This window comes from Rhipicephalus microplus, chromosome 6 (assembly GCF_043290135.1).
Source record: "Rhipicephalus microplus isolate Deutch F79 chromosome 6, USDA_Rmic, whole genome shotgun sequence".
NCBI classification, from domain to species: Eukaryota; Metazoa; Arthropoda; class Arachnida; order Ixodida; family Ixodidae; genus Rhipicephalus; species Rhipicephalus microplus.
This window is the reverse complement of record NC_134705.1, coordinates 96,842,556-96,973,905: the sequence shown is the minus strand read 5'-3', so window position 1 is coordinate 96,973,905 and position 131,350 is coordinate 96,842,556. Positions and strand designations below refer to the sequence as shown.

Here is a 131,350-nt window from a genome sequence, read left to right as displayed (position 1 = left end):
GACAGACAGACAAACCAAAGTTTTTGCATCGAAAGCCCCCCCCCCCCAAAAAAAAAGAAGACTATCGTCTTTAATAATAATAACAAACAACTTCGACTTGAGTGAGAATCAAGCCCCGGCCGTCAGCGTTGCAAGCAGATGTTCCACAACAGAGCTACGCAATGCTCGACCCTTCATCGAAAAAGAAAAAAAAAACGCTATCCGGGTGTCATAGAGTGGTAATAGTCTATTTTAACGTGTCTAATATCGCGTGGCAGAAATGTAGAATAGCACAAGGCGCCACAATATTCCGGCTGCGCTACTAGTGTGTGTTTTGAAGGCCCGTTCAATGCGAAATATTCAGACATAGTTGTCGTGATCAACAACAGCTTCAACAAAGCCTACAGCTGCACATGCACACGTGGCCCATTACGAACTCATAGTGGGCGCTTCCCAACAATGCTCTCGGTACACATTCGAAAATAGTTTGAAAGGGCCAATATTACGTGCACAAAAGTTCGCTTCCTTCTGTTCGCCTTCTGTTCTTGAAGGTGGAGTTCGAGCACCTTTCAGCACTATTTAGTTAAAGATTTTGAAAGTGCTGGTCTCTAGCTGGCTCACTGACAATAATTAGATATCCGGTAAGAGCACTTGCTGTTGAGCGCTGGTGTGGCATGGCGTATTTTTAGGGTTAGCATTGCACTTCGTCGCGCTGTTGACGCAGATCTCGGGAGCCACGTAGAAAGAAATCCGTCGTTGAGATCTGCTCCGCCAGGTGCCTCAACAATTCCCGGCTGCTCACGAGAACATCATCCGCTATTTTATTTACCAAATTGAATTACATTTGAATAATATAGCCATGAATTGTCTCTTATTTGTTTTTGCTCCAATATCGTAAGAATTCACTTCAAAAAATTAGAACAAGAAGCACCAAATTTGTCCCAGATTTACTTTCAACGCGAGAGCTACATTCGCCGTATTTTCGCCATTTCGCCGTGGCCTATGGCTACACCGCTGGCTAAGTCATTGCTTAGGAACTGCCGCAGCTGGCAGTGCCGTTCACCGCACCATCTAGCATGATGTCAAAGGAGGAGCCGGTGAAATCACGTCACAGCAACAGTGGAGGAGCTGCTGTTGTATCGTATATATAGTATGGGGTCAGCTCGGCGGGATTCATCGGCAGATATGGAAAGCTAGTCAGAGAGATTGCAAGTAGCGAGGCTTCGCGTTGGCGGAACGATACCAAGTGGAGGCAGCTAGCCGAGGAGATGGAGGAAGAATGAGCTGCACGCCTTGAGAAGCATAACCGCGCATATATACCTAGGCTACACTATAACGATGACCATACCTCTCTCCACGCAAACCAAGACATGACTGAGTTAAATCACAGACAATGTTTAGAAAATGTACTTTTTCCGAAAGTTCAAAAGACCAGAGTTGATCGACCAGAAATGCCTGGAGAAAAGTGTTACCAAGTGTTTGTGACAATAAAATTGATCTCTGACTAGCACAACGTCAATGGTCCTGAAAACATCAAGCGGCCGCTGCTGTGCTTCAGGAACTGCAGCTCCAGAGATACCAGTCACCCAAGAGCGCTGGGGTAGGGTGCCTTGACCTCAGCGTTATTGATATAGAGGCCAACGACATCCGAGCTCGGTTAGCTTTAAGTGAGCTGGTTAGCTTTAAAACGGCAAGATTACAGTCAGCCATCTCTCTAGATTTGGAGCCAACAGCCAAACTTTCTAGGACGAGGCACATGTCTCATGGTACTCCCTCCTCCGCTAGCGCACCGTCGTCTACGAAACACAGGGGATGACATGCATGCAAGAGTGACGCGTCCTTAGGTCAATAAAATGAGGTCTCTACTACCATGTGTCTCCCAGTGTAATTCATAGCATCAAAATGACCTTGACCTGCGATTACGCAAGCGCGGAAGGTGTGATGTCACGCCGCGTGATGTAGTTGAAGCTGCATTTGCTCAGAGATTCACCACTGTTATGCCATATGACCATGTGTATCCATATAAGCTTTGCGAAAACAGGTCCTACATACGTTTTGATCGTTATGACCAGTTTAAAAGAGTTAAAGCACGGCTATTTTTTAAAGAAGCTTTAAGCACACATACTGAGCTTTGATATACAACCAGTCACGCTATACGTATTTGCATCTGGTGCTTTTGTCGGTGCTAAAAGTCACCTGAAATTCGTTAAACCTGAGAGATGAGATAGATGCACAGAGTTGTGGGGTTACGATTCTTCTCAAGCAAGAGAAGCGATGGGTTTAGTCCGTCTTGAAGAGCGACTGAGAAACAGTCACCAAATATTTGTCACGTAAAATTCAAAAATATCAAGTTGAGACCCAGAATCATGGAGAAAAAAAGAAAGGAGGTAGCGTGACGTCACGCCTCAGCCTCTGCAAGCCAATTCGTTTTCAAGCCGGCAGTGTCGGCTTAACATGTGACCATTTGCATCAAGATCCCGCAGACAATGAGACTGACTGAAACTTCAATGTGGCGCCTGGTAGCTTTTATTGGAAGCATGCATGTTCGGCGCAGACCGGCCAGCTCACGCTAGGGTTCAAATATGAAACACCAGCGTGAATATTAAAACCTACCGCACGACCTGACGTTTTGGTCAAGTGTTGGGCTGACCCAGTGGACTCAACTTGGCTTCACTTGTGTGACGTAATGTACCATTTTTTTCCCTTCCTCCACGCCCAGAATACCAAACCTATGGGAAGGCGACTCACGACTGCCACTAGAAGATAATTTTCCACTGTGGTGACAGTTATGTAGTTCTGGGATTCTGGAGTTAAAAGATCTTTTAGACAAAGCCTTAAAGAGAAAGCCTTAAAGGAATATTAGAGAAAGCCTTGAAGTGGGCGAACCATTTGGGACAACGCCCCCCACCTCCTCCTTCTCAAGCTTCATCTTTAAAGTTGAATACGATAGCGATATCCTGCCCCTAGTGCACTCGGTGTAATGGAAAGAATTCTTTAAACCATGAATCGCCTGAAATCTATTCGTACCTTCTATACACCCACTACGTACCGGGTCTCGCGCGACGAGTTGGGAGTCCTCCTGGCAGAGTAAGCCCCACTCCAGACGATGCGTCACAGCGCCGAAGCCCGGCTGTCCCCTGTTTATATACCGTCGAATGGTCGGCCGGCACTGGGGATCGAACCCCGAACCTCCCGTAGCTGAAGCGGACGCCTACGTGTAAAGCCACAGCTACGGTACCCGCTCTACGTGGCCTTATGGGAATAGGCGAAGTAACGTGTGTGCCTTTTGTAGCGGGTGACCGGCTTTAAACCGTGAATTAATACGATAATCACATGTACTGATGCCCGGTGGCAATGTACGCTTGGATCACGCATTATTAGTGTGATAGCGCATATTGTGTGGCGAATGATGCATACAGTACGTGTGCGTTTGTATAGCATGGCCCCGCCGCGGTGGTTTAGTGGCTAGGGTACTCGGCTGCTGACCCGCAGGTCGCGGGATCAGATCCCGGCTGCGGCGGCTGCATTTCCGATGGAGACGGAAATGTTGTAGGCCCGTGTGCTGAGATTTGGGTGCACGCTAATGAACCCCAGGAGGTCGAAATTTCCGGAGCCCTCCACTATGGCATCTCTCATAATCATATGGTGGTTTTGGGACGTTAAACCCCACATTTCAATCAAATCAAGCGCTTGTATAGCATGAAAGTGCTTTCACTGCCTTTCCAAACAAAGCGAGTTATTTTCACGGTGACGCATGGCTGTCAGGTGGAACACCTGGTTACCACGCAAGCTACCAGAATTTGATCCAGACTCCAAACCGGATTTTCTATTATTCAATTTCATTTGCATCTTTCTCGATGTTTTGGCCACGCACAAGATGATTTTTTGCTCACAACCAACGACGCCAATGCCGGTATTTCTGCCAAACAATCTTGTTAACGCTATTGCGTTAGATCCAACTTTCCTTCGCAACAAGTAGTTTTGGACAAAATGTTGCGTTACCAAACGTCACGAATGTATTGTAACGGAAGTTACAATACATTCGTGTTACCTGTCACAGGCTAATACAAAAATATTAGCTCAAATGGCTTCATGTGCCTTCGGCACGACGTGACCCGACTCCCCCAGTTGTCTTGATTGATACGATCGAGATTTATTTATTATCGAAGCATCAAAATAGAAGACGCCACTACGTGTCACTTAATGTATTCATCCTTGAACTGAGGACCATTTCGGTGCCGCCCGTTCTGTGGTAAATGCCGAGAACCGTTCTAACGTACACAGCCACCTGCCATCTTCATTTTACTTGAAAGATCACTAAGCTTGGGCGCGTTGATAATCAATTCAAAGCGCACTAAGTAAAAGACACCGAGAGGAGACGCGCTCTGACGGGAGACGCGCCGAGTTGGCGTCTCCACTCTGTGTCCTGTTCTTATTGATGCGTTATGAAAGAGCCTCCGAAGACTGGCGAAGTATTGGTTAACGTAATATATCATTTGAAAAACACTAAACAACGGTGAAGAAGCAGTTGGTAGGCGTCCTGCACTGTTTATGGCAGTATCAGGAGACGAGACGAACTACCCGGCCGCCGTTTTTTGCGCTTCGCTGACGAAAAACTTCTTGAATTCCTTGAGTCTCTTGTGGGGTCCGTCCTTCACGCACTGGCGTGTAATGTCCGTCAACTCCACGTTGAAGAGGAACCAGGTGAAGTTGCCTCTTCTGTTGGGCTTGCTCATGATGACCGCCGCCTGCCGAACGAGACGAGAGAAAAAAAAAGGCGTGGTCTCGACGTCACAAAAGCACGACCTCTTCTATAGAGGAGGTCATGCACACAAGCTAATGACGAGCAGAACGAAGGGAAGACTTCTGATAAGATGCGCAAAGCTATAGGCCGTGATCTATTGGGGAGGGAGGGGGGTAAAAAGAGCAATGAATGTACGGAAGCGATTATCAGCTATAATGCTTGCTCAGCTGGGCAAGCCGCCTGAGCGTAAATTCTGCGAAAGATATTACCGCAGCCAAATATGAAATCCATTACATCCATTACACGTTGTCAATGCTCTGCTGAATCATTCGAATGGCGCCTTCAAGCGGCAGAGCCTGGATGAGTATGCCTATCTAGGCAGCCTCAGCAGGCTGCTGTAATCAGGCATGTTTGCAATACAACATCATTGTTTGTCGGATCTGCTACGCAGCACCACACGCAACGATTCTCGTAGCACGCCTGTGTTTCGAAGTGCGAAAAATATTTCCGGTTCCTATGACTACGCATCCAAGTCAGTCAGGATTTATTTACTCACTGCAGCGACGTGCAGACATTGCACGCTACATATACTGCCAGCCGGTCGGTTAGTAATATTAATTTTCTATGCCTTTGATACGTAGTTGTGATGAACACCGCGTGCCACTTGTGTCACATCAGGAAGAAGCACTACACCAATCCCGACTGTGGTGCATGCGTGATCACGCAAACCGCAATTAAACATCGCAGCCAAAACTATCGACATGTAAACACTCTACGAAAACTGTTCCAAGTGGAACTACAGTGAAAAAAAAACAAGGCTTCAATATACAAACATGCCAACACACCGCAGCCAGATGGAAGTTCATTATTACGTCTTGGGCGGCTCATAAATACTTTCGACGTGTGGCTTTTTTCTCACACCATTCAAGCTGTTTGCATAGCTAACCATGAATGGTAAGAGTGGTAGTGAGACGTCACACTTAGATGCGGATTACCCAAGTACGTGAAATTGAGTAACAAAACCACAATTACTTGTATGCACGTATTTATTGACACTTCGAAAGCACGTCTTCAAAAACGTCATAGGTGCTTTCGCATTCCAGTTAGCCGAAATGAATAAGCGACTCCGGTAATTTTTTCGTTCCCGAGCGACTACGCGCCTTCTGACCTGCGTTGTCTTCGGGATGCACTTGTTGTATGTAAGCGGCGGATGATGACGAATCAGCAAGTTATCAAGTGAGAGAGATATCTCGCAGATTTCTCGCAGAATGCTTGCCTGGGGGCTAATAAACGACACTCCTTTAAGCATAATACTGGAATAACCCCGACACAAAGGGTGAGCTAGTGGCACTTCTTAGCGTGTCAGATATCTGTCATAAACGTGGCAAGACATACGTGACGAGACGGTATATTCAAGTGCATTCTCAAGGACATAAAGAGCCCCTTTTTAACTCTTTCTTCCTTGAGGATGCACTGCAAGTTATTACCCTTGTTGCCGAGGCAAGCTGCGTTGTTTCGACAGTGCTAAAACGCGTCGCCTAAACCTCATCGGAGAGGATCACCCTTTAACCAGAATCCACGTCTTGTAAGGCCCGAGATGTCGTGCCCCACTCAGATTCCCGCACGTCATGATCACCACTTAGGATCGCTCACCTTTTCCTTCATCTGTGCGATGGTGTCATACGTTTGGAAGATGGTTCTGTTGAAAAACGTGGACGAATCATGCGTATTGGTGGCGATCATCGACTTTTCATTAGGTGCCACCGAAGCCTTCAGCTGGCATGCCTGCATAATCAGAATGACGGTGAGTCAGAAAAAAAGGAAATTGTAAAACCATCCTGGTTCACACCATCTCTTTTAAAGAGGCCTGGCAACACTTTTACAAGTGAGCGGCGCCTCAGTGGCGCCGCTAGATGACTCGAAGATGGCTCGAAGAGGTTATTTCCTCACAAATTGGCTGCCGCATAAGTTTTTTTTTTCTTTAGAATCTGTCAAGTACAAGCGGAATTCCAAAGCTTTGCTCGGTGCTTCAAGTGCATTTGCTCTCCTTCCATACAAGGGACGACTGAGAGTTACGCAGGAATTGGATAACAAGGCTCAAGAAGACGCGTCTGTTTGTCCGCCAGAGTCATGACCTGAAGTACAATATACAGCGGAAACTGCTGTGAAATCTCAACCACTAACTTGTTTAACGTCGCAGTTGTCCACCACCGCCAGTGACCATTACCGCCACAGCTCGAAATGAAAAAAATTAAAAATAACCCGGATAGGGTGGCGTTCGAACCTGGGGTCCCTGCGTAAAAACCTCGTGTTCTGCAACTGAGTTACGTTGTTACTTGAGAATCTTCGGCCAACCAGAACCTACGCAGGCTTCATGTCAGGAAAGGAATCACATAAACGTTTGTAATAAGAGAGCGTTTATTAGAGTATAAATGGCAACCAGTAGTCACAGAGTGCGAATGGTGTGCAAATAGCGAGTAAATATGTTACGGTCAACTGCAACACCTATTCGCAAAGTATTGTTTTGTTCAAGAAAAGGACGTTAAATATGCATGTGGAAGAACTGCTTTTCACTGCCTGAATTAGAAGAGATACTACCAGATTATTGATCTGCGCCTTTCATAAATGGCTTAAAGACTGCGCATATTGCTTGATTGATCAATTAATTGAGCGATTGATCCGATCTATCATTGTTCAAGTTTTAGTGAGAAGACAGTACTGCTTTGTGTACAATTCTCACCGTTTGCGAACAGCTGCTTGCTGATGAGCTACAGAAAGGACTTCTGATAGCGCCGACCTCACCGTACCGCAAAGCTAATTCAGCCATAATTCAACCTTATTCGCTAAACTGCTAGTTTGGAATGACAGCGAGTAATAAAATTGTTAGACCACCGGAATTTTGTATTTTCGTGGTACGACAAGATTAAGGCAACAGGAGAAATGTTTCACACGTGATTAAGTTCAAGAAGACGCCACTAGAAGCCCTTACCGGCTCTTCTGCTGCCAACAGCGACTTCCTTAATTACCAGCCGGAAGATTGAGGGCAACCTAAGCCTCCCTAGTGCCACTTACCTGCGAGTAGTCTGTGATGGCGAAGCCGTAGCATGGTTTGTAGAGGGCGTCGGCGGGCTTTGTGTAGAGGCCCCTCAGTGAGTACATGATCACGCCCATTTGTAAGGAAAAGGCAATGAGAACGCTGGGCGTCCCATACCTGTCTCTGATCATTGTGAAAGCACTCTCCTGCAATCAAATGGGCCGAGGCGCAATTATTTTAACAAAAGTTGCATACCTTGAAACACTGGAACATGTTCCTGAATGCGTTCATACGACAGAACAAATTACAAAAAAAAATTGATATCCTAATCCCTACCTTCTTTTTTTTTCGTCTTCGTGTTCATTGAGTACTTGACAGAGTCTAATATGCATTCCCGTGCTGCACATCTCGCCTTACTTTGACGCGAGCTGGCTGCACTAGTGATACTGGTTTAGAGTACACATTCAGCATGCATAGTGACCTGCTTTTACGGCGTAGCTCTTGTACAGTAGAGTACCTTCTAGCGAATCGCTGACTGCGTAGAACAAAAGCTACTCGCGCCATCTGTGGAGAAGTGTCCTATGTTGAAACATTATATAATGAACTATTTCTTTCCTTCTATGGAGTGTGGAATGAAGACAATATAATAAAAAGACCCGCGAATAATTAAATCAATATAAGACATGGCTGAACCATTCGTCAGAGGAATCGGTATAACACGAAATTAAAGCGTGCCTTTAATAACGTTGATTATTCCGGATTGATATACGAGAGCTCTGGGTTACTGGTACACAATGTTTCCTGGTGTTGGACAGCTACGCGCCGACTAACGCACCCGCGTTGACGCCTCGTGTGGCACGTCTGCATTCTCACGACTAACTTCCGTTAACTGTTAACATATACCTGGACACAGCACGTGGTGGATCCCGTGCAAGGATGACATCAACAAGTGCATAATATGTAAACACTGGTACTCGATACGTGCTCCTTCGAAGCGTCTCCAGCTGAGGAATCAAGTGTGTGCAATCTCCAGTCACAAGGTAACCTGCGCATGTGCACACTCATGCACGACCACAGGGCACTTCAGCGACACGGCAAACAGAGGTTCTAAACTTGAGCAATGCACGCAGCCCACTTCCCGTTGGCAACGTGCTCGTTATTACAAGGCGCAATTCTCCCGTCAGCCTCACTGCTTTTCTTAGGCACCTATTGCAGCAGTTCCTTTCGTTTGTCATCCTACGACACTCGAATCAGTAGGCAGCGTGGGGCATTTGAAAGCTGCACTACTCCGTTAACGACTCGTCAGATGCTAAGACAAAGCGAAAGGAAAGCAATGAACCTGCTTCTAAGGGTATACTTCCCGATGATAGCGCTGGCAGCTTTCTTTGCTTCAGCAGAACGCGCACTATCAAGGTGCAATATTTGCGTCTGCGCTTCCTATATAGGCGCTTCTTAGTGTCAAGACGTGATACTTCACCTCTCATAGACGACGGCACAGAACCACCCCGCCGTGCAAAAAAAAAAAAAAAAGAAAGTGTGGAAGATATAGGGTGCGTTTGGGGAGCTTCGTGTAGGCGCGCCGGTCGCGTAGCATGTAAAGCGCAGGGCACCTACGGCTCGATGTAAGAGGCCATAAGTTTGATTCCAGGCGACAGAACATTTTCTCCTGGTTTTTCTCTCTTATTTGTTGGTTCTTATTATACCAAGCCATCTCCATGACAGCAACACATCGCTGAAGTCTTTCGGGACCTCGCCATAAAACATTTTCGCGTTAACAACTTACGTGTTCTCGACGGAGCTGAATTTCAACCCGCTTCCTCATACAACAACCGCGCGAGGGTTCTTGGTGGTTTCAACGACTATGCAGGCGGGGCGTGAATACTTGAGCGATACGAATACGCGGTATCCGCGTTGCAGCACAATTTAAAAAAACACGCTTTTTATGAAGGCTTTGAGCTTTTTGGAGTTGGAAGAGCGGTCCTTCGCTTAACAAGGTATGATGCCGATATAAAAAAAGGGTGAAATCTTGAAAAGTTGTCATTTGCTGAAGTTTTATGTTTTCTATGCATCTGTTAAGGGGCTGCCGAAAATTGCAGAGAATCCTATTGTTTCTTCAACACGAAAGTGTTTATGCTGGGGTTGACCAAGACTTCGGTGCCGTATTTCCGTCACGAAAAAAAGTGTGAAAAATGCGCATGATCAGAAAGCAAAGAAAAAAAGTGGCGACATTGGAGGCTGAAGTCGCAACTTTTCTCCTCGCGCCAACAGAATACGGGAGCGCTACCCACTGCGATATGGCCAAATACTCTGGAAACTTTACAAACGCACCTTTCACATCTAACAGTGTCCTTTAGCAGTGCTTTTCGTAAAGTGAAGGAATACATCATGGCCATGACCTTTAATGCGTCGTTTCAAAGCGTCCTTGTCATTCGGCACCTTGCCGATAGAAGTGTAATATTGTCGATGCATTAACACAACGACAGGTGAGAGCATTAATTCTAGCGTCGACTTTGCCCATAACATCCATCTATACAAAAAAAAAAAAGATCTGCGTCGGCTGGCGGTAACTCCTGGTTCTCCACTCAGGTTCGCCCCGGCAGGAATTCTGACATGACGTGGTTTGCATTTATCTCTCGGAAATGCCGAGAGTAGGTGACCTTAGTCCAAGTTCAGCGTCTATTCGGGGACTACTCTCTTGAATGACATACCTCTTTCTTTGATTCTGCTACTACAGCTACCATAAGCATCTGCTACCAGAGCTGCTACTACAGCTACCACTGCCCCAAGGGTTTGTTTATGCATTGGTCATGTACATTTGTCGTTGTTATAGAGGTGTAGCACTGCGTTCCCGTTAAATGGTGCTATACAGCTGTGCAACATCAGAAGACCGTGTGCAAGAGTGATTACATCAATGTAGAGTAAACATTTAACTGCTTCAGTAGAGATAAGTTTTGCTTTCGTGTTATATAGATTCCTATGATGGAGGAATGACCTTTTTTTTGCATTTCGCGGCCCCAGAAGTAAGCGGAGAAATTATACTACCCAATGTAGAGTTATTCAACATCATCCTTATTCCGTGCATCTTTCAGTCTAGGACTAACACTTTTCCGAGTGATGTCCCATTTATTCTACCCTGTGCGACTTGATGTCATTTTATTCCTGCAAACGTATTCGCTCCCGCTTCCTTTCCAACTCTCGGCCTGCTGTCGGCTTGAAGCTTGATTTCGGTACGGTGAAGGAGTGATTTACCATTATGAGGTGAATCTTTGTTTCTTTTTTATTATGATCACTGTCAGTCTGACCACGCCCACTGCAGGGCAAAAGCCTCTCCCACGATTTTCTAATCAATCCAGTCCTGTGATTTCTGTTGCTACGTTGTACGTGCAAGTTTCTCAACCTTACCTGCTCACCTAATGTTTGTTCTCCCTCTCCCGTGTTTCCCTTTTCTTGAAATCTAGTCAGTTATCCTTAATGATCAGCGGTTATCTTGCCTGCGAGCTTAGTGCCCGGCTTTTGTCAGTTTCTTCTTGATTTCAACTATATTCTTAACCCCGGTTTCCTTAATCCACGCTGTTATCTTCGTGTCTTTTAAGGTTACACATATCATTTTCTTTTGCATCACTCGGTGCGTTCTCCTCAATTAAAGTTAAACCCTCTTTGTGAGCCTTCAGGTTTCTGCTCCGGTAAATACCGGTAAGATGAAGCTGTTATACACCTTCCTCTTGAGGGTTATTGGAATATTACCATTCATGATTTGAGAATGCTTGGCAAATGTGTTTCACATCATCCTTATTCTTCTAGTTATTTCACTCTTATGGTTCTGCTCCGCGCTTGCTACCTGTCTTAAGTAACGTATTCTTTGACAACTTTCAGCATCTATCGCCATATCGCAAAGAGCTGTTCTTTGCTGAGACGGTTGCAAATATGCATAAAACATTAGGCTTATGCATATTTTCAAACCTACTTTTCGTGTGCTGTTCAGTCATCATGCATCAGATTTATTTGGTCCCCTAAGTTACCACTGTGTCATCAGTGAATCGCTATTTGGTCGCCACCTACTGCCCCTGGTGTCGGAGGATCCCCAAGTGGATTTTAGAAAATCCGCGTGATGATGAAATTTGGTAAAAAAAGCCAGGCTTGTGGTTTCTCTGGCAACCGCAGCCGGGAATACACTCCCTAACCAGAGGAAGATAAGCCACCTGAGCGCAGTAGGCCTACTTGGCAACAACGTCCCTTATGAATGCATTGATTGTATCTCTAATTCATCATTGAACGGTGAAGTCACAAGAGGCACGATATTGGTACCAGCCTCTGCGAGCACTGCCAAATTTAGCGAACTAGCCTACGTCCATCCATTTTGACGCACAGCTTACCATATTTGGAGAGTGTGCGTCTTCGCTCTTGAGGGCGTTCGAAGCCATCGTAATGCACTGGCTATGGGTGGGCACCGACAAGACTGTGGTGATGACGACAAGCACGTCAACGTCTCTCCTGCGGCAGAGGTTGCTCAATCACGGACGCAGGTTTCGATATATACATACATACATGGACACTTTGAATAAACCTATAAGTTAACGCAATAAAAGCAAGCTATCAGTTTCTAAACGTGGTAGTTGCAGGGCCAGCCGTCCCCTGATAGTTTAGTCATTTCAGGAAAACAGGTCCTCATGACGAGGCTCTTTTCACTGTCCCCGTTATGCGAAGAGGTGTGCATTTGTTACTCCTCGGCAGAATAAACGGTTATTCTGAAAATGGCCGTGCAACGGCCGAAGTGTCAAAAGATGTTCTTCATTTTTCCACACTACATAGGCCCCGGACCTGCTCAACTTTCTCGACATCATCAGTGGCTCTCGTGCTGTGAGAAGGCGCCGTTATTCGGAGATAACCAAGTGAGAATGTCTTCGTGCGATGCTCAATACATCATCGAGAGTTTCGTAAACGCTGAGTCTGCATGCACTTCAGAAAGGGTTTACCAGAAGTGACAAAAAATTATTTCATAGCGTCGGGGTCTGAATCGATGGAAAACCATAGCGTAAGCTGTTGTTATGAAAACGAGTCAGGAAATTTCGGCGGATTTTCATTTATGATTTAGCATGTCTCGTAAAATGTCATTTAATAAATCTGGTGCTTATTAGCATTTACAATGCTTGGGTAGAACTTGATAATTTCCGAGTTATTCCGCAGACGTTACCGAATCACACCAGTTGATCAGCTAAGCGAATAAAGAAATAGTAATACACTCGGCACTGTACACACAACCAGCCGTCCAGCTCATGACGTCATTCTGGAGCACGCGCTCATTGGGTCACTGTTGTGTGCATCCACACTCGGTGAGCAAATGCCGCCGGCTTCCGAGCATGCGCCAGACCATAAGTGCATCTGGCATATATACTATTTACAAAATCTATCTGCATACTATAATAAGACACTGCTGACATGGGTCGAAATGTTTTACGAGGTCAGTTAATCAATATATTTGCTTCGGATAAAGGCAGCGAAGTCGCAACGACAGTAAAGAACAGCGGTGATTGTAGGTGCGGTGATGGCGTAGTGGTTAGAGCATCCGCCTCGCATGCAAGAGGTCCGTGGTTGAAATCCCGGTGCCACGCAGTTCCCAACCAGAATAAAAAAAATCCGCGTGTTGATGGAACTGCATTAAGAGGCCTGGGGTTCGGCCTCACCGGCAACCACCGCCGGAAACGCACTCCCTCACCAGGGAAGGATTGGCCACCCTGGTGCAGTATCTGGCCACTACCTCCCACATGCATACGTCAAATAACTCACGGCCCTCAGTCCCCAGCAACTGCGAAGCAACTGACCACGGCGGCGGTCAGATCTGCAATGCAGCAGAGGGCGCTAAGAATCTCTAGATCCGCACAGGCCGCCATTGGAACCTGAACTTGGCAACGTTTAACGCTAGATCTTTATCTAGTGAGGGAGGTCTAGCTGTACTATTCGAGGAGCTATAGCGTGTTAAATGGGATATAATAGGGCTCAGTGAGGTTAGGAGGGCAGATGAGGCCTATACGATGCTACAGAATGGGCACGTCCTTTGCTATCGGGGCTTGACTGACAGAAGAGAACTGGAAGTGGGGCTCCTAATTCACAGAAACATAGCTGGCAACATAAAGGAATACTATAGTGTTAATGACAAGGGGGTATGTATCGTAATTAAACTGAATAAAAGATACAAGATAAAGGTGGTACAGGCTTACGCGCCTACATCCAGCCATGATGACGCTTCAGTTGAAAGCTTCTATAAAGACGTGGAATCGGCAATGAGTAAGATAAAAACACAGTATACTATAGTGATGGGCGACTTTAATGCAATGGTCGGGAAGAAGCAGGCTGGAGACCAGGCAGTAGGAGATTATAGAAACGCCAGAGGAAAGCTACTATTAGAATTCGCAGAACGCAATAATTTACGGATTTTGAATACCTTCTCCCGAAAACCAGAAAACCGCAAGTGGACAAGAAGGAGCCCTAATGACGAAAATAAGATTGAAATAGACTTTATAATGACTGCACACCCAGGAATCGTGCGGGATATGGAAGTGGTTGGCAAAGTACGATGCAGTGGCCATAGAATGGTACGGTCTCGAATTCGCCTAGATTGAAGAAGGAACAACAGAAACTGATACGCCAGAAGTCAATCAATGACCTAGCACTAAGAGGGAAAGTACAGGAGATCAGAGTGTCGCTGCAGAACAGGTACTCGGCTCTTAGTGAGGAAACCAACCTTAGCGTAGATACAATGAATGATAATCTGACAAGTATCATTACGGAGTGTGCAGTGGATGTTGGAGGCAGGGTAGTTAGACAGGACACTGGCAAGCTTTCCCAGGAAATGAAGAATCTAATTAAGAAGCGTCAAATCATGAAAGTGTCAAGTACAACAGACAAAAAAGAACTGGCAGAGCTTTCGAAGTTGATTATTAGACGTAAGGTATGCGATGTAAGAAGGTATAACATGGAGAGAATTGAACACGCTCCGAAAAACGGAGGAAGCGTCAAAGCAGTGAAGAGGAAACTTGGGATAGGCAAAAGTCTGATGTATGCACTAAGGGACAAAGAAGGCAAATTAACTACCAATATGGATGAGATAGTTAAAAGAGCTGAAGAGTTTCACTAGCCGAGACAACCACGAGCTTAATACTATAAGAACTAGCAGTAACCCAGATGACACCTCACCAGTAATGATAGAAGAAGTCAGAAAAGCTTTGGAGAGCATGCAAAGAGGCGAAGCTGCTGGTGAAGATTAGGAAACATCAGATCTGCTGAAAGATGAAGGACAGATTGTGTTAGAAAAACTAGCCACCCTGTTTACGAGGTGTCTTCTGACGGGAAGAGTACCAGAGTCTCGGAAGAACGCTAGCATCATCTTAATACATAAGAAAGGAGATGACAAGGACTTGAAGAATAACAGGCCGATCAGCTTGCTCTCTGTAGTATACAAGCTATTTACAAAGGTAATTGCTAACCGAGTAAATAAAACATTAGAATTCAATCAACCAAAGGAACAAGCAGGATTTCGAACATGCTACTCAACGATTGACCACATTCATACTATGAACCAGGTAGGAGAGAAATGCTCAGAGTATAACCAACCACTATAAATAGCCTTCATAGATTACGAGAAGGCGTTTGATCCAGTAGAAATATCAGCCGTCATGCAGACACTGCGGAATCAGGGCGTAGATGAAGTATATATAAACATTCTGGAAGAAATCTACAGGGAATCAAGTGCTACCATAGTGCTTCATGAAGAAAGCAACAAAATACCAATCAAAAAGGGTGTAAGCCAGGGGAACACAATCTCCCCGCTGCTATTTACCGCGTGCTTACAGGAGGTTTTCAGAAGCCTAGAATGGGAACAGTTAGGGATAAGAGTTAATGGAGAGTACCTTAGTAACCTGCGCTTCGCCGACGACATTGCATTGCTGCGTAACTCAGGGGACGAATTGCAACTCATGATTACGGAGTTAGACAAGGAGAGCCGAAAGGTGGGTCTTAAAATGAATCTGCACAAAACGAAAGTAATGTACAACAACTTCGCAAAAGAGCAGTGCTTCGATATAGGTAATAGTGCACTTCAAGTTGTAAAAGACCATGTTTACTTAGGGCAGGTAATAACCACAGAGACGAACAACGAGAATGATGTATTTAGAAAAATAAGAATGGGGTGGAGCAGATATAGCAAGCACTCTCCAATTATGACAGGTAGATTGCCACTATTCCTCAAGAGGAAGGTATATAACAGCTGTATCTTGCCGGTATTTAGCTACGGAGCAGAAAGCTGGAGACTTACTAAGAGGGTTCAGCTTAAATTGAGGACGACGCAGTGAGCAATGGAAAGAAAAATGGTAGGTGTAAACTTAAGATACAAGAAGAGAGCAGAGTGGATTAGGGGACAAACGGGGGTTAAGGGTATCATAGTTGAAATAAAGAAGAGGAAATGGACATGGGCTGCGCATGTAGCGCGTAGACAGGATAACCGCTGGTCATTAAGGCTAACTAACTGGTTTCCCAGAGATGGGAAGCGGGTAAGGGGGAGACAGAAGGTTAGCTGGACAGATGAGATTAAGAAGTTTGCGGGTATAAATTGGCAGCAGCAAGCACAGGACTGGGTCAACTGGCGGAACATGGGAGAGACCTTTGTCCTGCAGTGGACGTAGTGAGGCTGCTGCTGCTGCTGCTGATGATGATTGTAGGCTTACGCGTGGTTCAGGGGGAGGGAGAGCGAAGGTTTGTCGCCGAGCTTCCTTTTTAATAAGTTAAAGCCGGGCAGGCTACGTCTGCTCCCGTCTCAAAGGGCGACTAATAAAGGCGCGCGCCTCTTTCCCTCCCCCCTCCCCCCCCCTCTACACGCACGCCTCTGGCGGTGATAACCTGGAAAAGATAGTAAAACCGTCAACACACTCAAACGTGGCAGCTCTTTACAGCGTCGATCACACGGAAAAATACTTTCAGTATTTCAGTCAGGGAGACAACGTTCTGTCTTTGGCTTGTCACCAAAGGCTCCCTCTGCGTCTGAAATGAATCACTTATTATTATTCTTATTATTCTTTTATTATAACCCACACACTAACTTTAAGCCGTCATGTGCTGTATTTTAGATACTTTGAAACAAGGTGCAATCGGCAAACGTCGTCAGAGCAGTCCGTAGTATGTGGTCACTGCGTTTCAGAAAAATGTGTTTACCGCTGTACAAATGCGTATCTGTTTCACACAAGCATTTGATATCTGTGCTGTTTAGGAGCGCCTTGCCGTTTAGAAAATCTATAAAGGCGTAAATGGATATGTTGTCAGAAAATATTGTATTGGGTCAGGAGTAGCTCAACTAAGATAAATGAAGCCCTTAACGTAATAGTAGAGCAGCAATAACACACGCCATCGCTATCCCTTCATTGACCTATATTAAGAGAGCCCGCGCTGAATGCGTTCAATATTTCACAATAACAACTCACCGCATGACCCTCAGGGTGGTTCTCGCAAGAGAAAGCCAGGCACCACTGTTGTTGTAGTAGAAGTAACCGATTCCCATGAAGACCTTGTTGCGCACGGTATCCTTTCCAAGGAACTTCCTCATAGTCTGCAAATGAAAAGAATCGATTTGGGCGTCGCATTTTGTGTTACACTCGGCTTACAGAGATCATGAGGATACTCTTTGTAAAACCTTCTTTTTTGTATATAGGGGTATGCACACTCTTCAAATTTTCCTTTATATATGCCGTGAACTCCACCTTCCTGAACGGGCTTGGCAGCGCGACACTTCAGTTGCTGCAGGAAACAACGGCGTCTATGCGTTCATAGCTAGGCAACAATAAAACGTTTGCAAGGAGAAATGAGGGGCTCATCGCCGACATGCCAACTGTCGAGCTAACCATGGTGCCTTTGAAAATGGGTAATGATTCACAGTACCTCACGTACCCTACTACAGAAGAATAATAATGCAACTCCTTGGCTGTGGTGTTTAAAAAACAGTGTTTAACGATACAGAGTACATGGTACTCTACAATAGGAGTAAATAAAGCATTCCCGTGGGTCTCACACTTAGTGACTGTTTAGAAAAAATTTATTGCCACAAACGTCAATAACACTCAACAGAACATTTCCGTCTTAGACATACTCTAACGATGATGACAAGACAGACGTCATTTACATGAACATGGATATGAGATGACGTTGAATAAACATGTACATTCGATGGTTCACTCAAACACAACCACAAAATACTTCAAGATAAACAAGAGACAAATAAAACATAAATATGTACATTTTGCATATTTACATGTTGGCATGCCATTTCTGCCGGCACATCGACAGATCAGCCTACCAATACCAGGCCGGCCGAAAGACAAGTTTCACTCGTCTGTCATAGACCGACACAAAAGGGCAAGACCAGTGCCGAAGAAATTCCTCTTCACCGAGGAAGAAGAGCTCCTCCGACAAAACAGACAGCAGCTCCGAGTACAATCGTTCTAGGATCGGGTAGAGCGCGCGGCGGCGGCGGCCCGCTGCAACCGCCTCGCAGCGGTTGCGCCAGAGGCAGAAAGCGCCGGCAACAATGAGAAGACAAGCGAAGCGGCCTCGCGAACAACGCCCAGAAGAAACGAAGCGATTTACTCTGAGGCAGTGAAATCCAGCATGTACGGCTCTCCAAAAAACGCGAGCAATGATACAATGCCTCAGAAAATGCTGATTTGTTTCCCGAAGGGAGCAGTTCGGACATGTTGCTGACTGTACTATTCTCCACCTTTCGAGGCGGTCGAGAGTGGGAAGTACACCCCATCCCAGGCGCCACATGAAGTCCCGAAGGTGTCCAGGCAGAAAAGAAGCCGTTAAGGAGCACCAAGACACCCGTCTAGAGCGAGCACGGCGGGTTGGCGGGACCAACGGAAGCAACAAAGCAGCAGTTGTCTCAACTATGTGGTTGTTCAAAACATCTATGCCAGGACAGCTCGACTTGACATGGCGAAAAAATGCAACAGTAGTTGCATAAAACGCAGGAAGTGTTATTGACTGTGGCCCCCTGTTAAGTTGCGCATTAGGCATCAAATGACGAAGGTGAGTACCCAGAAAGTAGTATGCAAGCGTTCGTGCGGGAGATTCCTCCCCTTGCACTAGGCGCAAAAGGAAACGCAGTGCCAGCAGCCGACAGCGTATGGACACTGAAGGGAAAGCAAAGCCTCCTTGAGCACGCTGCTGTCCCAGTGCCGCGCGAGAGACCAACTCAGTGCCGCCTGACCAAAAAAAGGAACACAAAGCAGACTGTAGTGATCGCACGATACGTAAAGATGGTTGCACGACGTGAGAAAGGTACCAAATGCGACCGCAAAATACAGTCTGCGCAAGGTACCTCCGCTCAAGAAGCGGGAAGTCAAAATCCTGTGCATCCTGAATTTTCAGTCTTACTTCCTCGAGAGCGTTTAACCAAACAGATTCGCAAATGCCGTAGTGGTTGTATGAAATACCTAAAATACGAAGGAACGCGGCCGGCTGAATGGGAACACCGGCGCTAAGCCTGGAGTTTGGAGAGCCAATGAAAAAATACCGGGATTTGGAGATGTTCAACGCTGCACCTGAAATGTCGCCATACTGGGAAAATACATGCAGGCTGCGTGAAAGGCTATCTTTATCTGAAAGGTACAAGGTTATATCATCAGCGAAAGCTGTGACTTTCACGACACCGCTACCAGGAAGCGCAAGACCCCGGACACGTGAATCCGCGTCAAGAGCACGCAAGTATGGCTCAAGGCTGAGGACAAATAGCACAGGAGACAATGGACAACCCTGACGGACCCCACGTGTTATGGAAAAGGCAGCACTTTCCCAACCATCCAGAACTAGTGTGCTTTTCAGACCAGTGTACGTATTTTTAATCATTTCCACAAACGAATGAGAAAAGCCGAAGGCTGTGAGCACATTAAAGATATACGCGTGCTCTAGTCGGTCAAACGCTTTTTCCTGGTCCAAAGACACAAGGATACCACGCGCAGATCGCGACAAAGTATAAGCTATGATATCCCGTGTCGTATATGACAAGCTGTGTATTTCTCGTCCAAGCACTGATGAAGTCTGGTGATGACCTATTAGGGTGTTCAACAGACCCCTCAAACGTTGAACGGCTACCGCCGCGAATATCTTATAGTCAACGTTGAGGAGCGTGATAGGTCTCCAATCTTCAGGATTAACAGAGGAAGCATCACCCTTTGGAATAAGCACAATGCGTCCATCTCGAAAACTTGATGGAAAGACACCGTCCTCGTAGCATCGCCGGATTACCGCGGTAATTGTAGCACCAATCTCATCCCAAAATGTCAAGTAAAACTCAACAGGTAAACCGTCTGGCCCTGGGGCCGTTCCACGTTTCATAGATTTCAGTGCCACCTTTACCTCTTCAGCCGACGGAGGGATGTGCAGGCAATCTGCAACTTCTTGAGGAATACGGGGCAAACTTCTAAGCATTGGCGGTGTTTCATCACAGTTAGTCCGCATGGCCGAACACGACATTGCTTCAAAATGCGCCAAGAAAACAGATCGATCACGCGTAGGAAGCCGCTGCGCAGGTGGTATTTGTGCTGTCATAGAGACAGGTGACTCTGATTGCCCAAAAAAGGAATGTCTCGCGTAGCGCAGCACCTCGGGATGTGCACATGGGTTGTGTCTACAGCGCCATGCTGCTGCCGCCAGGGACGAAGCAGCAGTCAAGCGCTGAAAGCGTTCACGCAGTTCACGCTGCCACGCTCGCATCAGAGGAGAAGGCGTCTCGGTGCGCAAAGCAATGCGTAACTTCATCGCGGTATCAGCAAGCTCTTCAGAAACGCGTCGACGAAGCGAACGCCCCTCTACTGCGCAGCGCAGGCGCCACTGTGTTTTAAGTGCATCCCAATCTTCAGGACCAGACGCCGTGAGCGACACACGTATTGCGCGTGACAAATCTGATCTTGAGCGCGCGTCCTGCAGGACGCGAACATCAAGACGCCATGGCTTTTCTGAGAAAGAAAATGGAACTTCGAGCTTCAAGACAATAGGCCGATGATCAGATACGTACACAGGAGAAGGTGGGAAGGACGGAACGCATAAATCAGAGACAAACGCCTCTAACGCTCGTGGGATATAAGCCCGGTCGAGCCTGCTGGAGGATCGTCCACGTCGCCATGTCCAAACAAAGGTATTTCCGTGCACTACATTGTGCGCGTCTAGTAATGAAAAGTGGTGGACAAGGCGGCGAAGCTCGCGTGAATTCCAAGCAGACCGGCCCCAGCCAGGACCTTGTACATCGGTTCGCGTATTTAGAACGCAGTTGAAGTCGCCAATCAAAATGACGTCACGACCGTCAAGAAAAAACACATCCAGGTCTCTAAAAAAGTCATTAGACTGTCCAGCTTGCGCTGGCCCATACACACACAGTATCCTTAATCTGAAAGAAAAGTAGCTACAGTCTAAAGCCAAAACCCTGCCCACGCCATCGTAAAAAGCATGATGATCCCTTAATAGAGCTCGGTTAAAAATAATAATACCTACTCCCGTAAAACGAGATGTAGCAAAAGAGAAATAACAATCTAGGTTGAACCTTCGTTTAAAAGCAAGCACGTCGGATAGCGAGAAAAAATTTGTTTCCTGGAGGCACAAAACATCACAATTTGCAGCGCGGGCGACACTAATCACTTCAGCCTGCTTTGCCGGACTGCGAAAACCCTGAACGTTCAATGAAATAATATGCAGTGTGGTAGCCATAATAAAAAGTAAAGACTAACCTGGACGCATAGTTCTAGACGGTGTCCTGGAAAGTGTCCAGGGGACACTTGCTCGACCAAATTACAACGCACTGTTCGACCCTCCAGAAGAGGGTCGAGGTTTTTTGGACCGTTGGGATTTACCACGGCCATCACTGCGTTCATCCGAGCAAGAGCTGGAAGTGTGCCCTCGCTTTGGTTCACGTGGAGCTCCCATTTCAACGTCAAAATCGGCAAGGCTAGACAGTCCGATGCTACTATCCAGTCCCAGGCTGAAGCCGTCTTCCGAAGACGTGTCCTGAGGAGGTAGGGACTGAGCCGCCGGCAAGCTTGGATCCACATTCTTGATGCTGGCAGCACTGTCCGCGTCTCGGCAGTCCGGTGTAGGCACCCTTTGTGTGGGCGATTTTTTACGTGTACGACGCGATGTCGAAATGGTCGGAGCGGCCGCAACAGAAGAGGCTGTGGTGTTTTCGCAACTGTTTTCCAAAATAACCGGGGTCGTAGGGCCAACTCCAACAGCAGCAGCCTGATAACTGGGGTCATTTGTGCACTGAACATCAAGTGGCGTCAAAGAAGAGACGCCGACGCCGTTTTCAGGGCAGTGCGTTGCGTCTTTCGAAGCGCACGGTTCCTGCACCAGCGGGGAGGCCGACGCGCCAAGCGTCGCATCGACAATCGCGCTTTCGTTGTGCGCTTCGTTTGAAGGAACTTGTAGGGGTGAGGCCAGCACAGCGTCGGTGACCTCCTCTGCGTCCCCCGAGTCGGTAGTTGGTTCCATTGCCGGTGTCAGTGGTGGAAAGGCACCAGCGGCAGCGTCTGAGTAAGAGCGGCGGACAGGGCAAACCACAGTTGGGTGGCCGTCCCCGCAGCGTCGACATGGGCGGTCACATCCTTCACTAACGTGACCGTGCACACCACAGCGACCACAATACGGTGTTGTGCACTGGGCTCGTAGATGGTCCCCTGAGCCGCATCTTCGACATACACGCTGGAGACCACGGTAGTCAAACGTAGCACGGTGACCGGAGATGCGCAGGTAGTTCGGCACAGGATTAGCGGCGTTCATCTCCATTCGAACATACCGCGTTCCAGTGAGTACGCCGCGTCGCCCGCTCATCAAACCACTGGTGACAGTGAGCACCTTGCCATATGGGGATAACGCTTGGACGAGAGCTTCGTTTGAGACGAACGATGGCAGGAACAGGCAGGCGACGTTGGTCACTTGTGGGCCAACGGGAACGACTTGAACACGCTCGCCGCCGATCACCAGGCAGCCAGCATTGACGATTAGAGACATGGAGGCCATGCTCTTAACGGTGACTTGGAAGTTTCGAGCTCCCTGATGCTGCACGCAGTATACCTCTGAGAGGCCGACTATTGAGGCCGTCGCATCAACGACGGTCTCGGCACTAGTCCCCGTAGGGACAACAACGTCGAAGACAAGCGCCTTCGAAGGCGTCCAAGACGCGACGGGCACCATGTCTCGTACTGACGGACGCCCCTGACGTAGAACGATCAGGGACGTCCTTAGCACTTACTCAGCACCACTAAATGCAAACCCGAGGCATGTTTTAGGGGCGAAGCTCCCCGTACAACGTATGGTGCTTGGAGTTGGTGTTGTAGTTCGTAAAGTGTAATTGGGCGAGTCATATGATGGTACATGGGTGGAGTATTTACTCTTAAGTCTTGCTTGGGAAAAACGCTTACTACGGCAAGACTTCGCGTATTTGTGATGGTTGAGTTGAAAAGCCTTCAGCTGATGAGGTGTGGACAGGTCTTCATCGTTTTTATTGAAATTACTGATCATTTCCTGTATCATCTTTTTCCAAGACTCATCGTTCTCGAAGATGTGGGTGAGGTAAAACTTGAATGCCTCACGTGAGATGTAGTCAGTGAAGTTTATGATCATCTCCCGTTTCGACCACGATGCAGCGGTAGCATCGAGCTCGAACAGGTCGAACCAGTCTTGTACGTGTCCATCATCCGCTGCTCCTGTGTACTTGGGGATGGGAAGGTCAGTCGATGGTTCTGTCATGATGCCGTTAACTGCATGCGCCTCTTCTGTGGTCGATATTCAGTTGAGACATATGAACGGTGGCTTCGTGAATGATGTGAGGCTGATGAACGGCAGCCAGGTCTTCATCCTGTCGACTCGTGTGACGCTATGATGAATGGGCGGTGTGGCCTGGCTCATATGCCATGTTTATTCTATTCTGTCCTCTTCTTCTACCTCTACCAACCATTACTTAATACGTCACACACACACACACACACACACACACACACACACAGACATATATATATATATATATATATATATATATATATATATATATATATATATATATATATATATATATATATATATATATATATATATATATATATATATATATATATATATATATATATATATATATATCCTCAATAGATCCTCCATGAGCGGTCACAACGTGGTTTATTTCGACGTTTCGGCCTAGAGTCTGGCCTTCATCAGGATTGATGAATGCCAGACTCTAGGCCGAAACGTTGAAATAAACCATGTTGTGACCGCTCACGGAGGATCTACTGGACTATATGCAACGCTACGTCCACTCAACCACCATGCCTGCCTATATATATATATATATATATATATATATATATATATATATATATATATATATATATATTCCTGCCCACAAACTTTGCCTATACTTCCGAAGCCCCTGAATATTCGACAGTGTGGCCCAGTGCGTGCAGGACAGTGGTTGTTCGTATGGTTTCATGAAAATGGAAGATTCGCGCTTGGCAATATGCACAGCGTAGAGGCCAATGTTTCCTTTTTGATCCTTAGAATTACTGTACGTATAAGGACACATCTGTACCTCTTGTCACCCGTGTATGTGACATGCTAGCAAAACGCAATGATATCTTCGCTTACGGAAAATACGGCTGGCAGGATTGTGGCTGTGCCCGCGTTGACCTCCTCAGCTGTGCCGTAAGCATCCAGAACGCCGAGGTGATTGATGCGGTTCTTTTTCTGCAAATCCCTCACTGAGTCCTGGACTGGCTTGTCGCTGAACGAGTCTTCCTTGAGCGTCCTGCGACAAACAAAATAATCGAAGAGAGAACAAAGTTTGCAGGGAGCTACGTGAATCTTTACATCCAGGTTATCTACACGTTACGCAATGAACGCCACTGGGAAGCACTTGGCCCCAGCCGGATGTCGCCAGAAGGTTTTTCATTATACAAAAGGAAAAAAAAGTGCACCGCTTGCGCTATAGTGGCGACCATCGGCTAAGCTTGTGTTCCACCTAGCAAACTTTGCTTAGTAGTAATGCCAAGCTTTTACTATAGAGATGCCGAGGTTTTGCTATAGTAGTGATAGGCTGGCCTGACGTAGCTGAATATTCCTGATTACCTGTTAACGTTGAAATTTGTGTAGGGTTCAATAGGGCCCTGAAACACCTGTGTGTAGATTAAAATGCCACCCTAATTGGGGTGCCACGACATGTGGTCAGGCATAAAGAAAATGATTCTCGTGGAGGAGTTCATAGAAGGGAGGGGAGGGCGCCCTGCTTGTGCTCCAGCTCCCCTACCCCCTTGAATATATGAGTGCAAATACACCGAATTGCACTTTAAAGCTTGATTAAATGTAAGAGTGACGTAGATGCACAACCTGTACAGTGACTTACCGCATGGCGAAGGACAGGCCACATGTTGTGCGCGTGTAGGCGGCGCAGACCTTCTTAAATGTATCGAAGATCCTATTCTCGTAATACCCCTGCACTGTTTCATTGTAAACTTGTACGTGCGTGAAGATCAAGATGTCGCAGTCCCCGTCAGGAGGCAGCATCATTTTGAGAGCAGCCGCGGCCGTGCCCACTGAGCACAGCAGGGGCGGGGGTGGAGTTGTTGAGGTTGTCGTGGATGTCGTAGTCGTAGTCGTGGTTGTGGTGGTGGTCGTGGTCGTTGTCGTAGTCGTGGTCGTAGTCGAAGTCGTGGTCGTACTCGTTGTGGTTGTCGTGGTCCTAGTCGTCGTAGTCCTTTTCGTCGTAGTCCTTGTTGTCGTGGTCTTCTTCGCGGTCGTCGATGTGACTGGGCGAAACGATGCGAGGAAAGCGTTAGTTAACTGCTGGCTGTCTCGTATTGGCTAGAAACCAGGAGGGCCTTGCCGATAAGGCTGAGCCTGAGTAAGTTTACATGAAAATAGCGCGAATCGACGACATCAAAAAAAATGTAACTCTGCACAAATTTGAGTGGAATGTTGATTCTGCACTCTGCACTATCGATTGTGCATTATTGGATTGTCTCGTCTGCTTTTTTTTTTCTAAAAGACTATCACCCTCTCTTGGTCCAGTACTGCCCTGACAGCAGCGCATTTAAAACGCGTGTGTCTGTATTGCCTTTGTTATCTTCTTATCGGTGGCGACACAATGCAAAACTCCTAGGCCCGAAAATGTGTGCATGGATGGGATGCTGACGCTGATACAATGCGGGCGGATTTAACAAGCGCTAAACTTTGCGAACCTAAGAAATGAAGTTGGATACTAAGAGCTATATGTTGATTATACTGCACTATGATTTACGGTGTTGGGACAGCTGACAGCCTCCCTGTAGTCTCCATAATATGCACTTCAGCTTCCCTTCAGATAGTAGTTACGGGAGTGAAAGAACATTCTTGACATGGTTTCTAATTTGGATGTGCCGTGAGTGGCAGACCAACATTTCATAGGCAGTTTAAGGTTGTAAAATTAACTTCAAAACGCCATCATTAGAGCTAAAAATGGGAAGCAAACTACCAATGACCCAAAGCATGTCGTAAACAATATTCTATAAAACTGTAATCAATACGATGTCTGGACGAGTGTGTCAAATAACTTTGCATGTACAGTCGGCAGCGAAATAACACGGACAATGCGAGTGAGTCACGACATTGTCGTCCGCGCCGCCTAGCGACGAATCATCTTCAGTTGGGAGTACTGCTGCACTGGCAAATGTTCATCGAAAGCAATTCCTTCGACAGCAGACTGCTAGCCACTAGATGGCGCAGACAGCAAGCAATTTTGTCACATGATCTCGTGGTCCACATTTTGTTACCGGCTCCCTGACGCTAATCCAGAGGCTGCTATAAACTTTCCGCCAATACATCTCTAGCATTCCCGCTGTGCGAAATTATCCCCTAATGCCTGTGTCTTAGGCCACTAAAGCTTAGGAAAATTTGCCTAGGTTTTCCAGGTACGCTAGCATAAATTTTTGTTCGCTTCAGCATTGAATAAATATTGCGAGTGGGAAGTGTGCTGTCGACTGCGATATCTCCGCCAACACTTTTTGCGACCCGATTCTGCGTGATGCGCGACAAATTTTCTTAACTCACCCACTGCGGTAGTCGTTCTTACGACGGGCCGGCGTGTTGTCACGGCACCTGGGGAGGGCGACGGCGGGCGAATCGGTGTAGGAGTACGTGGCGCTGTTAAGAGAAGTCCAGGCTGCGTGATTTGCTCTCAAGCTTTGTGCAAGGCAAAAGGATGTTGACTCGGAGGGCAATTCTCGCGATTCTCGCAATAACTGTAACGTTTAAGCGCCCTGCATGTTGTAAATGAAACTGCCAGAAACGGTTAGCAGCTTTGGCTCGGCATTTGGGGAATCGTTATCAGCGCTGGAATCAAGAAATTGGCCACCACTGTAAAAACAGGACCTAAGTGTGCACGTTAAAGAACCCCAGCTGGTCGAGATTTCCGGAGCTCTTCACTTCAGCGTCTCTCACAATAATAAGCTGATTTTGAATGTTGATGATGAACACCAACACAATATTTATATAGAAAAATAGGGCACTATCACATGAAAACTGTAGTTGGTAAAAAATATGAAAAAAAAACGCATAATTTAGGCAATTCGAGCAAAAGTGGAGGCTCAAGGTTGGATGAAGCCCGCAACAACTTTTGTTTCCTAAACGTCAGTCAGTGTTCTCTACAGCTTTCGCCTCATCGAATAAGCATCTAATACGCAAAATGAATGAAAACACTTCAGGACATTCGCCGCCATTCTATAGGCGAGTCACAAGAAAATACTTTTCATACCGGGACAAGCAGTGCAACATACTACCTGCTTTCTGTCTTAAGGGTGGTTTTCGGGCCTTCCACAGCTTAATACGTCACCCTCTCCCCTCCCCCCACCAACTTACCCACTGGTGTAGCAGTGGGCGCTGGTGTAGGCCTCGTGACCACAGGTTCAGGGGTCACAGGTGGAGGCCTTGTGACCACAGGTTCTGGGGTCACGGGTGGAGACCTCGTGACCACAGGTTCTGGCGTCACAGGTGGAGGCCTTGTGACCACAGGAGGTGGAGTTAAAGGTGGAGGTGGAGGTCTTTCAGTTCTTACAGTGATATGTGGCGTTGCCGGTGCAGTCTATAGAAGATTAACAAACGAGAAACACGAATTAGAAAAAATATTTGCTGGGCCAGTTGGTGCATTATATTGAGGGAGAATTTCAGACAGCGAACACACGACGAGAAGGGCGTAGAAGCACAAAAAAAGAGTATCAACACTTCGGATGTCTATATCCGGCACTATCTCTTCGCATGGATGCCTGACAGGTCCAAGCAAGGCTTGGACTTCAAGAGGCACTGGGCCGCTGTTGATGCGAAAAGCCAAATATCTCGCGTGGCACGTAGCAGGGGGGACATGTGCGACTTGTAGTAGCGGCTCCAGAATAGGAACAAGGGAACATAAAGCAGGGCTTTCTATGGAAGAAATGAAACTTAGAAGTACTTTTTTTTGCTGGGCTAGTTGGTACATCGCGTAGAGGAAAAATTTCAGACGCCAGAACACCACAAGAAGAATGTAGCATGCACAATGAAAAAGACACTCTTTCACTGTGCTTCTGAGCTATTCTTGTGGTGTTTAGTATTTCCTCGAAACAAGACACAGTTTGCCAAAAAAAGTTTGCGGATCACCGGAGGCACAAACGTGACTTCTGCATGCGTGGTGCCCACTGGATTCGTCTAGACCAAATGACCCACAAATAGAGTCACTATTGCATTGCTCCCGTGCATTTCCTTCTACTGCTGGTGCGAAATCACAGCAGGGGCGCAAATCCAAATGGGTTGCTTTTCAAAGTATTTTATCGTCAACGGCGTCCCCTGGAGCGCTCGTCCCCTGGTGCCACTAGAAACAACATTGGAAGGAGAGATGTTACTCCTTTGTGCGGGTTGAGAGGCAGCCGCATAGTTTCTTTCTTTTTGGCCATGCCGCACGTGCGAGCAAGAAAACAAAAAAAGTGATGTCCGGAAGCCATTGCATATTCTAGATCACTCTATGATTGCTGTCTGTCGCAATGCGCGGCATCATGGTGGAAAGATGGCAACCTATCGCTGTGGCAGATGACGCGCGATGGAGAACGGAATTGATCAGAAACTTACGCATTAGAAAGAAGGTGACATAACTACGGTAGTTTGTTCAAATAATTTCGCTCGCGACGACTGAAGTCTTCTAGGTGAGTACACCATTATTTAGCTTGTGTGTATTCTTCTGAAAATATTGGCTTCTTTAAGCGGGGAGTTTCATTTATGTAAGCTAAAGCTCAAGAAAATTTGCTGTATGACTTGTTTCACTGTATTTTTCGTATATGCTCGTTTTCTGAGCAAGTTGTAGTGTTGCCCATTCTGAAATTAAGCTGCTGCGATTCTTTCCCTTGAACATTTTGTATTTCGCATGTGTGCACATACGGGCACACACAGGCGCGCGAAAATAATCGCATGCACGTGCTTAGCGTGCGTGTATGTATGTCCGTGTGTATATTTATCATGTCCGCGCATTTGTAGCGTGCGTAGTGTGCGTGCATATATCTGCTTTGAATAGTAACTACTGCCACCACTACCAAGCTAGTGTTTGGAAGCACACGATCCTATTCAATAGAAATTTATTAACCTGGATAGGTGAACAGAAAAAATAGCCTTTGTATTACAACCAAAACTGCGATTAGTCTTATCTCATGATACGCTGACACAGGTATAGCTCCGTCCTGTAATCTAGTGAACGATATGCGTATTCAGCTTTTTACGGGACATTGCAACCTTATTGGATACATGCATTCGGTAGCAAAAGTCACAGCGTAGTTACCTCAACAACTGATGAGGCATTGCCTGTAGCAGTGTAGCCACGTAACGCAAAAGTGTTAGCACTTTTCGATGAGACCCGCTATACACTTGAGCAGTTGCCTCATTCAACCTCGGGCTCGCTATAGACAGGTTGCCCAACTTGAAGTAAGTCTAATGTGGTTCACCGAAGAGACTCGATGTTTGCACGCACAGCGCTACTGTTTTCACTGTTTTGTCGGGGAAATCTTTGATGCCGATGAGAATAAGACGGTGCGCGGCCAGCACCCTTTCACATTCGACGAAGCAACGCGATCGGACGCCACAATCCAGAAACCTGGGCACAGCACCAAGTGCCGGGTTGAACCTGTTAGGCACAGCCATTTTGGTTTTTTTTACTAGTGTCGCTTGCGGACGAGGATCTTTATGGAGTTGCGAATTCACAAACCGCAGACAAATGGCTTGACAGAACGCTTTCATCGCATGCTCTCCGACATGATTGCAATGATCCTAAACTACGAACACACGAACTGGATGAGATTCTGCCGCTCGTGACATTTGTCCATAATACAGCTACGCAACGCACCACCACCTTCTCTCTCTTTTCTCGTCTTTGGTCCCTCACGGAGATTCGCTCTGGACGCCTCGTTGCTTTCATCTCCGACAGCCTCAGCAACTTATTTATCCGAACAATTCCTGTCTTCTCTAGCACACTGTCGTTATTTTGCACAAAACACCGACATCTCCCAAGAAGCTCGGAAGTCACGCTACGGCTCGAATCATGGTGCCATCGCCTATTCTACAGGAGAAGTTTTTCTTTAGACGGTGCGTGTAACCGTTCTATGTGAAATATTCATGACTCGCTTAATTACCCCTACACTGTCATAGAGCGAACATCCCATGTCAACGTGTTTCACACCTGCATCTCTCGCTTAATACCATATACGCAACGCAATTCTTAATGCTATCGCGCGGCCAGGCAGCCACTTTCAGCGCGAGAGGGAATTAGTCAGAGCGCACTTGCTGACTCTTAATCAACTGGACATATCCTCATCATTTGTACTACTTCCTCGTCTGTAGATATCATCATCTACGCGTGAGTGTGTGGGATCGACTCGAATAAAGCCGTGCCGCAAAACATTTTAGAGTAACGCTAACAATAATCGCTTTTTTGTCGCTGTGGTATAGACCATTTTCCGCCAGCCTTCTCCTCGGTGGCGCGGCCACGATGTGGCATGTGGCGGACGTGGCCCTGCAGCCTATGGCGAGAAATAATGATGGTTGTGATACTTGAAGAAGCAAAAAGGCACCTAGTTTCTGTCAGCGAGATACATACATACACACATACATACATACATACATACATACATACATACATACATACATACATACATACATACATACATACATACATACATACATACATACATGCATACATACATACATACATACATACATACATACATACATACATACATACATACATACATATACACACACACACATACATACAGACAGACAGATAGATAGATAGATAGATAGATAGATAGATAGATAGATAGATAGATTGACTGACAGACAGACAGACAGACAGACAGACAGACAGACAGACAGACAGACAGACAGACAGACAGACAGACAGATAGATAGATAGATAGATAGATAGATAGATAGATAGATAGATAGATACATAGATAGACAGACAGACAGGCATACAGATAGATAGATAGATAGATAGATAGATAGATAGATAGATAGATAGATAGATAGATAGATAGATAGATAGATAGATAGATAGATAGACAGACAGACAGACAGACAGACAGACAGACAGACAGACAGACAGACAGACAGACAGATAGATAGATAGATAGATAGATAGATAGATAGATAGATAGATAGATAGATAGATAGATAGATAGATAGATAGATAGATAGATAGATAGATAGACAGACAGACAGACAGACAGATAGATACTAAAAGTGTCTTCAGTACGCAGAGAAATGCTTCGCTTTTAGAAGACGAGTGAGATTTGGAACCAGTGCGGAGCGGGCTTCTCCACTTCCGCCATCTTCACTGAAGCAAGTGACGGAGCTCGTGCAGTATGCCACGTTGCTTACAGCGGGGAAATGAGAGAGAGAAAGTTAACCCGTCTACTTACACGACGGGTTGGTGCTGCAGCTGTTGTGACTACTGCAGGGGGAGGCGTGCCATCGCCGCCACCACCGCCGCCACCACCACCCCCACCACCACCACCGCCCCCGCCACCACCACCACCACCGCCGCCACCGGCCCTGAGCAACTCTTCCGTGTTGACATCCATGTCATAGTCTAGCGAGGAAAACAGTAAAATAACCGGAAGAAGTTTTAAGGCGAGGCAGGTGACAGCTTGATGGCAACAAAAAGTAAACACTCTGGCATATAAAGACTCAGGTGCAAACTAACGGTGTACGCAAAACGGTTAACTCGATGTGAATATATCTCACCTGCGTGTTTCTGTTGCATTCAATACCGTGGTTTTTAGTGTGCAATAATGATTTTTCAATTTTTTCTAGTAGTACTGTATAACACATGCCTAAAGGGTTCCTTTTTTTACAATGAGAGTTGTGATGATACCACTACAACAACTGATTTTGCTGGCGTAGTTTTTCACTACCGGTGTATGTAGCCATTATCTCGCACAATGAGAAAAAGTATCCCCGATCGATAGAGATTGCACCTAAGTCTTCTGAATGGCAGTCGAGTACTTGACCAAAGCCACACCATCCCTTGAACTTCCTTCGCAAGATGACCCGGTAAAGCCGTCATGTCGGGAAATGAATCGCGTAACGAGTAAGTACTACACAGAACGAAGTGAGCGACGAGTGCACAATATAAAGCTTTTCAACCATTAGAGATTCCAACCATCAGGTTTGGTCTTACTTCTACAACATTATCAGCAAAGATATCATCAAAGTGTGCATAATGCCTCCCACACCTGTGCTGGCTGCACAGAATGATGAACAATGGTGTATCGATTACATCCCTGCTTCGCGATTACATCTTTGCAAGGTACCCACCAGGCCATTAAGCATGCAACTGTACTTGTAGCAGTCACCCCGACAAAGTTCACAACGGGCCCAGGGGCCCAGAAATGCGTTCAATCCAGCTCTTGTTGTGACTGGGCTGCTGCAATTTCGCACAGGCCTGCAGTTCTTTCACTCACAAAATTTTCGATCATCCTGTGATAGCGAGCACTTACCACCCAGCAGAGTGGTCACCATTGCTAGTAAGCCAAGTGCCACAACCATGCAGCAGCAGCCTCCTACGATCCAGAACACCGTCTTGTCCGAACCTTCTCCCCTGCAAGGCAGAGACCTTTCCGGTGAAAAAGGGCTCTTGAAACGATCCCATAATTATGCTGTCTTTCCAGTGGTATGCCTAGAAGTTTCTCCAGTTCATCCCTCTCACCCAACTCTTTTCTCTTATCGGCTGCTTTTCTCGCCCCTTGTTACTTAATACTGCGCTCCAAGTCACCATCGGCTATCCTTCGACGCATTCCTTGAAGAGCTGAGGTGAATTTTTTTATACCATGCTACAGCCTGCCAGTTTGTTGATCCGCACATCTGCCTGGCGTTTACAATTTGCAATACCCAATGCTGCATGTGCAAAAAAAAAAAAAAAAAACTCGAGGTTACCTTTTCGGAAATCTGGAATTACGAGACTATATCTACGAGTTTCTACGAGTTAGGTGCACCCGGTACTGGTTTATTATTGCGCGGAATGTATGATAGTTGTACTTGTCGTGGCAACTGCAGGGGTCATACCGTCCTCTTGCAACGAGCTGCAAAATGTAATGACCTACAATTTTCCTGAGCCTACTGTAAAGTGTGGTTGTAGACTCTGTGCTGCCTCCTTTCCGTTCCACCAACTGCACAACTTACGCTGTACCGGCAGATGCAGGATATAGTTAGTAGTTTCACTAGCGGTGTGATACACTGTTTGTGGCCCTAACAAACACACGCCCTGAAACGAACACTTTTTTTACGGATACATGGTTAAAGCATGTTCACGCATTGACCTTGTTTTGTTGTGTTGAATAGCCAGAAAAGTGCAGTATACTTCTACTACTCATGCGGACGATAACGGTATTTTTCGAACCGGAGCGTAGAAGTATGAACTTACTCGGCTTTAGCTGCGAAGAAAAAAAAAAGACAATCGATTTACAATTATAGCTCCAACGTTTTCAAGATTACGCATAGAATAAAATTAGTCGAGGTGATTTATTGTTTTATACATGCTCCGCTATAGCAAAGCAGTAAGCCGTAGAAGATGAAGATTTAGCCACCAAGTGAATTGTAGTTCAGAACGGCCCATTTTGAGGGGTCCTTCCAGACTCAGACCAATGCTAGAAGGCGTTCCAAGGCTTCTAGACTGCTAGAAGTAAGTTTAACGGAGACGCATTGAGAGTGTCCGCAAGCAAAAAAAATGTTTTAAAAAGTCACAAAAATAAAAAGTGTGCTCGCAAGTCACATAGATAGCTCCGCAAGAAAGACTGCGGAGTTTTATTTATTTATATCTTTATTAATTTGGTGTGAACTAAACAATGTAATTTGCCAAAGTCACGTCATATTCTAGTAAAAAATTGCTCAAGCATGTATAGACCAAGTCTTACATGAGGAGACTGAGCTACCTGCAACAGACAAAAAAAAAACACACAAGCAATGAGAAACGTAATCAACAATTGCGGTATAATTGTTATTCACGCCTATAGAAAATGTATATCTCAGCCTAATGACCTCGACGTGATCATAATCAACACCGCACAAATCATGAAAGCAATAATTATTAATTCCTAAAATCATCCAGTGATAAGTTCGGAGCGCGTCTTAGCCATTATCTGAGCGATTAAAATGTCCTTACGGTAGCTGTACCGAGAGACATACAGAAACAATTCATTTGTGCTTAAAGACTTCCTGCACAATAAAGCATCGCAAATAACTTTTTCACCTGTATCCAACATAAGTAAAAATTCGCATAAACCCGTTTGGTCGGGAACATATATGACAAGACTTAAAACGGAACACATGCAACTACATTTTATTAGCAATTCGTTCATCAACGGCATTAAGATCATTTGTCACTGAATTAAGAAAATTTCTTATCAATCGTAGAAGAATTAGAAACGAACACCGGCCACTAAAGTTTATGAACAATTCGCTCATTGACGAAACTTTGTTCATTGGTCACTGAAGTAAGAAAATTTCTTATCAATCAATGAAGAGTTCCACAACATTTTTTGTGACGACTAATTGAAACATCCAATTAATATTATGCAGGTTGTGCAGGACCACCAAAATGCATTGTGTTTTCACGTAATTGCAACACGTTAACAAAAAACACCTGCTCAGTTATCTAAAAAATACAAAAGAACCTTTTCTTCGCTTCTTGTCGATGCTACACTAAATTGAATTTGTTCTAAGACTGTACCATACACAGAAGGTCCCAGCTCAGACTCCGACTTCGGGGCCTTGTCTTTAATTTAACTTGTAACAACTCGACTTGAGGAAAAAAAACTGCTTTGGTTAGATATAAACCTGCACTTTATTTAGCAAACACAGTTCCCCATTAACAGACGGTGGGCCTCAATTTCGCTTTAATGATCTAATAGCACATGCTTCTTAGGCCCAATCGTTCGCTTACTGAATGGGCTGCTGATTCCTGAAATAGCGCTGTCCGGGGACATCGTGGAATCCGGGGAGGAGTCCGGAGAGGCTGTGAATACAAGTCAAGCATTAGTTCAATCAAGTCTATTGTCAAATTTACATCGACGAGTGTGTCGAGTCTTCGGAAGTAGCTACCTATGCGTGACTTCATTATTATTGCCGATTGCACAGAGGACATCGTGCACACTTGAAAAGAAATAAAGAACGATATAAAAGCGGTGGTTCCTGGTTAAGAAAAACAGTGAAAAAGTAATAGTAAGCTTGTAGTGGTTGAACGTCTGAACACAATGATACGAATATGGGAAACGCCGTAGTGGAAGGCTCCGGAAATTTCTATCATCTGGGGTTCTTTAACGTGCGCATTTGCATATCTACACGGACCACAAGCATTTCCGCCTGCGTGGAAAGTGCAGCCGCAGCAGCCAAGATTCGGTCCCGCGACCTGCTGGTCAGCAGGGGAGTAAGTTCTATCTAGCATTTACCCAAAGAATGTTTACAAAGGGCTCTGAAAGGCCGCTATTCATGCTTTCACCGTGACTGTGCTGCGTTTCCCCATAAACCTCGCGATCATTTTTTTTCTTATCTTGTTCACTCGTCACATTTGTGTTTTGTTTCCTTCTGATTGATTGATTGATATGTGAGGTTTAACGTCCTAAAACCGCCATATGATTACGAGAGATGCCGTAGTGGAGGGCTCCGGAAGTTTCTACCACCTGGGGTTGTTTAACGTGCACCCAAATCTGAACACACGGGCCTACAACATTTCCGCCGCCGTCGGAAATGCAGCCGCCGCAGCCGGGAATCGAACCCACGACCTGCGGGTCAGCAGCCGAGTACCTTAGCCACTAGACCACCACGGCGGGGCTCGTTGCCTTCTCATAGCTGCTCCTTGAAGCTACGTATAGCTACACTTGACAACGTTGTGCACCTCTGTATCGGCTCTCATTTCATGTTTTATGGCCATATTTAACTGTCTAGCCCTGCGGTGAAGCCATCTTTCAGTGGTCGCTGTTACGTCGTCAGTGAAATCGGAGCTATTCTTTTTTTCTTGTTAACGGTAGCGAAAAGGCAAATAAAAGCTTCCGTCTTCCATGAAAAGTCGACTGCTGCCGCTGAGGGACATTTTGATAGCGAAGCGTGCCTCACATAGGAAGGCACCGTTTTACCTCGTTAGCACACGAAAGCTTAGCCTGAAGAGATTTTCGCAGTGCGCTGAAACAACAGACTGCTTGGCTAGTTTTCCGATCGATATTCAAATTACTATCCCACAGGGCACACAATATTCCCACGTGAAGGTTATGGCCTATGGGAAAGACTGTTGTGCGCTTACCCATTCTGTCGGGCTGCTTGGGGAATCACTCGAAAAGGGGTCTTGCTTGGGCTCGCTTTAGGCCAACCGTTGTCGATTGCCGAAACTGAACTGGTGTCGCGCCTGCACGCGTCTCGAGCAGTGCGAGCTTCGCTTGCTCCTTCCTTTTCTTCTCCTTAAATGATGGCTCGTACCAAATGCAGAAGATTGGTTGAGTAGTAAGTGGATTTTTTCAGTATTCTCTTTATCGTACTACTAATATGAGCGTGAACCAGTATAGCGCATTTCAATACAAAATATTAGTGATCCGATATCTGGAATATGATCAATTTAGCTAGATATTCTTTTAGACTGATTGATAAGTTCCTCAATAATGAATAAAACACCTCTGTGGCTGCAGCCCGGAGTAGAAGCGCCGAAGTAAAGAACACCTAATTCTGATATTTTCTGGTCCAGATTTCGAAGAGGTGGTACTACGAATCTTTTCATCAATGACGTGAACCGGTGACAATGGAATAAAAAAAACTTTATTTCAGTTCTGCAGGATGCGCTTAGCGCGTAGCAGGCGTCTCCCACTTAGGGACCGACAGAGAGTACCTGGCGGCCGCTTCGGGGGCGCCTGATTGCCGGTCGGTGAGAAGTGAGCTCCTGAGGGACCTCTTCTACTTGCTTGAGGTAGAGTCGGAAGGAGTTGTTCTACACTCCCAGAGCATGTGTGCGAGTGTCGCTGTGTGTCCACACAATGGGCATGTGTCGCTGGAGTATGCATCAGGATAATAAACTTGAAGCTTGGCAAGGTTCGGGTACGTGTGTGTCTGTAGCAGGCGTACGGTTGACGCCTGTGGTCTGTTAAGTATCGGATGTGGTTTTGGAAAAATGCGGCGCTCAAGATAGAAGTGCTTTGTTATGTCGTTGTACGTAACGGGCGCATCCCGATTGGTCTCTAACTCAGCGAGATGGGGTGTCCCTGCGGCAGCACGGTCGGTAAGTGCGCACGCTGCATCTTGGATCTCGTTGAAGTTGGATGGGGCACCCTGCACCTGGCCGAGAAGGGCGGGGAATCAGATGACAAAGTGGTGCTTCAGGGCACCACACTGTCATCTGGTTTTCAGATCGTCGATCTGAAAACCAGATGACGTAAATGATTATCTGAATTTTGTAAAGAAATGTTCTGCAGTGAACTATGACGCAATTTTGGCATGCTTCGAGAGGGAGGGCATGGGCCTCCGGTGTACCTCGGAGATGCCGAGTAATCATAAATTGCAATTTCTAGACCTTTCTCTATTCCTCGGAGGCAATCATATTTGCTGGCAATATAACCCTCGATCCGCGAAACCTGTTTTAAATTACTCATCCGGCCATTCCAAGCTTATAAAACGAGGAATTGTTCTGTCATGCCTTCGTTCAGCGCTGGAAAAAAGCTGTATCCACATGGTGCACTATGGTTTCTCAGCGCAGCTAGGACGGTTTTTCGGGGCTGGGTACCCGCCGAACCCAATCGCTTCGGTGTGTGGAGACTTCTGCGGATGGTGAGAAACGGTGATAAACGTGCGTGTGTTTCTGCAGAGAAATAAAGGAGACAATCGCGTGGCCGTCCTCCCTTACATTCATAAATTGGCGCATGGATTGAAAAGTGTGGGAAACAGGTTTGGTGTGCGCGTTGTTTTCTCTGCACCCAATAAATTGGGTCGTATATGCGCCATGGTGCATAGGAGGGCGCAGGGCACGTCAAAAAGCAGAGGATGTTTGCAGAAACATGCAAAACAATTTGTTAAGTGCTTTTTAGGAGTGGTGTATAGCGTACCGCTAACGTGCGGTCGCATGAACATCGGCCAGACCGGGAAATGTTTGAATATACGCCTCAGGGAGCATTTGAGTTCCTTGAAAAATAGTCCTTTTTCTTTTTTAGCTTCCCATTGCAATTCCTGCAAGTGTCAACCGTGGTTTGAAAAAACAGGTGTACTTTTCCGGAATCCACTTCAAACCCCGAATTAAATTTCCGAAGCATATCACATTTCTCGAAATAAGAATCATCGTATTAGCCATCCGTCATTATCACAACTTCACTGTGAGTTTAACTATATTGATAATTCGTATACAAGTGCTTCTAATGAACGCCACGCTTGCTGCTCACACTATCATCTTATTCCTGTTGACAAGCGCACCCTTGTGTACTTATATGTCCTCCGAACATGAGAATAAACCAGTTGTTAGTTGAGCGCCCGTGCTGTGTGCCTGTTCTTTGCTTTGTGTCTGTGTTTACCACCGTGCTCCCAGTTCGTCGAACCATTACAAGGCAGCAATAGGCTTACTGATAAGCACTCCGACACACAGGCTTCTCGAGATTGGCGTGCATAACACGTAAGCTGGACAGAAAGAAGCAACATTGATCTCTCAGCGCAACCGCCTCAGCCAGACGAAGTCGGGAAGAGAGATATTGATGAGGGTGAGTATACCCCCGCAACCCCAAAACTTGGACGAGGAGCTGGCAGACGTAGCAGATCTAGTCCGACGGCATATTTCGATCGTCCCTACCCCAGGAACATTACTAAGGAGCGGCATCACCAAAGGCGAGAGGAGCGCGTAAATTGGATCAGAAAATTAGTCCGAGGCAATGTGAACGTGCTATACGTTGACGCCTCCAGGTGTACCTGGAAGCACTGCGCCGTCACAACGGTAAGCAGCGACACGAGAAGCATGGTGTCCAGCGCATCACTGTACACACTACAGCAATCACCAATGCCGAGTGTTTCGCCATCGCATTGGCGCTTAAAAGTCGAGAGCGCAACGACGGCTAGACGTACATCACCATACTCTCAGATTCGCAAGAGGCGTGCAGGCTATTCGTAAAAAGCTGCCTCTCATTAAACATTTGCAAACTTTTGGGTGGCGAATGGAGCAACGCTTATAGGTTGGTATGGTGCCCGGGATATGCAGGCCTGGAGGGTAATGAGAGGGTGGACGCTCTAACTCGAGCGCTCAGGAACCGAGTGGAGCAGCAGCCTTTCTCGCTGTTACCAAAATAATTTTGGAAAAATTTTTTTTGCCATCCATAATAAACACTATGAAAATTCAACCCCTAAATCACCGTCGGAACAGTATAATATGTGACACGCCTGCAATTCAATTCGTGATCTAAAGGCTGAGGTGTCATACTCAATATCTCAACTTTTATTTACACAGAACTGGTCTGGCTGCTTCCCCTAATTGTTGGTTTTGTGGAGTCCCTGAGACATTACAACATCATCTGATATATTGTAAAAAATACGCTATATTGCGCAAAATCACACTAGATGCCATTTTCCACCTCGTAGGATTGGAGTTGACACTCCCAATGTACTTTCTTTGGGAGCTTTTGTCCCTAGGGTTCACTGAAGAGAAAGTTGCCAATGCCTTTCAGGAGTTTTTTGAAGCTTCGGAAAGATTCAGACTGTATAACGTATTATTACTCCTAAATTACCTTTTCTTTCAACTTGCTTTATTCATTCATTTACTTATTGTTGTTGGTGAAACCATCTGCTGCATTTTTTATACCTGTTATTTCTGATTGTACATTTCTCCTTTTATTTTTGCACTTTTTAAATAGTTTAAAAACCATGCGCTAACAAATTAACAGTATTTCGTCAGAACTATCCAATTCATGGCCAATCCCCCAGCGTGGGTGTGTGCCACAGTTTCGAGGCACTTCCTTCGTTCCTGTGTGTTTTAAATACAACGCCGTGAAATCCCTAAACACGCGTGAACTTCATGCAGAACGTGATATGTGCTGAGCTGCACCCGACTACGTATATCTTGTACCTTAGCAGGAGTTAGATCACAAATCAGATGCAATAGGGTGGCCTCGTCTTTGAAATACCGCAGTGAGACCGTGCGCAAAGGCTGGAAGCGTATTAAAGCATACTTCCAAAAACGATGCGATCTGCTGTGAATAAGTTGGATTTCGCCTGCGAGTCAACTGACATTTGTGTGTGACTGCATGAGCGTCACCAGCCACGCACAGGGGCGTTCAGTCGGTAAGTGGACTTCAGACAGCAAAGATTGACGTTTGATTGCAGTGCCTGTGTGTCTTGCTTCCTTATGTGTGATACCTTACGGTTCTATAGCTGGTTATTGGCTGTGAGCTCATGACCCTGAATCAATTTATTTTAAATTAGAGCTTTAACATCATCAAGTTACGGAATTGCGACTAGCAGAGCGTTTTGCTATACACTAGATGCCAAGCTCTCGTTTCAGTGACAAAGGAAGGCGACCCACCCTCAGAAACATATTAGTAGGTTCTTGCACGGTACAATATTCACAAGAAACGCATTGTGAGACAGGCGCTAATACACTGCGATAATCATTTGAGATATCAACAGGATTCAAATAGAAGCCCTGTCTACCATCGATTGCGTACAATATATCAGCAGCCGAAAAGCATGCCATCAAAGAGTGCATACCATCAATTTTATGCTTCTTCTTTGCGGTCCCGTTTATGATGGCGGAAGTTAACCGAAAGGCCGCACAGTGGCACATACTCGTTTGTTGGGCTATACCTTGTGGTGTACACGTATCCCGAAGGAGTACGGCCACCAGCGTGGGTCCGGTCTTAGCGAGCCGCAGGGCACGCGTTAACCGTCGCCGTGGCGGGAACACGGTACTGCTCAAGTCGCAACACTTTATTTAGGCAACACCAAACGCAGTACAGCCCGTTGCAAATAGGCGCGGCGGGAAAGCAAGTAGGCTTATCCACGCCACGGGCACAAAGTACTACACCGGGGTGCCACGAGCACGTCTCCGCGGTAAAGCTGATCCACGGAGACACCGGAGCAAAGGCCCGGTTGCTCGAGCGAGGGCAAAGGCGCTCGCGTTGGCTTCGAAGGGAGACGGGTCGGCGTAGCGAGGCCACGCACTAGGACACCGTACCGCCCTTCGGCCGTGCGTACGCAGCGGGGCAAACAGCGGGTGAGCGTTCGCCTTGGGCGCGAGGCGCCGTCAGCGAAGTCCGACGAGCCCCCGACTGACGGGAGTCGACGGACGAAAAGATAGCGTGGCTCACCGTTTGCTGTCCCGGAGAGTATCTGACCGCCCCCGACGCAGCGCGCGAAAACCTCTCTTGGGAGTCCCCGCGCGCGGCGCCACCGTCAACATCCGCTACCGGGTGAGGGAGTTAAACGTCACTCCGCTCTCCCACCACGGCAGACAGAGAAGGAGGGCAGACATGTCGGGACATGAGAACGGCAGAAAAGGCGGCAAAGCCCGCGCAAAGGCAGCGGGCTAGCCTCAATTCCCACATCCCCCTCTCCTAAATTTGCCCTTTACCGGTCCGCAAAAAGGCAGCCGGACGTCACCCATGCAGTTAAAATGACACTGCTATGAGCGACAGCTAACCTCAGTCCAGCCCTGCTGCTAAAAAAAAAGATTACAAATGAGGAACAAAAACATAAATAACAAAATAAACACACGACACTATACAAATACTGCAGAAGGGAGCACAGAAACGTGGCACTAGTGTTCGTGGTGCTGAAGGGGGATAGCGTCCAGTGCGCGGAGGGGCGGAAACGCGTGACAGTGTCCGCTGGGTGCGATGCCCGAGTGCGAGGTCAGAGGTACCGGAAGGGGGGGCTCACTGATGGCTTGTTGCTGCTCTTGATAAGCCGCGAGTCCAACGAAAGCCGCTTCGGTTGTTCGGAGGCCCCGCATTTCCGGCTCGATGACGAAGCTGGACGTTGCGGGAAGCCGGGCCTCTCCGGTGGTCAGGGAGGCCGAACCAAAATTGGCTGCGAGGCGCCCTGGCGTTGGCCGGCAGCATATAGCTGCTTTCAGCTGGCCTCGCGCAGGAGCCATGGTGGAAAAGGCAGCACGGCTTCTTCGGCGACGGCCAAGAGCAGAGCACAGCCAGATGGTCTGACGTCAGTGGGTCAATGACCCTCCAGCGTCCGCATCGATGGGGGGAAGCCATGACGCACTCTTCGCGGGCTCGCACTGAAGCGTCACGCACTTACACACGCACACACACCGCCGACGGCTGCGCGAGCGTAGGCGCAAAGCGTCCTTCGTCTCTCTCCCTCCCGGCAAGCACCGACACACAAGGTCACACACAGCTCCCTTCGCGGTAGACGAAACGAATACGGAAAAAAAGTAAAAACAGAGCAAAACGACACTCAACATCTGGCGAAAAAAATAAAACACAAATATCACTTAATATTAGACAAAAGAAACAAAATACACATGAACACTTCAAAAAAAAAGAAACAATGGCAGCAGACAGAGCGAGGTCAACTTCTTTACGAGAAAAGGCCGTAAAGAAGCTAACGTATACTGAGGCTAGACAGTAAACTGAGGGCCTTCGGTTGCGGAGAAGTCCGCCGTCCGGCGCGAAATCACAAAGGTGACCGCTTCCTCAGTTTATACCGGTGCGGGGTCCGAATGCGGTCCGCCGCTCCGGGTGTGCCCGTTGCTTGCGCGAAGTGCCGCAGGGCACTGGCGCAAGCTCGTCAGATCATGACATAGGGCTTCAGGTCTGCGATGTGGGCACGGCTGAGTTTTCCCAAAGGGGATCTTTCAGCTAGTACGCGCCACGGACGCTCACTGACAATCGGTTCATAAGACCGGGCGGCTTTCCAACCCTTGGCTCAACCGTTTGTCAGACGTGGCAGGCACGGAATAGCGATAAAAACCCACGCTTCGTGCCGGGCCAGGTCACAACATCGCTCAGTTTGCAAAAACTTTCGAGCCCCTCAGGTGACCGGCCATGGGTTCGTCGTGAGAGGATCGCAACAGTGCGGCTCTCAGACTTTTGGGCATAACCACCTTAAACGGGTCTATGGACTCGTCGTCAGTGGCCATATATTTCAGCAGGAGCCCGTCATGGTCCAGCAAAATGAATCCGCCGGGGACTCAGCGACACACGCTGTTTCAGCCCCCTAATCGCGCCCGCCGCAGAACAAGCAGCGTAACGGCGCTCCGCGCCTCGTCAAGACGGTTTAACGGCGCCCGCCGCAAAGCAAGCAGCGTATACGGCGCTCCGTCCCTCCGAGACTCGAAACGGATCACTCTGCTGAGCCTTCAGTAGCTCTTCGCTGCCGAAAGCAATTCCCATTCTCCCAAATGGGGGAGTCTGGTATCGCGCCCACTCAGGACCGCAGCAACCGCCTCGTGAGTCGGCGTTACGGGTTCGCTCTCGGCCTCGTGGCCTTCGGAAAGCTCCCCCGCTCGGCCGCTTCGCGGTGCGCCGCTTACCTGGTTAGCAGCCAAGGTTTGTCCGCATGGGGACTCACCCTTCTCGCCGAATGGCGGCGAAGCTGCTGTTTCGCCCCCGACGCTTGCATGTGCTAAGGCACCGCGAGCGGCCGTCGCACCGAAATCCAGGTTCTCGGCAGACAACAAGGGGCACGAGATAGCGCGTCAGCTACCACGTAGGAGTGTATTCACCACAAAAAGGGGTGACGACACAGGCGAGCGCCGAAGGGCGCCCGTCGATAGAGGCGGTGGCCTCTTGGTGCAACGCGGCATGCCACGAAGCAGACATAACGTTCGGGTAGGGCAAGAGGCCCATTCCGAAGCGACGCGCCATCTCCAAAGGGAGCGGCTAGGCGCCTCGTGTCGTCACCGCAATAGGGGGTGCCGACACGGACGGGTGCAGAAGGGTTCCCGTCAATAGAGGCAATGGCCTCCGTGTGCAACGCGGCATCCGCTAAAAGGGACAGCGGACAAAAGTCCCGCGAAGCAGCCATGTTGCGACGAGCCCGAATCGCGCAGGCGAACTGACTCGCTAAGAGCAATCAAAAGCTAGAGCTTTTGATACCGCGTTGGGCGCCAGTGTGGTGTACACGTATCCCGAAGGAGTACGGCCACCAGCGTGGGTCCGGTCTTAGCGAGCCGCAGGGCACGCGTTAACCGTCGCCGTGGCGGGAACACGGTACTGCTCAAGTCGCAACACTTTATTTAGGCAACACCAAACGCAGTACAGCCCGTTGCAAATAGGCGCGGCGGGAAAGCAAGTAGGCTTATCCACGCCACGGGCACAAAGTACTACACCGGGGTGCCACGAGCACGTCTCCGCGGTAAAGCTGATCCACGGAGACACCGGAGCAAAGGCCCGGTTGCTCGAGCGAGGGCAAAGGCGCTCGCGTTGGCTTCGAAGGGAGACGGGTCGGCGTAGCGAGGCCACGCACTAGGACACCGTACCGCCCTTCGGCCGTGCGTACGCAGCGGGGCAAACAGCGGGTGAGCGTTCGCCTTGGGCGCGAGGCGCCGTCAGCGAAGTCCGACGAGCCCCGAGCGACGGGACTCGACGGACGGAAAAGAATGCGTGGCTCACCGTTTGAAGTCCCGGACTGTACTCCCCGCTCCCGACGCAGCGCGCGAAAACCTCTCGGGGGTCCCCGCGCGCGGCGCCACAGTCGACATCGGCTACCGGGTGAGGGAGTTAAACGTCACTCCGCCCTTCCCAGCGCGGCTGACGGCAAAGGAGGGTAGGCATGTCGGGACATGAGAAAAGAGGCGGCAAAGCCCGCGCAAAGGCAGCGGGCCAGCCTCAATTCCCACAACCTGTTACCTTCTTTCCTTTTAGTGGAAGTTTTGACTAGTGAAGTTTGCCCAGTTCTTGAGTCATATGCTTGTTTGTAGAGCTATAACTGTTCCCTTCTTCTATTTTAGGGGAGAAGTGGTAAATGAAAGGAGGGGGGATATACCCCATTTCTGCGGCACACATTTGTTTATGATTACCGTTTGTTTGGCTTATACCCGACAGAGCGCACCGACTGCGGCCAGCCTGAGCAGCTTCAAACATTAGTGGCACGGAGACTGAAGAAACAGTGGAGCTTCTGGCCTCCTCTAACACGTATGCAAATTCCAACTCTCGTCCTTCTTCCACTGCTTTCAGCTAAACTATTACATTCTCTCCCTCTTTTTTCTTCTTCTCACCCTCACTTCACTTTCCCCGTGCTTTCATCATCATCATCATCATCAGCCTGACTACGTCCACCGCAGGACAAAGGCCTCTCCCATGTTCCGCCAGTTAACCCAGTTCTGTGCTTGCTGCTGCCAATTTATACCCGCAAACTTCTTAATCTCATCTGCCCACCTAACGTTCTGTCTCCTCCTAACTCACTTGCCTTCTCTGGGAATCCAGTCAGTTACCCTTAATGACCAGCGGTTATCCTGTCTACGCGCTACATGCCCGGCCCATGTCCATTTTCTCTTCTTGATTTCAACTATGATATCCTTAACCCCCAATTGTTCCCTTATCCACTCTGCCCTCTTCTTGTCTTTTAAGGTTACACCTACTATTTTTCTTTCCATTGCTCGCTGCGTCGTCCTCAATTTAAGCTGAACCCTCTTTGTAAGTCTCCAGGTTTCTGCCCCGTAGCTAAGTACCGGCAAGATACAACTCTTATATACCTTCCTCCTAAGGGATAGTGGCAATCTACCTGTCATAATTTGAGAGTGCTTGCCAAATGTGCTCCACCCATTTCTTATTCTTCTAGTTAACTTCAATCTCGTGGTTCGGCTCTGCGGTTATTACCTGACCTAGGTAGACATAGTCTTTTACAACTTCAAGTGCACTACTGCCTATCTCGAAGCGCTGCTTTCTTCCGAGGTTGTTGTACATTACTTTCGTTTTGTGCAGATTAATTTTAAGACCCACCTTTCTGCTCTCCTTGTCTAACTCCGTAATCATGAGTTGCAATTTGTCCCCTGAGTTACTCAGCAATGCAATGTCATCAGCGAAGCGCAGGTTACTAAGGTACTCTCCATTAACTGTTATCCCTAACTGTTCCCATTCTAGGCTTTTGAAAACCTCCTGTAAGCATGCGGTAAATAGCATTGAGGATATTGTGTCCCCCTGCCTTACACCATTATTGATTGGTATTCTATTGCTTTCCTTATGAAGCACTATGGTAGCAGTTGATCCCCTGTAGATTTCTTCCAGGATATTTATATATACTTCATCAACGCCCTGATTCCGCAGTGTCTGCATGACGGCTGATATTTCTACTGAATCAAACGCCTTCTCGTAGTCCATGAAGGCTATGTATAGTGGTTCGTTATATTCTGAGAATTTCTCTATTACCTGATTGATAGTATGGATGTGGTCGATTGTTGAGTAGCCTGTTCGAAATCCTGCTTGTTTCTTTGGTTGATTGAATTCTAATGTTTTCTTTACTCTGTTAGCAATTGCCTTTGTAAATAGATTGTATACTACAGAGAGCAAGATGATCGGCCTTTAATTCTTTTAGTGTTTGTCTTCTTTTTTCTTATGTATTCAGATGATGTTAGCATTCTTCCGAGACTCTGGTACTCTTCCCGTCAGGAGACATCTCGTAAACAGGGTGGCTAGTTTTTCTAACACAATCTGTCCTGCATCCCTGTGCTTTACGGTGCACTTACTCTCTTTAAGCCCTTCTGTCGTTGCATTGCATAACTATGCTCGGTTCTCCTCCGCGTCTGTGATTCGCTCTTCCCCACTGCAGTCTTGCGCGATCTACAAACAGCGCTGCTGCAAGCCTAAGCTGCCACTATTTCGAAGAATGCCACTTGCACCGCTACTCGCCGACTGCTTCACATGATATCAATACCCCGATGTGGGTGGAATATGCCAGAATTACCCAACGTGGTGGTTATGTTGGTCAACTGCTGACCCACAAGTCATGGAATCACCTCCCGGCAGCGGCGGCTGTATTTTTTTAAGGGCGAAAATGTTCCACGCTTGTGTACTGCCCTTGTATTTAGATTCAGTTGCACCTTAAAGAACTTCTGGTGGTCGTGATTTCCGGAGCCCTCCACTGCACCGTCTCCAAGTACATCGAAATTCGGGTACGCTAACTCCCATGAATTTTTATCTGCCAAAATAGTTCGCATGCAGGAACGTCAGAAAGAACAAAGTGTCAACGAAAACTTACACGCATTCATTATTTATTCTGGTCACGCGAGCCAAACAAAAATAACTTTCAACGTATATGTTACAGGATACTACGCAAAATATAAGGGGGACTACGCTAGCAAATCGTCGCCAGTCGTAGTAATAGCGTCCGGGGCCAACCCTCTGGGCAGCCGGCTTCGATAATAAAATTCCCTGAACTTTTTCACACGTTCGAAGGGTCCCTCTTGCAGGCAGCTTTTCGTGGTGTCCGTGAGGTCAGCGTTGAGCAGCAGCCACGAAATGTTTTTCCGCACGTCGGCCCGCTTCATCAAGTACGTGGCCTGGAAAAGCAAAAGGGCAAACATTCTTTTAAAGGAGCTAACGCTTTAAGTGTCTCATCAAACGACGAAATCGACTGGGGCCATCAACACGAGTAATGAAGAGACTCATCGCGCGATTGCGCCAGCAAATGACATCCCGACGTCACAATGACAGATACTTGTGACGTCACAGTGAGGTAATAATGGCGTCAAGAGGTGTCATCATAGTGTCTTGATGGCGTCGTCAACTCGCATCGCTGATTGGTCAAAGGCGAGGCGATCATGGAGGTAGCGCGAAGCCGCGTTGGGGCTGAAAAGTTTTGGAGAAGGGCCAGGAAAGATGAATAGACTGTCTGAAAAGAAAGATAAAAATTAAAAAAACTTTCCTCATACAGTCGTTTAGAGAAATGCGCAAAAAAAAAAACATGTGATTTTTTTTCTACTCGTTTCGGTACCATGGATAATTATTAAAGAAATTTAATGCCCTTCCAACTATTTTTGAAAAAAAAGTTAGGACCAGTGAAGACGGTGAAGCGTTCGGACCGGCGATGCGTCGCTCTTGCGTCTGGCATCACTTTTCCTACGATCACCGCCTGTAGCGTTAGCTCGACGGCAGCATCCACGACGACGACAACACTCACTCTTTCGAGCTCGCTGACGTTCTTGGTACAGCTCCTCTGTGGAATGTACGAGATGCTCCTCTTTGGAACGTGAATTAGGAACAATTGCGTCTTTTTGGGGAGTAAGATGTTTTTTGGCAAATTACGATTACAAATTCACTCAGAAATATCATGTGAAAAAAGAACCATGTCTAACAAAGTAAGAATCAGGGGCGTAGCAGGGGGTGGTACAGTCCCCCCTCCCGCCAAATTTTTTTCGCCATGACATAGAGAGCGAAAAATGGCCCTTTAAAGTGGGTGCCCCTCCGTAAATCAAGATGGTGCCCCCCCTACCCCCCGAAAAAAATATCTCGCTACGCGTCTGGTAACAATGGGTGTTGTAAAGCCATTTGAACGAAAGTTACGACGTTAACCCGAACAAAAGTTACGACGTTAACCCTGTAATGCCCACGAACAGCTGTGCCTTCAGAAAAGTTGCGAGAAAACGATGAATGTTTTAACTCTTCTTGTGTAGTTCATTTCACAAAAATTAAAAGTATGAAATTTTGTGTGACATATAACTGAATTAGTAGCTATTGGAAATGAAAATTATTGTCGTATAATATGTAAGTCACGGGAGACGCAGCTGAGCTGCCGACGAGAGCGGACGCGTTTCGACGGCTCCGTGAATATCGGCTGAAAGCATCGGCTCGCGCGACCATCGCCCCACCGGCGTTCCCCCACTCTCTGCGCCCTGGCTCAACGCAACGCCGCCCAGCTCTCTGGCCCCACCGGCTAAGGACAGACCTGCCGGACGCCCTGGACGAGGCCGTGGGGTCGCCCCCAAGCACTCTTCTTCCGGACACCATCGACGACCTGGACTAACCACCCTTGGTGCCGTTCACTTCAACATTGTGCGTGGGACGCTCGCCAGGACGGTTCCGGCGTCTCGCCGGTTGCGTCTGGCAGCGGCGGCGCTCCCGTGTTCTTCATGTGAACCAGTGACGATGGCTGCAGCGGAGCTTGGGACGCAGCCATCACAACCATCATCCGCTCCGAAACGCAGTGCGAAACGCGTGGCTGACTCACAAATGGGAATAGATGATTTGTCTGCTTCAGCCACACCGGCAAGCAAGCGGGAGTGCCCCTCTCCGGCAGCTGTCGCCTCGCCTGGCACCGAGTCTAAGTACAAAGTCGTCGTAAAACCTCGTGAGTGCTTCGATGTATCAAAATTGTCAAATCGCCTCCTTCAGTCAGCCTTCGACACCTGCCTCAAAACCACCGCGTTTCAAGGTTTCTCCATTCACCATCCCACCAACAGCGTATCCGTATGGGTGCGTTCGCTAGCAGACGTTGACCGCCTCACCCACCTGCAAACTCTGCCAGTCACAGCTGATTGTACTGTACAGGTGCAAGCGTACTTGAGTTCCGGCTCGGACTTGCGTCGGTATGTGGTCTCTGGGGTTGACCCAGGGGAATCGCCGGAGGGCCTTATCACTGCTTTGACCTGCTCCACACACAAGATTGTAACAGCTCGTTATATGGGCCGTGGACGCACGTGCCTTGTCACTCTCCAAGGGCCTCGAACGCCACCAAGCCGCATTACGTACTATGGATGCATCCTGAAATTTCATGTGTACAAGCCCGGTGTGGTACACTGCTATCGGTGTTTTCGTACCGGTCACATGCGAGATTCTTGTCCCCAACCCGCAGACACCTCCATGGAGTCCGTCGAGACGCGCACGTACAAATGTGGGCTCTGCCAAACGGACGATCATGAAATAACGTCCAAAGATTGTCCAGTTAAACAGAAGGCTCTCAAAGCCCGTCGCCAACGCAAGCGCCGCCAGCGTTCGGTGACACAAGAAGAAAGGGACGCCGACATTCCGACTAGCAACCGGTTTGAACTGTTGTCCCCCTCCGAAGAGGACACACCAGCGTTGGTAGAACCTGAAAATGCTTGCTATGAAGTCCCCACGTACAGCGACGCCGTCAAGCGGGGCAAAAAACGTGTTCAGCAGCCTGCGAATACGCCTAAATTGAGCGTTACGGGTACAGACGATCTGGCGAAGCTTGACCAACAGATACAGCAGCTCCAAATGGAAGTCAAGCGCCTCGCTCAACGCAGAACCCATCTCGCTCGACCCGCTGGACCAACTGCGATGCGCGGTACAGACGTGCCGTACGCTGCTTCTGTGCCTGAATTATCCTGCGCAAGCGCGTCAGCACCAGTCAAGATGACTCCGGCAGAGCTCCTCCACTTTGTTGCCCGGCAACTGCAAGAGCTTTCAAAGGTGGTGCTCGCCAACCTTCCACCGCAATGACCACTCCTTTGAAAGCAACGCGCCACCACTGTGTCCTGCAGTGGAACTGCCGGGGACTTGCAAATAAAGTTGGTGAGCTTCGCTATCGCCTTGCGCTGGGGAAGCTCCCCGCTTGGTGCCTGCTTCTACAAGAAACGAATTCGCTTCCACGCATCCCTGGATTCACTGCGTATGATTCCCCAACCATCCCTGATCGACGCTGCACCAATGCGTTGGGACCTCCAGGCAAGGCTGCAGTGTATGTTGTGACTACATATCCTCAAACGCAGGTTCCCCTGCTGCAGTGGTGTAACCAGTGGCAAGAAGTGGTGGCAGTGCTCGTTAGACTTCCGCGTACTGACGTGATTGTGGTTTCAGTTTACGTGCGTCCGTATAGTGGCAGCGCTCCCCGACTGCGTTTGGGGTGGCTGGCTCACCTGCGTCAAACCTATCCTGGGTGCCCAGTACTAGTTGGGGGAGACTTCAATGCACCTCATCAGTCGTGGGGCTACCCTTCTTCCAGTGCTAGAGGCAACATCGTGCTAGACACATTTACAGACGCGCACTTTGTCCTTCTGAATGCCCCGGCTACTTCTACACGTCGGTGGGATCATCCCTGTGCTCCACCTTATGCGCCCGATCTCTCGTGGTGGTTGGGCATGTGTGACGTTTCGTGGGACCTAGAACCAGACTGCTGGGGGAGTGATCACCATCCGTTGAAAATTGGTTTGGCCGCGTATAACCAGCGCCGCCTCCGACGTCGATGCTACACAACCAACTGGGACTTATTCCGCAATGAACTGAACGACTCGATTGCTGATACATCGTCTGATCCATTGCAGGTGTTAACCAGAGCTGTACAAGCCGCCACGCAGTCAAGCTGGGTAGAGGAGAACCGACCACATCCAAATTTACATCTTCTGCGTCTGTGGGCAGCACGCCGTCGTGCAGAGCTGGCCTTAAACCGAGATCCGGCAGCCGCTGAGCTTCGTGATAACCTCAACAGACTCACCGCTGCGGCGCGTCGCTGCGAGAAGCGTCTCGCCCGCGAACGGTGGATGGACTGGTGTGCGTCACTCGGTCCATCGTCTTCAACCGCCTCAATATGGCGAACGTTCCGGAGTATGGAACTAGGCACCCGTACGCCGGACCCAGCGGCCAGTGCGTGTCTGTCTTCTGGATGCACGCCAAGCCAGTTCGCTCCAGAAATAGTTAAGGCTTTCTTCCCGGCCTACAACCTGGCCCCACCACAATTCGACTGTCCGTGTAACCTGCCTCCGGAGGTTGGCGTGACTCCCAGTCCGTCGGACATCGAAGGCATGCAAGCGCCATACACGATGGCGGAGCTCCAGGCAGCAATTGACCAGGCAAAAGTACGCAAGGCACCAGGACCAGATGGGATCTCCTATGAAGTGTTCAAGAACATGGATGGCCCTGCACTGCAGTGGCTGCTGGACACGCTTAACGCAGTCTGGACGACCGGAGGGCTGCCTGAATCGTGGAAGCATGCCGAAGTTGTGCCGATACCTAAGCCGGGAAAGCACCCGAACAGCCTCTCTAATCTTTGGCCGATTGCTCTAACGTGTACGTTGTGCAAGCTTCTTGAACGCATGTTGGCGTCGCGCATCTCCTGGTGGCTGGAAAAGCACGCCTGGTACCATCCGGCCCAGATTGGCTTTCGACCGCACCTGGGCACGGAAGATGGCCTAGATCATTTGACGTCCATGGTGCTTGTGGGAAGAAGATCAAGCAGCATTCGAACCCTTCTCGCCATGGACGTTCATAAGGCCTACGACAACGTCAGCCACTCTGCGATCAATCACATAATGCAATGGCTTCAACTTCCGCCTCGCGTCTGCGACTTTGTGGAGTCTTTTCTGGCACACCGTACCTTCTGCATCAGAGTAGGCAAGGAACGAACCGGACACTTTGTAATGAAGCGGGGTGTACCGCAGGGCTCGGTTCTAGCCCCGATACTCTTCAATATTGCCCTGTTGCCCCTCGCGTGGCAACTAGCACGCATTCCAGATGCCTTCTTCCTCCTGTATGCCGATGATTTGACTGTGTGGACACTACATCCAGACCTTCAACGCCAGCAGGAGGCACTCCAGAGTGCTCTCGACAAGGCGTCGGACTGGTGTGCGCGCATAGGACTGACACTATCTGCCACGAAGACTGCATTCATGTCTATCACCAACAGACGAGGTCGCCGTCGCCTCCTGCAGACGCCGATATGTTTGAGCCTAAATGGCCATACCCTCACCCCTGTATCCACTATACGTGTGCTCGGGGTCGAATTGGACGCATCTGGCTCTGCGAATGCGTGGGTTCGCTCTGCTCGCCGGAAGAGTGCTAATACCCTCCATCTCATTCGTCGCATCTCTCAAAAGACGGGGGGTGCCTGTTCTCGAATGGCCCGTATCTTGGTGCGATCAATCCTACAACCTCGGCTCGTTTATCAAGCTCAGTTTCAACGACTGACTTTGAGAGACTGGGACTTGCTCGAAACCGCCAACCGAGATTCCATGAGGGCGATTACATGCCTTCCCCGTATGACACCTATCACGACCCTCCAGGCGGAAGCGCAGCTCAACACCATCGACGAAATTGTACACCAGCGTCGAGTCGCTCGCTACCTAAAGAGTCAAGCTGTTCCTGCGGCGGCAGCTCTAGCTCACTACTATGGTTCAACGCTGCCACAGCCTGACGCACCCGTGGCAGAAGTTCCACCATGGCTCAAGGCACAGGCCAGTGACAACCGACCACTGACCCGCCTGCGACAATCCACCCGACAAGCGGCGCAGGAGGGCATCGTCACTACCACCGAGAACTCACTAGCGGTATACGTAGACGCAGCTACCGATAATTGCGTTCTGCACACCAGTCTCGTATGCCCCGCGCAACCTGAAATCCAACATATCTGCTCTTACGTAACAGAGGCACCGTTCCCATCCGTATTAGCGGAGCTCACTGCTATACGGGACGGGTTAACAGTTATGATATCCAAAATGGATTCTTTGTCACACGATAAATTGCTTGTATATACGGACTCCACGCAGGCAGTTCGAGAGCTGCGAAAAGTGACCAGCTCCATCGATATAGCCTCCGATATACACCGACTGATCCACTCATGTGCCTGTCCTGTCCGCGTTCTGTGGACCCGCCGGTCTGCACCGGCTCAAGTGGAAGCAGATGCCGCTTGCCATCCAGCGACTGTTCAACACCCGCTGCCTCTACTTCGTTTGTCCCCGAAGGACAGCTTGCTTGTGCACAAAGAAACCCTCCGGCGCTCCACGCGTGCTCTCATTCCTCCGCGTGGATCTGACCTTCCCGGCGGCTTAACTCGCCGAGAGGAGGTTGCGCTCAGGAGGATTCGTGTGGGCGCCGCCTTGACTCCTGCAATCCGGGCTACATGGACATCTGGTGCACAGCCTCCCCCAACGACGTGCCCATTCTGCGTTGCCCCAGCCACAGAGGCAACGCTTGATCACCTATTGGGAACCTGCCCGGGCCTTCACCAGGCTCGCACTCGCCACCTACGCGGCCTTCACCACCACCCCGGCCGACCACCTGACTTGACGCGCTGGACGCACGGTCCACTGCATCGACAACTCCTGGCCTTCATACAGGAAACAAAACTTTTCCTTTTTATTTAACTGATGCCGTAGGGCATACTAGCGCCAATAAAAAAAAAAAAAAATGTAAGTCACTACATCTTCTTTACAACATGTCGAATCTGCAATAGCTGCTTATCGTGACACCTACAGTAGCTTTTAGTAGTTTTATTGAAGCATTGTATTCAATGTATCAAAAATTACAGGACATTACAGGGTTAAACATTCGCATGTGAGTAGGAGCCCGAGAGCTCGTTCATAGAAGCTTAGCGTAGCATGCATTTTCTTCAGGCGGCTTCTTGAAATCCACCCTTTCTTAGGCATATAGTTTTCATTCCGGATTATTGTGATATATCACGAATACTAGTCTATTTGGAAGCTCTCATAGTCTATAATATAGGTTCCTTCCAATTTTTTTCGAAACTCGGTGCCTTGATGTATTTCGTGCAACGCTCACGAGTGGACGTGGGACGGAACAAACACAAGTGACATACGCCGACTCTCAAGTGAAGTTTGCTTCTTCCGTCACTCGTCCTACTCGTCCGCGCTGTATGAAATTCATGAACACCAACGAACTCGCTCAGTTTACAATCATTATTGGTGTTCCAAGCTTATTCTTTCGTATATAGTTTTCATTCCGCATCATTGTGATCTATAATTATACTTTGTAACTCAAAGATTAGAAAAATTACCCTTGCACAAAGACATATATAGTTTTTTTTCTATTCTAAGGACCGCATACTATAGTCAAAGAATAATCACATATTTCAAATAAGAAAACAAGTATGCATAAACTGAGCGGGAGCGATCAATATCACCGAAAAAGGTGTCTTAAGTTCCCGAACCCTTACCCAATGGAGAGAATCGCAGCAAGCAAAGCATAACGTGTATGTGCACCTGATCATAAGCTTTCTTTCCTTTTATCGCATTGAGAAATGTGCCCTCCTAACGTTTCGATTCCTCCATGCCAGGCATTGAACAGTGAATCGCGATCTTAGCAACGCAGCACTTCTGCAGCTACTAGCTTTATCATTGGTGGACTTCAAAGGGCACCAAAATTCGAGCCAAATGTAGTCAAAGTGCCCACGTCATTTAATATTACCGCCTAACTTGTAGCCAAATAGTACAGAGGTGAATGTAAACATTCGACAGAAGTCTGTCTGGTTGGGTATGAAAACTGGGAGATGATTTAAACTCCAACCAAAAGTTTTTGAAGAAACCCTACATTTCGGAGCCGACATGCTTTCGTGGAAACTGCAGGACTACGTAGCAGCAGCGTCTTCAAAGCACTCGCAGGGTGAATAATAACCCCCCCCTCTCTCTCTCTCTTTCTCTCGTTCTGCCATGGAGCGCAGGCCATGTGGCAGGACCGGTGCCTGTTGTGGCAACGCCGGCGTGACGCAACGAAATGAACGCCAGCGAGCACGCGCACCGCGTCCCGTCGAATCGTATTGGCGTCTTGACTGTGGCATGTAGTCATGAGCTCACATGACACGCATCTGATTATTATCATGTTTGCACCCGTCACATACCTTCGTCACCCATTGGCGTCACGTGATACCAAATTTGGCATATGTGAAGCTAGTGTAACGGCGGCGAACGCATTATCAGTGTGGCATGTAGCCATGTTGTTACATGACATGCATGTCGTGATTATCATGTTTGGATGTGTCATTTACCTATGTTGTCCGTTCGCATCGCGTAATACCGAGTTTGGTACGTGAAGCTGGCGAAACGGCCGCCAGCGCATCATGAGCGTGGCAAGTAGTCATGTTGTTACATGAGACGCATGTCATGATTATCATGTTTGCACCAGTCACATACCTTCGTCATCCATTCAAGTACTGTAATAACAAATTTGGTATATGTGACGCTAGCGAAACGGCCGCGAGCACATCATGAGCGTGGCATGTACTCATGTTGTAACATGACACGCATCTCATGATTTTCATGTTAAGGTCTGTCACTTGTGTTCGCCATGCAATGATGACATACCGTACGAGTTTTGCAACATGCAATGTTAACGAAACCACCGCAAGAGCTGCAGGCCCATGAAATGTATATAATGACATTCATGACATATATATCATGAATTTCATGTTATGACTAGTGAAATGTGCTCTTTATACAGCCATGTTATGTCATACCAAGTTTGGTATTGATACCATTATTGAAACGGCCAGGAGAGCTAAAAGCCGTAAGCGGCTAGATGATACGCTCAATGTTGCCGAAGTTCGCTGAGAAATGCTTCACATCTAAAACGAGGCCAGTACTTCAACTTGACTCGCTGTGGTTAAACTTCAGCTTGCTGCTTCACGGCGACATCAACGTGTCATGCGCACACGGCGCGGAGGACATGACTCTAAATCTTCCCAGACATTCTAATGCCATGACGGTATAACTCTACTTTTTTTCTTTTTTTATTTTTGGTAAGCCGCAAACATTTGCACATGACAGTGCACGGCTGCTACTGCTTGATACCACATCCAAACAACAAAATAATGGTTTCCATAAACGTCACCATAGCACATCGATAGAGTACGCGTACTCATGGCATACGACGTACAAGGTATTATCCCGGAGGACCCGAGAAATATATTTAGCAGTGACTCGGGCGTCCTCGTCTTCCGCCGTCTACTCCAAATCATATACTTTACTAACAAGCTTTACGCCTTTTGTTAGATTCGCTTCTCAGAAGCACCTGTCCAGCTGAAAGATCTTTATGAAGCCAGTACACTGTGAGGTGACTCAAAGGCAGCACGCGCTCTCTGCACGAGCACGTAAAGGAGCGGCAGCACAATGGAGGGAAGGGAAAACGCACGACATACATTCCTGATTTTTACTTTCCTACAAAAGATGGTGCTGCCTGATCATAGTCGCAGCACCGCAGCACCATGCATTGCTTTGGTTTCCTATAAGGTCGACGAGTTGGTTGGTGCTCATGAGTTTCGTGCAGCACTATAGAGTAACAAAACCGACGGAATAAGCAAACTTCAATTGAAATTCCGCGTCTGTCTTGTGGGCTTTTTCCGTCCTTCATCCTAGTCATGACCGTTGCACACAATTCATTAGCACACTAAGTTTCAAAACATTTCGTTGAGCCACTGTCGCCAAAACACTAAAAATACACATTGTATTTTGCAACGTAACGCGTGAACATTTCCGTGTGATACTGAAACTTGAAACGTTGACCTCGATTCGCACTTATATTAATTATTATGTTATAGTGAAACTAATGACATTAGAGTTTTCTGAGTATGCAGTCTATGAACTTACTCTGAACGCAGTATTTTAGTGTGAGGCAACAGATTACGATACTGCATTTGTTCGAAAAATTCTTGGCAAAATGATTTCTGACCCCTTTAAATGAAACGTGCAACACTTCTTTTTATTTATTTATTTATACAAATACCCTAAGGGCCCAAAGAGGGCATTACATAGGGGGGGATGCAAGTGAGTTTACAAAAACGAGGTGTGTACATATAATGGTAAAAAATGCACACAAAAACCATGAAATACTTTAGGTGACATTATAAAAATAGAGCACAATGCGAAGCGGTAACGAGAAAGTTTGGGACAAAAATACACAAGGCAAATACAACAGTAGTGACAAGTTCACAAGATATGCGAATATATTGGGCTAAGGAGGGTTTCCATCGAAAAACACTGTTAGGGCAGCTTGAAATAGAGTTGATTCTGTAAGCGACACTAGAGATGAGGGCAAGGAATTCCATTCTGTAATTGATAACACTAGCGGCGAATTTTGATACAAGTTCGTTCGTGCAAATATTGGTTTTATTTTATGAACATGGTCTCGCCGAGTAGATACATTGGGAGCAGGCAGAAGGTTAGCTCGAGCAAATGTGGAGTTTCCATGATGAAGATTATGAAAAAACACCAGACGTGCAAATTTTCTGCGTGAGCCAAGACTGACAAGATTTAGCCTTTTCTTCAAGGCAGATACACTTACGTAGTGAGAATATGAAGACATGATAAATCGGGCTGCTTTATTTTGAACTGATTCGAGTAGATTGGACAAGTAAGCGTGATGAGGGTGCCAAATTATAGAGGCATATTCCAAAGAAGGCCTTATGAGTGAGATATACGCACGAAGCCTCGTATCAGTGTTTGCGACATGTAGGCGTCGTTTAAGGTATCCTAGTTTTTTGCATGCTTTGGAGGTGACGTGTTCAATGTGCGCATTCCAGTTTAAGTTTGACGTAAAAAGTACACCAAGGTATTTAATCGAGGATACTGAGCCAATGTTAGCACCACGTATTTTATATTGATTAGCGTTCTGGCGAATAGTTGAAGCGAATTGCACGTGTTTAGTCTTTGAAATATTGATTTCCATTTGCCATATGTTGCACCATTCTGTTAGCCTATTTAGGTCTAATTGTAGAGAAATGACGTCACTGTTGCTGGTTATGGGTTTGTAAATGACGCAATCGTCTGCGAAAAGGCGTATTTGAGATGCGAGATTAACGGCTATGTCATTTATGTATATCAAAAATAATAATGGGCCAAGGACGGAGCCTTGGGGAACTCCCGAGATGACGTCAGCACGGGTAGAAAAGCAATCTTGCAAACTGATTACCTGAAATCTATTACTAAGGAATTCTTCAATCCATCGCGTACAGTTGTAATCAAGTTGTAAATTTCTGATTTTAAGTTTGAGGCGATTGTGAGGCACGCGATCAAATGCTTTAGAAAAGTCAATGAAGATGGCGTCTATGTAAAGTTGATTGTGTATTGAAGTGTGAATATCTGTGACGAGTTCGAACAGTTGAGTTTGACATGAGCGATGTTGACGGAATCCATGTTGGTTGTCAAGAAGCAAGTTGTTTTGGTTGAGGTAAGTTATAATGTGGGTATACAAAACATGCTCAAGCAGTTTGCAGGAGATGCATGTTAGAGAAATTGGTCTGTAGTTGGTGGGATCTGTGGAGTCACCTGATTTAAAAACTGGAATCACTAAGGCAGATTTCCAATCTTCTGGTACGCATCCTGTATCCAGCGATTGTTGAAATATTAAAGATAGCAATAAAGACGAGTAATGGGACGTAAATTTTAGAAGTTTGGCGCTTATACCATCCGGACCGGGGCTGGTTTTATTAGGGAGCCTGTCAATGGCACGAGATATGCCATTTTGTGATATTACGATGGGCAAGAAAGGGTACTGGATGAGCGGTTGATGAGATATATGAGCATCATGAAGTGCGTGTTCCCTAGTAAAAACGTCGGAAAAACATTTACGAAACTTGTTTGCGCTATCTATAATGCTCAAAGTCACGCCATTTTCAGTAAGTAAGGGAGCTGCATGATTATGTTTGGGGTTTACAACTTGCCAAAACTTTTTTGGGTCAGTTTTCAGCATATTTGGAAGGATAGAGTTGAAGAATTCGTTTTTGGCGTTAGCAATAGCTGTTTCTGTAAGACGTGATATGTTCTTGTAGTTTTCCCAGTCTGCTTGAGTCTTTGTCCGAGAAAACTTTCTGAAAGCTCTTTTTTTCTTGTTTATGCATTTTTTTACATCGTGGTTAAACCAGGGGTCGTTCGGCCTTGAGGTGATGGTTAACTTAGGTATACAGTTAGCTTCAACTTCCTTCAGTCTGTCTCGAAACAAACACCAATTGTCATTTGCAGATCTATTTTGGAATTCATTTGAAAAGTCTGCGGCAAATGGTGCTAAAATGGCCATCATTTTTTCAGTATTAGCGCGAGCGTAACTGAGAATACACTTCTTCATTTTCTTTTGTACGGTGGATTTCAGTGCAAACGAGCAGTGTACGACATTATGGTCACTTATTGGATCAAGCACTCGGACTTCACTGAATTCAGGATGATTTGTCAAGATTAAGTCTAAGATATGATTGCCTCGTGTTGGTTTTTGTACAACTTGAGATAAATGATGAAAATGCAGAGTATGCAAGAAATTAACACATTCGGATCTATTGCTGTTTTCTTTCAGAGAAGAGTTTGACCAGTCGATATAAGGGTAGTTAAAGTCTCCCCCTACTATCAAAATGCATTTCGGATATTGAGAAAAAATATGTTCAATGGCGGTATTAAATAAGTGTACAAAGTCTGACCGATTGTCAGGCGGGCGATAGCATGCAACAATCACACACTGCGCATGACCAATACGCGCGGTAATCGCAACTAGTTCTAGGGGAGTATCGACAATCAAAAGTGATGGATTATAATCTCCTCTGATAGCAATGATAACTCCGCCTCCTCGAGAATTTTCCCTGTCTTTGCGAAATATCTTAAAAGACGGGTGCAGAGCTAGTTCACTGTCCGCGACGTCGCTGGATAGCCAGGTTTCAGTACCAATTATAACATCAGCAGAGCAAGTATGCATCAGTGCCTTTAAACTGTCTAGTTTGTGATACAGGCTGCGGAAGTTGGCCAAAAGTAACGAGACAGTATTTGAAGATACAGCTTTGGATTTTTCTGCAAGTTTTTGTCAAGTACGCGATGACTGGTTGCGTGTAGGAACTTCTACGATGTTATCTTTGACAGGGTCATATCGGTAGATGGAGCCTTTCAAGTGCAGAGAGTTATAACGTATAGAAAATGGTTCTGTTCCTTCACGATTACTCCTGGCATATTCACGCAATTTTCTGCGAGCCAACTGAACTTTGGGAGAAAAATCTTCTTCTATCCATACCTTCGGGAAATCGAGGTTTTTCAGTTTGGGGGCGTTCCGTAAAACTTCTGTTTTGGTTTTGAAATTGAGGAACTTAATGATGATAGGCCTATGAAAGCCAGGACGGCGCTGACCAATACGATGAGCGCGTTCGATGTCGCCAACGTTAAGCTTCAAGTGGGTAGAACAGAAATCTTTCACGATGGCTTCGGATTCGGCATATCCCTCCTGACCATTTTCAGGTATGCCTTTAATTATTAGGTTGTTACGCCTCATTCTGTTACTGATATCGTCTACGACATCAATGAGCTCATCATTAGTTTTTCTTATGTTAGCCTTAACTTCATGAACGGATGTCCTGACTGCGTCAAAGTGATCCTGTATTTCTTGTACACTACTAATTTTGCTTTCAATAGCGGTGATCCGGGTGTTTAGATTAGCAACTTGTTCTTTCACATCGTTTATGTCTGTCGCGACTTCTTCACGAAACTCCCTAAGGAAGACTAGGACGTCGTCAATCTTGGGACCTGGATTGGTTTCAACGTCTCCCGCTTGGAGCAGTAGCAAGGCGAAGCATACTGATAGTAATCCTAGCGAAGGTCTAGGGCAAAGAGCGAGGATGAAGTGCGAACTGTCACTGAAGGGAACGACACTGCTGTACCGGGGCTTATGGCGCACAGAGAACAGACCAATGCGTGCCCGGTGAGTGCACAGATCAACACCCATTTGAACAACAATCAAAGTACAGGAAGGGGGATAAGCAGCCACAAACAATTGCACTTAGCTAAGTCACAATAACAAGCACAAAATTCCTACCTATGATAGAAAAGTGCACAACTTAGCACATGCTGCGTGTGGCCGCAAATCCCGATGAATTCCCGTTGAGGCGATGCTTTTATAGGCGTAGGTGGCACTGTTTCTGATGGCGCAGGCGCAGACTCCGAGAGGTTATCTCCGCAGTCAGCAGGTTCTTTACGTCATGCAGATGCGCGGAAGAAGTTGATGACGGACGGCCAGGCAGCGTACAGCGGCAAGCACGAGTCAACCTATGATAGAAAAGTGCACAACTTAGCACATGCTGCGTGTGGCCGCAAATCCCGATGAATTCCCGTTGAGGCGATGCTTTTATAGGCGTAGGTGGCACTGTTTCTGATGGCGCAGGCGCAGACTCCGAGAGGTTATCTCCGCAGTCAGCAGGTTCTTTACGTCATGCAGATGCGCGGAAGAAGTTGATGACGGACGGCCAGGCAGCGTACAGCGGCAAGCACGAGTCAACCTATGATAGAAAAGTGCACAACTTAGCACATGCTACGTGTGGCCGCAATTCATTATGATCAGACAATGCGGCCGGTCAGTAATCAGGGCTCCTGAGAACGTCAGAGCCGAAAATTTGAGTGCTGCAAGCTTCGTAAATATAAAACTAATTCCCAAAGTCATCTGTAAATCACTCCCTCTTCACTCATTGCCAATCAGGCCATATAGCCAAATCACTGAGCCATACATCCATGCTCGCCGCCATTGGCCAACTAGTTGCTGCCTGCGTAGTTACCGCGGCCGCCGCAAGATGCTACCACATCCACACTCACTCGGTCGTGATCTCTTTAAATGAATTATTCATGCGTTTAAACAAATATTACGGCCTGACCCCACGTACGCGTTGCAGCGCGTCAGTGAGCGGCTTTTTGGCGTGGTGCTGCGTTGTCTTTTTCGGGAGGGAGAGGGCGCGTGTCTACGTGAAGCTGCGCGCCTACCTTCTTCATGGGAAAAGGGGAGGCACCGCGTCAGAGAGAGACGCGCTGACGCGTTGCAACAGGTACGAGTCGTCACGCCTTTGCAAGTGCTCAGTGTCCTGACGCGTAATGACGAAGTGGCACATCTCCCTGCCCCCTTGTGATCCCTCTTCTCTCTGCGTAGACCTCGGCGCTCGCTGCTACGAAAGGAAAGCACAGAGAGCGAACGGCAAATCCATGCAACTCTCATCGCGCTTCGCGCTTTCTAACAGTTCTTCAGACAGTGGATTCGTGAGGGAATAAACTTTTCTAGCGAAGCCGCTCGACGATTAAATAAAAAAAATGTTGCAGCGTCTCTTTGAGCATGCACAAACTTATGACACAAAGCACGTTACCTTGGCCGCCATGTGGTCATTCGTGTCATACGTTATCAGGTAATGCCGATGCCATCGGTGTACCTGAAAGTCTGTCGAAACACCGATGGACACCATTTCCAGGTTGAGAACCGTCTTTTTCACCTGGCAAGCCTGTACCATTGGAGTCATCAAAAAAGAAAACGTCGAGTTTTGTCGCAACGTCGCAGCAATGATTGCAGTAACAACACCTTGAAATAATATACAATATAGGGCTAGGTTCACAGATAAAAACAATGGCCCCCATCCCGCACTGTGAAAGTGAATGTCTAGTGCTGCAAAACACCATGCATGCTGAGGTGGGTATGTTTCTGAAATACTTTAGAGTGTAGATAATCACTTTCTGGTCAATGTGGTCGACCGTCATTGGTTCCACGATAATTTCTAGCAACAACCTTTCGCTGAGCATTATATTCCTGCTATTATTCTGCTGTAGTTAACTTTCGCGGTCTACCCATGAAAATTTTATAATTAACTGAATGAGTTTCTAGACGATTGTACGAAAGCTGAAAACATGCGGGAAGAAGGAAGAGCCGTTGAACGCCAATCGAAGTTGTCGTTCGAAGTATCAAGCAGCTCAACGTAATCTTTAAAGGGAACGCATGGGAGGTTGTTTACACTGTTCACAGCTAGATGTCTTATCATTCATCAAACGGTTTTCACTCTTGTTTTGAGGTTTTCTTTCCTCAAACGAATACTGAGCTCTATGCTGTATACCTGATTTCAAAGAAACATACCCTGTTTGCACTTAACTGTTAAATGGCCCCTGAAACCCAGAGGGCGAAATTTAATTGTGGCATTTCATTTATGCACGAATCTGCGCATACATACGGAGGTCATTTGTGCATATATACGGAGGCCAACTATTGGACAATAGAAAAGGAGTACCTTGCCATCATCTGCGCTACATGCAAGTTTCACCCCTACCTCTACGGCAAGCCTTTTTAGGGTGCGAGTGACCACCACGTCTTGTGTTGGCTAGCAAATATGAAGGACCCTTCAAGTGACCTGCCCCGCTACGGTGGTCTAGTGCCTAAGCTACTTGGCTGCTGACCCGCAGGTAGCGGGATCGAATCCCGGCTGTGGCGGCTGCATTTCCGATGGAGGCGGAAATGTTGTAGGCCCGTGTGCTCAGATTTGGGTGCACGTTAAAGAGCCCCAGGTGGTCACAATTTCTGGAGCCCTCCACTACAGCGTCTCTCATAATCATATGGCCGTTTTGGGACGTTAAACCACACAAATCAATCAATCAAGTGACGTGTCACGGTGAAGTCGGTGACTTCAGAAATATGACATTACCGTCGTTTAGAAGTCAGACAAAAAACACTTCGTTATCTCATGCCCCGTCTACCCAGCGCCGGACGATGACCAGGGTGATCACTGCTTCTTGGGAACGACAAGTGTCGATGGCAACGCTGAACGACAGCGAGCCGACCCAGAACGTATAGGCCATATAGAATAACTAGAGGGCAGGAACACCGTTATTGCAAAGTTATTCAAGCGGTAACTTGGGATCTTTTTTCTACCAAACAGCCTTTTTTAAAAGAAGCACTTCCACTTCGACTCTTGTGGTGCCTTCAGGGCTGCGACCCGAAGTCATCTAGGCCCTGCACGACGATAAGACCGCAGGATATCTCAGTGTTTGCAGCAATCCCGTGAGGGTACAAGTATACTGACCACACCTTATCGCTAGCGTCGCTCGTTAAGTGAGACGATTCCGGAACTGTCAGCGACGCAAGACGCAGCCGAAAAGACCAGCGGTGCTTCAGCAACTAATCGAACCACTTCGCTGACCATGCTTGGAAACTGGTATGGGCTTATTCGAGCCATTCTCGGCATCGGCTGTTGGAAACAAGTGGGTCATAGTGGCTACCAACTACCGGATTGGCTATGCCGAAACAAGTCCCCTGCCCAAAGGTTTCGCAACCGAGGCAGCCAAGTTTTTCGTTGAGGATAATGTTTTGCGCCATGGCGCCCCAGATTTCCTCATTACCATCATCCACATGATCTTTACAGCGGAGCTAACTGATGCAGTTTTAACGCGATAGCGTTAGAGAGCTCGTGTCGCGTAAATTCCGCCATCGGCGTCCGAACCGTTGATTGTCAGCAAAAATCGTCAGTGAGCGAAAAGTCTAGAAAGAAGCAAATAAAATAAAGATTTTGGTCTCATTGAGAATTAAAACCGAGCCGTTCGCGTGGCAAGCAGGTGTCCCACCACAAAGCCATGGTATAACTTGCCACTGCTTCGGGAGAAAACACTACATAAATGTTATGTAGTGGAAGGAGTCTCCTTAACGCATTTTGTTCGGCAGGTGTCACGACGAAAACGAACCCATTCGGTGATTTGTAGGCACATTTTTGCTGCGATCCATGCGATGAAGTAAAGAAAATAGGAACCGATATCAGGGCACTAAGAGCGGAAGTAAAAGAACTGGTTTCTCAGAACGAAAAACTAAAAGCCGAGAATCATCGGCTTGAAAAGAAAGTTGAAGAACTTGAGCAATATCAAAGAAGTAACAATCTTGAGATAAAGGGTGCACCAGAGGAACTTGACTCAACTATCGTCGTGAAAAAGATAGGTGAGCTTGTGGGCGAGCCAATATCTGACAGTGACATCGACATCTGTCACAGGGTGTCGACGGCAAAAAGGAATGAACGGAACATCGTTGTCCGGCTCATCTCGCGCAACAAACGTAATGCGGTGCTCGCAAAAGCAAAGAAACAAAGGATCCTTTCTAGTCACCTCGATTACGAGGGAGCGGAAAGCGTTATTTATGTTAACGAGCACCTGACGCGACAGAACAAGCAGCTTCTTGGCGCAGCCATAGCAAAAAAGAAATCTGCAAAATAGAAATTCGTATGGTCTAGTGGAGGAAAAATTCTTGCGCGCAAAGATGAAACGTCAGATGTAATCCGGATAACAAGCCCAATTGATTTAGGTCTCATTAAGTAAAGAAAGGGGAAGGGAAGGAGAAGAGAAGGCGGATTTTTTTCACCATGTCTACTATAGAAACAACAATACCAATAATTAATGATGCCTCCTTTACCATACTACATCAAAATATAAGAAGTATTAGGAACAAGCATGAAGCATTTGATGTCTTTATAAGTTCTCTTCACGTGGACATCGATGCAATATTGTTTACAGAGACATGGCTGTGTAATACTGACATGTCTCCTCAGTTCACTAACTATAATATAGCACGCTTGGATCGCGCAGGAAGAGGTGGAGGGTTGGCTATATACTTGCGGCAGCGATATTGTTTTCAAATGCTTGATGATCTTTCTGTGAGTAATGGTGACATAGAGTGCCTAGCAATAGAAACAAATTCTTTTATACTTGCCGTGGTGTATAGACCCCCAACTGGATATAAGAGGCATTTTCTCAGTCATATGGAAAATCTCATGCATTGTTTTAATGAGATAAAAAAACCATATTTTATCATGGGTGATGTAAATATTAATATGATGAGTGAAGAGCTGTACGCGCTTGACTTGAAAAACCTTGTAGCATCATATGGATGTCGGAATGCCATTATATATCCAACCCGTATTACTCACAATAGTTCCACGTCACTTGACGTCTGTATAACAAGCCTAAATAGTTGCGATTACACCTCGGGCATACTGTGCTCAGACCTAAGTGACCACCTACCTATCTACATTTCTACACAAAACCTGCAGCACAAAATTAAATGTCCAAATATCGCGCGGTATAGATATATTGATGACAAATCACTGCTTAAGTTTACCGAATTAATTGAACGTGCTGACTGGTCACCTGTGTATGTGCAATGCAACCCAGATAGCGCATATAATACTTTCCTAGCTATTTTCCTTGAGTGCTACGATATTGCTTTCCCGATACAACTGATCAGAACACGAAAGGGTAAGAACAGAAAACCATGGATAAACAGTGACCTCCTGAAACGAATCAAGCAGAAAAACGCGCTTTTTCACAGGTTTCTTGCTACTAGAGATATTGCAATATTGCGTGAATTCAAGCGATTCCGCAACAAACTAAATAGTGACACTAGGAAGGCTAAACTTGCCTATTATGAAGCCACCTTCTCACGTATAAAATCAGAACCGGCAAAAATATGGAAACAAGTTATTTCCTTAACTGGGAGAACAGCAACGTCAAATACACCTAAACAAGTAAAAGTCAACAATATCATTCTGGAGGGTAAGGAACTGGCAAACGCAATTAACCAATACTTTGTAAATGTGGCTGTTTATGATGAAGACTCAACACAATATGAAGATGAAACAAGTAGTTGCATGAACTCTCTCGTACTACACGAAGTATTACCCGAGGAAGTCTACCGATATATAAAAGAACTAAAGACAAACGTTGCGAGTGGTTATGATGACGTAAGGGTGGCTCCAGTTAAGGCTGTCGCATCTATACTTAGCCCCGTATTAACATATCTGGTAAATTATTCCTTTCTTATTGGAATCTTTCCAACAAAACTTAAGGTGGCCAAAGTTACACCCATTCATAAAGGTGGCAACACTACTGAATTAACAAACTATCGTCCGATATCCGTATTACCTGTATTCTCAAAAATTTATGAAAAATGTATAAATACGCGCCTTATGAAATATCTTGAGAAGTACAATATCTTATCACCGCATCAATATGGTTTTCGCAAAAATAAAACCACGGAAGAGGCACTAATTGATGTAAAAAGCCGCATAATAGAAAATATTGAAAATAAAATGTTCACGTTAGGTGTCTTCCTTGACTTGCGTAAAGCGTTCGATTCTGTTGACCATAATATCTTACTGTTGAAATTAAGCCGCTATGGAATTCGTGGAATAGTCTCTGATTTATTTAAAAGCTATTTATCATCCAGACAACAATTTGTTAGCATAGACAGTAAAAAGTCAGACTATTTAACCGTAAAGAAAGGAGTTCCGCAGGGGTCCATTTTAGGCCCCGTGCTTTTCCTTTTATATATAAATGATATTACAGAGGTTCAGTATACACCCGAAATTAAAATGTTCGCTGACGACACAAGTATATTCTTCACAGGCTCCACCATTCAGGAAGTAGAAGCTTCGACAAATGTATATCTCTCGAAACTTTCAGGCTGGCTAACAAAAAACAAACTAAAATTAAACACACAAAAAACAAAATTTATTATGTTCAGGCCCATTAACAAGCACATCAGTGATAATATAGTAATCTTGTTTGACAATCAGCGACTCGAACAAGTCAGCACACAAAAATTCCTTGGAGTCTGGTTTCATGAGCACTTAACATGGACACCGCACGTAAATAGTCTCTTGGTAGATCTAGCTCGTTCTGTAGGGTGCTTGAGTAAAATTGCTTTCCTCCTCCCTTCATGGTTATGTAAATCATTATATTATAGCATGTTTTACTCCAGGCTTCTATACGGAATGCTTGTATGGGGAACAACAACTAAGACCAATTACGATCGAATATTAATCTTGCAAAAGCGCGCGCTCCGTGTAATAGAAAAATATAAAGGTCACCCCAAGGACTTAGACACTCAGCCGCTTTTTCTTAAACATGGAATTCTATCTGCTAGGAAAGTATATAATCTTAAACTGATGCAACACATCCACAAACATAAACTACAGGATTCCTTTCCACGCACTGTATCAACAACATATGGCTTCAGAAATTCTACCCGCAAAACTAAGAAAACACGCACGAACTATGGCAAGCAGGCTATTGATTATAAGATCATACAATTGCTAAACCTTCACGAATCGAATATAGACTTTACTCTGAAAACTAAACAATTTAAATGTCATCATAAATCCTTTCTTCTTTTGACTAAAGACATAGTAGATCCATAGGCTTTTATATTTAGGAATACTTGTATACTGAGTTGATTTTTTTCTTACTGTGAACAATGATACTTAAACAGAATCGTTTGATACCAAAATTGTTTCCTGTTTATGTAAAACATATTCTGAATGTATATCATGTAGAAATAAGCTATGTAACTAAATAAGATATGTATAATGTCACTTATTTGTATATGTATGTTACTGATGTGTGAATATGTGTAATATGGCACTGATGCAGACTGTATCAGGAGGTAAAGACCTCGTCAGGCTATTTAGCCTTTAGTCTTTGCCTCCCGCAGGGAAGTTTTTGTATTTTTTTTCTTTCCTGCAAATAAACTTTGAAACTTTGAAACTTTGAAACATTCGGGAGGCCACCAAACTACGCCAAGAAAAGGCAGAGATAGTGCAGCCATCGCCACTAACAACACACGGGAACTTTCAAACAGCTCTAAAAATGGACAACTATGTCTAGCTAACGAAAAACACACCATGCCTTTCCAGAGGCATTGATCAAGCAAACGGCCAACGCTATAGTATCCTGCCATCTGTAAGGCATTGTGAGACTTTGTATGCCCCTTCAAGGAAATGCCATTTTAACAAACCGCAACACTTGCATAGATTTAGCTTTTTATTCTCACGAGATCCTTAAAAAAGTGAAGTACTGCAGTTGTCTTTCCAACGATCATAGGGCGATGCTTGTTGTGGTTGGCCGGAAGAGGTCTCCAGAAGAGCAAGTCGAATGATTGCCAGATAACTAACGAAAGATAGCCGACAGAATGTGACCATTTGCGAATACAAGTGTCACGCCTACGCGCAGGGCATAATACAAGACCATGTGACTATATCACTGTATGTTTCCATGAAGCTTTCATAAAAGTGCTGCTAAATAGGTAAAAAACCTGTACAATCACTATAAATACGTGGCACGCGCGCGCGTGTGTGTGCGTGTGTGTAAAAAAAACATATTAATAAGTATGCATTTAGCGGTTCAAGGGCACACTATAGGGGCCAGATTTCGCTATCGCGTTTAACACTTAAAAGGCGAAGCCTAAGGGTCTCGCAATTTTCGAGATACAGCCACAGAAGCCACTGCCGCCCCACCGCCTATAACACCGACAAATGGTCTCACCGAGAGTGCAAATGGTCTAAGCGAGGCCGTTACTGACACCATGTACGTCGACGTGGAGCACATGACTTGGGATCCAATCCTTCTATTTGGAACCTTTGAATATAACACGACCATCCAATAAACGACGCAGATGACACCACACAAGTTTGTCTACGGAAGAAACCCAGCCACTATGCTTGATGCCATGTTACCTAACGTAAATGACCAAGAAGACCTCGTCGTAGCTGTCTACCATGAGTGCACCGAAGAAGACCGACAGCTCGCCTACGTATAGGCATGACGAATCAGCAGAGGACCGATAGTCACCGTTACAATTTTCAGCGACGCTTTGTGGAATACTAGTTCAGCAACCGTGTTTACGCTGACGTGGACTTAGTGAAGCACTTCTGCGAAGGTACTTCGGCATGTACAGGGTACTTCAACCTCTAGCCACACTTCACTACGAAGTTGTCTCTGACGGCATTCCCAACTCTCAAAGGCACCGTGCGTGACCTGGAATCGTTCATGTAGCGCACCTCAAGCTTTTTTCTACGCGGTAAGGAACCTTAAGACTGTATTTTGTTATTATTAAAGCTTTATTACGGTGTCTTATTGCTCGTACTTACTCTTATTGCTCTTCATTACTCTATTATTGTACTTCCATCTTCTGCTAAATTATCGGGACGATGTCCTTTCAGAGGGTTGGGGGCATTGTGACAGAGGCTTCTTTTTATGTTTTATGTTGACGGAGTAGTGTGCGAGTAGATACTGCATTGTGCAATGTCTGAGAGCATTGTAGATGGTGTCCAGATTATGTGTTACATTTGAGCGTGCAAACGCGAACGGAGTTTATCTTTGTGAAGAAATTCGGCCAACAGCGATAACGCTCGAATGTTTGACGCTACGTATGTAAATGCTAATATGCATTGCCACACATTATATAGCCGGCCGAAGCTCCCTTCGCAGCTATCACTGCTCAGTGCGCGTTGCTTGCTGTAGTTTGACTATCTGTTTCCGGGACACAGTTTCACCCGAATGTAGTTTCATATTGGACAAAACCACTGCCTTCGTCAACGTCACGACACCGGACTGCACAGCGAATGTAATGATTAGAGCGAGAAAAGCACAAACATTGGTTGGCCATGCTTCATTAAAAAAACTCGTATTTGCATAACGAAATCACAAACATGAGCGTCGCCGTGTTAACGGGGGTAGCGAAGAAATATTTTCATCGGCGTAAGGCTAAAAATATGAGAGGTAGCCTATTCAAAACACTCTTGAAAGGCAACTTCTAGAACATTTCTTTATAAGAGGGTTTGTGACACTAAAGCTCTAATTTAAAATGCCATCACACCCCTATCTAGATGAGTGTGAACGCAGGCCTATTTTGTAAAACGAACTTTGTTGTGTCGCGATTTCACCTTCTCATAGATTTGATTGACATGTGGGGTTTAACGTCCCAAAACCATCATATGAATATGAGAGATGCCGTAGTGGAGGGCTCCGTAAATTTCGACCACCTGGGGTTCTTTAACGTGCACCCAAATCTGAGTGCACGGGCCTACAAGATTTCCGCCTCCATCGAAAATGCAGCCGCCACAGCCAGGATTCGATCCCGCGACCTGCGGGTCAGCAGCCGAGTACCATAGCCACTAGACCACCACGGCGGGTCTTTCATCTTCTCATATTAAGAGCTGTTTAGATAGAAGTGCAAAAGGTAAGGTTTATAGCTAGTTCAAAGTCTAGAATAACGCATATGATGTCTTCGCTGGGACGACGAATATTAAACCTCAGGTCCCGGTAAGGGAAAGGCAGCCGGAGGCTGAGCACGCCCACATCGGATGAAGATGATACCGATTATTATGATGACGCGGTGACGATGAGAATGACGACAAAATACTGATAATGATGCCGATAATGTACAGAAGAAGGACATAACAAATGCCCATTATCAAGAATTTTCGCGTCAGCCAGATTGCCGCTTTCTATCACTGTTGTTGAAACATTTATTGGATGTAGCTTGATTGATGGATATCTGAGGTTTGAGGTCCCCAAATCACGATATAATTATAAGAAACACCGTAATGGAGGACACCGGTGATTTCGACCACCTGGAGATCTTCAACGTGTGCCCAAATCTGAGCACACGGGCCTGCAGCATTTTTGCCTCCGTAGAAAACGCAGCTGCCGCAGCCGGAATTTGATTCTGCGACCTGAGAGTCAGCAGCCGAGTAGCTTAGCGACTAAAGCACCGCGGCAGGGTGGATGTAACTAAATTAGGGTCCTCGTGCAGCTTCTTCATGCAAAGTACGGCTCTACAAACAATGACAAGTGGTTCACCTCGCGTTTTGGCACATGGTTGGGGGCACGAACACTCCGAACACACGAGGGCGTTACGCAAGGTGTGTGAACAGGAGGGAGACCATTGAACTCCTTGTTTTTGTTTGTACCTGTTTGTGGCCATGCCAATGGCACTGTGCTTCGTAAGCCAAAGTTACTCTTTGCGACTACATGCAGGCGGTGGAGCTGTATTGGTTCAGCCAACTATGCGGCGATCCACACCACCAAGGCTAGTGCAATGGTGGCTGTAGGAGTTCGCGTGGAGTAACAATGAGGTCATGAACAGAAACTGTGCACTCATATTGTAAAGAGCATGTTTGTTGACCCGCGGAGTGTATTAGGTTATCCCTTATGCTACTACCGATTCTCTGCATGGGTACATTAGATTAGGCCGCCCGGTACAAAGTGCTTAGGACATACATCATTTTCATCGTTTTCGTCAAAAAATATGTCCCGGGTACCCCTGCGACGCGTCAAGAGTGAAACTTGCCTGAGAGTAGTCCGTGAGATAGAAGCTCTCGCACCGCTGGTACAGCGCATCATTTGGGGTATCGGGCTCATCTGGCAACAAGTACATGACGACGCCCATCTGCAGTGCGAAGGCTACGATGAGCGATGGCTTGAAGGTTGCCTTGGCTATTGTGGCGGCGTTATCCTGAGGTTGTAAGAGCATTTTCGGTCATCGCCGCCATTTTCAATCTTGCCTCTTTCGCACACATCTTGTTGCTCTAAGCAGTAAAGTGTAATGGTAAAACCAACAACAATAATAACATGTGCGGTGTAACATGCCAAAACGACGATGTGATTATCAGAAATGTCATAGTGGAAGGCTCCGGAAATACCGAACACGTCTGGTTGTTTAACACGTACCTAAATTCAAGTACACCACCTCAATAATTTTCGATTTCATCGAAAATGCAGCTGCTGTAGCCGCGATTCAATCCCACGACCTTCGGCTTAGCAGTCTAGTCTATACGGTTTATAACGTGCTAGCCCACTGAACCGCCATAACTGGAGATTAGTAAAAGGCATCGTCTGAAAGGGCACTATATGTATAGAGTGAAACAATGTATCAGTTTTTCACTGATAAATTGCATTCTGAGAACTCTAATGTCGTTAATTTCAACACCATCTGTTCAGTAATGGCCGAGAAAATCAAGCTAAAAATTTCATTCTCATATTTCATGTCGCAACTGTCGCCCGTGACGTCACAAATTTCGAAGCATAGTTTTCGTATTTCGATAAAATCGACTCCAAAACTTTTCCTGAAACTTGGTGTTCTAAGTTTATGTTCACAATGTTCACAAGTCTATTTCACAAGTACATCTATGGGCACAATGACGTGGCCAGGAATTTGTATTGCTGGCTGCACCATTTCTACCAATCAAGACCTACTCAGGATTTACTGTAGACCGTCAAAATATACGATGTCATGACGTTTGCTGCGAGAACTTCAAGGTGGCCCCACCATGCGCATGTTTCCAAGTTCATAGCACTTCAGGGGGCTCGGCTAGTCGTTCATTCATACATCTCATTTGATCACGCTCACCGTGAAGTGCTCGATACATGTGATACAAGGCTAGTGGTGTTCAAGCTTGGTTTAAGTTGGACGAACGATGTCTAAAATAATATGTATGACAGATAGTCACGAAGTAAACGCATTAACATAAAAAAGTTTAAGACATTTTCCCAAAGGGTACCCTGATGGGAGGCGAAGCAGCAGCGTTGCGCACGCCGATTCGGCGGGTGATTCGGCGGAGAGCCCACGGTGCTTTCGAGACGTTGCCGACGACATCAAAGATTCGCTGGTGTTGGCCTTCCGCTGTCAGCGCTTCCGCTTGACTTCCTTAGTTCGCGTCTCGTCGGTGTTACCCGCGCGCCACTTCCATTCTCGAACGTGATCGGCATGCCTCACTCGCACCTCGTCGGTGTCGTTGGTCTTGTACTGCCGACGCTTGCGTTCGGCTTCCCTGGCTCGCGCCTCGTCGGTGCTGCAGGCGCAACGTCGCCATTTGCGAACGCGATCGGCTCTGCTAATCCTCGAAACACTGACGACGCCCAGGTTAGGTGAAATCGCTTCAGCGCATGTTTCGGGGAGCGAAGGAGTTTTGCTTTTTGGTGTCCTCCATCGGAGATAAACGAGCCGAAAGAGTGTTCACGCGATATGCGCTCGAACCTTGCGAGTGGTGGAGAGGCTGAGGCGAGATAGAGGTGACACGTGGGGAGTGCACAGCACACGAGGGTTAGAGCGACGTCACAGCACACTGCGAAGGAAGGCGTGACCAACTTGGCACCACCCCAACGCCCAGGGCAAGAGGAGCGTGGTGCGGCACGTTGGCACGGAGACACGAACGGACTGCATTGCACAGGATAGTCAAGAGCTTCTTAACATCTAAAATCGCGGTATATCTATGGAATGAGCGATGCTGACTGGGCGAAGCAGTGTGATCGTTCGGTGTTACCGTAAATAACCCATGATATTGACCACTCACACATGTAAATAAGTGGCAAGGCAGTGTACAGTTATATACAAGGCTTATTTATTATAAATAGTATGTTGCATTAAAGCTCTTTGTGCATATAGCGCTGACTCCAGGGGGCCGCGAGGGAGGGCTCCACAACCTCACCAATCGAGTGAAGGCATCTCCCTCCTCCTGAGCCGTCTTTAGATCTGCGCTGCGCTCGCACGGCATTGCGGCACTACGTGACTACATTTGATGGCGGAATAACTGAGGATACTCGATTAAATGTTGGCCGCTTGGCCGACATTTAATCGGTCGGTCGGTCGGTCAAAACCAAAATCAAAAAAGCATATAATACCCATATCTGAGGCCCAACATCAATACGTAAGTATTAAACTGTGTGTTCCTTTACTAAAAAATACATACATACGTCATTCTAAAGACCACAGTGCTTCTTACGCTGTGCTTAAAATACGACGCTATGCATGAAAAAGACGGCTGGCAGAATAGTTTCTTTGGAAGACATTTGCAGCGAATCACGCTGATACGCGGCAAATGTTTTTTTCTATAGAACCTTTTCTCGCTAACGAAGCCGAAGCGTCTTCGTGGCAACCGTACCGATTTTCGAACTGCGAAAGAGGAATTTACTAGTGTGAAAAAATGCCCCACCTGCCCGAAGGAAATCGTGAAGAAATGCGAATGCACTTTTTGCACCGAGAAAAAGTACCGTTGCCATCAGACATTTGCCTTCACTGACTTCCACCATCCCCTTGAGAGGCACCCAGGCAGTGAACGGCCGAGGGTGAGAAGCGAGCTGACGGGAGAGTAGGGGAGTAGGGCGGCAGCATTTTCGGCTCGGAATTGGCGTTTTATGGTGGCACCTCGAGTTCACATTTCTGATGTTCTTAAGAAGCGCCCAGCCAGCGAGCGGTTGAGAGTGAGGCTCAGTGGACGGAAGAGTGGGGTGCAAAGAGGAGAGAGCGAACGGGGAGAGTTGGAGTGGCGATGCACTGCACTTACCCTCTCCTACACTCCTTCGCAACACATGCTCCAGTTACTAGGGGCGACGACAAGTGCGTGTGTCCCCAGCTGTTGCTTTTGGAGCGAGAGTGAGAGCGGAGAGATAAAACCTGCTGGCGCGCGGACACCGCCGCGGACAGCGCCGGGTGTCTAACACAGACCGACCAAGAAATACATTCGCATTTAAAAATCTTTTTCTCCTTAGTGCCCCTTGAAGCAAATCTCGCGGGGCTGCCCCACCATTGTGGTCTAGTGGCTAAACTGCTTTGTTGCTGACCCGCAGGTCACAGGATCAAATCCCTGCGGTGGCTGTACTTTCGAGGAAGTCGAAAATGATGTAGGCCCTTGTGCTCAGATTTGGGTGCAAGTTGAAGAACCCCAGATGGTCGAAAGTTCCGGAGCCCTCCACTACGGCGTCTCTCATATTCATCTGGTGGTTTTAGGACGTTAAACCCCACCAATCAATCAATCAATCAATCTAATCTCGTAGGACTATTTGGCCTCGAGTACATCAAGGTGGTCATCTGGGCACGTGGTTGTAGATTCTTAAGAACGCCAAAAGTACGCTGGAGACGATCACACTATGAACGAACGACACGCACTTACATGGCGCTTATCCTACAAATATTACGCTACCTATCGCAAAACATGAGCGCATATGCTGCGCAGGAGTAAGATTATTAGGCATCATCACGGACACCACGAAAATGGAACTCTTTTGCTGTCAGCGGTACAGGTGACATGCTAATGCACTCGTCACCCTGTTTTTCGACTTTAATGTCAAAAGCATGGCAGGTGGTTTCTTCGGAGTCAGTCAGCAGTGCGGCTGCCTCCTTTTGTTAACAGCATGCACAATTGTGAGAAGAATTAGGAATCGGCTTTCACGCGTGATTAGAGAAGCGGGAGAGACGAAAAAACAGGTGGCAAGTACATTAACATACTGTCCATCAAACTTATAGAAAGAGACTTTCATTTTAATGGTGTCCGTGATGGGGCCTAAAACTGGCGCAACATGGACAAATATACATATCTAGCGTCACGATGCACAACTATGGCCAGTGAAGCATGGCCTCCGACATGGTCAGCTACATGGCCTCCGACATGGCCTCCGACATAGTCCGACATGGTCAGCTGGAGGCCACGAGTGTAGGTGCACTAGTCCCACGTGAGACAGATTTCTTCATTGTGACGAGTAAAGTCGTCAGCGGTCATTCTGGCACAAAATTCTCCGTTAAGTGATGCATCGCCATCGGAAGATTCTTCAATGGAATATGTACAGCCTTGTTGCACAGATAGACTGTTTTCTTGTTAAGTTGCTTTTGCCGTAAATCGTTATTATTTTACGTTTGCTTGTTTAATGCCGCAAAAACAACCCTTCAAGGCAAGAGAGATCAAGTGCTAATAAAAAAAACCACTGTTACAAGCTGTGAATTAAGATCGTAAATGAAACAAAAAAAACATGCAAAGGAAACACTCAGTATTTCAGTGACATGCCTGCTGCGTTGAATTGTAGCTTATAGTTACACGTAGTTCCTCTGTCCTGCGTCAACTTCGCGTCCGCATATGCAATACATAAATAAAATAAACATTAAGTGTTACCAGATTCCAAGCACTGGGGCTCCCCCAACTTATCTCCTCCTTTTTTGTATTATTCAACAACTTTCAGGCATCAGGGTGACACAGTAAGCATGAAGAAACTAGATGGTTGCAATCTGGCACTGAGGTCGTCCTGCGGTACAATTGGCACTGTGATAAAAAGCGGCTCACCATAGTCGGAGTAAACACGTTCTGGCTCTTGTAAGCGTTAATGGGCAACGTGATGCAGTAGTCTGGAGAGGGCATATTCAAAACGGTGGTCATTAACACTAGGATGTCCACAGCGGGCCTGCAAGCAAGCATGTTGAAGCAACGCAGACATTTAGGCAAGGCAGAAGTTCAGAACAAGATTGAGGCTAGAAGCGATTAACGACCGTTGAAGAGGAATTTGGGGAAGGGGGGAATCGCCGTAACCAAAGTAAAGGCAAGCGATTTTGTCGCGTCTACAAGGCCAAAAGTAGCTGTCTTGAAGACAAAAAAAGACCACTCGTCCAGCGAGAGCCCCCGTTATAAAATTGTTCATCACAGATACTCGGAACAACATAGAGAGCTGAAAATGTAGAACTAAAAACAAATTGAAGTATAACTGGAGTCAGCGCTGTCGTAGAAGAACTTGAATTTGAAATCCTTTCGCGACCGAAATAAAAAAAGTAAAACGTGTCAAAATGACCAAAAACGTTTTTTTTTCGCTTACTTTGCAGATTTTTTTACCTTTCCACTAAAACGATATCATCCTAGTCTTGTCAACCAGTATTGGAACCGACATACGTGGCCACACTAAACTGGCCGAGCCTCGTTTGTTCGCTTTTGGACGTTGGTTACACTCACGTTGCCACGTTATCTGCAATGTGTTGCAGTTTTGACCAGGCTTCCGTGTTGTTGTATAAGTAGTATCCGATGCCGACAAACAATTTGCATTGATGTCTGTCTTCACCCAGTAGACTCCGGAGCGTCTAAGAAACAAATAGAGAGGAAATCGTAATTATTTATTTAGGAGCTTGCTCGTTCAGCTGCTTATGCTCGCGCCTCCCTAAGGAAGTTGCAAAAATTCCGCATGTTTCCGTATGGAATGAATATGTTTTCCTCGAGATTCTTATGGAAACGTACAATTCCGTACCAGTTTGTCAACGAACAAGCTTGTTCGTTATCGTCGGTACGAACACTAGTTCCCACTGCTCCCTCTAGAGGCGCGGCTGTGCTATCTCACAGGTTGGCTCTCTCTATGGAGTCACGAAAGCGGCGTCGCGTGCTCTAGTTAGATAGGCGACCGCTAGATGGCCGCGCCTTTATACAGCACTCGCGTTTAGATGGCTTCTTCTCTGTTCGCTTGGAGCTCATTCAGTGAACACTCTTAGTTACCGCTCCACAACATGAACACCCCAGAGGCCGAGGCAGCTGCGTGGTGGGTTCGCAACACAGCATCAGCTTGGGCTCGCCGCCAAGACCTTGCGGTGAGAGCTCGGGACGTCGACGGGACGAGGGCTCGCCGTCAAGCAAATCCTGAACAGCGGCCCAGCGAAGCAGGAGCGAAGCGGGCGCGCCGTCAGACAAACCCATCACGTCTTTAATGATGGCAGAGGATCGTCTGTGGAGGATTCCTGGGTTACCCGATCATCTCTGAGCAACGCCCTCAAACATCCTTGACTTTCTGGATATGGCGGTGATTTCTTCGGGCAAGGTCTACCTACGCCGCGTCCACCTATATATGTTTTGCTCGGACGCCACTGTTTGAGCACCAGAGTGGTGGAATGTAAACACCGTGATAGTGTTGCACCGCATGCTGCTTCTCTTGCTAACCATGCACAGAGCCCTCATAACGTTTCAGCGACGCAGCTACTACATTGAATTAGGCTAATGGCCATGTAACTATAGTGCATTGAAGTCATTAAAGCCGCCATGTTGTCCACCCATGACATCACGTGCAAGCTACAAATACTTTGCCAAGGCGCATGTCCTAAAAGCTAGCACTCATTGAGAAAGACACAAAGCAAAAGAAATACACAGGACGAACGCTGCCAAAGAGCTAAAATTACTCAATAGATCAGAACAAATGAAAAGCCAAAAGCATGCTTGTGAAGTATTGTGTAGGTGGTTACAACCTTCGAAAAAAGTGGAAGCTACACCCACAGCTGTCTCTTACCCGATCATAAATTTGCACCCCCCCCCCCCCCCCAAATCCACTGCTCATTTCTTCTGCTTCAAGCACATTCCGCGTACTTCGGGCGCAGTGATTTCTCTATGCACACATCTTCTTGTCGTTCAGTACAGGTTAAAAATAGCCATAGTTTCGGCGAAACAGTAAGCAATGAATACGACAAAATCTCATTGGAATTCCATGCGCGGCAAATGGGTGTTCTACCACACTGCCACGCTTCAGCGCCGGAATACAGTGAAAATAGGTTCCTTTGCTTCGAAAAGCGTAGAATATAACTTTCACGCTATACAAACAAAAAGACTTCGCAATAATACAGACATCAGCGGTATTGCGCGGTACAAGCCAATGTACAATGACAATTTTTATGAAAGAGAACACGGGAGCGCGTGGCCTGCGCACTCCGGCGGCTGCTGGAAGCGCGTTCAAGCGGGAGCGAGAGCAACCAAAGTCTCGTTTCGCATCATTTCGCAACGAGCAAAACAACCATTCGTTGCTGATATGAAACCAGCAGCAAGATTGCGACCCCCTGCCCCTTCAAGGCGAGTACGCGAGAGCTGGTAATCGATTTGAAGAGGGACGGGTCGCAAGCTTGCCCTTCTATATGAGCAACGACTGCTTGTTTCGGTCACCGCTAGATTGCACGAAAAGAGATTGTGGTTGCTCTCGCTCCCACTTGAACGCACTGCCAGCAGCCGCCGGAGCGCGCAGCTAAGCTTCCACGCGTCACAGTGTTCCCTTTCATAAATATTGACACTGTACATTTCCATCGCGCGTCAGACTATGCGATCGTCCTAGCAACACCGTGGTTCAAAGCTGGCCATTCTTTATAAAAGGCGCACGCGTTACTTAGCCTATTTCCTTGAGAATACGTCATGGGTACGTGGCAAGTTCCAAAACATTTCACGCGCATAATTGGTCGTGGTTCAAGGCATGCTACCCGTTGCACAGAATGCAGCCATACGCGAACGCTTTCTTGACAAAAATCATTTTTAACTTTTGAACTTTATTGATTACATGGATTTATACCCAGTTCAAAATTATCCAGTAGCATCATACAATAAAACAACGTGCACTAAGCAGTTTAGGTACGCACTAGAGACAGGATAGCGCTATCACGTTGAACTCTTAAAGGCGAAGCTTAAGAGTCCACCAATGATATAGTCTCCATTTTGGTTACTCTGTAATTATGTAGTTGTGCCCGTCTCCGCTGGGAAACTGCGTTGCTCGTAATTTTGACCAACAAGGCAGGATCGATGATCGCATGAAGCTGTTCTTCACAACAAAAGAACTTATCGCGAATGAAAGCTGCGAACATACCTAAAGCCGACGCCAGTACGGACAAAGCGTCACCTTATACAAATGTTCAAACCTACGCTCGTCAGGCCAAGTGACGGTCACGTAAAAGACATGCCGTCACCTCACCATAAGTAAGGATGGTACGCTGGTGACTGTGTAATTTTCAACGTCGCCTTGCCAGCCGTAGAGGTTCAGGATGCCGTAGTTTTGCACTCGATTCATTTCCTTCGAGTTCTTTAAGTTGTCCCTGATCTCTGTATTCATAAATTGGTCCTTGTCCATATCTCTGCAGAAGAAGCATAACATGTACGTCTAAGGTTAAACAGGATTACAGAGAGCTCACCTAGTTAGTGCATGTTTATTCTGAATGACAGGGCGGGAAAACACGGGCACATTAAAGGCGTCACACCACAAACGGCTACTAGCAACTGAGGATGCGCACAGTGGCGAAAAAAAAAAGCGTGAAACCTCATGCCAAATGAAACCTATTGATATGGCACGCGTGGGGCTTTACGTGAAAGATAACTGTTAAGAGCACAGAGTATGGCAAAATTTGAAGAAAAAAATCACTTTTTGCTCACATTGCAATTTGCGAAGGCTGTTCTTTTGTGCATATTTTGCACATTCGCAGTTTTTCCTAAATTGCATTTTTTTTGTGTGTGGCTCAAAACCAGTGTTTTTTTTTTCAAAAGCAAGTAGTGAGCGCAAACTCACTCGTATCACTCGTAAGCCCCTTGTATGCGCTCGGTGAACGACCTATCCATCTAAAACACAAAATTTCGTGTACGAGAGTCGCAGTGCTTGTCTACAGTCAAGCCCCGCCACGGTGGTCTAGTGGTTAAGGTGCTCGGCTGCTGACCCCCAGGTAGCGGGTTGGAATCCCGGCTGCGGCGGCTGCAATTCCGATGGAGGCGGAAATTTTGTAGGCCCGTGTGCTCAGATTTGGGTGCACGTTAAAGAACCCCGGATGGTCGAAATTTTCGGAGCCCTCCACTACGGCTTTTCTCATAATCATATGGTGGTTTTGGGATGTTAAACCCCACATAACAAACAAATCAAATCTACAGTCAAGTGTATATATCAAATGAACAGGTGACTTCTAAGGCAATCCGAAGACACTGCGTTTTTATATTTATACTTCCTCTTCGAAGCACATCGATTCGAACGTTTTCAGCTTTTAGCTTTATCACACCTCGTGCTTGTCACGATTGTCGATAATCTAAGATGCGGGGGTTAAAGAAGGTATTCAGCAAGTGTAAGTTTCGCGGCCACTCATACAGTTTTCTTGGTAATGTGAATAAAGGCCAAGTGACGTTTTGAGGCGCTCAACGCTGCGCCAGCAAGCTCTTCATTGTTGAAACTTTCAGCCTTTTCAGCGTCTTTCGATGTGAATCGCGTGCATGGTGAGAACACATGTGCTTTAATTACCGTGACTATTTCATGTGAAGAAATTAGACTTAATGGCGCGTGAGAACGGGCGGGTGTAAGTGCTGAGTTAAAGGCCATTGAACTGGAGAGTCCTTGCTGTCTTTTTGTGAGGTCGCGAGTCTTAAGAATTGTGACACTGCATATTGTTCTCGCATTTAACGATGGTAGTATCACAACAGCCTAAATTTTGAAATGGTTAGGATTGAAGCCAGAGCAGACTACACTATTAAAAAAGGGCAGTGCTACTTACTAACTTTGAGGTAGTGAATTGTCATAACATTCACTACATAAGTAGTAACTGTAGGTAGTAGACCACAGACATTTACTACCTCCGGTTGCTTCTAAGGTAGTACACGTCTGGAGTATACATCCTGCAGTTACTACTTAGGTAGTGAATGTTGTGACAACAATTTACTACCTCGAAGTTAGTTAGTAGCACTGCCTTTTTTCAAGAGTGTACAGTAAGTGTGTTGGAAAACATTGACAACATGCCATGATATATTGTGAATATAGCTCACAAAAGAAGCTAGACAAGCATTACGAGATACTTTAGTGTGAAAATTAACTTTGACAGCAATTAACATCCTTGTGGCTACTAAATGAACAGTTGATCTATATTTGTGAGAAAGTGTGCTTGCTTCTCCGCTGTTTTCTAACTTTAGGATCTATTATACATAACCCATGTTTTTAGTGTTTAGGTACCATTATTTTCTGTGTATTTCGATATAAGCAGTTGATTATTTTTTCTTGTATTCTGCATATATACATAGAGCATCTGAAGCATATTGAAATTAGTAACTTTACAGTTTTCGTGTTAAAACTTTTCGGAGACGCAAATTCACTCAAAAGCTAGGTTATAATGTTAAACAAGAAGGTCTTATATAAAGAGTTTTTAGAATATCATGTTCAGTCTAAAGAAGATAACTGCTCTTCAATGATGTGAGGATTATGTGAATATACCTTCTAGCCACTGAAAAAACGGTCTCTCAAAATGGCCGAAATTGCATGCGACGTAAAAGGCCTAGCTGGTGCTCTCAAGGCATTTGATTTCATCTTTATGCAAGTTATTTGATGGTTGCCTCATGCATTTGCTACCACTGTTATTGATATGTCATGCCTCAATGCATGATATGGCTTTTTTTTTTCATGCCTATGCGGGTATAAAACTGCGCATTCCTCGAAAATTTGGGCCACTTCCACTCTGGACAATGTAAAGAAGGATTAAAAGGTGAGCTTCTGGTTATCAATATCTGAGGTATCAATAATCTCTGGGTTAATGCAGTCTCCCGTCTGTCCAATGCAGAAGCGGCCGAAGCTAAAAGATATCTTATAGACGGTTTTCCGCAGCGGGGAACGGACGCTGCCACGTTTGAACACGTGATTTATTGTTCTTTTTTTTTCCACTTCTTCAGCATTCCCGACGGCTGGCCGATTCACCGCCTCTCCTGGGTTGAAGGCAGGCCTGCAGAGCGGGCGCAAAGCATGGACCGCGCCGCTGGGCTGTTGCTCTCTTTTTTTTTCCCTTTAGGCACTGCGCTGGGTCGTTTTATGGCTGACAAAAATTGGGTGCCTTTTTTCTTCTTTATACCACCATTTCTCGCCGTAGGCTTCAAGGCAACGTCCGCCACACGCCACATCGAGGCAGCGCCACCGAAGAGAAGGCTGTGGCCGCTTCGGTGTGGTGGCGCCATCTAGTTTGGCATAGACAGAGTATCTCCGAAAAACAGTCTATAGATGACAATTGTTAGGCAACCAGCCAATTTGTTGGTATTTTACGAAACAGATGTCTGTCCTTTTCCTGCGTTGTGCGCATATTCATTTGTTGACAGGCGTTTGTGCTGTCCTGACTTCCTTGTCGAGTCCGTGTTTGAGCACCCTGCAGTTTATAATGACTAGGTTGAACACCACGCCAGTGATATTTTTTATTGCGATGCCAATTGAATGGGCTCTCTCGGTGGATTTCTTGTCGTTGCCGTCATGCCCCACCTGTGTCCGTGTCTGCCCATGCTTTCGCTAAGCCCTGAGCGTTGCACGCAAACGGATACTCACCCGAGCTCGAACGAGAAACCACAGGAGGAGAACTTGTAGGTCTTGCAAGCGTTCAGAAACGCGATTAGGCTTATGTCATTGACAGTGCCGACCACGGTGTTGTTGAATATGCGCACGTGAGTGTAGATCACAATGTCGCACGACTGGTCGGGCGGGAAGAGCAGAGGAATGGCCGCCTGCGACCCCACCGAGCACAGCAGAGGAGGCGGTGTACTCATCCTCGTTCTTGTAGTAGTGGTTGTCCTCGTTCTCGTCGTTCTCGTCGTTCTCGTCGTTCCCGTCTTACTCGTCGTAGTCGTCGTAGTGGCTGCGGTGAAATGGTGGTACGAGTGTCGATTATTGTTGGCGCGGGAAAGAAGAACAACATTTCAATGGCGTAAATTCTTAACTGGAGGGTGCACTATTGCAGTGAGCACTATATATATATATATATATATATATATATATATATATATATATATATATATATATATATATATATATATATATATATATATATATATAGATATATATATATATATATATATATATATATAGATATATATATATATATATATATATATATATATATATATATATATATATATATATATATATATATATATATATATATATATATATATATCACGTATTTTCATGATGCGTATTATGATGAGTGCGCGAAGATCTGGATATTTTATCGCCGAATCACACAAACTTGTGTGACAAGAAGTTCACCTAAGAATGTAAATTTCGCCTTCCAGTCGTCTTCAGCAACTCAAGGAGGATTTAGAAAATTGGTAGTGTGGAGTATATGCCTCAAACGTGAATTCAAGAACCTGTCATTTTACCGGTGGCAAGATGCCATTTGGCTATGGGTAAATGGTTGGAACATATAACGCTCGCTGTGTGCCTTTGAGTTCATGGCTTCCTTGAGAGGCCTCAACATCTAGGCACATTTTAGTACAGGTGAACTCACCAATACTCATCCCTCAACTTTTCTCGGCAGTAGTGTGGAAGCTATAGCATGCCTGCTAGCACCACATGGAGTAGTAGGCAATTTCGTAAATGACTGTGTTACCTTGCTTAAATTAATACTCCTTTATTTATTATGAAACTAGGCCTGGCATACGGAAAGCCGGATATGTAAACTTATTGTTCAATTTATAAAATAAATATTCCTTTTTAATTTCTTAGGTAGCACCTAGTTTTCTGCAAGCCTGCTTCCCAAAGAAAACATGGCTTCTCCTACGTCCGTTGTCCCGCACGTGGTTGAAAACTTCACCTTTACTTACCCAAAGAAAATGCTAGAAATGTTACACCGCAATGTACATTGAAAATTTAAATGACTCTCTCTCAACCACACTTTTCCCGCATTCGTTTTTGTAAATGTCTAAATGCTAGCAACCAAAAAAAAAACGATAAATCTGCATGAACCACGCCACGCAGTCACAGCGACAGCAGTAAGAGCGGCCAGTCAGAGCCTTTTCTAAATACTTTTCGAGTAACTGCTACAATCACACTTGCTGGGTAGCCACTACGCCATTATTAATCATAATTTATGGGCCAGCATACACAACGCTATCTTTCGTCAATTTTCGGAGAAGCGTGGTATCCGCTAAACACTTACGAGAAATTTTGTGCCGATCGTACATGCAGTCCATGACGACGATGAGGAATTATGCCTGAAGTGGGTACGCGCCACAGCTCATGGGTTGGAGCATCGAACGAGCCCCTCATTACGCTCATTCGCAATGAGTGACGACTGGTTGTTCTTTTGCAGCTCTAAAACGCTTCATTGATCACATTAACGCGATTCCTTTTCCGACATCAAGCCTGCCTAAGGCAAGTTGGCGAACAAGTCCCAAGCACCGGCGTGGCTCAGAGGTAGAATACGGGGCTGGCGCCAGCGGACCCGATTTCGGGCCTCACTGTGTCCTCGGAGTTTTTTTTATTTAGCAAGTTGTTTTTTTTTTCTTATTTCTGCGACAGTGATTACGGAAGCTGGCGGTGGCGGCTGCAGCGAACCACCATGGCGCTGCCCGTGACCCGTGATGTGATCTCACAAGAACTTTTATTGTAAAATGAAACAGAAAATAGAAGTTGAGAAGCCCTATGCTTTTGGTTGATATAAGACGAACGCATGGAATGCCCGGCTCCGCAGCTTTCACTCCAGTGCCAAGATGAGCCCTCTACGTCTATATAGTGTCAAAGCACTGCTACCCAACCTAAGGATATTTGGCCGATGTAAACAAAGAATACAACACTTCATCTGTGTTCACTTACGGAACGGTACCACAACAATAAATAGACAATTTTACAACAGTGCCCTGACAAATATGCGTTATTTCACCATTCAGCACAATGAGCGTGTCTATGAGTGATGCCCTGGCTCGCCTGAAATTTGAGATTGCATTGGACTTGCCTGAACTTTGTACGTTGTTAAGTCCAGTTTTGCCGCTTCACGGTTTCCACTCTTTTGCATCCTCATAGACAAGAAATGTATGAGGAATGGTATAAATAGTAATTGTAGTGCAAATGTGAAGAAAGAAAAGTGAACAAAAAATAGTTTGCCGCTGGCAGGAACCGAACCTGCGACCTACGAATAACACTTCCGATGCTCTACCGATTCAGCTGCCACGGAAGACATCCCTTTGTCCACCTCACAGGGTACATATGGCCACTTAGGCGTGGCAGTGTTAGTCAGCGTTGCGAGCAGCATTGCAGCGAGTGTGGAACAGCGTTGTTTTCTTGTTGACGTCCCGTAGCACGTGATCTTATCATGAGCTAGCAGCTGACCCAAAATCCTTCGCGTACTACCTGAAGGCATCAAGTCTGTCAGAACGAGACCCTCGCTACGAATGAAGGAAATACGTGTAAACTTAACGGCTCGTTTTTCTTTGTTAGATGCAATGTAGAGCATCGAATGCGTTTTTCGAAGGTCGCAAGCTCTATCTCTGCCGGTGGCAAGTTATCCTTTCATCCTCTTTTTTTTTTTCTTCACATTTACATTACTATTACTGCTGGCACCATTCCCTACACTTTCTTTAGCATCTTTGTTGTTCTCGTTACCATAGAGTATGTCAATCATCATAGAAACTCTGACTTACTTGTTCTGATTGAAGTTGAAAAGTTGCCTGTGCTTGTAGGTGATGTTTTTGCGTCTACAGTTGTTATCTAAAGAAAGAAAGCATAAATAGTTATTACTCTCAATGCAGATAATCTAATGGTTTCAAAAATAAAAGAAAGTTTACGTTAACCATGACGTCATCTCAAACCTATTAGTTAACCGAAAAACACAGAAGCTGGTCGCTGGTTTAGGAATGAAGATTGAAGTCGGTAAAAAGCGACGGTTTTGTTGTTTTATTCTGGCAACGTCTTTTCGTTCTGTTTTTCTATAAAAATATATAGTTGCGTTACGCTTGAGAAACGTAGTTACCAAGTCCTCGTCATATTTATTTTTTACCTATATATTTATCTATTATAGAATAAACTCAGTCACCCTGAATGCGAATGTTTAGGCGTGGATAAGCGGGTCTTTTTAATTTCCTAAATACACGAGACGTAAGGTTGCGATTGAACAGTACTGTAGCAATAGCTAGCCACATTGTCGTAAAAAGATGTATTTAGATTAATATTGCTAACAATGCAATGAGTGAAAGAAACTTTTGGAATAGTGTTGGCTTCAGCAAATACAGCTTGTGCAATATATCGAGCAGCTACGAAACAGAAAATGGTAACAAGCCAATGAATTTAAGTATCAGGTGCTCCCTCATGCAACGGATGCGCAAGTGCCACCTCGGGGTTGTATACATATGGAATTACACCGACGAGAAGCTATAAACTAACAGATTCATTTGAAAAGGCCTCACAACACCTGTAACGCTTCGAACACTATCTAAAGTAATGCTGGTCTCATGAATAAGAGGTGCTCTTTAGCTGTTGATAACAACAACAATAATAATAATAATAATAATAATAATAATAATAATAATAATAATAATAATAATAATAATAATAATAATAATAATAATAATAATAATAATAATAATAATAATAATAATAATAATATTATTATTATTATCATTATTATTATTATTATTATTATTATTATTATTATTATTAATATTATTATTATTATCTAAGTTTCAAGCTCGATATGATTATAGAGACGCCGTAGAGGAGGGCTCCGGTAATTGAGACCACCTGAGGATCTTCAAGCCTTAAAATATTTCAAGTTGAAGACCTTTAAATCATTGTGACCCTATCATGATGATGACCAATTTCATAATCAAGGTCGCAAATTGTTGACACTAAAGTCTATGTCACTGAAGTGGTCATCAAAACTACCTCCATCTAACAACCTATTCATCGTGGACATATATGCCTTCCAAATATTTTCAATAATAAAACAAAAAATAAAGTGTATACAAGCTCACTGTTCTAACGTTTATTTCGTCGGGTTTTCCTGTTTGTGCTAATTATTCGGGAAATTATTCGGTATTATTTTGAAGACTATTAATTAGCTTCATTCATGTACCACGTCACACAGAATCGTATTTGATCGCTTATTTGGAAATTTTGAGTATTCGCAAACCCTTAGTCTTTTCATTAGTTCGCTGCATTGTAATGCGCGATTTCCAAGACTATACCTGCGATGTCATAAGCTTTTTTGCAACAGATTTGGCTTGAGCGCCCGCTGCACCTGGCGCAATCGAGACTCAAAAAGGAGAAACACGTGACGCGAGAATACGATAACACTGAATATATGGACTTTTAATACGACACAACATATGGAACGCATGCATAACTTGGATTCAACCGTAGTACAGTAAGCTAAAAGCGACGGCGTTGGCCGTTTGAAACCACACACCCGTGGCGCAGTTTACATGCGCAGAGGTATACAGGTATGCCTGAATGTCCCACCATTATTATCATCAGGCAGACCAGGGACATCTCAACCCTGCACCATCATCAACATCAGCTGGTTCAAGGATGTCTGACGTTTACAGAATCCTCATCATCAGCCAGACTCGGGATGCCTGAAGTTTACCCCATCGTCATCATCAGCCAGAGCTAGGATGTCTGCGGAACGCACCATCATCATCTGCCAGACTGGAGATGTCTAAAGTTTACATAATCGTCATCATCACCAGTCCGACCAAAGATGTCTCAAGCTTACATCATCACTATCATCAGCCTGATTACATCCACCGTAGAACGCATGCCTCCGGCCCCATGTAAATTTCACCAGTTGATGAGGTCCAGCGCTTGATGCACCCTCGTCGTCTACGCGAACCTTTTAACCTCATCTTTCCCCCTAATCTTCTGTATCTCCTTCACACGCTTGCCTTATCGTGGAATCCACTTCGTGACACTTAATGACCAGCAATTGCCAACTTGCTGCATGCCTTGCCCTTATTCGTTTCATCTTCTCCACTTCGACTAAGAAGTCCGTAATGAGCCACTGAACCATTTCGAATTCAAGAACTAGAGAGTGGTTTTCTTTCTCTCCTTCGCTACCCTTCCTACAGACACTATCTTCTCCTCGCAGGTTATTTATTCATAAAGCACGCGCACAAAGTCAGCACCGATCGATGAGCCTATCAGGATTTGGGGACTCCTGGCTACGTGTTGTTTATTTCTGCTCGACCAGTTGAAACGTACGACACGAAGTAAAACCAGTCTACGCATGACACTCATACAAAACGAGGTCGAACGGGCGTGCCTTTGCTCTGTTAATCAGGGCAGGAAACCATTCAAAGTGAACATCTCCAGAATATACACCAATCTAGAGCTTCATTTCTCATATTGTCACGTGATCAGACTGCTGGCGTGGAAATACAGGGAACGACAGAACAACGACCTCGTCCTTTCTAATTTCAGAGGCTGTTTAGGGCCCTTTCACACGCATTTGTTCATTGACCCTTTTCAGCTTTTTTTGTGTCATAAGGTTACATCTATCATTATTTTTCTAAAGATTACCGAAGTACCGATAGCGCGGAATGTGTTTTGTTGAAAATGTACCAAAGATGAAATATCGCCGAGCACTTACCGGGGCTTTTGTGTCTCCTTCACCACCACCACCACCACCACCACCTCCACCTCCTCCTCCTCCACCTCCACCCCCACCACCTCCTCCGCCACCAAGGCCAATCGGTCCGTACTCTTCGCTGACTTCACTGTCTGTCGAATGAATACTTCATTATCAGAACAGCAATAACCGTATTATGTTATGTCATGAGTGAAAACCCTTGCCAGCGCCACAAGTCGCTATCAGAGATACAAACCATTTCTTCAAAGCACTAATAAACACGCTATGAAGCGGCTCGACGCTCCAAACTGCATTTACGACTTATTGTTTCTTCACCACCTATTTCTATCGAGGTCTCTTTCTTCCCAACATTTCATTCTTTTGCATTGTTAGTTTGCATTGACGTTTTTTTTTCTTGTGATTCAATACTTACTTTTTCATGCATCTTCCTGTATTTCAAGAATCTCTAGCTTGTGTGTTTTATTATATATATTTTCCTTCGATTATATATATTTTCCTTGTTTTGTCACTACTTCTCTTTGTATATGTAATTCATATATCGTTTTCATTGGCTTTAGTTCCTCTCCTCTACAATGCTTCTTGTAAGCACTGAGGGTAAAAATAAATAAATAAAACAAATAAACAGCAGCACCCATTGAGTACCAAATGGTGTCGCCAATGGTGTCGCCGTAGACACTGTACCACCCTCCGCGGTGGCACAGTGTTTACGGTGCTCGGCTGCCACACCGAAAGGCACGGCTTCGATCCTGGAACGACGGTCGCATTTCGATTGAGGCGAATAGCTATAGAGGCTCACGAGCTTTGCGTGCATGTTAAAAAACGTCAGGAGTTCGAAATTTCTGGAGCAGCTCCGTGTCCTCGTTTGGGCTCGTAAATCCCAGGAATTTTCATTATGATGACAAGCCGCTTTACGCGAAGGGACTTATCGGTCTACTGAACACGTAAATAATAAGTAGAACTGTATACGTGTTCGGTCTCCGTACGGTTTCGGCTAGAGTTCTTTGCCAGAAGACAGCTATCATTTTGAACAATCGCCTTGCTGCAACCGTTTTGTGGCAGTGCGAGCGCATCGCGTCTGACAGAAAACTGCGAACTATCACGGAGGAGAAAATTCGAAGCTATGTTCTCAGATGTGTAAAATCGTCCGAGCAGCATTCGATTCTATCAGAATCATTTTTAAGGTTGGAATATGTATACCAGTTGCAGCCTTCTATAACCAGCAGACAGATCATAAGCTCAAAGATGTCTTCGATGCAAAAGACACTGTTGAGCTCTACGCTCGCATCACAGAGCCGGAATCTTCGAGATTGAATAAATCAGCGAAAACCGGGATAAGTGTGTTCGATAGCGCATATGTGTGCTAGCAGACTTTCTCGAGATTAAAGTTCACCTATTCAAACTTGCGTCCCCAACCAGCCCGTATAATACCTCCGCAAACTTCTGTGTCACTCAGCGAGCAACATTGATGCAGATATCCGCAAGTTCCTTAATAATCTTCATTTTTAAAAATACCCTTGAAGGTTTTTTTTCTTTGCCTGCAAAGCCTCCTCCCCCAGATTCTCCTTTGCTCTTCGGTCTCCACCATGTCAGCTTCATGCAACTCGGGCCCCAAAAGGTTTGTCTACGGAAATCACATGCATTGCGCCAGATCTCACCTTGCAGAAACACAGTAACGATCACTAAGAGAATCATCCCGGCCGACAATACCATGAAGCAGCCACATATAAGAGCCCAGGTCCCGCCGTTTGACCTGAAGGTGGTAAAAAATAAAAAAAAAGGTTAATAGCATGTATCATCCTCCGTAACACTTCGATGCCAAAGCCTAGCGTCATAGTGCAATACTTAGCGCAACTTGGATTTTCCTCAAAAACTAGGCTCACATTCGCACACGAATCTAAATTCATTCATTCCCACAGGCACACCCCATACACCACAACCATACTCTCACATACTCTGCCGACGACCGCAGCCTGGCATAATCATTGTGCTTCCATTTCGACCAAATCTGCGGAACGAAAACAAAAGCGCGTACCAGCAGCATTGTGTACAACGTATCTTCGGCTATAAGACGCAATGTCATAGTTTTGTTATTTTTCAAGCGCTCTTGTCAAATTTTTTTTGCGACAGCAATCCTGCAGACGGTTTTAACGAAGTTTTGCCGTCGCCGTCAGGTCCCGTGTTAAGTACACAGTGATTACATAAAGGGCGAGTAGGGTCAATGAACGCGGCTGAAGCCGAGATCAAACGAGCCAACCCATCTCTGTCACTGGGAGGGAACAAGCGATAAGATCCCCCCCCCCGCCCCCAATTAGACCGGCCGTTGAATGCTTAATCAAAGAGGACACGCCCCGCCCGTCCTTAGTCAGTCTGAGACGACATGACGAGGGGGCTCGAGCAGCAACTGTGAACACTGATTTTATGGGCGCACGTAATCTCGCTATATCGGCATTCACGGCGGATCATATACCTTTCTACGTGCTGCACTGTCATCACTAAGAGACTGTACGAACAGTGTCCCTGGAGCATCCACTATCTCTCACAGCAGTGGTTTCTACAGTTCGGTGACATCAGATCCGTACAAGTTAGCCGTGAGCCTCACTTCCTATAACGTCACAATTCATCGCTATCGCATTAATTCCTTCACCCTTGCATTGAAACTGACTTTTTTCTCACTACTTACAGGTCATCGAGAATATTTCAATGCACACCTCGATGTGGAGTGTTTACGGAGCGTACTTAATGCGGAGCGTATCAGCTCAGTTTGAAAAAGCACTTTCTCGATATTTTTTCCACCCACCCGTATTAGGCGTGTAGCGTGTGGCAGGTAGTATCGGTGACTAACCGAAAAGCAAAGTCACCGAGAGAGATAATGTTTCTTACAGACGAGAAGAAATTGAATTAGTAGATGTTGTTAGTTCAGTTGAGTATACTCGCACCTGTAGCATCATTTACTGTTGTGGTATAAAAAAGCACTGTTATGAAAAAGAGTTCACTTACAGTTCACCTTCTGTAAGAGAAAGAGGAACTTGGTGTCAGTCAACGTCACACGTACGTCAAGGTGGTAACGCTATAATTGGTTGTCTCTCGCAGGGGTCGGAGACCTGCGGCCCACGTTGTAGCAATACGCTACGCCCGGCACGGCGTCAGACCCCATTCCCTCTCTTTCCATGCCGCTTTCTGTCTGAAGGTCGACAGCTAGGTCAAATTTGACCCCGAGCTGGTTCTTTGTTAGAGCTGGTCCTTTGCTTGTAACATACATGTTTCATTGCAGCTTTTTGAAATGTGTTCTAAAAAAAATCTTAATCTAGCTTAACAAATTAGTATCGATTCAACAAATTTTTACACTTTTCCTGCAAAGCACCCCCCTTCCCCTCCTCAGTTTTCTATGCGGCCTCACGCTGCGTCAGTTTCACGCAAATTGGCTCTCCACTTCAAAAGATTGCCAACTCTTGGTCTAGTGCACTGTGTAGTTTGCGAGTGAACTATGAGTAAGGCTATATTAGTGATTTGTGGTCTTCCTCCTCGGGGAAAAATTTACCAGCAAGGAAGTAGCGTAATGCTTTTCGTTTATGAAGCAGCACTAAAACAAAGCCAGTGCGTGCGTATGTGAACTTACCCGCAGTGGACGTGCCTAAGCCAGCAGCTGTGAACCCAAGAAACACAAAAAAAAAGTTAGGGCAGCTTCGTACTAAGCATGAAAGAAGTACAGAGCAAGGCAGCCGTCTTTGTTTCCATTTGATTCTTTTTTATTCCTCCATTCTTTTTCGTTCTCTTTTTCTGCATCTTGTCTTTTTTATGTGCTCATATACATCTAATCGTCTCTCTCTAGTTCTTTCTCTTTGTTGCTCTTTCTCATTTTTTCTTCATATTTTCCCCTTTCTCTCCTAGTTTTCGCTTGCTTCCTCTTTTTTTGCTTTTTGTACGTGATTTTGTTTGCGTTACACCAAGAGACAACTGCATATGGCAGCGCCGGCCGCTGAAGAGCTGCGCACACACGATCATCAAGACGCTCGAAGAACAACGACTTGGCATGATCGCGCGCTTAAAATGCTACAGGTGGTAGTGCTATTCGCGGTTTTTGCCTGCGTTACGCCAAACTACGACACCAGACGACCGGTTGGACCCCCGAACTGCTCCGCACTTAAAATTACCACACCGCGCTACGCTCTGTAACGCTGTAAGAAGGCGACAGCCCGCTACGCAGATGTCAATGCATTGAGATACTCGCGTCATCGGCCACACAGCGTACAGGACATTATGAGCCGCGGTGTCAGAGAGGCACGTTCTCATTGACTGCTTTGTCGCCCCTTCCCCCCCATCTGACGCTTTCTGCTCGTCACGTGGTGTGGTAAGCTTTAGGTGTGCATGGCCTCTGGAATTCGCGCACCTTTCACCTAACAACGGTGCCGCATGACGAACTCACCACGCGACGTCATGCAAGGACACGTTCGCACGGAACCATAAAAAAAACCTAAGCCAACTACACTTTAATTATCCAGTTTGTTAAGCAAGATCATGCATACAATGTCCTCCAACAGTCCTGGTAGCCTTCAACTTCTATATGGTTCTGCCTCTTTCGATCACTGAAGCGACTAAATATTACCCGCCCTTTGATGGTCCATGGGGAAACATACGATTCTTTAATTTTAGCACCACTGCCATTTTTGACGTTGTATGCAGTGGCGTTATCAAAATAAGTGAGAAGCAGTTGTATACGACTTGGGTTATTCGCTGCTAAAAGGGCCCACGCTAAAATCCTGCGTTGATGCTCAATGCACTGAAAGCGAGGCAAATGCAAACTTCTCACAACATTGTGGTTGTTCAGTTCAAAAATTGTTTTCTCGCTTAAAACAAAAAAAAAATGCTGTTTCTTAAATTTCTCTATGTCATAGCAACAAAGTATACTAGACAAAGATGTATAAGCCAGATCTTTACTTGCACTGCTACATTACGAAACTGAAGGCTAATTACGTGCCAAAATGCTATGCTTTTTTCAACAATGTCGCCATGTTGTACCTGTGTTTGGTGCTGCCGTAGCTCCCGGAGTATATTTATTCACTTATTATAAGCGCATATGCAAACCCACAATGCGAATATGCTACACAACAAAATGTTCGCTTTTTCAAGAAAACACGAAGCATTTATAAAAGTTTTCACCATTGCCATAATAATGAGAGCTATAGCATAAATTAATAAACAATGATACTTAAGAAATGTCAGTGCCTCGAGATTACAAATAAAAAAATGGTTCACTGTAATTGCTCAAGCCAGTAGTTTTGTATAAATTATTTAGTGTGACACAGTTTCTCTTCCGCGTCTGAAGTTGGAAGCGCTCTCAGGCCGTCTCGCATATGTTTTGCCCGAAATATAACTACTACTAAAATTCAAATAGCTTGATTTTTTCTGCCTGACACATTATATATATATATATATATATATATATATATATATATATATATATATATATATATATATATATATATATATATATATATGCAGTGATTGACTGGTCTGTGATTGAATTATATAATGGGATTGCATTGTACCATCAGTCATTTAAATGAAATGCCGCATTGCGGTCCTTAGATGGTGTTGTACGCACAGCTGATATGCCTTGACATGAGGTGGATGTAGCTAAGATAGCGTGGCGTTTTTGAGAATAACGTTTACGCAAGTTCAACACTCTCGTTTTGTTTAGTTTTTTTTTGTCGCCCTCTCTATTCGAGCTTAAACATCCTACGGTTGAACACTTGCATTATTAGCTTTAATTTACCAATTTTCTACTTTGCGAAGTATACACTTAGATTTTGCCAACTCGCCGTGGGGTTCGTAGTGGTTCGCATGCTACGCATGGTTCGATATTGACATTTCAGTGGCTTGAGCTCCTGCAAGCAAAGCAGCACAATTAACGTGTCACATACCAATCGCAAGAAGATCGATCAAGCCATCGCTTATTGCTTACCTGCGGGATCAATCTCGAATCCTGGCGGGATGTAGTTCGGGTCAATCGGGAAATAGTTCGGGTCGTTAGGGTCATAGTTGGGGTCATAGTTAGGGTCATAGTTAGGATCATAGTTAGGATCATAGTTAGGGTCATAGTTAGGGTCGTTCAGGTAATAGTTCGGATCGTTCAGGTAGTAGTTCGGATCGTTCAGGTAGTAGTTTGGATCGTTTGGGTCATAGGCTTCTGCTGCAACTGCAAGAAAGACAGCAGGGGATGAAAAGCGTTAATTGCTCGTTACGGATTATTGGAGTGAATACCCGAGAACTGTATTGTGGCATCGTAGGTATTTACTAAGTGGGACCTGGCTGTGAAACTCAGATGGACACGAACCAGAAAACAACACGAACGACGACATTCCTTTGTTACGTCAAGTTTATCAAAAGAGTTTTCATGAATAGCTTGTACATGATGTGGGGGCTAGTTTGGACAATGCTGCAGGTGAAGGCAGCGCTGCTAAGTTGAGAACAGGAAAAAAAAAGGACTTTGCGTGGGTGTTTCGGCAGACACGCAGGTGTTTAAATTAAAGGCTCTAAATAGTAGGCTTGCAATCGATGGGAATCTTATGCAATACTGCTTTATTGTAAGTGTCACTCAAACTTCAAGGAAGCTACTACTTTGGTGACTAGCGAATACAAAATCAAGAGAACAATCCTTGAAGCTTACTGTATTAAGTTTGGTGCATACGTTAGCACACATTCAATAACCCTCACAGATAGATAGACAAGTGGTATGCTTGGCCAGACAAATATAAATTTATCTGTAAATCGTAAAGTGATATCTTTGAACAAGGAACGAAGCAGAGATAACGTTAATATTGAGTTCGAATAATTGCACAATATTTATTGCATATATAGCATCCCTGTGGGATCGTGCTTGGTTTACCTTCACTGCCCTCTCCTTTGCGGGTCAACACACCCGCTTTTTGGTTTTTCGTTTCAATAAATTCAGCTGTTAAATGTGCTTTGTCTCTCCATTCATATTTTTTTTTTGTCCACAACTTAGCAGTGCGGTCTTTACCTACGCTCTTCAAAAAATTAGTAAAAAGGCAGTAACTGCAAGCAAATCGGTAGTAACTGCCACGCTTACTACCTTTCTCGGCCCGTTACTAACCTTTTGCAACCTGTTTGCTACCTATGTTAGTAAACAGTTACTGCCTGAAACCATTACTAACTTTTTGCTACTAGTTTACTACCTACGTTTGCAAACAGTTAGCAACTGACGCCATTACAACTTTCTTGCACGCTTAATACATTTTTGCTACGTGGTCATGAACTATCTAATGTAAAATGATAGGTGATATATATACTAATTGTTTATCACAGAAATCCTTTCGACATATCTTTAAACGGCAAAAACGACGCATTAGTTATGAACGGATAAAAAAAACTAATATTTCAAATTACGCAACCGAGTAATGTAAGTGTCATTCTCCTTTCATGAAAACGGAGAAGTAAGTTAACGGACCATATCCAAGAGATGCACGCGTTGTGATAGACAATTACAACAAACTTAGTAAATTAGAACAAACTGGCATGACAGGCAGACCAAACTTAACCAGATGGTGAAAATTAATTCGAAGTCCTCATGATCTCGTGTGTTATAATATTATTGTGATTTCGGCACATAAAACCTCATAACCCATCATTAACTTCTAACGGCCGATATATTAGCACAGCGAAATATTCAGCACTGAGACCAAAGTAATGAGTTTGGTACTTTGTTTTGGCTGCTGTGGATAATGTTTTTTGTAGCACTTTTGTGATATATCGAAAAACATATATTTTTTTGTAAGTACGGTTGATTAACAGTCTTGTGCTATGTCCGGAAGTACGCATAATCAGGTAGTATTGTAAAGTATTCTAGGCTCGCGTTTTTTATAATTCATTCTGAAACACAAGTTCTCACTTGTGCCAGATATGCATCCTAAAGTTGCGGCTATGTATACTCTGCGACTCGTTTACTTGGTACAGTAATTGATTGATTGATATGTGGGGTTTAACGTCCCAAAAGTACTATATGATTATGAGAGACGCCGTAGTGGAGGGCTCCGGAAATTTAGACCACCTGGGGTTCTTTAGCGTGCACCCAAATCTGAGCACACGGCCCTACAACATTCCCGCCTCCATCGGAAATGCAGCCGCCGCAGCCGGGATTCGAACCCGCGCCCTGCAGGTCAGCAGCCGAGTACCTTAGCAACTAGACCACCGCGGCGGGGCTACTTGGTACAGTAGTGTAGTGTACTTCTTGCGGCTATGTATTGTTCTCGTTCATGTCATATCACTCCAGATTACCCGTAGTTGTGTAATAGTGGAACATTAACTAACGATTGTTACCATTGGGTAAATAATGTGGCAAAATAAGCATGGTAGTAGCACTTCCTACTTAAAAAAAAACCTCTGAATTTACTACCTATGGTTAGTAACGGCTAAGGTATAACAGTTACTAAAGTTGGTAGTAATCGTTACCACCCTCGCCGTTACTAACTCCACTTACTTCAAGGGTTGTAACATATGTGACAAATCATCACTACCCCAAAGTTAGCAAGTACTACTACCTTCTATTAAGAGTAAAAATCGTGAAACCTGTGCGATTTCTGTCTCCGCATGATACGTTATCGTGGGGGTGGGTGTCATCGATGCTCAGCTAAAGTGTCTAATGTCAAGGCTTACGCTGACTGGTTCAAAGCACAGACATTTTACTAGAAAAACCGAACGTGTTAGAGGTGGTACTTTTAAACAACTATAAAGCTATTATCATAGATGCTCAAACATACCTTCCAATCAGAGACAGAACGAATGCTGTTATAATACTGATGAACGGCACGCTCTCATTCCGCTTTTCGGTCATCTTTTGGGAATGAAAACACTCGGTCTTTCGACTCATTGTCAGTATCGGCGATTAATGTGCCCGCTGCATTGCCAGAGCTTGCAGGTGTATACACTACACCATTATTCAGAAAAGGGAACACATCACATCACTACGCAGCACTTGACAGACGCAGAAAAACACGTTCATCTTCATATGAAACGTCAGCACTCCACGACAGGCTTCGTAAGGCTTAGAAATCCCGCTCTTTCGGATGGTGGAAGCATGCATGTGCACGTCTACTCAGCAGGATACTAGGGTGGCTAGTGAGTGACGTGAGAGGCCATGCATGCCCGGAGCAGTGAGCAGGCCAGAATTATTTTTTAAGCAGATTTTGAGTGAAGACATCCCCGGTGACGTCCGCTCCGGTGTTTCATCGGAATGCAGTGCAGCGTTTAGTCATGTCACGCGTGGATGGAAAATAGCTAGGCGGAGGCCGCACGGAAACGTGCGCAGAGCGTTTCGCCACACCTGTTTATTCTCAATTATAACTTGAACAAAGGTAGAAGAGCGAAAAGTCAGCATATAGATATATATGTGGGGTGTAACGAGTCAAAACCACCACATGATTATGAGAGACGCCGTAGTGGAGGGCTACGGAAATTTCGACCACCTGGTGTCCTTTAACGTGCACCCAAATCTGAGCACACGGGCAAAAACTCAGCAGCACCTGGCACACGCCAATACATTTTACGTCATTTGATGACAGTTTGTTAGCATGAAAGAAACGCACCAGCCCATGAATTTCACACGCAGGGCCTTAGTTACGCAAAAACTTCCGTCAGGATTCCTTTGAAAGCAATATTCCGTTACAGCAGGTTACTATAGCTCATCAAAACAAAGATCACTGACCACCCTAATTTCGCCGAGGTGCATCGTAACGCGCATTCCGCAAGCGCACCGCGAACGAGCGGGACCTTCAATTGCCCAAAAGCCGGTTGGTCCACACTCAACTCATACGCCTTCATACGTAGTTACAGTAAAAGTTCATTCATTGACTCGGTTGCTGGATTCCGTACCGACCGGTTGTGCCCTCGCGATTTCCGGCGTCAGCGTAGCTCGGGCGGACTGGGCTCGCCCTACGTCACCTCCTGACGCCGACGACCTTCGACGACAGTGTAGCTCTGACCGACTGGACTTGCTCTACGCCATCTACTGACGCCGACAAGAGCTCTCGAAAGCGGTGCCCCGCGCTCGGACTCCCGTGACCATGTTTCCATCTTTCCTATCTCTCCTATCCCCTCGATTTGTCATCGCTCTCTCTGGCTTACCACCTCACGCCTCTTCCTCTTTTCTACAGCTTTATTCCTACCCTTTGATCCCTCCTCACCCCCATCCCTTGTGAGCTACTGTTGAGGTGTCGCTCATTGAAACAGACATTTATGGGGCTCACTTTTCTCTTCGTTTCTCTCTTAAGAATCAATTTTTTTAAGTTCATTCATTCGACACTAGTCGACCCGTAGGTCGCGCATTCGACTCCAGTCGCAGTGGTCGCATTTCGATGGAGGCTATATGCTAGAAGCCCGTGTACTTGGATATAGGTGCATGTTAAATAACATCAGATGGTCGAAATTTCCGGAGCCTTCTACAACGGCATATCATGTCGTGCTTTTGGGACGTGAAACACCAGATATTTTTATTGGCAGTCACACGACTGACGCGCACCAACATGGAGCGCGCCGAGTACGTGAAAAGCGTCACCTATGCGCCACGCCAAGAAGAAAAGTGCGAGAATTGAACCAGCACTGCGCAGCCTATATACGTCGCCATCGAGAACCGTCTGGTAATGACGCTAACGACGTTTTGGGTTAGTTGGTGCAGGGAGAACTTTAGCCGAGGCTTTAAACTGTGCATAAAGTATGCGCATTCTCAAAGTAACTGCTGCTTCACCCGACGATCAGCCGTTTTCGGCAGGATTGATCTTTTGTAGAGCTTACACGTCATTTCACCATCGGCACATTCACATATTTTTTTTGGTATAAACGCACGAACATCGTTATTTCCTGTAGCTACTGAAGTGTTAATCCGCCAATTACTGCAATAGCGGCCTGACTCCAAGCACGGTGGAAGAAATCCATTAGGCAGAAATATTGCGCTATGAGAAAGAAAAAAAAGAAAAAAAAGAAAGAAAGAAGGAAATAAAGAAAGAAAGTTTTTTTAGGGTTGTGTCTAGCCTCCTTTAGTCAATCGTTTGCTTTTGCTAACCTGGTTAACAACTGTCGTGAGGCCTTAGGCCCTGCCGCTGAGCATCGGCAGTACATCCAGCCTCCTGCCACTTCCCGTACACCTCAGCCATCGCACCACGTGCACGCTGTCTCTTCGGAGCACTAGACGATTAAGAAACAGTGCTCTACTGATGAATAGTGTTGTATCTCATGATGAAGAGTTTAGCGATGGAGGGTCTCAGCAATGCGCTACGATTTGCTGCCATTGCACTCGTACCTCAAGAAGCAGAAGAAAAGGCCATTTAAGAGCCCACCTCATATGTTGAGCTACGCGACCAGGCATGACCATAAACGTTGTGCACTCACCCATCACGTCTGTTGAAGCTGCAGCCATGTTGCCATCAAGAACAGCTCACGCCGATGAGGAACCTGTGAGCTTTGCAAACGTAGCTTGATTGGGATAATGGGGCCTGTACTATGGCTCATACCCACTCAGGGGGATTAGCAAAGAAGTTGTGTGATTTTCAAGATATTTCAAGTGATTATTATCTTGATGCTCGCAATTTCTCTTTCCCGTTGTCACAAACGTAAACGATCACCTATATGTAGAAATATGCTTCGAAACATATTACAGGAAAGCAGCGTTTAGAGAAAAAAATAAAGACGTGAGAGTGATGTGGGCCACATGTTGGAAGAGCGATTGATTGGCGCAGAAAAGAAGATAGGATATAGACACCGTCCACCGACCGGAGGAAGCTGCGTTGCTCGCAATGACCCATCCCAAGGTCGCCGCCATTGGCCGCTAGGAGCACACAGGAGGAACATTACACCTGCCCATGGCCCACAGCAGAGCCACAGCGAAAGCGCACGAGCAGCCTTTTCAGTGCCAGTTATAAAATCTCTTGGGGAAACCTATTACAAGTACGCCAGCAAGGTATCCACTATGCTTGAATTCATGCGCAAATTGATGCCTAAATGAATTTCTGTACCGTAGGGAAACACAAAAGCTGTCACTATTCGTCTTTCCGTGGAAGCAAAGTACCCGCTACAAATCTGTAGGGCTTTACATGCACTTTTTCGCTCACAGTTAAAGACTCCGATGCCCGAATGAATACCCCTCCCCATATTTCGCAGAACATTGCATGATTACCATGGTTCGTGAGATCAGAAGAATTTTAACGCTATAGCATAAAGAACTTGTTTCGCAGAAATTCTGACGTTGATATGGGCGTCAATGGTTGTGAGCAAAAAAAAAATCATTTTATGCATGTCTGCAAAACTGAGAACGACGCAAATAAAATAAATTATTAAAAAATCATGAATCACAGTGGGGACTGACCCAGAGGCGTTCGCGCCCGAGTGGGGATGGCGTGGCTTCGTTGGCGTGGCAAGTGGATGCTTTGATTTCATTCATATGTGGGGTTTAACGTCCCAAAACAACCATACGATTATGAGAGACGCCGTAGTGGAGGGCTCCGGAAATTTCGACCAGCTGGGGTTCTTAAACGTGCACCCAAATCTGAGCACAGGGACCTACAACAATTCCACCTCCATCGGAAATGCAGCCGCCGCAGCCGGGATTTGAACCTGCAAACTGTGGGTCAGCAGCCGAGTACCTTAGCCACTAGACCACCGTGGCGGGGCCAAGTGGAAGCTTGGCCACGTGGCCACGCGCCTCCTTGTGAACGAAGGGAAAAGAACTTCCTCTGCTCAGAAATGCAGTGAGAGTAGCTTTCATGCTTTAAACTCAAGCGTCATGTATACATGCTTCACAATTCAACAAAAAATATTCCAGCTATAATTCATGCTACAAGCGCCCATTGTCGGCGAGCGTCGGAAAATGTGGTTGTCATGATGGCTTCGTGGTTTAAAACCGGTCCCCCGCAGCAAAAGGCGCATGCGCCTATATTCCTTTAAAGCAACGTAGTGGGTGCATAGCAGGTTAGAAAAGGTTTCATGCACCAAGTGTTTGAAGCATGCACTAGTAACAGGATATTGCAATGGAATGGAATGAAAAAAATTTATTTCAGTTCGGCAGGATGCGCTTAGCGCGCAGCGGGCATCTCCCACGTAGGGACCGACAGGGAGTACCTGGCGGCCGCTTCGTGGGCCTGCTGGACGGCCCATTGCTGGTCGGCGAGAAGTGAGCTCCTGAGGGACCTCTCCCACTTGCTTGAGGTAAAGACGGGAGGAGTTGTTCTACTCTTCCAGAGCATGTGTGCGAGTGTCACTGTGTGTCCACATGATGGGCATGTGTCGCTGGGGTATGCATCGGGATAATAAACGTGAAGCGTGGCAAGGTTCGGGTACGTGTGTGTCTGTAATAGGCGTAGGGTTAATTCCTGCGGTCGGTTAAGTTTCGAATGTGGAGGTGGAAAAATGTGGCGTTCCAGGTAAAAGTGCTTTGTAATTTCATCGTACGTAATTGGTGCATCCCGATTAGTATCTAATCCTACAAGAAGAGGTTGCCCTGCGGCAGCGTGGTCGGTAGTGCGCGCGCTGCATCATGGGCGATCTCGTTGAGGTTGGATAGGGCACCCGGCACCTGGCCGAGATGGGCGGGGAACCAGATGACAGTGTGGTGCTTCAGGGCACTTGGGTCCGCATTGCGCAGGATGCGTGACGCATGGTCGGAGATGACTCCGCGTTCGAAGGCTTTGATGGCCGGCCTGGAGTCGCTGTAGATGAATTCCCGATTGCCGTCGAGCATAGCTATAGCTATAGCTACTTGCTCCGCTACTTCGGGGTTTCGGGTGAGGATTGGGGCTGAGTTAACAGTCTGCTGCGCGGATGATACCACGACCGTGGCGAAGGCTTGGTTGTTGCGATAGGCAGCGGCATCCACGAACGAGACGTTGTCCGCTTCCATGTCTATGCGCTTGAGAATGGCGGTCGCCCGCGCAAGGCGCCTGCCTCTGTTGTATTCGGGGTGTACATTTCGTGGTATGGGATCGATCGTGATAAGGTCGCGGATTTCACGGGGAATCAGAGTCATCGCTTTTCATTCCCAAGGCGAAGCTCTACCTTTATTTTTTTCTCTTTTGTTTGTTTCCTTCCTGCGCAAAATAATAGATCAGTATATGCGCTTATATGCCGCGCACTTTAAACTAAGTGTTAAATGACGTATGCACAGCTTTGCTTCGTACATGCCCCGTAATACAATCTAAAGACACCTTGTCGAATGTAAAACCTCACTTGCAGGTTTTATTCATACTTCACCGCTGAGTCGCAGTCCCCTTATAACGAAAAGGTTAAGTGCGATGTATAATGTTATCCACCAGAGCCGCCTTTTGAGAACATCGTCACGTGGTAGGTTGCAGCTGTAGGTTGTGCGTACGATACCGAGTGACCACTGGCTGGGACCCTTTGAGATAGACAGTTTCAACACGCTGCGAAGGCGTCCTCCGCAGCGTCACTGCAGGTGTCACCGTCGTCGAGGACGCGGACGAATTGTAAGCGGAGTATTCTTGCCAAGTACCGGCACCGCCCCGGTAAAGGTTCACGTTCCTGTAGCTTGCGGCCTCCTGTTGTTGGTACAACGACCTGGAAGGACTCATCACAACAGTCGAAGAGCTCGCGGGGGCCGAGGCCGCGGCAGGAGGGAGCATGGGTGCTGCCAGCATGGGTTGCGCTGTCCTCGGTCTCAACAGGTGGGTGCAATGGACGTGTGGCAGAGGCGGTGGCGGAAGAACAAAAATTGGAGGAGGCATAAGTGGTTGCCGACGTCGCCTGCGGTGCCTCGGCCGCCCCATGACGGGAGTTGGAACCGGAATCGCAACTTCGATGTGTTGGGGTTCGGGCGGCGGAGGTGGAGACGGCGGCGCAGGTGCCGGCGGTGTTGGCGGCGGAGGTGGTGGGGTGGATGGTTCTTTCGGCTTCTTTTTCTTTTTCTTTCTCTTAGTGCGTTTCCTACGCAAGATCTTTTTGACGACCTTCTTTTTTTTCTCGCCGACAGCCAAGAAGATTACAGTGATCGCACCGGCCGCGAAAGAACTGATCATACCAAATATGGTCGCAACCAAGAGTGCCATCCAATGGCCTATTAGTTCGTCCGTAAACAAGCATGCCGCTGTCATATCCGTGTCGATTATCTTATACGGGTAGAAGCAGTCCCCGATGAGCTTCTTCGCCCTTTTGGGTTTTTTGGGCTTTTGCGGTTTCTGCCAAAGGAGTAGCTGTGACTCCGTAATGGAAATGTCCGACTGCTGTGCCTTGCCCTTCTTGACGGCGGGGCACACCTTGAGCGCCGTGATGGGAGTAGTGGCCTTGACAGCGCACTTGGGCCGGACTGCGCTGGGAACAAGCCTGCAAAACGGTTCCGGTCTGTTGGCCAGCGGCCACACCCTAGCCGCACCATCGTCCAGTATAGCGTAAGAGCTGCCACGGTACGGAGCGCACAGGTATGTTTCCGCCAGCACGCAGACGTTGAGCCATCGCGCCACCATGGGCAGCGCGACGAGCAGGTGAACCAGTAGCAGGACGGTCCCGCCCAAGAGCATGAAGCCCACGAAGACGGGACTCTTGCCACCGGCTTTGAGGTTCCGCTTGCGCCGGCTCCAGGCGCCGCATGCGAAGAGCGCTGCGGACACAGCTACAACTAAGGCAATGCCAAGCAGGACCATGTGGACAATCACTAGTGGGCCGGTGACCATTCCTTTCAAGTTCTCGTACCCGGAGAAGCTGGTCTCCCAGGCCGACAAGTTACCCTGGAGCCACTTGATGCTATTCGTGGTAAGAGTGAGGGCCTTATCAATGTCTTTTGACAGCGGGTCTTTGGCCTCCTTGATCTGCAGCGCCGTAAGCTGGGTGTAATTGAGCAGCAACTGAAACGTCCACGTGTACGCCTCCGGCGCCTTGTCATCCAGGCCATCTCTCATGCCATTCCATGTGCTAAACATGGATAGGAGACTGACCACCTGCACGCCAGCGCACCCTAGGAACACGAACTCGCAGGCGAGCCATGGCAGTATGCCCACGCCTGACACGTAGCGTCTCAGAGTGAACGCGCACAGCGGCAATGCCACCAGTAGCTCTAGCAGTACGAGGCCCAGCAGGATGTAGCAGAAGAGGGCCACGTGGCCCAGCGTGGGCTGCTTCGAGTCCAGGTAGCCGGTGAGACCCGCTATTGTGCCGTCGAGCGCAAGTTCACTGAACAGTTCGGCGTTCTCCGGAACATTGGTGAGGTCACCCACGATGGAGCGTCCCTTGCTGTTGAACCAGGGGCTCGAGCCGCCGTCGCTAAAGTCTATGTCTAGCTCAACCAGTACTGGTTTCTTGGCAGCCGCGGCTGACGGCGCGGGACCGGCGGCCATCGCAATTCGGCAATGAGCCACTGCGTAGAGTACTGAGGAGATGAAACTCGGCCTTCGTTGTCCGGCAGTTCTTCGCAGAGAGCAACAGGAAGCGACCGTGTCTCGACGGTTTCACGTTCTTCTTCTTCGGCACGAGACACGGACCTCGAGGATCCTTCTTTGCTCCCTGTGACGTGGCACTTACCCGCTAAGGGGGATGATGATGACGCTGATGATGCTCCTTGAGGGATTGACCTAGAATTCGATGAAAAAAAAACGTGCGGTTCATATCCAAGGACCTTTATGCTTCGCCTTGATAAGCAGAACGCAATAAAATACTTTGGTCCTTCTCGCATCCCCTTCTGAACTGCTAGCCTAGTTCTGTTATCCCATCCTAGAATTCCTACTGCAGGCACAGATGCAGACGGCCACCTTCGCAACAACTCTTCCTTCTGAAAATGGATGAAGCGCCCAGTACGCGTTCGTAAGGCAACGCGCGTAACTGCCGGGCTGTGCGTTTTCTTGATGTTGTGAGCTTTGTAACTGCAGGGCCTTAAGCATGCTATTCGTTGCGCAATTGACATGCATTACTTACGAGGTGACTCTACGTTTCTGTCATGCGATATGACATGCATTCAAGAATCCCTAAACTACCTCCGAAAACACTGGCAAGCGCTTCATTCTCTCCCAGCGTTTCTATAGTCTTTGTGGCACAATTGCCTATAGCAGCGCCAGGTGGTTGTTCATGTGACGTCAGGATGAAATAAGCTTTGAACTGGTCGATCGACGGGAGGTATTTGTTCTGAATTGTCCACTACTCTACTTTGTCATGCAGTCGCCTGTCCGGTCTCCCTTGTCTCGCATGACTATCACGCGTGATAAACTGATTTCACTTTGTTTTCTGTGTTTGCGATTGCGCAAGCTGAGATACCAACGTGTAGTGAAGCGTTAAATTTGGACTTGCACAATGCTTAACATTCCGCGTGTTTTCTGAAGAAATACGTGGCGGGAAATAGATAACTCTTGTAGAAAGAGTTGTGAAGACGACAGAGAAAATTACTGTCTGACCTTTGCACACTGTTTCAGGGTCCTTTTAAGAAAAATCTTCGCACGACATGTTATCGTTAGTTTCTTTTTTTTTCTTTTTTTTTCATAACACTGTCAGTCACCAGCATGGCTTGGTGATTGAACACTTACTTGTCATGCTGAATGTCTGGTTTCTAATCCAATGCAAACCACAATTTTTATCATTATTTATTTATTAGCATAAATATCAAATTTTTGTTCATGCACGACGCTAATTTTGTGCTCACAACGAACTATGTCGACAGAGACCCTAAAGAAACAGATTCTTGAACAACCAGCTTTTTAGCCCTTTCACGCCAATAAATTTAAGTGAGGAGATTTGGTAGGGGCTCGATCGAACAAACTAGATGATAAAGACAGCGTTGCAAAGTTCGAAACGAAGAAAGCTCTGTCATGTGCGTCGTTACAAGTTTTTTTTTCTGGGCGGGGAAGGGGGGTACCATCACGCACGAGAATTGCAAGAAAGAAGTTGACAGGAAAGAGGCGCTAGTTTAATTTTTTACAATTTTCGTACTCGGCAATAAACCTAAAAAAGAAACCTGCAATGAAAATGGAAAACCAACCAGCCTGCATAGGCATCCTTGTTCGTTGTGTCTCGTCCGTGTTCTCTGCGTTCTAAACTTGGCAGTGCCGCCTATAACTTCAACATAAGTGAGAGAGGGTAAAGTAGATTACCCGGATGTTGTATAGTTATGAACTTATACAACTTCTCAGCTAAAATTCCTATATTGATTGAAAGTGGGGTTTAACGTCCCAAAACCACCATATGATTATGAGAGACGCCGTAGTGGAGGGCTCCAGAAATTTCGACCACCTGGGGTTCTTTAACGTGCACCGAAATCTGAGTACACGGGCTTAAAATATTTACGCCTCCATCGGAAAATAGCCGCCCCAGCCGGAATTCGATCCCGAGGCCTGCGGGTCAGCAGCCGAGTACCTTAGTTACTAGACCAGCACGGTGGGGCTAAACTTTCCATTTCATATTTTATAAAAATAAGAATGTTAACTGAGAAGCTGTATTACTTTGTAATTTTGGACATTGACAGAAAGCTCAGTGGCGCTAACATAATTCCAATGATATTACTGATTCGCGGATTAGGCAGATAACAGCATTGTTGATTAAGAAAAACTAAGAACGTATCGGTGAGGAGTGGCGACAGGATTTTTTTTTTGTTGGGAAGTTAGGAAGGGCCAATTACGAGAAGAGAGTTTGCCAGGGCGGCAGGAAGGCGGGTAACTCTTCAATCTCTTTTGACTATCTTAAGTATTGGCCGGAGGCATAGGGAAACGGTGAGAATTTTTACGGGCTCTATCCCCCCTCCGTACCCCCGGCCAGCATCACCCCTGGTACCGTCCTAACAATATGCACATATACAGAAATAACCTCGTATAAACCTTTCTGTCGCTGAAATCTCACAAACATTTTGTTCGCTTTGTAAACGTGACTCGTGAAAGCAACGGGCATGCGCAGTGTCACGTCGTTTCCTCCTCTCCCGCGTGCCCATCGGTCGGTGAGGGCAGCGAGCGAGCGGGAACGTGCGCCTCGGGATCTCAAGTACGCTGCGCAGACTTGCATGACGCCCGCTGGGGAGCGCGCATGCTTTCCGCAGTAGTTGCTGACGTCACTTTAAAAGCTTGGCTTAAGCCATGGAGGAGCAGAAACAAAAGAAGGAACGAGAGTATATTAACTGCATAATGCTTAAGAAACAGCAAAGCTAGTTGACCTAGGCGTAGACAAAGCTGAACTTAGGCGCAGACAAAGTCGAGTCGAAGCACAGCCTGTCGAAGACAATGCAAGAACGTCCAAAATGCAGTGCCGAAAACTAATGTCTAAAGCTGACGTCTGCTATGAATTAGCCTCATTTCTGGGGTGATCTTGACATTAAAGGTCATGTGTGTAGCCGACGCTGTTGGCTTTCGAACGGGTTGTCTTGCCAATGCTGGCAGCGTGACATGACGCCCCCTCATTTAGTTAACTTTCCTTCATGGCTTCACCTTGTTCAGCCCCGGCACATTTACTTAACTCTCGGTTCGCTGTCTAAGCGACATCTCCGCTCTCCGGAGTTCCATCGTTTCGCAAACTTTTGCCCCCTTACTCACACTTTTTGAATAGCTGACTACATTGCCGCAGGTAAAACACTTAATTTTCTTTAATCTCGCATCACTTTCACTGTCTCGCCTTTTGCAGCCTCTTTGTAACGTTTGTGTCCAAAAGTGAACCCTGCGCCGCTTTTCCCAAATTATGTGTTATCGCCGTGCAAATGACCACCGCCATGGAGCTATCGAGATACGCTCGTAAAATTTCGCACCTGTAGGCTTCCCGACACACATCCACACAGAGAAGTCTTTCAAATAAGATGTATGGTTGAAGTTATCAAGAATCTTTGAACGTGGAGTGTCACTGTAAAGGCATTCCGTGCTCAAAGATCTCTTTTTTTTTTATTCCGGCACACACTGTCTCCACGCCTCAGTGCTCAAAACTTACGCACTGAGCCCAAGAACAACACCACGTCAGGATTGACACTCCTGACGAGAAACATGAAGGGGTGATCAACGACGAAGTGAGTCCGTAATACTTCTCGCGGAGGGGTGGCACCCCCAGCCCCGATGTCCGCCGTAGCAGCGGCTGCCTCGGTGCCTTCCTCGTCCACCTTGAGCCACGCCTCATGTACCACGTCGCTTAAAAACGTCGGTACATCCTCGAAGATTCCAGACAAATCCGCTCCTTCATTGAACAGGTGTTTGACGCCCATTGCCATCAGCGCGTCTTTCATAGACTGACCCGCTTTGAGGCTGATCTTGGGAAAGGCCAAGTGCACGTCCTCTGCCTTGAGGCTCGCGAGCAGCGTTCGAAGAGTCGACTCAGACAGTTTCTCTTCCAACAGTGACAGGCCATCTATTTCGTCAGGGAGGAGAATGACCATTGAGCACTTGCCTCCTACGTAAGGCATTTCCAGGGCTCTCGATTTCAGTTCCTCGGAATGGCCGACGTTGAAGCCTCCCATCTGTCTCATCATCGGCACCGTAATGCTCTTGCTAGAATCCAGAAAGAAATGTTGAAGCCTCGTGAGCAACTTTTCGAATGGAGATTCCCATAAAGCCTTGAAGTGGATGGCGTTAATTAGGACTAATGTGGTCCCGGCGTTGACGCTACCGTGAGGCAGCAGGTTCTTGATCTTGTGCCCGGTGTGCTTCGAGACCCAGTGGTTTGTCTCCACGCGAACACTTTCGTATCTCTTCTTGAAGTTCACCGCGCGCACGGAGGTGTTGTAGTAGTCGCGAAGGAGTGACGTGTACTCTTTCTTGACCTTGTACCGATAGTCGCTGAGCATCCGGTTGGCCAAGTGCAAGGTGACATTCGGAGCGTACCCCGCTACGTATGCCAGGAACTTCTTGAAGTGATCGCGTAGGTCGTCGTTGCGGTACTTGAATATGTGGGACATTTCGTGCTTCGTCACATCGCGAGCGCCGTCGCGAATCACTGAAAGTGCAGTTCCAAGGCTGAACGGTGAAAAGAGCACATTTCCGCTCCTGTGCTCGGAGTGTAGCACCGCGTACAGAATGAACGATAGCCTCAGCAGGCAGGTTCCGAGCACCGAAACTGGCGTCATCACTTGGCGCTGTCTGGAAACGCATGCACGCAGAAAGGGTGTATTTATTACTCGAATAAAAGAGCTGCAATGTTTAAACGTGCCACAAACAGGAAACACCCGCTTGTGTATCAATACAATATTACCGACCGCACATTACCAGAAGAACACTCGTTTAAACATTCAGGTTCGCAATAAAGCGCTTTAACTGCTTGCAACGCATGCGTCACGTCCGGTTGGTAAGTGAACCAACTGCGCTATACTGAGCAACTCCATCTCTTTACATCCCGCAGGTCGCCTTTCCTCGACGCGTTAATTTTTATGCTCCTAAAGAACATATAGCTTCTTTCACATTTCAAGGCCGATTGTTTTCGTACGTATATTATTCGAAGAAAAACGTAGTATGTATACAAATGTCCGTGAAAGTTACTGTACAAGACTATGCTTTTATTGTATGCTTGCTCACTCTCTCCCATTTCGTAATGGGAACAAACTCGAACGTTAGCTATGCACCCCACACAGGTTGCAAGAACGAATCCCGTCTGCGGTGGATGCATTTTCGATGGAAGTGACAATGCTGTAGGCCCGTATGCTCAGATTTAGGTGCACGTTAAAGAACCCCGAGTGGAAGCCCTTCACTATGGCGTCTCTCATAATCATATGATTGTGTTGGGACGGTAAACCCCAAGAATCAATCAATCAATCGATCAATCAAGCTACGCCGTCAGACGCTCTTCATGTATGACGACCTCGATTAACTTATTTCTGTGCATGACAAGAACAACCGACCAATGAAAAAAAAAGATAGCCATGCTATCTATGAAACGCAACCCCTCAGTTAGAGACTAAGCAAACTAGACAGGAAGGACGTAAAAGTCTACGGCTTAAGAATGGAGCAGTAAACCAGTGCTATCACGTTGCCTGCGCACAAACTTCGCGCTGGTGCGGTCGAGAGGTTTACTTCAAGCGAAAGTACTAGAAGTCGGTTCCACCTACATTGCCACTAAACCACTTTGAACCCATATAGATGTTTCAAGCAAGAAAAACATTAACTTACACACCTGAAATTCTGCAAACATTTCAATGTAAGAGTATTTCATTTCCTCATATAGTCTGATGATTGATCGATATGTGGGGTTTATCGTCCCAAAACCACCATATCATAATGAGAGACGCCATAGTGGTGGGCTCCGGAAATTTAGCCCACCTGGGGTACTTTGACGTGCACCAAAATCTGAGCACACGGACCTACAGAATTTTCGCCTCCATTGAAAATGCAGCCACTGCAGCCGAGATTCGATCTCGCAACCTGCTAGTCAGCAGCCGAGTACCTTATAGCAACTAGACTAGCGCGGTGGAGAAAAGAAAGAGGTTAGGAACGAGAACTTGCAGAATGTAATAAAAGCAATAAAAATAGATCCTGCAGTAATTATTGAAGATCAACTGTGACAAAATATGATAAACTAAAGTTATGTAATAATAAACGGAGGAAGTGACACAAAATGTAACTTACATCTCGCGTTAACCTAGCGCCGACTTGAGTTTGGCAGGCGTGTTTCGCCACCTGGTAAGTCTACACCGTAGAAGCACGAAGCTTGTCGCAAGCTGCGTGACGCTATCTTCAACTTTGTTCTATTGAACCCTGCAGACAAAATTCTTGCAAAACGTTATGAAACTTGTTAATGAGCTTGCTCAGGATCGCTAAAAGCAACTGTGACGGACGATGCCGAGGAGAACGTTCCGAGCCTTCAGAGAAAGTCAGTGCTGCGTACCGCTTCGAGGAATTTTTTCTTATTTTCAAAGGAACGGAAACATATGCAACGCGCTATTGATAGAGAGATTTGTGATTTTTTCTCCTCTTTTTACTCGGCACACCAGTCGTTCCGACAGCTGTGAATCGTGTAATAGCGTCACGTATAAATAAAAGTCAATGGACAGTGAACATCTGGTTTAAACGCATCGCTTCCACACGGACATCAACGTACCTCAGTAAGAGACTGTTGTCTTGTAATATACTTCAGAAAACTCCAGCCACCACAATGGTGTTTCTCTGTATGTAAAAATTAAGCCACATTTGTACTGCGGCTGCCGAACTTCAAGGAAGTTCTGAGCTGGGCAGTCGTTTCTGTTTATCTTCGGTTGTATCCATTTTTTTTCCTTTTTCGCTTAGTTCTTCTCTTTTTCCGTTTTAGTGGCAAATCTCCTTAAACTCGTGGCTTGTTCGTTGGCGTCGTGCGCTGTAGCCACCACTGACAATGGCGATGATATTGATGACAATGAAGAACAAGCAAGTTCCAAGCCATACATTGTCTCTCTATACCATCAAGGCACACCACATGCAAGGTGCCCACCATACACCGTGACAATTACGATGACACTAACGACAATAAAGATGATAATGATGATCACGGCCAACGACTGTCTTTTGCACAAGACGATGTCTCACTTTCCTTTACTGTGTATTTCGCATGACTGAAAACAATTAACAACCGCCAGGAGAACGTGCACAAACCTCGCCTTTGCCAACTTCAGGCTACATCGGATACCACTAAAGCAGTAATCACCATCATCGCCCTGACAACGCCCACTGCAGGGCAAAGGCCTCTCCCGCGATCTGCCGATTAACCCGTTCTTGTGCTTTCCGTTGCCACGTTATAGCTGCAAACTTTTTCATCTCATCGGCCCTCCTAACTTTCTGTCTCCCCTTCGTGCGTTTGCCTTCTCTGGTAATCCAGTCAGTTATACTCTTAATAGCCAACGGTTATCCTGCCTATAAGTACATCGTGCCCAGCCCATGTCCATTTTTTTCTTCATTGCAACTATGGTATCCTTAACCCCGGTTTGTTCCCTTACCCACTCTGCCCTCTTCTTGTCTCCTAAGGTTACACCTATCATTTTACTTAGTAGTCGTAGTTACACACTACGGTTACTACTACGGCTACGAGGGACAAACGGATGCCACTATAAGGAGCTTCAGGGACGAATGGGTGCCGCTTTAAAGAGCTTCGCCATCAGCGTTTGTGTTTTATTGCGTGTGTGCGGCTCTCGCCGACGCGTGCCTCCAGTGTTTCGGCGGCGTCTCTTCCGCGTCTCACCCGCATTCAGGTTCCCCGGGGCTTCGGCCGAGAATTCGCCGACTCCTGGGGCCCCAGGGAAGATGGCGTCGAGGCCAGTATGCACCCCACCAAAAGAACATTGTTTCACGTTTACCGTTGCTGAAGGCGCGGTCTCCGTCGATGAGATCATCGAGTGTCCTGAAGAGACGACCGGTAGCGAAGGGGTGGTGTTCCAGCGACACCTCGGCGCTTTAAAGTTCTTGGTAGCAACGAGGACAGCGGAACAAGCCACGAAGCTCATGGTGAATGAAGGTTTTGTCCTTCAGAAGCAAAAAGTTCAAGTGGAAGTCGTCGGCCCACCAAGTGTGTTCGTGAGTGTGTACAGGTTGCCACCGTACGTACCCGATGACACGGTCGTCTCTGCTTTGCAGCCTTTCGGCAAAGTACGTAGTATAACATGTGTTACTCTGCAACGACGTCAGTCTACCTTTACCGGTACACGAGTGGTGAAGATGGAAATGGCAAAGCCGGCACCGAACTTCATTTCAATCCATGGACAACGCGTTATGTTGGAGTACCGTGGCATGCGTCGTGTCTGTGCATGTTGCCACAACGAAGGCCACCTGGCCGTGGCCTGTGCAACACCTTTTAGATGCGGAAGCATCTTATACTCGCGCCTTGTAGTGCGCCGTCCGCGCCGTCCGCGCCGTCCGCACCGCTTCTCGAACATTCGACAGCTGACGCGCGCGCATGCGCCGTCGCGCCGTCGCCCACTCTTCCACCATCTGTGCATCCCTTCCTCCTCTACACACCGCGCGCGCTTCACTCCTCCACCATCTGTGCACCCTTCCTCCTCTACACACCGCGTTCGACATCTACAATTCTCCTGATTCTCCAGTGGACGCGCATGTGGCGTCGCGCTTCGAGAACATTCAACAGCTGACAGTGCATGCGCCGTCGAGCTGTATATATACTCAAGGTCGGCGCTCGCTCGCTCAGTTGCTGCTCGTCGGTTGGTTTGTACGGCGCGTCGACGTCCAAGGTCGCGGTGAAATGAATTCCAACGAATCCACAAACACAATGATCGACGTCCCTTCGACCAGCGCCACCCTTTCGCATACGTGTGTACGTGTTCACTCATTTAACGCCCCCTCCTACAACCATGTTAACCAATTTAGCCATCGACCCAAGTAAGTCGCAATTTAACACCCCATTTCACAACCACGGTAACCAATTTAGCCATCGACCCAAGTAAGTCGCACTTTAACACCCCGTTAACCAATTATATGCTCCGCATCCTCCTCAGTGTTCCCCCGAGGGAAGCTGTGGGCAATTTTTTTTGTCATAGGTGCAGCGCGTATGGACACGCTGTAGAAGAGTCCACTGAAGCCTGCAGAAGGTGTGGAGGTGATCACCCGACCAAAGAATGTTTCAAGCGCAGATCATACGCAGACGCAGCTCAGAAGACGCCGTCACCGAGTGTCCAAGACTTCCCAACAATTGAAGAATCCTTTTCAAGCTCCTCAAGTGTGGCCACGCGATCTAGAACCTATGAAGTACTGCGTCCTCAAAAGAAAACGACACGAGTCAAGACACCAGACCACTGGGAAGAAGAGAGCCTGTCCGATGATTTCGCAGACGCGCAGTCGGAAGACGCTACTCGCGTCAAGCCGGCCAGTACGCCAGACGGGGCAACTTCAGATGAACAGCCCGCTCAGACGCAACATGAACACCCAAATGGGAGTTCCACGGAAACGCCCAGTGATTTTTCTTCACTAGTAGCCAGCATCAAAACTCGACATAACTGCAGCGCATCAATGGAGTCCGAGAAGCGCCAAACGCCGGACGACCAGGTACCCATTACAAGAGGCGTCGCAGAAAGCACTGCTTTGATTTCCTCTGCCACGACAGCGACAGACGCCAGTGACAGCACACCAAACGCTAACCTTGGAATGTCGACAACGTTGAAGAACAACGCTACGCCTTCGACATCGATGAAGCAGCTAAGAAGTCGACCACCAACGCGGAGCAAACCGGCGGACACCAAGGTTTCAACCAAACCCGCACGATCTGCAGACGCATCGAGTCCTTCGAGTTCACAACGCCGATTCAAGCCAGGCAGTGGGAGCAGCGGCAGCGACTCCGCTAAACAGGGAACATTTAAGAAACCCCGCGTGGGATTACCACCGAGGCAAACGTCACCAAATGTGAGCTACAACGATATATACTTCTAGCATTTGGCTCTCCTCTCTCTTACCTTTTCTTTCCGTTAAGCAACTTCCCCGTCTTTATTTCAACAATGGCATCACTTTCTTTTATGTCGTTCAATGTTCGTGGTTTTCAAAATCCGGTGAAGCAGCAGGCAGTACTTGACCTCGCGTGGGCGCATCACGTAGACATGCTCTTTTTGCAGTAGACAAACTTTCGTACTAAGCTTGACGTTGCAGAGTTTCAGGAAATGTTTCATGTAGAGGCCTTATTCTCACTCACAGATGCGCGTGCACGTGGCACAGGAGTTGTTTTCATGAACGCAACGCTGAGGAGGGGTGCTCATTGTCCTGTTGACACCGAAGGCCGCATCATAACAGTAGATGTGGTACTAAACTGCAAACGAGTCAGATTTTGTCAACGTATATGCGCCCGTAACGAGGTCATAAACGAACGGGTTCTATAAAGGTGTCAGAAATTTTTTGATCGAGCTCATATCATATGTGCTTGTCGGAGATTTTAACTGCGTGCTTGATACTAAACGAGACGTCAGGGGTCCCGGCCAAGGCGCCAACACTTATTACGCCAGAGAACTACAGCAATTAGTTCAAGATCTCAAGCTGTCAGATGGGTGGTTAACTCTACATGCAGTCGGGTTTGTCGCAACCCGCGTTTGTGGCATTCAACAAAGTCGAATTGATAGAGTTTATGTGCGCGAAGACTTTTTAGCGAACCTACAAGCATGTGAGGTGGTCCAGCTTGCGCCAAGCCAGCAGAAACTCAGCGATCATGCTCCGTTACTCTTCACGTCTAAAGTGAGCACAACAACGAGAATCCACAAACCATGGAAGATGAACCCAACTATTCTTCATGATGACGAAAGCATTTCCGTACTTCAAACTGAGCTGGTGGCCTCACTTTCAGAAGTGGGTTGCATAACTCCGACTACATGGGACCACTTAAAATCTTGTTGGCACCTCATAACTCAACAGGCAGGAAAAGAGCGCCACGCTTGCCTCATGGCCAAGATGAACGAGATTCTCCGACGCATTCAAATTATTGAAAGAGTTGGGTCAACTACGTTTGCTATGCTCGAATACCTAGAAGCACGAAAAATTAAGTAACAAAATCTTCTAAAGCAGAGGTCTCAGGCTACAAGGCTCGCAAGAGAAATGCACTTATCGAAAGATTAAATTGAAAACTTGACATATGCGCAAAGAAACCGAAATCTTCGATGCCAGCCCCGCTACATCAATGAGGCACTGAAAGAGGATGGTACCATTATTAAAGACCCGGACGAGGTTCAAAAAGTTTTCCGAGACTACTTTGCAAAACTGTTTACTGCAGACCATGACGCTCAGGATGACGAATTTACTGCTAAACTCTCACTCAGCCTTTTGGGAAGGTTTGCCATCGCTAAGCTTGGAAGACTTTTTAGTATTATATGCAGAAACTGATAAAGAAGAAGTATGGTACGCCCTAAAATCAATGAATATGTCCACGTCACCAGGCCCAGACGGAATACTCACGGGATTTTATCTGCGTTTCTTTGATATCTTGGGAGATGTGATCACCGATCTCGTGAATATTCGGTTGCGTGATGGCCATAAACCGCAGTCCTTCAGTTAATGAAGGGTGATTGTATTACTGAAAGAGGGAATGAAACCGTCAGATCCTAAATCGTGGAGGCCCATCACGCTTCTGAACACAGACTATAAGTTAGTTTCCACGCTGCTATCGCGGCGTCTGCGGCCTTTCTTGAAAGAGATTGTGTCCCCCTTGCAGTCATGTGCAGTACCAGGACGTTCCGTCTTCATACCTCTTACAATCATCACAAACCTCTTTGCATATGCCAAAGAAAAACAAATCTCAGGAGTATATATTTCTCTTGATCAGGCCAGAGCATTTGATGGAGTTGAACATGGGTATCTTTTCGCTATTTTGCGCATATTTGGCCTCCCAGAGCAGTATGTGCGACAGGTAGAAATACTTTATCAAGACCTCTCAAGCTGTCTTTATTTCAACAATGACGTGACCACAAGCTTTGCCATTCAAAAAGGGGTGAGACAAGGCGGTCCGTTGTCTCCGGTATTATTCATTTTGTCGCTAGAGCCTTTGATTAGAAAGGTTGCAAACTGCGAGCACATAGTGGGTTTCCCGATGCCAGGCAAGGAAACCTTCAAAATTGTCCCATACGCCGATATTTCGGTATTTTTTCGTAACTTGTCTAGCTATAGTACATTCCTTGACAATTTCGCTGAGTATTCCTATCTGTCTGGTGCTCTTTTAAACACCACCAAATGTAAGGCATTGCGCTTTGGAGGCTTCAGAGAACTATTGCCAGGAGACTTAGAATACGTTCAAGCTGTTAAGGTGTTAGGCGTTTAGTTTGAGGAAGGAGATGTATCAAAAAAGACCCGGGATGACGTGCTTAGGAGATCTTCCGATGTCATAGCAGCAGCCACTCATTTTAACCTATCACTAACGGCAAAAGCAACAGTCATCAAGACACAGGCATGCGCTTTTGCGTTTTACATAGCACACATCGCCCTGCTACCTCGCCGTGTTGCAGGACGCCTCACCGCTATAGCGAGGAGCTTCCTCTGGGGAGGAAAACCAGCAAAGGTAACTGTGAAGGCTTGAGCCTTTCAGATATACCAACGTTCACGAGAGCGTTGGCTGCAAAAACAACACAGAAGCTCAGGTTCGATGACAACTACCCCGGGTACAGGCTCATGATGTACTGCAGCAGTACACTAAAAGGTACTTTCACGGCCAGTCCGTACATCGGACCACAAGCAGAAATTCCGCTTAAGTTTTACAGAGCTGCCAGTGGCTTAAAAAGAACAGTGGAATCAATAGGTTCATGCAGTCTAGAAGATGTTTTATCGCAAGAAATAAGCGAAATGGTGACAGTAGCACACTGAGCAAAAAGGAAGAAACAGCATCCCGCACGAGAAAATGGAAACGATGGCGTTGCAATCGCGTATCTAATCAGGTACGTGAATTTGATTGGTTGAGAAGATGGAAAGCATTGCCTACGCGTGACCGGTTAGCACATTGGGGAGTCATTCCAAATGACCACTGCCCAAACTGTGGCAAAAGAGAGACGACCCAACATGCTCTGTTTCAGTGCTCGGTGGCGAGGGGCGTCTGGCACATGGTACAACGCCTCTTTGACTTTCGCACGGCGCGCATGGGAACAGAACGTGGGCTGTTTGCAAGACTGGTCTATACAGTAACGTTGTACGTACTGTGGCGGCGACGCTGTTTTGCGGCAGTATGGCACAAGGCGCAAAGATGCGCCTATTCCGCACTACAGAAAATTCGGCTCATTGTGTGAAACTACCGAGATCAGCAGCTGGAAACGCACGTTGAAGAGGCCTTCCTTCAACGATGGCACACACGTTTCTTCAAAGTAAGAGAGGGACAGCTGAAGTGTCCAGTTGTCCCGTACTAGCCATGCGCCCACTCTAGTACGCATGCATAATTGTTATCCTGTTAAATGTGATTAACTTGACTCTATTCAATTTTCCTTTCACTTGTAACATTTCGATACTCAGTGATCAATTAGATTTTGGTGCTCATTTGTAAGTTGTATACACTGTCTTTACTTGTTTTCGATGTTTCTTTTGTGTACGTACAAGTTAAGTGTACAATAAACTTCCCTTTTTCACCCCTAAAAGAAGCATGCGTTGTTCGGTGTTACAAAGGACGAAGCTCTGTAAGCGCAGTGTCGGAGAGCAATCCCGTGCGCTGACAAGCTGCTTCAAAAAAACTCGGTTGTGTGCTGGCTGCGATTCGGTGAGACGTATATCTCCAAGCACTTCTAGCACATTGCGAATGCAAAATTATCCGCATAGAAAGGGGTAGGCCCATAGGCGTGCTTTCCGTTAGGGGAGGGGGGAGGCGAAGGTTCACTGCAGGGCGCCTCCTCCCTAATAAATCTGTGTATGAGGCAGATTTTACGACCCCTTTTAGACGACTAAAAGAGTGTTCCGCTGCCTGGTCACTGTATATAACCGCTTTAGCACCCCCCTCCCAGGTGGCCAGCCCCCTTTTCCCTCCTCATGTGGACGCCTATGGCAGGACTTTCGAAGAAGCTCTTCGCATATGTAGACGCCCTTGAAATAACTTCTTCAAAGTTGCTTAGCTACAACGAGCTTCACAGTGACAGCTTGGAAGAGCTTGATTCCTGCTTAGTAAAAAAATCGTCCCACTGCGCTGCGCACAACATGGTCCGAGCCTCACCAATCAAGTGACCAAGTTTTTTCTGCTCACCTATTTGTCTTTTTACACAAAGGAGCGACCATCTTTCCGGGATAAGAAGAAGTACTTGAAGCTCAGGCGCATCACCAGGCTTGCAGCCCAATGTTCTGTGGGGCGCTTGTGAACTATAAAACTTTTTGCTTGGGAACAAAAAAGGACGCGCGACCATTTATTAAGAATGCATTGTTGTAAACAGATAGTGAGTCAATACTCGGAAATGCATTGTATGACCTCTGTGCAGAAAATAAAAGGTTTTTATGCAGATACCGCTCGTGATTCTGATCTCTAAGTAAGACGTTACGAATTGTGGGGCTTTGTTTACAGATTACTGCTTGAGGAAATGATGGTTCGCCGTGGAAGATGTTGCAAGCAAATCGGCATCCTGTCGGCCTGACAACACTTAAGTTTAGTCGCGCACCCGCGTAGGCATCCTGTTTTCCAGAAAATAATTAACATATCTTTTTCGGTCGCCATTTGAGGCCATGCATGAGCAAAAATATATTTTTAATGTTTCACATTGCCCGTGCGCGTGGTTGATTCCCGTCTCTGCCTTGGGTGACGTGGATGGATGGATGGACGGATGGATGGATGGATGGATGGATGGATGGATGGATGGATGGATGGATGGATGGATGGATGGATGGATGGATGGATGGATGGATGGACGGACGGACGGACGGACGGACGGACGGACGGACGGACGGACGGATGGATGGATGGATGGATGGATGGATGGATGGATGGATGGATGGATGGATGGATGGATGGATGGATGGATGGATGGATGGATGGATTATAAGGAGGTTTATTGAATAAAACCAACTGCCTGGTTCAAGAGGCATCAGTCACTGTCACGAGCTCAGCTCTTTGTCGTAGTCGTCTTTCAGGTGCTCCAACTAGATACTGTCTCTGGCTCTTCCCCATTGCATTTGCCCCGGTGATGAAGAGAAGCCATCCTGGCGACTCACGGCGAAGCAAGCACAAGGGGATCATAGTAAGGTTTTAAGCGGCTAATGTGGACTGTCTCAGGAACACGGCATCGTCTGTCGAATGGATGACGGATGGATGGATGGATGGATGGATGGATGGATGGATGGATGGATGGATGGATGGATGGATGGATGGATGGATGGATGGATGGATGGATGGATGGATGGATGGACGGACGGACGGACGGATGGATGGATGGACGGACGGACGGACGGACGGACGGACGGACGGACGGATGGATGGATGGATGGATGGATGGATGGATGGATGGATGGATGGATGGATGGATGGATGGATGGATGGATGGGCGGATGGACGGACGGACGAACGGACGGATAGATGGATGGATGGATGGATGGATGGATGGATGGATGGATGGATGGATGGATGGATGGATGGATGGATGGATGGATGGATGGATGGATGGATGGACGGACGGACGGACGGACGGATGAATGGATGAATGGATGGATGGATGGATGGATGGATGGATGGATGGATGGATGGATGGATGGATGGATGGATGGATGGATGGATGGATATGGCTGTACCCTTTAAATCGGGCGGTGGATGGCGCCACCAAGCCGTAATACTTCATGAACCAAAACTTAGATTTATTTTTTTTATTTTAAATAGTGAGATTGAGGATTCGTACTTCGCAGTGAAGGGTTCAATTTTCACTCGTGCCTTGACTTTAGCCACAAATCAGATAACCTCCTTCTAGTTAATTCTACTCGCTTGAAGTCTATTTTGTCCTCCCTGTTCCTAAACCCCAGTGCTTTGAAAAACTCTGCGCCATCATCCTGAACTATAGGGTGAAGCCCTTTACAGAATATTATCAAGTGTTCGACAGTTTCTTCTTCCTCTCCACAAGCACTGCATACCGTGTCTACCCCTTCGTATTTGGCCCGATATGTAATGGTTCGCAATACTCCCGTCCTGGCCTCAAACAGTGGAGAAATACCCTTGCAAATATGTGCCAGCGCCATCTGGCTGTTTCCACTTAAGGCGTCACGCGCTAGCCGGCGCGTTCATCACAGTTTCCTATTCGAGCCACTGTAGCAGAGTGGATTAGGGAGAAAATGGGGGGTTAGGGATATCATAGTTGAAATCAAGAAGATTAAATGGACATGAGCCGGGCATGTCATAGACAGGATAACCGCTGGTCATTAACCCTTTCAGCCCTGGATTTTTTATTTTGGTCGGATACAGTTTTTGTGCACGTTTTTCTCGTAGTTAGGACCTCAGAAGACCACAAACAAAACCTTGAGCCACACCTATCGGGAAAATTGCCATGGTGGGTACTGGAAAACATGGTGGGCATAGTGGAAATAATAGTGGGCATGGCGGAAATTATGATGGGTATGGTGGGACGAAGTGGAAAATATTGTGGATATGCCGGGACATACTGGGTCGTATGGTGTACAGATGATGGGTAAAGTGGAAATGATGGTGGAAAGCAGAGGTTAGATAGTGGGCAATAATGGGACACTCTGCCCACCATTGCGATAATGCTGGGAAGCCCTAAGCATATGGTGGGTGGTGCTTATTATGGTGGGCTACATGGTGTACCAAGCTGAGAAACTCTTCATACCATTGCGATAATGCTGGGAAGCACTAAGCAGATGATGGGTGCTGCTTTTTATGGTGGACCACATGGTGTACCAAGCTGAGAAGCTCTGCCCACCATCGCGATAGTGCTGAGAAGCAGTAAGCAGATGATGGGTGGGTTTATAATGGCGGGCAATTTATAAAGTGTACCAAGCTGGGATCTGTACACTACATGTTCTACCACCATGATTTCCGCCAAAGGTTAGGCCTACTGACCGAGCCCGTACAATTGTGTTATCCGTGCTTCCGGGTTTCAGAATACACAATTTCGACGATTAAGTGTGAGCGCAGCCATGGCATCAATTAAGCTAAATAAAGCATTTTTTATTGTGTATGGTGTCCGCTCAAGAAGCAAGAAACATCGATGCGACGCGATTAAAGCACTCCCAGAGAACGTGTGTGTCTTCTTACTGACAGCCGCCGGTTGCACTCGCCGGCACTTCTCTAGCTTTTGTACGACAACTCAGGCGTGGCAATTCGTATGCTTGGTGAACCAATATGATAGCGTAATGTTTCCGGCACACTGCATTCGTTTTGGCCAAGCTGTTATGTAGTTGTTGCTTTAGCGAAAAAGCTACAGCATTGCGCTGGCACAACCGCCCTCTACATTGCGCGAAAAGCATCCCAATACTCAATCAAATAAATTAGGCGGGTGTATCTATGGAATGCGCCTAGAAGCGTCATGAAGCGTGAGCAGATGTCGCCCTTTAGAACGAGCGCGAAACGGATATCAAACTTGGCAGACCCCACCGGTAAACTGTTGCTGATCCCCAGTTCACTTGGTTTTTTTTTCTTGTAGATGTGAATTGTAAAAAAAAAATAGCACTAGTGCCATTAACAAAGTGGCAATCGTTACAGGCCGCAGTTGCTTGTGTTTAATAAATGTGCAATTTTCAGTAGCAGGTGTAGATCTTGTCTATGTCGTGTACACGACAAACATAACTCAAGTTGAACCGTAAGTTTGTATGCCAACTGAGTATTTAACACACAATCAACGTCATGTTGGTATGGCGCAGTCATTCTTTCGCCGGCACTCGCACGCGTCGGACGCAGGAATCATCGCCTCCCGCGGAGCGGCAAAGGCGGTCCTGGTGGCCGCGGAAACAGGATTACAGACGAAAGTGACAAGGATATTGAGATCAGCTTGCCCAATCTACCAACAGGACGTATTGTTTTGAACACAGTGTTTTTGCACGGTGATATTCGAGTGAGGCCTTTCAAGGTCGAAGATTTCCGAGACGCCCTGGACAAGGAACGACTGCTTCCCGACGTAATTGAATTGGGCGCCTACCAGATCAAGCACGTGTTGGCTGTCACCTTTAACAGCCAGGAGGCGACGAAGAGGTTGACTGAACTGAAAGAACTCCAGGTCAAGGGACGCCGCTGCCTCGTTATCGACCCTCAGGCGCAGAAGTTGAGGCTGCGGCTTCACTGGCTGTTACACGGCATTTCGGACGAAGATATCCGCACGGCGTTGGCAGCGTTCGGGAAAGTTACAGAAGTGACCCGGGAACGCTGGCGTGTAGAAGGAGTAAATGAGAAGAGTTCGACAACCCGCACTGTTTTCATTAAGCTGAAAAGCGGTATGAAAGTCGAGGACCTGCCTCATCAAATACGAGTAGCCGGTGAATTAGCCTTAGTGGTAGCCCCAGGTAGGCCTATGCAATGCCTGCGTTGCAGTGGAACAGGACATGTGCGTCAAGAGTGTAAGGTGCCACGGTGCTCTCGCTGCCGGCGTTTCGGGCACGGGGACGCGGAATGCGTCCGTTCGTACGCCGCAGTGACCGCGTCAGCGGAGGCCGAAGATGCGTCAGAACACATTATGGACGTGACAGAAGCAGAGGACGCGGCTGAAGGTTGCAGAGATCAAGTCGCAGAAAATTTGAAGAGCACATCTGCAACATCAGTATACGAATCGACACCGGCAACTGTTGACACTCGACCAGGTTCTGTAGCTGTATCGACCGAAACAGCTGACAATGCAGTGACAGACGCAGGCTGTGAAGTAGCCGGAGCGTCTGCCCATGCGCGGAACAGGGCCAAGTAGTCGATGGTGCCTCCTGTAGCGTTGGTTTCGACATGAAGATAGACGGAAACACATGCAACGCCAGCTGCGTCTCTTGGCCCAGCGGTGCCGTTCCAGCCATTAAAAGACCATTAGAAGAACCCTTGAAGACGGGAGACAAGAACAGTGCAAATAGCGCGGAAGAACCACCGGCAAAGACGCCTACTGGCAGACGCACTAGCATGGGAGCAAGAGCTGGTGGCACCACAGACAAGAAAGCTGTGAATAATTCAATTCTACTGTGCAGTGAAACCGGGCGGTTGGCCGGTCCTGGAGGTGTCTAGCGTAGAGCTAGACGCGTAAGGTAAGCGCCATGCTCCAGGCATAGCTCCTCCACATGGTTGTAATAGCGCCTCAAGTATCATTTAGCTTCGCCACGCTGAATGTTAGAGGCTTGGCTTCAAAGAAGAAGCAAAGCCAAGTCTACCGGTTGTTATTGGAAGAAAGTCTAGATGTGCTTGCAGTGCAGGAGACGAAAGTTGGAGGCGAGGAGGAGACTGGGAGCATGGTGCTTAAGTTTACATCACGGTATTTTGCCACTGTGAGCCAGGCCATAGGCACATCAGGGGGATGTGTTCTTTTTGTTAGAAAACTGCCAGAATTAGTCATAGAAAATGTCTTTTCTTGCTCTTCAGGCCGAGTAGTATGGTGTGATATTGTTTATTGTGACACTGAATGGCGCATTATATGTGTTTATGCTCCAACTATTGGCAATAAGGTTTATTTCCGAAGAGCGACCTCGAGCCTGGACGATTTTCTATGATGCCAAACCCGCTTTGCAAACCATTAATTGCATCATGAAGCAAGGTCCATATTACAGCTTGGCAATAGAAATCACAGAACTTATTCAGGTTGCTTCAACAAATGGCCATCTTATAACTTTCCAGTGGATTCCCGCTCATTGCGGCGTGATGGGAAACGAAGAGGCAGACGCTCAAGCTAAAAATGCCTTAAGCAGTGCCCCTGAAGTACGCATTGCGTTTTCACGAGCTGACACGAACGCCCTGCTTCGCTGCGTGATGCGCAGCTACACACTTCAGCACTGGACCAAACCGGAACGGCGACACCAGCGACTTCACAAATGTGACCCGGAAATGAGGTTCCGCATGCCCCCTAAATTGAAACGGCAACTCACAAGTATGATCCACCGCATTCGTCTTGGTGTAGTGTACACTAGACGTTACGCACATATCATCGGTCGCAGTGACACCGGTCCTAATTGTGAACACTGTGATGTGCCAGAAACACTTGAGCACATATTTTGTGTCTTCCCAGCATACGCACGTGAACGACAAACACTGATTTCTTCTACTGAACAATATCGCAGTAGGTCATTAACTGAGGAGACCATGTTGGGCCCTTGGCCAGACACCAACAGTGCAACTGCGGTCACAAGAGCAGTTATTACCTTTTTAGAAACAACTGGACTATGTGCGTGGCTATAAAATGTGTCTCAGCTAGAAAGAACACTACATACTCACCTCTCTATCTCACCATCGTCATCCATTATTCTTTCTTTTCCCCTTTCCCTTCCCCCAGTGTAGAGTAGCAGGCTAGAGCAAACTATCGCTCAGGCCGACCTCTATGCCTTTCTGTAAACAAACATACTTCCTTCCTTCCTTCCTCCCAACTATTGGCCAGGAAAGATCGGGTTTTTTTCTTTCCAATTTACGACAACATATGTGTACCGGTAGGAAACTTTTATTGGTGGTTGATTTCAACTGTGTCTTGAATTAAACTGATAGATCAAGCAGGCGCAACGTTAAAGATAGAAGCAGTGATGTCCTGGCACAGGGTATTATTGAACACGAATAAGTAGATGTAGCGGAGTGTTTGCATAGCTCCCGAGATGTGAAGTATATACCCACTTTCAAGGCACAAGTAATGCCTGATTAGATCGGCTTTACCTTACTGCAGATGCGATATCCCAGTGTAGCAGTTATAATGTTGTCTCTGTTTCCTTTTCCGATCACTGTCTTGTAAAATGCAATATCGAGTCAAAAAAAGAAAGGAACGCCTTTTCTTGGAAACAGTGGAGAATGAACTCTAACCTCTCATGGGATGAGTCGTTTAGCGCATCAGTTATTAAAGAAATAAGTAATTATAACATAGAGTGTATGGACAAAATAGGAGAAGAATGGGAGCTATTCAAGCAGCGAATCAAAATAAAAGCAATAGAGAGATCTAGCGTTTTATTTTTTGAATCCAAGAAGAATGAGAAAGAGCTTAGACGAACACTTGAGAGGCTAACAGCTCTTGAATGTGAAAAACCTGGGGTATATGGTGACGATTTGCGGAGTATCAAACAGAGAATAGAGGTATATGAGGAGGAACGCTATCGCGGAGCGCTAGTGCGAGCCAGAGCAACATCAATGAGTGTGGATGATCGCCCGACGAAGCGAGCGCTTGGATTAGAGAGGAGTCATGCCAGACGAAATCATATAGATGCCATTGAAGTCAACGGTATCGAAGTTTCAGACAATGAGAGCATAGGACAAGCGTTTGGCAAACACTACGAAAGACTCTTCGCTGCCACGCCCATTAATTCAGAGGCATTTAAGAAGGAGTTCCTTAGCAGTTGTCAGATAACACCAAATCAGCTTTAGAGCTATCTATAACGCCAACGGAAGTAGAAAGGGCTATAGATAAAATGAATCCTGGTAAATCTCCGGGGCCGGACGGGCTTTGTGCTTCGTTTTATAAGGAGTTCAAAAATGAACTATCCCAAGTACTTGCAGATGTCTTCAATCAAGCTTGTAAACTTAATGGCCTCCCTAGGTCCTTTATTGAAGCACATACAGTTTAGATACCTAAGACAGAACACTCGGAGAAATTAAAATTAGTTTCTTCGTATAGACCGATATCACCCATTGTGATTACCAAATTTTAATAAAAGTACTAGCACGGCAACTTCAAGGGGTAATCAAAGAATTGGTAGGGCCTCACCAAACATGCGGGATTATGGGACGCTCCATTGTGACTAATATACACAAGATGCGCTGCGTGCTCGAGTGTAGCGAGGCCAATCAAGTAGGGGTAGCCATTCTGCAGATTGATCTCGAGAAAGCTTTTGATTGTGTTTCCCACAACCTTCTGCTTGCCATTCTTGACCATGTCAACGTTGCTTTTGTAATCAGAGATGGAGGATCTATGGCATACCGGAACTGCACAACCCGACTGGTAATCAATAAGACGCTAGGAGATACAATTAACATAAAGCGTTCTGTCCGCCAGGGCTGTCCGCTGAGTCCCCTACTTTTCAATTTATATATAGAATCGTTGTGCTTAGCAATACCTCAAAACAGTTGCATTCGTGGCTTTAGATTACAAGAATCCGAAGTTAAAATTTTGGCATATGCCGACGATGTGGGTGTTTGTTGTATCGATCAAGATAGTGTTACCAATACCATCAGTGTGGTTAAAAGGTTCGGCAAGGCAACTGGCAGTCTAGTAAACTGGGGAAAGTGTCTGGGTTTCTGGCATGGAGAGTGGTCGTCAAAACCAGACTATTTTGCTAATGTTAAATTGGTGACCACACCTGTCAAGTACTTAGGGGTGCCACTGGAATTTGATAAAGATAATGAGAACTACTGGCAAGAACAAGCGAAAGAAATCTGGACGAAAGCTAATAGATGCAACGGTAATCATCTGTCAGTGTTTCCTAGGGTGACTGTCTGTAATCTTTTCTTTGCCTCAAAACTTTGGTATGTGATGCAAGTATTGCATTGCTCAAAGGCAAACATGCAGAAGTTCCATCGCATCATCGCAGTGTTCGTGTGGGCTTCGAACTGGGAGAGATGCAGTCGAACTAATCTGTTTCGAAAAGTGAAACACGGAGGGCTTGGTTTAACACATATTTCCTTACGCCAAGTCGTAAATAGGTTCTTTTTTTTTTCGCTACACAAGGGACCCTTTCTTACGTACAGTGTGCCAAATGAGGCTGATGCGGGCTTCACCTGGATATGTGGTTAGCACGAATGACATGACCGGTGCTGTGCGCGGGTATCTTAAAGAGGTTATTCTAAGTGTACGGTTTTTATCTGTTAGATTTTCCAATGAAGATTTGTTGTCAGTGACTCGAAAGAAGTTGTACAAAGATGCATGCGATGTTGTTTTACCTGAACCGCTGTACCGTGCCATGTACGCTGGAGGTGAAGGGAAAGATGTGCTTAAACGAGTGAAGAGAATGCAATTGGCTCCTGGCGCGAAGTCTTTCCTTTTCAAGCTGCACACAGGTACATTATCAGTCAGGACATTTCAAGCAGACCGCGGTTTTTACTTACCTTGGGGAACAAATTGCCTTATCTGTAAAAAACCGGAAACTATTGACCATGTTTTCTTACATTGTTAGGAGGGAGTATATTTTTGGGATGTACTTCAAAGGACGTTACAGAAAGAATTACCTTTAAATTCATATGGTATAAGATTTCTGCCAATAGTGGACGAAGAGGGAATCCCTTTTGGTTTGGTTATGCTATGTGGACTTCACTGTTTATGGCGGGTTTCTATCGGGATCAGGATGCACGGCCTGCACGAATGTATTTCCGTGAATGTATGGCCAAGTATGTTGAACTGCAGAAAACTCGGGAGATTTTACCTGAGTGGTTGTCGAGGGTGGAGTTCTTGGCAGCACTTAGGGAATTTTAAATTTCTGTCGGACTGTTACTGCTTGTTTTTGTTCTGCTTGTGGTTTGACGTATGCGCCTCTAAACAAGCAATAAAGAAAAAAAGTACGGCGCAGTGGTTAGTGTCTTCGAATGGGAATCCGCAGGTTGCACGTTCGATCCTCCGTGGCGCCTTGTTTTTTTTTTTACGGGACGGGTGTTTTTTATGCCGTTTTTATAGAATTCTTTTTTATTTTTTGTGGCAGCTCGTCACGGTGATTCTGACGTCATTTCGCGCTCAAGCGTTGCCGGCAGTGCAGCACCCATTATGTATCCCACCATGCGCCATGGTGGGCGTTTCCCACCATTCACCCACTACATTATTCCACAATAATGGTGGGTGGTGGTTTACACCATGCTCAGCATTCGTTTTTTATTCCGATAGGGATGGTACAAGCATTTTGGACTAACTTACGTGGCATCAATTAAGTAATTACGGCCCAGTGATTAGAAAAAGAAAAAAATGACTTCTTTTTTCTGCCAATCAGTGGTGTACACAAAATGCAAACCAACGTCTTACTTTTCAGCCTAATACTCACTGAAACAGCTTCGGTACGTCGTCCTGAAAATGGCGCTTACCCGCCTCAACTTATACGCGCCTCGGCTTCACGGAAGACCTCGGTCACGCTTCTTCTTCTTTGTGCCTTTTACCTCTGAAAATGTGCCGCGATATGGGTGTCAATTGCAGTGGGGATCATTGAAGAACAATGTCCCCAAGAATGAGCCGTATTGGTTACTTCTCTGAGATACTAGGAAAAATGTTGCGCGTTGGTGTCAATTGACACAGCCAGGGCTGAAAGGCTAACTGGACTCCCAGAAAAGGCAAGCGGGTTAGGTGGGCAGATGAGATTAAGAAGTTTGCGGGTGTAAATTGGCAGCAGCAAGCACAGGACCGAGTCGACTAGCGGAACATGGGAGAAGCCTTTGTCCTGCAGTGGACGTAGTCAGGCTGTTGATGATGGTATATATTGATACATAACAGCTGCTAAACACGGCTGCATGAAAGAGGAGGACGAAGTGAGTTTCGTTTGATGCTGGACTGGCGCCATCTTGCTCGTCGACTTCTGTGCGTTGTAAATAGCTTATTAAAGAAGTTACTCTCAA

The 131,350-nt window shown here is 46.5% G+C and overlaps 4 protein-coding genes across 4 annotated transcripts; all 4 read right to left on the bottom strand.

Annotated features, from left to right (window-relative positions):
- Positions 1-4,319: 4,319 nt before the first annotated feature.
- Positions 4,320-26,942, bottom strand: LOC142764832 (uncharacterized). Its single transcript, XM_075865365.1, has 8 exons — positions 26,859-26,942; positions 25,177-25,579; positions 24,423-24,582; positions 17,225-17,349; positions 12,131-12,248; positions 7,796-7,963; positions 6,377-6,508; positions 4,320-4,727 (listed from the first exon to the last, which is right to left on the bottom strand). The coding sequence occupies exons 2-8, from the start codon at positions 25,338-25,340 to the stop codon at positions 4,557-4,559; spliced, it is 1,038 nt and encodes a 345-aa protein (XP_075721480.1). The 5' UTR covers positions 25,341-25,579; positions 26,859-26,942; the 3' UTR covers positions 4,320-4,556.
- A 20,531-nt stretch (positions 26,943-47,473) lies between these two features.
- On the bottom strand, positions 47,474-63,175 carry LOC142764831 (uncharacterized). The gene is made up of 2 exons (XM_075865364.1): positions 63,051-63,175; positions 47,474-47,778 (listed from the first exon to the last, which is right to left on the bottom strand). The coding sequence occupies exons 1-2, from the start codon at positions 63,144-63,146 to the stop codon at positions 47,569-47,571; spliced, it is 306 nt and encodes a 101-aa protein (XP_075721479.1). The 5' UTR covers positions 63,147-63,175; the 3' UTR covers positions 47,474-47,568.
- Positions 63,176-64,404: 1,229 nt separating this feature from the next.
- On the bottom strand, positions 64,405-90,405 carry LOC142765950 (uncharacterized). Its single transcript, XM_075867754.1, has 8 exons — positions 90,383-90,405; positions 87,438-87,504; positions 84,349-84,655; positions 80,998-81,157; positions 78,249-78,373; positions 77,592-77,709; positions 72,833-72,997; positions 64,405-64,530 (listed from the first exon to the last, which is right to left on the bottom strand). The coding sequence occupies exons 3-8, from the start codon at positions 84,564-84,566 to the stop codon at positions 64,405-64,407; spliced, it is 912 nt and encodes a 303-aa protein (XP_075723869.1). The 5' UTR covers positions 84,567-84,655; positions 87,438-87,504; positions 90,383-90,405.
- Positions 90,406-110,244: 19,839 nt separating this feature from the next.
- LOC119168073 (iris-like) lies at positions 110,245-111,411 on the bottom strand. The gene has a single exon (XM_075865363.1). The coding sequence runs from the start codon at positions 111,402-111,404 to the stop codon at positions 110,268-110,270; it is 1,137 nt and encodes a 378-aa protein (XP_075721478.1). The 5' UTR covers positions 111,405-111,411; the 3' UTR covers positions 110,245-110,267.
- Positions 111,412-131,350: the final 19,939 nt, after the last annotated feature.

Bases quoted from the DNA above. Each gene is read 5' to 3' on its own strand.
- LOC142764832 (XM_075865365.1), bottom strand. From the start codon at position 25,340: ATGATGCTGCCTCCTGACGGGGACTGCGACATCTTGATCTTCACGCAC. The intron at 7,964-12,130 runs GTAAGCTGTGCG...ATTTGATTGCAG, and splicing joins ACGCACACTCTCCAAATATG to GAGAGTGCTTTCACAATGAT. The intron at 4,728-6,376 runs GTGAGCGATCCT...CTCGTTCGGCAG, and splicing joins TCGCACAGATGAAGGAAAAG to GCGGCGGTCATCATGAGCAA.
- LOC142764831 (XM_075865364.1), bottom strand. From the start codon at position 63,146: ATGGTGTCCATCGGTGTTTCGACAGACTTTCAGGTACACCGATGGCAT. The intron at 47,779-63,050 runs GTAACGTGCTTT...TTGCTTTTCCAG, and splicing joins ATGACCACATGGCGGCCAAG to GCCACGTACTTGATGAAGCG.
- LOC142765950 (XM_075867754.1), bottom strand. From the start codon at position 84,566: ATGAGTACACCGCCTCCTCTGCTGTGCTCGGTGGGGTCGCAGGCGGCC. The intron at 78,374-80,997 runs GTGAGGTGACGG...TTTGTTTCTTAG, and splicing joins GCGTACCATCCTTACTTATG to ACGCTCCGGAGTCTACTGGG. The intron at 72,998-77,591 runs GTGAGCCGCTTT...TTACAACCTCAG, and splicing joins ACGTGTTTACTCCGACTATG to GATAACGCCGCCACAATAGC.
- LOC119168073 (XM_075865363.1), bottom strand. From the start codon at position 111,404: ATGACGCCAGTTTCGGTGCTCGGAACCTGCCTGCTGAGGCTATCGTTC.